This window comes from Oryctolagus cuniculus, chromosome 6 (genome assembly GCF_051225735.1).
Source record: "Oryctolagus cuniculus isolate XC-2025 breed Fujian yellow rabbit chromosome 6, ASM5122573v1, whole genome shotgun sequence".
In the NCBI taxonomy this organism is placed as follows: domain Eukaryota; kingdom Metazoa; phylum Chordata; class Mammalia; order Lagomorpha; family Leporidae; genus Oryctolagus; species Oryctolagus cuniculus.
The window spans coordinates 50,279,634-50,423,812 of record NC_142872.1 but is presented as its reverse complement, the minus strand read 5'-3'; the positions used below and the strand labels follow the sequence as shown (position 1 = coordinate 50,423,812).

General features: G+C 36.2%; 1 protein-coding gene and 1 pseudogene across 2 annotated transcripts; one reads left to right on the top strand and one right to left on the bottom strand.

The window, feature by feature from the left end:
• Positions 1 to 23,690: 23,690 nt before the first annotated feature.
• On the bottom strand, positions 23,691 to 127,625 carry GABRG2 (gamma-aminobutyric acid type A receptor subunit gamma2). Of its 2 annotated transcripts, XM_008255357.5 has the most exons (10): positions 127,125 to 127,625; positions 96,958 to 97,109; positions 95,408 to 95,475; positions 92,041 to 92,261; positions 88,681 to 88,763; positions 85,362 to 85,499; positions 38,009 to 38,161; positions 30,074 to 30,279; positions 27,864 to 27,887; positions 23,691 to 26,133 (listed from the first exon to the last, which is right to left on the bottom strand). In XM_008255357.5, exons 1-10 carry the CDS (start codon positions 127,229 to 127,231, stop codon positions 25,858 to 25,860), a joined length of 1,428 nt encoding a protein of 475 aa, XP_008253579.2. In that variant the 5' UTR covers positions 127,232 to 127,625; the 3' UTR covers positions 23,691 to 25,857. The 2 variants fall into 2 exon arrangements, with proteins under 2 accessions (XP_008253579.2, XP_051699540.2); XM_051843580.3 differs by lacking the exon at positions 27,864 to 27,887 and having other exon boundaries at positions 127,125 to 127,623.
• LOC127490534 (fibronectin type III and SPRY domain-containing protein 1 pseudogene) lies at positions 44,961 to 54,204 on the top strand (annotated as a pseudogene).
• Positions 127,626 to 144,179: the final 16,554 nt, after the last annotated feature.

Sequence of the window (144,179 nt, the reverse complement as noted above, 5' to 3'; positions counted from 1 at the left end):
TTTCAAGGATTTTTCCAAGATTATCCTCATGAAGAAAATTTAAGAATAAGGGATAACCCAGCAGTGTTATAACAGTCACAAGACAGTTTGTCTTTGTAGTGTCAATGAAATAAGCCAGACACAGAAAAATGATACCATATATTCCTTCTCTGTGTATAAGAATAAAAAAAACTAATTCTGAACATAGAATACTAGTTACTGAAGTCTTGTGGTAGGAGATTCAGGCAGGCCAGATAATGGGTATCAAATCAGAGTTAGCTAGAAGGAATAAATTCTAGTGTTACATAGCATAATGGGTGCCTGTATGCAACAGTAACCTATTATATATTATCTGAGTGAATAGAAGAGAGAAACTGCAAAGCTCCAATCATCCATTAATGTTGAAGAGGGGAAAATGTTAATTCATTTGATTTGATAAGTACACATTAAATACATGTATTGAAATGTCACACTATATTTGATAAATGCATACAATTATCATTAGTGAAGATTTTCAATACTTTAAAAGTAAATAAATTAAAAAGCCTAGATTATTTCTATATGCTTATTTATAATTAGACTTAATTTGTAAAATGGAGCATAAGCTTACATTGTTATGCACCTTGTATCTGAGAACAGACCATTCCTTAATTGTACAAACTCATTAACATCTGATTCTAGCACAATATCAGCTCTAATCATTTTTTAATTTTGGACGGCAAAAACTCAAAATTATTTTATAGGCAAAGTTAGTATTGCCAAAATTAAAAAAAAGGTGGGGGCTAAAAGTAAAGTTTAAACAATACTCAGTGAGGAGGGTATGTAAACCAGAATTATCCACAATTTTAACTTAAGAGTTTGGAATTTAACAACAACCTAAGAACAAGAGACAGGTCTAGGTGTGAGTATGAACTAAGACACTTGCTTAAAGCCATATCACAGAAGAGAATGATTTCACTGACTACTGGGGATTCTGTGTGTAAAATGAATGAGACCTTCAGGAATCTTAGAAACAATTAACTTTGTCATTTGTTTCCTTAGTTACAAAATGGATATTTATTTAGTCATAACTGGACAATTTTATCAAAAGAGTGATTTACTAAATTGGAGAATAGAAATACATTGGGTTAATAAGGAAGTATAGAATGATAAATCAGTAACCTTGGTGATACACACATACACACACACAAATGCATGTTTAAATCAACATCCACATGGTTACCTTGACATGTAAATGCAGCACATTATAAAAAATATAAGTTCACATATATTTAAGTATAAATATGTATTTAGGTAACGTATATACCTACACTTATACTTCATACATTATGTTTAAAACTGATATGTGCCATGGCCGGTGCTGCGGCTCACTTGGCTAAAATCCGCCTGCAGTGCCAGCACTCTGGGTTCTAGTCCCCGTTGGAGTGCCAGTTCTGTCCCGGTTGCTCCTCTTCCAGTCCAGCTCTCTGCTGTGGCCTGGAAAGGTGGTGGAGGATGGCCCAAGTGCTTGGGCCCTGCACCCACATGGGAGACCAGGAGGAAGCACCTGGCTTCTGGCTTCGGATTGGCATAGCCAGCCGTAGTGGCCATTTGGGGGGTGAACCAACAGAAGGAAGACCTTTCTCTCTGTCTCTCTTTCTCACTGTCTAAGTCTGCCTGTCAAAAAAAAAAAAAAGACTGATATGTACTTAATCATAGCATTGAAGCAATACTTTATATTTAAGCATATTGTATATGCTGGTATGTATATATATACAGGCATACACATATAAGGGTATACAAAAAGTCGTTATTGCAATATTTTCATCATTACTAGACAATAGCATAATTTATATCATAATTTTATTTTATTATAGATCTATCCACACATAATTCTCTTATTCCATTCAAATTTCATGGATAACATGTTTATATAGTGAATTATGCAAATCTTTTTAAAAAGATTTATTTATTTATTTGAAAGTAAGAGTTACACAGAGAAAAAAGGAGGGGCAAGAGAGAGAAAGAGGTCTTCCATCTGCTGGTTCACCCTCCAGTTGACTGAAACAGCTGGAGGTGCTCCGATCTGAGGCCAAGAACCAGGAGCTTCCTCTGGGTCTTCCCACGTGGGTGCAGGGGCCCAAGGACTTGGGCAACCTTCTACTGCTTTCCCAGGCCATAGCAGGGAGCTATATTGAAAACGGAGCAGCCAGGACTTGAACCGGCACCCATATGGGATGCTGGCACCATAGGCAGCGGATTTACCTGTTTTGCCACAACACTGGCCCCAAATTGCACAAATTTTAAGTGTACCATTACAAGATATTGACAAATGAAAAAGATGGAAAAGAACACACAAAGAAATGGTAAAATAATTCATATTTGTTAGTTGAAACAATCATGGCTTTAAAATGTCCATACACACCAGAATGATTTACAGATTCAATGCAATCCCTATCAAAATGGCAATGCAACTTTCACAGAGCTATAAAAGTATGGAACTGAAAAAGATCCTGGATTGTCAAAACAATCATGAGCAAAAAGTACAAAGCAGGCAGCGTTGCACTACCTGACTTCAAAACATATCACAAATCTACAGTAATTGAATCAGCATGGCATTGGTGTAAAAACAAATAGACCAGTGCACCAGAAGAGAGACCCTAGAAGTAAACTCATGTATCTTCAGACAATCTTTGACAAAGGTTCAGTAAAGTACCTTGAAGAAAGAGCTGTCTTTTAAATAAATAATGCCCGTAAAATTGGATAAATATATGAAAAATAATAAAACTAGACACATCTCTCTTACCATATACAAAAGTAAGCTCATAATGAAGTAAAAATCTAAATATAAGACATGAAACTTAATTTTTAGAAGAATACATGGAGGGAAAGCTCAGAGCATTGGAATGGACAAGGGATTTTTGAGCTCAAACCCTTATAGTATATGAAACCGAAGCAAAAATAAACAAATCGGATTTCCTCAGGCTAAAGAGCTTCTGCACAGCAAAGTAACAGAGTAAAGAGAAAACCCACAGAATTGGAAACATATTTACAAGCTGTACACCTGACAACGGGTGATAACCAGAATATATGGGGAAATCAGATAACTCAACAGCAAAAATCAAACAGCTCAGTTTAAAAATAGGCAGTAGACATAAACAGACATTTCTTAAAGGAATACATACAATCTGTCAACGGGTATATGAAAACATGTTCAGCATCATTTATCGGGGAAACGCAAAGTGAAATCACACTGAAATACCACCTTAATCCACCTTAATCCAGTTATATAGACTTATCAAAAAGATGAATTGTAACAAGTTAGAATGTATTAAAAAGGAACTTTTACACATGATTGGTGATAGTAAATTAGTACAGCTATTGTAGAAATCAGTATGGAAATTTTTTAAAAGACCAAAAACAGATCAACTGTATAATCCAGCAAATCCATTCCTGTTATATAACCAAGGTAAGTGAAATCACTGTCAAAGATTTCTGCACTCCCATGTTTATTGTGTCACTCTTTGAATAGCAAGAAATGGCACTAATCTAACTGTTCATCAACTGATCAATGGGTTTTTAAAATGTGGTACATGTACACAATAAAATGCTGTTCAACCATAAAAAGAATAAACTCATGCAATTTGCAACAGCATGGATGGAACTAGAGCTTTTTACGTTATGTGAAATAAGCCAGGCATATAGCATGATCTCATTCATTTGTGAAGTCCAAAGTCATGGATCTCAGAAGTTAAGAATATAATGGTGATTACCAGCAGATGGGGAGAGGAGAAGGAAGGAAACATGAGGAAACATTACTTAACAGAAGTGGTGCATCCAAGACTTGAACCAACGCCCATATGGGATGCCACCACTGTAGGTGGTGGCTTTATTCACCATGCCACAGCATCAGCCCCTACATTACTACTTTAGCTGCTATAAAATTAGTATGATTAATGGATGTACCATGCTTAAAATAATTCACTTTCAGTCACTGCTTCTAAGTTTACATTATAACAAATTCAGCAATGCATATATTTATTTTAGACATTAAAGAATATAAATTAATTCAAGAATTTGTATTATTTTATACTGCAATAGTAGACCAATGCATTGATGGATCAGAATAGAATTAAGGAAAGATACTTTAGATATATATCAATTTATTAAACGATAGAAGTAGCATGCACTTTAATAGAACAGGTTATTTATTAATGAATAATCTGCATTGGGTTAAATAGTTCTGTGTATATTACAAATTAAATCAGAATTTCCTGAAATATAAAATACATTAGAGCTAAAATAATTAACATTAAAATAATTCAATAAAAGCTACAGAATAATTACAAAATTATGAATATAGCTTTTGACCATTGTGTAGGAAAGATTTTATAAAGGTGAAGCACATAAATCTAACTAGAGTGAACTAAAAACTTCAGTTTGTTACAGAAATCATGGACTTTAAAAAATAATTGGGTAGATTGAGAGAGGATAGTTAGAAAATATACATACCTACAACAAAGGCTAAATATACAAACTGCAAAACTAAAACATTAAAATGAATAGGGCAGTGTTAAAAAGAAGAATGAAAAATCAACAAAGGATATGAAAAATTCATAGAAGAAAGTTGAATGATCATAAACAAACAAAAAGATTTTGAATGTCATGAATAAAAATGAAAATGTAGTGTAAAACCAAGAGTAGAATCTCACACCCTATAGATTAGAAAAAAAAACAGGGCCGGCACCGCGGCTCACTAGGCTAATCCTCCACCTAGCGGCGCCGGCACACCGGATTCTGTCCCGGTTGCCCCTCTTCCAGGCCAGCTCTCTGCTGTGGCCAGGGAGTGCAGTGGAGGATGGTCCAAGTCCTTGGGCCCTGCACCCCATGGGAGACCAGGAGAAGCACCTGGCTCCTGCCATCGGATCAGCGCAGTGCGTCGGCCGCGGCGGCCATTGGAGGGTGAACCAACGGCAAAGTAAGACCTTTCTCTCTGTCTCTCTCTCTCACTGTCCACAAAAAAAAAAAAAAAAAAAAAAAGAAAAGAAAAAGAAAAAGAAAAAAACCATTAAATTCTTAAAATAATATGTACCACCGAGAGTCTAAGACACGTTATTAGTCTTCTGTTCTCTCTGATGGAAGGAAGTGTGAATCGATTCAGGTATTTAAGAGAGAAATGTCAGCAAGTGGGACAACCGAGTATGTGATGAACAGGCTACTCAGCACTTCCTTCAAAATGTAAACTCTGAAGGTTACCCTTTGACTCATCTGAATTAAAAAAAAATGCCCATAGATTCAGAAGATTTATAAAATCTGTGAATTTGCTAAGGTATTCGTTAACTTTTGGACTACTGACTGTTGATGTATATTTTCATTAACTGCAAACAAAATAATATAATTTATTCCCAGGGATCAGCAGAACCCTTATAAGGGCTGTAAACAACTTAGACATCTCATGGTAACACATAGAGCAAGGAATGGACATTTTTCTGTTTTATTATGTTCATCTTCATGAATTCTGAGAGACATATCATTGATAATATTAATAGTCTTGATACTTATTTGAGTTAGTAAATGTGTTTGAAAATTTTCTAAAATGCTAATTAAAAATTAAATCCTTTTAGAAAATTACATACTATATCTATATTATACAATTTTATATACAGCAGTTTATATATGTGTATATGTACACACAGACACACATGTAAAAGTGTCATTTGGGACAAATTATTTAAGCTAGCTAGGATGGAAACTAAAATGCCTGAGCTCTGTAAATTATATGTAATATCAATTCTGCATCCTCAACCCCACTTTTCTTTTTTTCTATGGCATACAATGTCTATCTCCCATTTCACTTTTCATGAACATGATTCCTAACTGAACAACATTTCAAGAATATCAGTTTTAAATTGCTGTACCTAGTATATGAGGCATAATGAATTGAATGGTAGCTCTGAGAGATTTGTCCGTGATTGGGAATTTGTAAGTACATTCAGTTTTGGAAAAACTGTCTTTTCAAATGTAATTAAATTAAGCATCTAAAATAACTGTATCTTAGATTATCTAGAAATGACCAAAATCCAAATACAAGTATTCTTTTAAGAAACACACAGAGGAGGTGCATTAGAGTAGTCAAGAAGAACATGTGAAGATAGGATCAAAGATCATAGTTATGCAGCCAGAGTCTAAGAAATCAATTTCTGCAGCCAACAATAGTTGGAAGAAAAAAGAAAGGATTGTATCCTGGAGTGTTTGGGGAAAGTGTAGGACTTTCTACCACCTTAATTTTGGACTTCTGGTCTCCTGAACTGTGAAAGAATAAATTTCTTTTGTAGCAGCCCTGGGAAAATTAATACAATGTAGAAACAATTTAACTTTCCCAGAATAAGCTCCTCTTGGTGCTTAGGTTAATAAGACAGGAAATCTGTCACTTAGATGCTGATTAATATTATTTCATTACGTATAGTAACGAACTCCACACACCTCTAGTCAACTAACTGTCACAATTTTTTTTAATTGTATTTATAGTATACAAATTTCATGCATTTCAGATATACAGATTTAGGTAGAACCCTACCCTACCTCCCTCCCTCCTCTGCTCTCACAAATCTTCTATATGATTTTTTTAGCTATTTGGGATCTCTTGTGCTTCCATATGAATTTTAGCATCATTTTTTTCTAGATCTAAGAAGAATGTCCTTGATATTTTGATTGGGATCACATTAAATCTGTAAATTGCTTTTGGTAGTATGGACATTTGGATGCTGTTGATTCTTCCAATTCATGAACATGAAAGATTTTTCCACTTTTTGTGTCTTTTCTATTAATTTCTTTAATATTTTGTTATTTTCATCATTGAGATTTTTGACATCCTTGGTTAACTTTATTCCAATGTATTTAGCTGTTTTTTTTTTGTTGTTGTTGTTGTAGCTATTGTGAATGGGATTAATCTTAAAAGTTCTTTCTCGACCATGGCATTTTCTGTGTGTACAAATGCTACTGTTTTTGTGTGTTGATTTTATATTCTGTCACTTTACCAAACTCTTCTTTGAGTTCCAGTAGTCTCTCAGTGGAGTCTTTTGGATCCCCTATATATAGAAACATGTCACCTGCAAATAGGGATAGTTTGACTTCCTCCTTTCCAATTTGTATCCCTTTGATTTTTTTTCCTTTTTTAATGGTACTTTCTAAAACTTCCAGGGTATATTGAATACCAATGTTGAAAGTGGGCATCCTTGTCTGTTCTGGATCTTAGTGATTGGAGTGATTCCAATTTTTCCCTATTCAATAATGTGCTTTTTATGGATTCGTTATAAATTGCCTTGATTGTGTTGAGGAATGTTCCTTCTGTACCCAGTTTGCTTAAAGTTTTCATCATGAAAGGATCTTGTGTTTTAGCAAGTACTTTCTCTTCATCTTTTGAAATAATCGTATGATTTTTATTCTTCAGTTTGCTATTTCTTCAGTTTGTTAAAATGTGTTACATTTATTGATTTGGGGATGTTAAAATATCCTTGCATATGAGGGATGGATACACTTGTCCTGGCTGAATGATCTTTCTTATGTGTTGTTGGATTTTATTAACTAGTATTTTGTTGAGGTTTTTTGCTCCTATGTTCTTGAAGGATATTGGTCTATAGTTCTTTTTCTCTATTGTGTCTCTTCTGGTTTAGAAATTAAGGTGATGCTGGCTTCATAGATGGAGTTTGGGAGAATTCCCTCCCTTTCAGTTGTTTTGAATAGCCTGAGAAGAATTGGAATGAGGTCTTTAAATGTCTAGTAGAATTCAGCAGTAAAGTAATCTGGTCCAGAGCTTTTCTTTGTCAGCTGGGTCTTTATTACTGATTCAGTCTCTGTCTTTGTTATTGGTCTGTTTAGGTTTTCTATGTCTATGACAAATTGAACTACAACACAAGCTCCTTATCATAACCAGAGAAGATTCTATATTAGAGATTGAATATAAATCAACAACATACTTTGGCAAAGGACATTTTATAATTGTGGTTTATACCATAATTTGCCAGTGATTAACTTTGTAATTTTTGTCATGTTACTTAAAATTTTTGGCCTGCATTTCTTCATCTGGAAAATATACATGTGGGAGGCAGGGCCCACCTCCCACAGCATGGCACTGAGAGGGAGTAAACAAATTGTACACAGCTGCTTCATCATTTTGACTAAGAAGCTGCAAGAGCTGATCCTACCTCTGATTGGAAGAGAACGGCGTGCTCAGCACGTGGACAGCAGAGCACGGATTGGTGGGAGAGGACTATAAAGGGGGAGAGAGATGGCATGGTGGGGGTTGGTTGGAGAGTTGGTTGGAGAGCTTGCTGGGAAGTTCGTTATCTCGTTCTTTCTTTCTTCTCTTTACTTGTGCTTGCTTTACTGTAGAAAAAACCGACTGAAAGGGAATAACAGCGTCCGGTCTGGTGCTGCTCCTCCGAGAGCAGAGGAGCGACATATACAGGAAATTTAAAGAAAAACAAATTGTAGTAGAAACTAAGTGCATTAAAACTGTCACTTAAAATATTACTTTTGGGGCCTTTGTTGTGGCATGGTGGGTTAAGCCTCCAACTAACTGCAGTGCTTGCATCCCATATGATTGCTGCTTTCCATCCCACTTCCAATCCAGCTCCCTGCTAATGCTCCTGGGAAAGCTACAAAAAATGGTCCAAGTGCTTGGACTCCTGCATGAATTGGGGGACCTAGCAAAAGCTCCTGGTTCCTGGTTTCAGCTGGCTTAGCCCTGGCTGTTGCAGCCTGGCCATTTATTGGGTAATAAACCAATGGATGAAAGATCTCTCTCTCTGGGCCGGCGCCATGGCTCACTTGGTTAATCCTCCGCCTGGGGTGCCAGCATCCCATATGGGTGCCAGGTACTAGTCCCGGTTGCTCCTCTTCCAGTCCAGCTCTCTGCTGTGGCCTGGAAAGGTGGTGGAGGATGGCCCAAGTGCTTGGTCCCTGCACCCACATGGGAGACCAGGAGGAAGCAACTGGCTCCTGGCTTCAGACTGGGGTAGCTCTGGCCATGGTGGCCATTTGGGGGGTGAACCAACAGAAGGAAGACCTTTCTCTCTATCTCTTCCTCTCACTGTCTAACTCTATCTGTCAAATTATAAAAAAAAGGATATCTCTCTGCCTCCAATCTCTCCCCTCAACCTCTCTCTCTCTAACTCTGCCTTTAAAATAAGTAAGTAAATCTTTTTTTAAAAAGGGAGAAATTACTATTTTCTTTTGTTATGTTTACCAAACATTTAGTTTGTGAGATCAGAATTATCCTAAATTTTGGAAAACTGTGCTATTCAATTACTCTTTATAAAACTAATATAGTGGGGCTGGTCCTATGGCACAGTAGGTTAATCCTCTGCGTGTGGTGCTAGCATCCCATGTAGGCACCAGTTCTAGTCCCGGCTGCTTCTCTTCTAATCCAGCTCTCTGCTCTGGCCTGGGAAGGCAGTAGAAGATGTCCCAAGTCCTTGGGCCCCTGCACCCTCGTGGGAGATGGGAAGAAGCTCCTAGCTCCTGCCTCCTGGCTTCAGATCAGCACTGCTCCAGCCATTGCAGCCATCTGGGGAGTGAACCAATGGAACGAAGTCTTTTCTCTCTGTCTCTTCCTCTCACTGTCTATAGCTCTACCTCTCAAATAAATAAATAAAATCTTTAAAAAACCTATACAGTTTTATATGTGAGAGAACTTCAAAAACCTAATGAAAAATGAAAATGAAAATTATATATGCATTACATATACAACATATAACATTAATAAGTGGAATTGTATACATATTACATAAATAACATATTACATATAAGGGTAGAATTATATACATATTACACATATATGCATATACAGGTATATATTTTTAATATAAAGTAAATATTTAACGGGTGCATGACTTTTATTATGTCACAATTTGCCTGTACTCCTTGGTGACATTTATATATCTTCTTAATGCTACCATCATTTGCTGGAGAATTAAGCTGCAAATGATGGGCTCCTCCTTACCCCAACTCATAGAATATATTGTTTCCAGCTTTTGCATTGTTTTTGTTAATTAGTTATCCAGGAACATAGTCTGAGTCCTTTGAACTTCTTAATTCTGATGTCTTTTGCTCTTTACTTGATACTGGTTTATAGACCTTACTATAATCTAGATCTATCTCATTTAGTCTTTCCAATCTATCATTCTATTTCTTTCTCTAACCTAATAGTTAATGCCAACTAGGTCACACAACTGAATGCTCTTTCATGGATTCTCCTTCCATTTCGTAAGAATTATTTCGGAGGTTTTGGGTTGGTGCCTGGGGATCTGTAATTTTGATTGATTCTGTTGACTCTTTACTATAACATCATTCTTTACTCCCCCATCTAGATCTTATGATTCACCAGTTTTTTTAATAGTCTTCTTGACAAACTACCAGCGTGTCTCATTGTATCTGTACTTTTTTTTCTCTCCTTTAGTTAAAATATTAAATGTGATTTCCTCACCTATATACTGGCTCATGTCACATTTGCTATCATAAGGGTCTGGATCATTGCTGAAACAATTTATTTTATCTTCAACTTTTTCTTCTGTTTATTCTTTCCCAGCCATATTTAGGACAGTAAATTATCTTCCATCTTTAAAAGATGAAAATTTCCTGTCACCTCTGTTAGACTGGCTGGAGATGTTCTCTTTTCTCTCTCCTTCCTTTCACAATTGAGTCTTAATAGAGTTGTCTTCAAAAAAATGGTGTCTTGATTTGTTCACCTTTCATTTGCATTTTAGACAACTGCAATCTGGCTTCTGCCACTTCTACTCAGCTGAAAGTGTTGTGGATAAAATCACCACTGATTTCTTGCTGCTAAATTCAATGGCAGTATCTCAGTCCTAGAAGTTGTTGACTGCTGTGCAGAATCTGATCTGTTCATCAACCTCCCCTTACACTGCGTCCTATTTTGGAAGTGGTGGAGGCCAAGCTGTGACACCACACCTCTCTGACTTGTGTTCTTCTGAGACTCCTTGTTGAAATTGCCTTTTATCTTCCTCATTGTTACTTTACCTCCTGATCCTGTGTAGTCCCTGATCGTTCTGTACTTTTTAATATTCTAAATATTTAGACTATATTTCTAACCTAAATCTTTCTCCTTATCTCTACTCTAAATATCCATGTACACACTAAATTTCACAGCCTGATTATAATATTGCTATTAGACGTAAGTATCATAATACTTGAGATTTGTAGTTCTGATCATCCTATTTCATGACTATTTCACGAATTATCTCACCCTAGTAAGATAGGTAAGGTAGGTTTAAATATTATCTCTATTTAAAGATAAGTAAACTGAACTTTCGAGATATTAAATAGATTAGTACATGTAACTTGAATCTAGATGTGTTTGATTAACAGCACTTGATCCAGTGCTGTTAAACATTTTTCACATTATTTCTAATAATGACTAAGGAAAGCCTTCTCCATAAAAACTCAAATCCTGGCAAGTCCTAAACAGAAATTTTTCATGTGATTCATTATTGTAATTATTTTCCAATTCTTCACTCATTTGCTCACCCAGAAAATAGACTTCTCTCACAGATGTAATGAATCACAAGTCTTATTGCTTTCTACCTTAAATATATAGCACATTCTCTGTACTCCCACTGTTGACTACAGTATTAACTTCCTTGAATCACTATAGTGGCTTCCTAACTAATATCCCTGTTTAGGTCATGGCCCCTCCAATCCATTTTTCACAATATAGTGTGAATGATTTTCTGAAGTCAAATATGATCATGTCACTTCCTTGCTTACTTACAGCCTGTCAGTGCCATCCCACTGCCTTTAGGATAAAATCCAAACTCCTTAACAGAACATGCAAGGTCGTTAATGATCTAGAATCTGCTCAAATCCCTAGGTCTCTATATCCAAACTACTCATTCCATTCTGAAGTACAACCATGAGATGCTATTTTTAATTCTTGAATAGGCTCTGCTTTGTTTTGGTTCTAACTTTTAAAAAGATTCTTTTCTCCTGTCTAACAATTTTATCTATCTTTTTTCACTCAGTAGGTCAAATGCCTGTCATCCTTCATGATTCAGCTTAATTTTAACTTCATCTTGTTGCCTTTTCTCTCCCACGAAAAGTTTTCTCCGAGAGCACATCCTCATTACTCTGATCACTGAATTTATTTCGCTGCATCTTAATTATCCATTTTTTTTTTTTGCCTGATGCTAAAACTGTCCTTTATATCTATTCAAGGGTAGGTGCTGTGAGTCTAAAGGGAGGATTCAAATGCAAATAATTTTTGAAGGTGATATCAGGAAATAATGATGGTAGTGTAAGGAAGAGAGAATGGAAAGTAAAACTCATCAATAAAGAGCTTATAAGAGTTTATAAACTACATTACCACTCTGCACACCTGGAACTTAATATATTGAGTTTCTCTGAAAGCCAGTGTGAAATTCTTTGGTTCAGAGTTACCCCAACCTAAGAAACAATGAACACATCCTTGTTTGATCAACTGTTTGATCAATTTACAGTTTTAGCACTGCATTTGTTGTATGCTTCATAACCTCCCAGTTCTAGTCAAGCCATAATAATCACCCTCACACCAACTCCCATCAGTTACTGGTTGATGACAGCTAAGGGGAGAGCAGGTGAATTGAGGGATATTAATATCCTGACACTTTTAACCTGTTGTGTAGACACCAAAATGAATTCCAGTGTTTCCAAGGGCCCCAGTGTTTCCATGGGCCTCAAGCAAAGAAATGCAGGAGCTGAGAGTTGAAGGTTGAGATAGTGTACTCCATATATGGGAGGTAGATATGGACAGTGCAGCATCTGCTGTAATTTTGTTTATGATTCTAGCCTTAATTGTTCATAGTGTCTGTTACCTCATAGATGCTCAAAGCTGTTTGTTAAATAAGTATTTTTAAACAAAGAAGCCAGTTTCTATCATGAGTCATCATTTCTCTGCTTAGTAACTACTTAGATATTTTTAAAATCTGAATAATAGAAGGAAGATCTCACTAAGTAAAGTAGTTAATTGTCAAGGTTATTATAAGCCATGAGATTCTACTATATATATTAAATTATAATTTTAGTATATATATTATCATTTAATATGTTCATATTTAAAAAATCAATATGTACCTTCTACAGTGCCCTCTTAAAATACATCACATTATTATCTCTGTGTGGGCACTGTGTAGAGCAAAGCAAACTATTTAATCATTCTTAACAAGTCCACATTGGGGAAGATGAATGTTGCAATGTTCTCTCATCAACCTCCCAGCAGAGAAACTGTGACTAATTGGAGGAGGGCCACCATGACCCAGTTTGGAGCCCTGTCACTTCAGAAATGTTTAAAATCACACTGTGGGATGGGGGAGCATCGATTGACTGTTACTACTTGAGCTCCACTAATGGTGGAAATGTAAAGACAACTCCAGTCTCCAGAGCTATCACTCTATAACTTCCCAAGAGCACTTTCTGTACTTTTCAAAAAGAAAATGAACTAAAAGTGGAGGTGTGGGTGTGGGAGGGGCTGCGTCTTCAAATAACTCCCTGAAATGCCATCTGAAACAGGAAGGGCTTGCAGGAAAGGACAAAGGAAACGTATTTCAAAACAGTGGAGAGTGAATGCATTGAAGTTCTGGTTGTTAGAACATTTGACATTTTTAAAAAGGTGTGTTTTTTTGGTGAATTGTGTATGTAGAATTTTGCTGGTGGGGATTTTTAAAGTAGAATTTCTTGTTCTCTAAGAAAATTCTATCCTAAACTGACCACATATGAGTTTAATATATTTTTTAAAAATCCAGATTTTTAACATAGCAATTTCTAATTTAATAGCATATCACATTTCTGATTAGAACATTAGTTTATGAGTGCTACTGGAAATTTTAGAAAACTCAGAGGGGTTCTTCATACAATTGCTAATAAACTCTAATGCTTAAAGGAACATAACCTTTTTTTAAAGATTTTTTTAATTTATTTATTTGAGAGGTAGAGTTATAGACAATGAAAGAGAGAGACAGAGAGAAAGGTCTTTGTTCCGTTGGTTCACTCCCCAAATGGCTGCAATGGCTGGAGCCATGCCGATCCAAAGCCAGGAGTCAGGTGCCTCTTCCTGGTGTCCCATGAGGGTGCAGGGGCCCAAGCACTTGGACCATCTTCTGCTGTCTTCCCAGCCCATAGCAAGGAGCTGAATTGGAAAAGGAGCAGCTGGTACTAGAATCAGTGCCAATATGGGATGCTGGCTCCACAAGCAGAGAATTAACCTACTGAGCCATGTGCCGGCCCTTGAACATATCTTTAATTGGCATTTTTCTTCTATTTGTGTTTCTGTCCATCTACCATCTTATCTTCCTACCTTATTTGGAAGTTTTCTGTCTGATTTTCTGATTTAAAATGTTTCCCCCTTTTTTTAGGGACAAAGGACCCTAAAATTGAGTCCTTTGTCCATTTGGTGTATCCAAGCCAGTAACAAAACCAAAGCTAAGCATCAACAGAACAAGCTTTATTCAGTGGCCAAAGAATGGAGAAGGGAGAGCCTAGGTCACAAATTAACTTTTCAGCCTGCTGGAGCTGAGGAGTGGAATTGTAGATATAGGACAACAGAAATAGGAAGAGGAAAATGCTAATAAATCATAGATTTTCAAAGGGAGGAAAAAGGCATAATACTTCCTGGAATTGAGGAGGCACCATTTTTGGCCTTTCTGTCCTTTTAGTTATTTTTGCTGTATGTCTTGATGTTTGTCAACTCTCACAGCTTTGAGAGTGATTTTTAACATCAAAATGGGATTATAATGAGGCCTGAGATCAGCTTGAGGTCACCTTGGCTGCCATCTTGGACCTCACTGATTTATACCAGTGGCAGAACTCCTGCCCTTAAAGCATCCTGTTCTCAGAGTGGAACATTGTTAACATAGGCAGAGACACTTAACTGGGCTTGTGCTGATATTTTCCTAAGTAACAAATATAGCAGATGATCAGATGATGCACTCAAAATTTACTTCAGGGAACTCATGGCTAGGTTATAATTTACTTTGTGCCTGAATGACTTAAGCTCATGTTCAGATAGGTGTCAGAAGGCTTGATGATTCTCTCTGGAGAGCTCTCCGTGGGAAGAAGTCTTGAAAGAAGCTAAGATCTAGGCACAAGAGCTGTGTGATTCTGGTCAGGGGAGACAGGATTACAAAACTGAGATTATGAATGGATAAAACAGTGAATTCAAGGAGTCTGTCCCAGAGGCAATCAATTTCTATTGTCCTGCTTCTCAGTTAACCAATGTATACAATACACGTGAAGATAAGTAGCGTTATTGTCTCATTTGGTCAGAGCTAATGATTCCCTCAAAGAAATAAATGAAAGCCACTATATACTTACAGATACACATGTAGAAATGTTTTTTACAATATTTGGGTTGTTTTCATAATATTTACTGAATATTTTCCAGCTTCTAAAATCACATTTGAATTTCTTCATCTTCAGTTCCATTGTTAAAACCTGAGGAGGACTTATGAAATGTATTTTGTAAAGTGAACTAGTATAATTATAAATGAACATAACAATGAGTCTGCTGATACTTTACAAACTGCTTTCATTTTCTTTATTTTCTTTTTTATGTGAAACTCCATACACAGGTTATGGAATATAAGATTTTTTTAAAAAAATAAATTTTGAGTCAATGTGATCTAAGTCCCTTATCAGAAAATGTGGCATCTGCCATAGTTTTTTTCCTTGAGATCACAATGCTGGCCAGTTACAAAAAAGACCTGGGATAAAATTGTATTTTTGAAGTTTTCACTTATATACATATATGGTAGAGCATAGCAATCAGGTAATTTTCACAGAATGACCCATTCACATATTCAGAATTCATATCTTAAATGTTTTTACCAATATTCCATAATTCTCTCTCGTGGTCAGTAATCCCCTTTTCTCTCCACATCTGTCCCCCAGCAAACATAATTCTCAATTCATTTTTTTAAGGATTTTATTTATTTATTTGACAGGTATAGTTACAGACAGAGAGAGGGAGAGACAGAGAGAAAAGTCTTCCCTCCACTGGTTAGCTCCCAAATCACTGCATCAGCCAGAGCTGGGTCCATCCGAAGCAAGAAGTCAAGAGTTGTTCACAGGTCTCCCACGTGGGTTCAGGGTCCTGAGCATTTGGGCCATCTTCTACCGCCTTCCCAGGCCATAAACAAAGAGCTGTATCAGAAGAGGAGCAGCCAGAACACAAACCGGTGCCCATATGGGATGTCAGCACCGCAGGCAGAGGCTTAGCCTGCTACGCTACTGCATAGTATAGTTTTGATTCTTTCTAAAATTTTATATAATTTTATATAAATGGAATTTTGCTGTCTTAGATAAGGATGCTATTAAAAAAAATACCAGAGACTGAGTGACTTATAAACAAGAGACATGTATTTCACAATTCTAGAAGCCTGAGATCCGGCTGCCAGAATAATTAGGTTCTGGTGAGGGTTCTCTTCTGTGTAACAGACTAAATTTCTTGTTGTGTTCTTTCAATGTGGAAAGAAAGCTGACTAGCTTCCTAGTCTCTTCTTGGTACTGATCTGTAGTGCTCATAACAGTCATTTCCCAAAGATCACATCCAAATACCATCATACTGCTATTAGAGCTTCAACCTAAAGATTTTAGGATACAAATATTTAGTTTATTGCATAACAGATGATCATTTTGAGCTTGATATTTTACTCGACAATATTAATTGATAATTCATTCATTTCACTCATATATTATCTGGCTACTATAGATTCTGTAGTATAGACTTTTTTTTATCTGTTATGGAGTTAATAGGTATTTGAATGCTTTCAAGATTTGGTTTATTAAAAATAGTGCTCTGATAAGTATTCTCACAACCATTTTTTGATGAGCATTTTATTCTTTTAGAATAAAAATTACTAGATTACTGGGTATACATAGTTTATTTTAGCAGATTTTTCTAATGGTTTTCCAAATATTGTGCATTTTTGTTGCCATAAGCATTGCGTCTGTTGTTCCATGTTCTTATAAGCATTTCAATTTTTTTGTCTTTTTCATAAACCAATTTCAGTGGTTCTTTTGTGACATGGCATTGTAATTTTTTACAAATTTATTTTATCTATTTGAAAGGCAGAGTGAGAGAGAGAGAAGGGAAGAGAGAGAGAGAGAAAGAGTTACATAAAATGAAGCTTTCATTGGTTCATGCTCCAGACGGCTGAGCCAGGCCAAAGTCAGGAACGTGCACTCCATCCAGGTCCCCGACATGTGTGACAGGGCCCAAGTGCTTAGATGATCTGCTGCTGCCTTTTCAAGAGCATCAGCAGGGAGCTGAATCTGAAGCAGAGCAGCTGAGATTTAAACTGATGCTCTGATATGGGATTCCAGTGTTGTAAGTAGTGGATTAACCTGCTGTACCACAATGCCAGCTCTGTGGCATTGTCCTTTTAATTTTTAATCTGATGATAACTGAATCAATTATTTGGGTGTCTTCATTTTTAAGGAAACTGTTCACTGTTTATCTATTTTTAAACTTGGTTTATCTTTTTCTTCTTGAATGGTAGGAATTCTTTGTACAATTTGAATGAGTCCTTTGTCATATATGTATTGCACATAGCTCCTAGCTCCTTTTTGTTTTGCTTTCTTACGTGTATGTTTTGAAGAAAACAAGTTCTTAAAGTTAATGCAATCCAACGCATCACTTATTCACATTATGGGTAGCATATTTTTGTATCTTGACTATCATGTATTTTCCTCCTTCAAGGACTTCTTTTAAAAAATTTTTTTAAATGAATTATGTAATAATACAGCTCCCTAACAAAAATAATTTTTAGGAGGGAGAAGGAATAATCATAGTATATGGCAAAGAGCTAAAATATTAATGTCCATGATGTTAGATGTATTGAAAAAATGTGTACTAAAGGATAGAGACATGTATTTCTTAATATATAATTTAAGATCAATGTCATTATTACTAAAGTTTATTGAATATCAGCAGTAAATGATGTAGTATGATTAAACTTTATGAGAAAAAACATCATTTGGGAAGCTGTGAAATATGTTGCATTAAATACACAAACATAAATATAGGTTCTTGAATTATTTCTAGTTTTTATAAAGGGGTTCATGTGATTTTAAACAACAACAACAAAAAAATCAAATACAAAAAGGATGAAATTATTAGCTTGGGATTCTAGTTAAATGATTCCTATCAATAATTAATTAATGATCAGATGAGTATAAACACTTCCATCCTTCCCCATTGTGCTGTCAAGCTTCAGCTCTATCTAGTTCCTGGCTTTGGTCTTACTCTTGCTCATCTGAAAACACAACAATGACCTATTCCTGCATTTTATCTGAAGTATGAAGTGCACAAAATAAACCTTGTAATCCTAGAAGTTATACAAAATAACCAGAAAATAATCACTTCTTCGTTTTCCTACTTTTGATTAGGTACTGTGCATAAAAACAAAACATCTCCAAAATTGATTTTTGATAAAGAAGAATAAAGTTTATTAAGGCAATTAAAAATAATTGTTAATTTGTCAAAAGGGAAACTATTTTTAATCTTGTTCCTTGTTGAACATAATGTGCATGGGAAAATCTCACTGAGGGAAATATTTTCCTATTTCCCTCTAAAATAATTGAGTCTATTTCTTGCCATTGATGGAAAATTAGTGAATAACAAAATTGTTAAGTTTTCTGAAATTTCATTGTAGTTTTCAGTAAATACTGTCTTGGATGATAGTCTTACATTCACATTTAAAGACTATTTTTTTATTTTGTTTATTAAGTTAGTAACTTTTCTGGGGAAGGGATTGTGAGGGCCAGTGGCATCAGTTTTACAAATTTTAGTTTGATAACCATCTGTTGAGTATTGAGATCAAATTGAAAACAACACTCCCACTTCTAAGGAGCTTGTAGCTTTATAAGAAAGGCTGCATTGGTCATATAGTTTGTAAATACATAAGTATGCACGATGCATATTTTATAGTAGTTCCACCTTATCTGTGGTGTCACCTTTCACAAATTTCAATTTCCCATAGTTAACAAAGGTCTGAAAATATTAATGGAAAATACACATCAAGCTGGTCTGTTTTTGAAATGGTTCAGTCATAGTGACTTTAGGTTAAATTGTGCCAATTAGTCTTTAATTGTCCATTTGGTCATTGTGTTTACAGAAATAGGACTCTGGCTTTGCTATGTTTAGCCTTGAACTCAGCATAGAATTGTACCCTTGGGCTCCCGGTGACTCAGAAGCCCTGACTCTTTTTTAAGCTGTGCATAACAGATGAGAAATATTGGTTCAGAAGACCTACTCTGTTAAAACAGCTCAAGGCTGTTTCGGCCTGCAAATCACTGACTGACTTGGCACCCTTACCTTAGGACTCACCAAGGGGATTTGTCTATTAACCCACATTAACTCTCAGAATGTAGTTTTATAAAGGCATTTACTTGACCATTATAAAGCCATTTGGAAAGTTGTTCATGTTGAACAGATTACCAGCATAAAAGAGATAATTCTTTAATATTTTAATGAAATACCTTTTAAGTATTCCTTTTTTTTTCATAGAATAAGAGTACAATTGAAAAACCCTAAATTTTTTTGTAACTTCAAAAATTTATGGTGACATGGTACAAATAAAACTCTTGCATTATATGTTCTAATTTTTGGAGAGGTTTCCTAGGCAATTTCCATTGATCTCTCTAAATTGTTCTCTATCATTCTTCATACACAGTTTGCCCAGTGAGGATGATCTCTGTCTTCACACTATCTGAATTTGCTGGTCTGGTCTTCTATTTTTCATTTGCTTTAACCAACTAGTATGCTTTAGGTAGGAGAAGAGAGAATTCTGGGTGCTTAATTCCTTCACTTTCTCCCTGATTGACCATTGTTTGGTTGTAGTTGCATTTATCTATGACCACAGCTCCTTTTGGATAGCTTCTGTTCTACAGCTCTTTCTAGGTCCTGTAGAACAGAGATGTGCATATTCTAATCTTTGCAGAGAGTGAATAAGATACCTTACATTGTAAAAGGGACTCTGTGGGAATGATTAAGAATCTGGAGAAAAGAAGGTTATCCTGGATTGTCTGAGTGGGTTCAAAGTAATCAAAAGAGTACTTCCACATGGAAGGCAGAAAGACAGAGCCAGAGATAAGATGAAGGCAAGACATTTGAGTAATGTAATTGCTGGCTTTGAAGTTGTAAGATGACCACTAGTCAGAAAATGCAGGAGACCTCTAGAACATGGAAAAAGTGGCAAAGCATCCAAAAGAAATGCAGTCCAGCCAACATCAGGTCTTTAGCCAGCCAACTTTCCAACCTTCAAGTGTAATAAAGGATTTACATTGTTCTAAGTTGCAAAGTTAATGATTGTTTGATACAGTGGCAATGGAAAATTACTTCAAGTAGTAATGACTTTCCACTGCTATTAGATCCATGATACTACACAATCCTTGCCTTACCATGCCTTTGTAGGCAACTCCGTCACCAGGTTTTTTTTTTTTTCATTGACCTTTTGGAATATATCATCTAGTTTCTCCCAGGACTATAATTGTTAAAGATTTTTTTTCATTTTACTCAGCAAAGCTTATTTTTAGTGATTTATTCTATGGAAATTGTGCATGGCAAATAAACTTGTGTTATTTATATAAGAAACATAAGTATATATATATATATATATATATAAGAAATAAAGCAAATAATGCAAATTTCAGAAATAAGGAACTGGTTAAACAATAATGGTACAGATATATAACAGAATGCCAGAAAGTGTTTATGTTACATGTACTTTTATACACACATACATCATTATCTCAAAAAATCAAGCTATAATCAGGGCCATACCAATGCCTCTATCTAGCTATCTTATATATATATATATATATATATATGACATATATATATTTTAAAATATATGGAAGGAGAAAAGAAAGAGAAAAAGATAATGATATTTTTAGAGGTCAACACCTGTGAATGGATTAACTGGATTTTTTTGTATTTTTTCATATTTTTCAAATTCTCTTACAGATTTTTCATTAGTAATCAGAAAGAAACACCTACATCAGAGATGGGAGTTCTTTACATAGAGTAAGAAGTCTTTGTATTACAGAGAAAACTCTTTTTGCTTTCATCCAGTTAGAATAATGGTTTCTCCTAACTGTAGCTGTTTGAGTGCAATTCCGTTATAGTTATGTGTATTTGCATCTGCCTCTATCATATCATGGGCATTTTGAAAAGGAGATTGCCTGCAATTTATCTCTTCCTGTACTTAGAGTTCCCTATGTCAGATCCATGGCATGTATTAAACAAAAGCTTTATATTAAATTAAACTTATAGATGCTTAATCAGATCTTCTCTGATGAGAACTTAATTACAGACTTATAAACATATAAGTAACAGGAAAAAGTATGAGGCAAATTTATATAGCAAAGAGATAGACAAAAAATAAACAACCTTATTTAAGATGAAAATGGATAAAATATCATTTGTATCATATTGTGTCACAGCAGTGTTCATTTAAAATTTGTTTACTAACAGTATTGGGTCATTGTTAAACAATTAGCTGAATTAAACATTAGGGTTAGACCAGTCAAAAACCACTTCTGAATGAGCTAAAAAAAGTAACTTATTGTACTTTAGTAAAACTGGAAAGACTTCATGAACAAGGTCGAATCTTTAATTATAGACTGTTGAGTTCATTGAGCAGAGAAAGACATTCTGGGAATGTGGTACCTATTTTGGAGAAGACTTAAAGAGGAAGTAGAACAAAAAAGCCAAGATAGCTGTTTGGAGATAAGATAGTCTAGTAGAGTCTAAACATCAGAAAATAGTCAAGGCATCTTTATTTTGGTGGAAAAACATGTGAAATCCATGCATAGCAAGGGTTTCACAATTATCAGGGAAAATGCAAATTATGAAAAAAGCTATGCATGGATTTAAAAAAAAATTCACCAAAATTAAGTCATCTTTTAATATTTTTCCAGAAACTATTTGATGTATATTAAACATATCATAGCAATAAAAGACAACAATAAAAGAAATGCGAAATCCATCTACTTTTCTCTATTACTAGGTCTCTAAATCTTGCCTCATTGCAATTATGAGAATCAGTGAGGCAATATCAAAGAAAGCAAAATCTTCAAATCTGAGAGATAGAAAGCATTAACAGAAAGATAAAGATTTCTAAAAACCATTTTCAAATTCTGAAATACTACAAGGAATAATGAAAAGAGCAGTGTTCTGATAACTCTCTCAAGTCTACTGTTAGCTGGATGTGTGACCTCTGGCAATTCACTGAGCATTGGAAAATACAGCTGAGCTATTGGTCTAGGTCATCCCCGCTCCCTGACACACTTGACAAAAATGCATAGTGACAAAGCATAGAGATAGCAATTTTTGACATAATCCCTAAAGACCACATCATTTGGTTAATTTAATTTGACCTTCATCACAGACAAAAATTGTTGCTACTAGTCAGAGAAGTATGGAGACAAAAAAAGGGATGAAGACTATTCAATGAATATGCACTCCATTCCAAAGAGGAGCAATGAGTTAGACAGCAGAACTGACCCAAGTGAAAACTGTATTTTCTACATCTGGAAGGTGAGAAATAGATGTTTAAACTGAATGCAGGAAGCCGTGAGAGGCCATGACAGTGAAAGTCAGAGAAAGGTTATATCAGCTGTGTTGTGGAAGATATCATTAGTTTATTATTTGGATCATTTCAAAGGACTTCAAGAAAAAAATGGCACTGTCTGCAGAGTAGGGGTAATCAACTCCCTATATTTTTAATATAGTTTACTATATTTTTAATATAGTTGAGCATGTTAAAAAAAGGATTCTTTGGTCTTAATCTAATATATAATTTTTAACAAGATACATGAATTTCCAACTGTTAGTTTAAATGATTTTCAACGTAAATATTCCTCAAAAATGAAACATTATTTTATAGCATCGCTATTACTACTTGAAAAAGGTGGCTAAAGAATAACAGCAGTTCATGGAAGACATCGAACATCAGGGAGATAGCTTTGGACATTGCATAGGGTGCATGAGAGTACTTAGTTACACCTGGTAAAACGGAGGATTCTAATGACTGAATTGATAATTGGCAAAAAATTGGTAAACAGCAATGTAGGGGTTCCGACTCCATGTGACACCAGGGTCCATATTCTTACCCACATGGAAAGTCTTGAGATAGAGAAGGTTTTTGTTTTTGTTTCTTTATTTGCCAGGTAGAGTTATAGACAGAGAGAGAGAAAGGTCTTCCTTCTGTTGGTTCACCCCCCAAATGGCCGCTACAGCTGCTCTGATCTGAGGCTAGGAGCCAGGTGCTTCCTCCTGATCTCCCATGTGGGTGCAGGGCCCAAGCACTTGGGCCATCCTCCACTGCCCTCCCGGGTCACAGCAGAGAACTGAACTGGAAGAGGAGCAATCGGAATTAGAACCCGGCGCCCATATTGGATGCCGGCGCCGTAGGCAAAGGATTAACCAAGTGAGCCACGGCCCCTGGATAGAGAAGATTTTAGCTATACTTACTTCAAAACATTATTGCCTTCCTTCTCCACTCAGCACCCTAGGTGCGTTTCTTAATTCTTTGGAAGTGAAGTTTATCACTGTGTTAAACAGAGTCATGTAGCTCACAAATAAAGGCCACTGAAATGGAATTCTTAGGGATGAGACAGGAAAGAAGGGTCACAATATTTAAGATAAACCATCCAACCAGACCACTTTGATGCCATCATAGATGAGAATGCAGCATTTTTATTGTAAAAGTCCACATGTGAGGCAATTCCCTTTGTGAAAAGGTTTTCAAATACATAGACAGGGAGCAGTTGATAATTAAGAATTAGATCATATATAATATATATTCATATTGCCAATGCTATGCACACATTGCAAAGCTAGCTTTTAGTGTCTCCATTACAGAACACATTTCCTGTTGACAGTAATAACATTTTCTCACCATTGAAATTTGCCAACAACTCTCCCAAAGAATCAACATTTAATATCTTGACAATTCAAAACAAGAAAATAGTCTATTTACATTTGTTTGAGGTTATATACTAGAGCACTGATTATGAAAGTTTTATAAAATTGGCAGCTAAGTATGTTTCAAGATTCATCCAGATGACTTGATAATGACTTTACATGTTTTTATATTAACAAAACCACTCTCTTCTTTTTTTACTCTTTTTTGATTATCTATGTAGTTCTCTTCTTTTCTACTTTTTCAATTACCTATATATTTATAATTGCTATGATTGAATTCTAACTTAGAGAAATGATTACCATAAAGAAAAATAACTGGCAAAGGGCACTATTTTAGAAAAATAAAGATTCAGGATGTGTACATGAAGATGGGGTTCAACTCATCATGGTTGAAATCTGATGCAGTCACTTCATTTAATACAATATAATCTAATGGGCTTGACCTCCATATAAGTCATTCATGTGTTCATTCAGTTTTTAATTTAACCTTCAGCACATTGTTGAATTCAAAGAGCATACACTATTACATTCTGAACACGAGTTAGGTATGAATCTTACTTATGCTTTCTGTGCATTCACAAATGAAGTTGTGGATGGGTCAGGGCTGACTTAGTGTAAACCTGGAAAAATAATAAATAAAATCTAAATATACTTTAGTAGTCATTTTTATACACAAATATAGGACACAAATACTGCTCTAAAAGGAGCATGGACTTGCCCTAAAATAATTTTCTGAGAATGAACATAAATTGCCAAAATTCTTTGGGTCTTACTGTAAATTTTTATAAGATCAAATATGAGCATATGAAATGATGAATCACTGGTTCCAGTTCAGCTCAGAGAGTTCATCAGAAGCATATGGGGCAGTTGACTTAAAACCATATTTATTGAGCACCAACTATGTACCAGGCACTATGCAAAGTGCTGAGGACCCAAAGAGGAAATGACAAGGATTCTGCCCACAAGGCACTCACAATCACAAAAAGCAGATTTTGAGATGGAGAATAAGTTCTGTAATGACCTATTATCCTAAAAGGGAGAAAAAATAGCAGCAAGCACATTCAATTACTTTAACTCTAGATATGAAATTGGGCATATTTAGTGTTGGCAAATAGATTATTGAGTCTGTATTTTACTTAAAGTGTAATATGTCATACAAACCAAAACAATAAACTATTTGAATCTTCATGCATGAGGGGGAAGGCAATGAAATTCCTCCCTCTAATTCCAACCCAAATCCTTATCATTATATTCATGATTCTTTTATAGCCCAAAGACACAAAATAAAAGACAATACTTTATGATATAACTCCAGTCCATTTATTTTGGCTCTAAGAGATGCATGCATTAAACTTGAAGCATTCTATGTTACTGAATATTTACATCATTGTACATGTGATGTGAAGGAAAATTTTTGTCTTGGGATAAAGGTATAATAGATATCTAGTCTAGTCTTTTTACTTTAAAGGGAATTATGATTCTTCTTAAATGTAGAAGATATTCTATTGTGATCAAATTTACCAATATGACCCTAGGTGAACACAGGGTACAGTTTTTGACCTTTTGTATTTAATTGTGTTATGAATTATGTAAAGATATCACCATTCTAAATAGTCAGGGCTTTCACTATTTCCATTGCTGTAGCTAAAAAATATCGTGTTTGGCTCCAATATTCTTGCTCTAATTTTACTTTGCCTTGCAGGTTTGAAACACAGGAAACATTAAAGTTAAAATTACACTAACCAAAGGAGAGTTGGGCACATACAATATGACAATATACAATTTACCAGGTTAGGACATGGAAACAAATTCAGATCATTATCAATAATATAGGGGATTATTTAAGTGGACTTAGAAAGAAAAACTTTTCTCCATGAGATTTCCTGAATAATACCCATATCAATAAAATGCATATCTCTTCACAGGTAAAGGTAGGAGACCCAATAAACCAGATTGAACAAGCAGAAAGCAGTGGGGAAGAAGATTCGGGCATATGAGTCCATTTTGGCAATTCGGATATGTATCCTCCCATGTCTCCAAGCTCCTGTTCGGCAGTCTTCAAAACAGCAGAAAAAACTGGCACAGTCCTTGCCGTCCAGACACTCATACCCATATTCCTCATCTCTCTCCTGAAGGTGTGTGGCATTGTTCATTTGAATGGTTGCTGATCTTGGGCGGATATCAATGGTAGGGGCCTGAGACAAGGGTAGGGAAGGAGAGGGCCCAAAATTAATTCCACTTGAGAAATCCTAAAATATTTCTCCACAATGTCATCAATGTAATGATGAATCTGAAAATGGGTTCTCAGGATATTGCTATGATATTGTTATCTACAATGGTAAAATTGAACTGAGAAAGCACAATTGCAGATTTCAAATTTTGAGCTTAAGCAGTGCAACTGAAAATAATACCATCAAGCTAGTAGCTATAGCAGTAAGATTGAACACCAAAAGAACTCAAAGTTTAAATACTTAAATCAAACTACATGGAATCTTATTCTATTAATTATTAGATGTGAAGTTGGTTACATGAAGGCATTTAATGGTCCTACATGTGAGTGGATAGAAAAATAAAAATGCATCAAGTTTGAAATCAAATTTTGTCATGCTTACTCAGAGGCAAAGAGGAAATCCCATTACACTGAGCAAATGTATCAAATGCTGTTACTAGAAAATTCTAAGATATTCATAAATATAAAAGTTTCCTGATTTTATATCACAAAAGTATGTCTTATGCTTTAAGAGAATATCATACTACATCTATTATTCACCATCCGGAAGTTTTAAGAATGTCAGCAGTGTTGACCTACATGTGAATGAAAATTCAGAAATTAATGTTACTTCCTTAAAAAGCTTTTTTCGCATTTGAGAAGAAAGTGGTAAATTTGCCTGCATGATAATCTAATCTTTGCTATCAAATGAATTATAAAATTGCTATAAAACTACAGGGTTTATTTAGTAATAGCTTGAATGAATTAGTTTTGGGATAATATATACACAAAACCTAGTATCTCTGAATTAGCTATCAAAGTGAGTAGAAATCTCATTACAATATTGCATGATAGAGCCAACAGGCCCAGTGAAGATGGTAGTGTTCTTACCATCCAACATGTAGAGTTCAAACAAATAATAAGTATTCAGTTAAAAAAAAAACTATCCTATTTTGAATTCGGATGTAAATAGTTAAATTTTAGTTTTGAAATGTCTAAAATGCTAGGTGTAGCCAGTGAAATTGAATCCCATTTTATCTGAGAAGAAAGGGTGTTTTAAATGTTCATGTGCAAAGATACCCTATCAGCATATAACATGTCATAGGGTTTTTATTTAATACAAAATTATGTGGGGAATAGGCATTGTAGCCTAGTGGGTTAAGATGCTGATACTTAAGACACCTGAATCCCATACTGAAATGTCTGGGATGGAGTTTCACTTTCATTTCTGATCCAGCTTCCTTCTTTGGAGGTAGCAAGTGAAAGCTCAAGTACTTGTCACTACCACCCACATCAGAGGCCCAGAAGGAGTTCCCTGTTCTTTGCTTTTTCCTCACCCCAACTTAGCTGTTGCGGACATTTGAGGAGTAAACCAGTGGGTGAAAGATCTCTCTCCATCTCTGTCTCTCCCTCCTTCTCTCTCTCTCTCTCTCTCTCCCTCCCTCCCTCCCTCCCTCTCCTTTCACTCCCTCTCCCTCTCTTTCTCCTTTTGCTACTCTGCTTATCAAATAAACTTTAAAAGAACTAAAACAAATGGTGTATAGTTGCTGAATGAACTCTAAAAATTGATCACTTTCTTCACTTTGAATGTGTTATCTCTAGTAGAATATTTAAATATCTATTCATAACAACAACAAAAAATAAAACACCATGTAAGCGTTAATAGTTAAATTCAGCAGTTGCATGCAGTGAAGTTCCATTCCAAAAACTTTATACCTTGAAGGAAAACATCCGAAGAAGCTTTGGGTTTGTAGACAGAAAAGAGAATCGCATTTTTTTTTTAATAAAAAGAAGAAAAAAAGAAAAGAAAAAGAGAGACAAAATAAGATAAATTAAAAATACATTTCGAAAACATAGTAAGTAAAGTGAACTGAAATTATAAACACAGAAGGAGAGTTTGAAGTTTGGGATAAAGCATATACCTAAAGTTAGAAAATGGAATTCTAGGATTACTATTGAAACTTTTAATAAATAAATCTACAAATATCTTACTTCAAAAGTCAGTGTTCTTAAATTATGAGGAAGCTTTCTATTGCCTAGTTCCCCTATATAGATTTAGTTTGATTTTTATTTTCTGATTATCAAGGAGACCTTAATAGGTGAGTCTTGGCACCTATCAAGGCCAAAATAGCAGAAGAAAAATAAAATTTTAGCTTCCCATATGCAATTCAGGCTCTTACTAGAATTGTTAAATCAATGAATTGGCTTAAAAGAGGAAGTGAAGTTGTCAAGTAAATTTTTTTTTCAGTTTCTTTAATCCCCTTTCTATGTCCTTTAAGGAATCTATCTCTCTAACAAAATGTGCTCAGTAGATACATAGCTGAAAGGGTCAAAGGGCTATTTCTAAAGACTCTTCAGAACTCATTGGAAAGCTAGTTTTCACACCCTTCTTATAGCTGTCAGGTAATAATGCGAGTGTCTTTAGAATCATGTTCCTGGGGAAGAATGAAATGGAATGTAAAGGAGGGTAGCAAATGAAAAACACCGCCACAAGGAAAATAAAGCAAGGATAGAGAAAATGAAAAAGCAGAGAGAGACTTGACAGACATGGTAGGGAAGGACTGCATAAAGCATAATAAATATTTATGAAATTAGAGCTAAGCATTTCTTTTTCATTAATCATCAAGAATAATGATACTTTCTTCTTTACCTGTTATCAAGCCTTACATTCAAATTAGCACATGCCACATGCCGTTTGTAGAATTTCACAAGGTTCCTAGAGATGCATCGGAATACAACCTAGAAGGAGCTACATTCCCTCCTTATAACTTTAGCCCCTCAAATCCATATTTGGATAGTTGGTCACTGTGATGGCCCTCATGACCCTTAAAGTAGAAAACCATGAAAGGCTATAAATTCAGGAGAGTAAAGGAATTCTCATTGCCCCTTTCTAGGAAGGAAATGGATCTTACCATTCATGGGGGTTTCTATTGGTCACAAAGTGTGTTCAGGTGGATAAATAGGTAGCTGTGTGCTCTCATTCACACTCAAGAGTTAAGACAATTTTTAGCTGTATTTATGCCTCCTTCTCCCTTATCAAAGTGTAGTGGCAAGCAGAAATCATCTTAATTGTTTCTAAATCGTATATGCATTTGAAAGCAGTCCAGCTTGGTAATTATAAATCATCAACATCAAACATCATCACCAACTACAAATGGTAAGAACTTTAATGTGTACAGTATTAAGAAATATAATTTTTAATCTTTTTCGGCATTACCACGTTTGTTTCTCACTGTAGTCCCGTAAGACATGTTTTTTAAAAATGCTCATATATGAGGAAACAAAGACACAGGAAGTCTAAGCAACTTGCCTGAACAATAGGTAAACTGTTTATTTTAAAAATCAGATGCATTCGTCGTACTTTGGAAATTTATATTCATTAAATAAAAGTTAAAAAAAAAATCAAATGCATTCAAGTACAAAATCAATAAAAGTCCTCTAGTGGTAACGCAAACACACACACACACACGCACACACACACAATAGTTTTTACGAAAGTGCATTAATCATTGAAACTTCAAGAACCTTGTGGCTTCCTAGTACAATGTCTTGGATGAAAGTTTTATTTTAAAGCATTGGTAAATTAAATATATGATAGTGAGGAGGCAGGAAGATGAAAATCAAGGAAGACTAGAATACCAACTAGAAAATGGATGTGCTTCTCAGCAACGTTATTAATCACCACAAAATTAAGAAAGCAAGTCATTATATTTGCATTAAGCATCTGACTTAGAGAATCACGGATCTCTGCAGTAACTAATGAGTATAAATGGGACCTTGTGATCTAGCCAAATACATTCTATGTTCATGTTGTAGCTCAAAACATTGAGCCTTACCCTGCACATAGGCTAACCAAACCAAACCAAATCAAAACCAAGTAGTCTCTGCATAAAATATCAACAGTCCCAATGGGAACTCATACATACAGGATTTTTCTTCTTTTTGTCTTTGTCCTTGCTTGGTTTCCGATTGCTGACAAAATAGTGCAGGGTGCCATACTCCACCAAAGCAGAGAAGACAAAGATGAAGCAAACAGACACAAAGAGATCCATGGCTGTGACATAGGACACCTTGGGGAGTGATTTCCGGGCAATGGTGCTGAGGGTTGTCATTGTCAGGACAGTGGTGATACCTGAAGAGAGACACAAAACATGGGTCATGGGATTGCATCTTCAAGGTGGGGAACTGAGTCACTACTGAGAGTAAACTTGTTTTGAAACTTCTAATGAACACCCTCAGTAATGGAAAACAAGGAATAACTGATATTAAGTCTCTCTGTTCACAAATATTTTTTGCCTGTCTACTATGTATTAGTTACAGTGACACTCATTGAATATACATCGAGGAAGATAATGGATTTAATTCCTTCCTTATTGTGCCTTATATTTTATTGAGACAGACACACTATAATTCATGTGAACAAAGCAAAGTATAATTAAAAATTTTGGTATTTGTCAAAAACTGGTAAGGATGGTGAGAAGCTAGTTAGATGGAATGCTCAGGGAAGACCTCTTTGAGGAGTTGATATTTAAGGTGAAGCTAATACTGTAACTTTTTGACTGCTGATATTTAAGTGGCTCTGAGAAAGGGTAGTTTTAAGCTTTTAGAATGCTTGGAATCTAGAAAGAGGCATGGGGACCAAAGTTCATGATGTAAAGGTTATATTAGGAAACATATGTGGAGAGCCTTGCATTTTATTCCAAGTGCAAGGAGAAATCACTTAAATGTACTAAACAGCGAGGAGGTTTGTATATAAGTTGCATGACCTGATTGATAAATTCTTTAAATGTTATTGGATGAAAATAAATATCTCAGAAGCAACATGATAACTAATATTTACTGAAAACCTTCTTGTGCTGTGCACTATTATAAGCTTTTTGTGTACATGGTTTCTGTGAATATTCACAACAGATCTTTTCATTCTGGTTTTATGGAAGAGGTAAATGGGGTTAGAGGACCAGCTACACAAACAAGGATTGGTAGAGTAGCAGAAAAAGGAATTGAACACAGCAGTTAGACATGATTTCAAAACCACTTCTTTCCTAATTATACAATAGTACCCCCAAAAAACCAGCCCACCTAATGGCAGCTTAATAACAGGAAACAAAGTTAAGATGACTTATCTACATCACGGAAGGGTCAGGACTCTCCTTCTGTAAAAACTGTGATTTATAGTAAAGGCAAAACAGAGTCACTCCTAGCCCTCAAGTAGGTCTAGCCCTCATGATGAGAACTTAAGCAATCCTAAAATTGTAGCCTGTTTCCCTAGCTGTTGGATTAACCCTTTGAATACCCACACATCTTATCAGTCTGTTTATTTAAAAAAAATTGAGAGTCAGAAAGAGACATACACTCTGAGAGAGAAAGACTGCAAAAGAAATAACTTCATGTCATTATCGCTCCAGCTTTGTGGCTTATATTTCTCACTAGGGAACACACACACACACACACACACACACACAATGTTTCTCTCATGTAATGATGTTATAATAATGACTACTCAAACAACAGCTTTCCTAGAGAGCATTTGATTTTCTTGCCTTGATTGATTATGTTAGGGAAATTCAGAAGAATCAGGCACAGAGACTTGAGGGGGAACACAAAGTATAGAGAAGAATGGCAGAATCATACAGGAAAAGAGAAATAAGGTTTTTTTTTTTTTTTGTCTCCAAATGTGGGCTATTGGCATGATATGCTTAGAAGATGTTAAGAAGATGTTAAGTAGAGCCAAGAAATTCTTGGAAAAATAGTTTTAAAAGCACAAAAGTTGTAAATTTCTTTCTAATTATTCATTTTTTGTAATAGAGTCATCTTAGAAGAGTTTATCAGTTTCCTAGAAATACATAGTTCTCTCGGGGCATTTATTCTTCAGTAAAGTCAAAGTTTGCCAAGTGCTGTTATGAAATTCCAGAGATGGAAAAGAGCAGTTTTGGTTGAAGAAACCTCACAGGATATACTATTCCTTGGTAGAGTAATGATCGAGGGAATTATGGTGACAATTGCCATAGCCCTTTCCTACACTGTCACTGATTATGTAATAAAACATCACCCTTTTTATTCTGCACACTCTATGTCAACAGACATTTGTTTTGATATTCATTGTGAGCCCAAAGCACAGTGCTGGTACTCAATACATACTTGTTGAATAAATACATGAAACAATTAACGTGTGAAAGAAAAGAGGCTCAACCTACAGTTAAAAATAGGAATCCATATTTATGACTTGTGAGATACTTTTAATTGCAAATGACAGTGGTTTATTTATTGTTTTTTTGTGTGTTTTTTTTTTCTTTTGGCCAGGTACTGTGTCAAGTACTTTATATATTGTCCTACAAAAGTCTTCATTTATCATTTCTTATATCATTTATATTATTATATTATATATATTATTATATTATATATTATACATATTATATATTATATATAGTTATATTATATATTATTTTATTATATTATTATATCATTTATCATTTCTTATAGATAAAAAACACTGAGTACAGGCAGAATAAAAACTTGCCCTCAATAGTAAATAGTGGAGATGATGTATAAATATAGTCTGCCAGAATTCAAATGCTGTGCTCCAAACCACACTGTGTTATTTCCATGATTATATGGAAAACATAGATAATATGCAGCGTGAAAATTGCAGATAGTTGGAGTTCTTGTAGATTACTCATCTTGGAATTAACTCGGTCTAGGAGTCTTTTTGTTGTCATGGTAGGACCTTTGGAAGGTTTAAGCTCCTCATCTAGAAACTGGGGGTGGTGGAAAAACCTCCTAAAGCTTTTGTGAGGATTAAATTAAATAATGTGTAGAGCACCAATTCCTAATAAAGTTGCAATATATTTTAGGTATTGGTAACATTTATTTTACAGAAGAAATGTTTGTATTTTTAAATGAAAAAAGCTAATGATGTTGTCTATGCCATAATTCTTATAGAAGTTCATGATTGTACATATTAACAAATAGTATTTTTATGGATAAAACAAAACCTAAATAGGTATCTTGGCCTTTGTTTCATAATCAGGCTACTAACTACACTTGATCTATAATAGGCAAAAGTGTCAACCCAAGAGTACCTCACAAATTTCTTGGAAAATGAGTTTATTTTGGTGCATAAAAAGTTTGAAATCCTTGCATATAAGAGCCTTCAACAAATTCATGCAAAATTCATATTTTAAAAAGTATGCATGAATTAAAAATTTTTTGTACCAGAATTAACTTACTTTAGTTCAGTTTTTTCCACAAATTTTTTCAAGTGTCCTAATATTAAGGTAGATATTTTAGAGGAGTTCTTTTTAAGATAATCTAGTATGCGATATTTAGGTGAAACAAAATCTGACATGTAAGTTAAACACTGATGTAGTAAATTGGGAAGATGTTATTTAGACTGCATGAAAGTTCATCACAGTGGCTGGCGCCACGGCTCAATAGGCTAGTCCTCCACCTGCAGCGCCAGCACACCGGGTTCTAGTTCGGGTTGGGGCCCCGGATTCTGTCCCGGTTGCCCCTCTTCCAGGCCAGCTCTCTGCTGTGGTCCGGGAGTGCAGTGGAGGATGGCCCAGGTCCTTGGGCCCTGCACTCGCATGGGAGATCAGGAGAGGCACCTGACTCCTGGCTTTGGATCAGCGCGATGCGCCAGCCACAGCAGCCATTGGAGGGTGAACCAACGGCAAAAAGGAAGACCTTTCTCTCTGTCTCTCTCTCTCACTATCCACTCTGCCTGTCAAAAAAAAAAATCACAGCCATAGAAAACTCAAATCTTGATGAATTGCTTCATGATATTTCTGGGTTCTGCCTGGAACCTCAAGGAAGAGAATTGCTATGATGAGATATAGAAATAATGAGAAGTAGAAAGCTGGTTGTTTTCACTAATTCATCAAAAATTTCACTAATTCAACCAAAAATAAGAGGACTTCATGTGTCTGTTAAATCCAGTTTTGTGAAGTAAAGAAATTAGACTTCCCTTACCTGGGGTGCATGAAATGAAACATATCCATAGATTTTATCAGTTCTTCCAGTCTTGGCATGGAGTAAGCTCCTCAGGGATGTTACCTCACCTCAGATTACTTGGATGAAAAATACCATTTGATGTTTTCATCATTTCATTTGTCACCAGTACACCATAATTAAACTTTGCCATCTATCACATGTCTGCCAAACTGCATTGAAATGTTATAGGCTCAAAGATCAATGTTCCCCATGCTCTGGTGATCTGTGCATGGGAAACAGCCATAATCTCTGAGCCATATGTGTTTATTTATCTCACTTATGAACCAGGTTAACTTTAACTGTTCTGTGGCAATAATATTAAAGTCTATAGGTGTTTAGGGTCATCTCGTTTAACCCTTGATATTGTAAGCACTGCAAATAGCATTAGAAGCAATGAAATCTAGACCACTATTTGAAAAGGTGAGTGTGCATTAGTATCAAGTTAGAATTTTTTAACTATTGACACAGAATGCATGTTCTAGGCAAATTAAATAAGCATATTTTAGGGTTGAACTAAGATATGTGTACTTTAAAAGTCCTCAAGTGTTTAAATTCAGTTTAAGAGGCACTGATCTAAAGAAATGAGACAGCAAAGTTAAACTAGAGGCATTGGCTCAATTCAGCTTCTGGTCTTTCTCCACAATTGGTTTCAACAATCTCTTAGACCCAGAGAAAATCCGTGTGCCATTATCTGAGGTGCAAATATACTACCAACTGACTGTGTGACTGTGTAAATCATTGAACATTACAACACCTTTGCTCCCTTAGCTCAGCACTAAAAAATGTGATAGTCATTTGAATCATAATTAATCCAACTACTACATGCAGTATTTGTGAGGAGTAGAAAAGGGATCATATGAAACATGCCTCACTTAAATTATCAATACCTGCTATTTAAATTATCAATACCTGCTATTTGTTCAGGGACCTCTCCTTTCTTCCTGAACCTGATCCCTTTCCCTCAGTAGTCATTTGTCAATGAACACTCACTGAATGAGGAGATGAAATGAGCTACTGAAGTGGTCTTACAAGGATTTTTGACCAGCAAAAGTTCAGGCTTCAAGGGGAGACACTAATGTTTTCATGAAAATGTTTTTGTGAAGAGTGTAGATTGATATACGTCAATGGATTTGTCCCATATACTTGTAACACATAGATTAACTGAATCATCATTGAGGTACCAGATATGTGCCAGGCATTGTATGAAACACATAAAAGACATTTATATTCTGATATTAGGCTGATAAATAAGCATGTAATACATTCTATTAATAGGCTCCATGTATTTTGGGTTTGTTTCGGTACAGAGTATTAGACAAGATATTTGAATTGTGGAATAGAAATTATGATACAAAGTACTGCATGTAACAGGAAAAATCAAAATAACTTCATTTTGAAACAGATGGGTAACTAAATTGGGTTTGGAAGAGGACAGATATGCAAATGATGTCTTTTTTTCCCAGTAATCACTTCTGCCCCTAGTTTAATAACCTAGTACAGATCATTTTTGTCAGAAAATGACCATAGTAGCTGACATTTCTGAATCTTTACTCTGCTTCATGCACTTGGCATAGAATACCTTATTTAACCCTAATAAATCCCCACAAATTAGGTACAAGAAGAATTGCATGCTTTATGTGTGAGGAAACCATGATTTAGAGAGATTACAGGGTCTTCCAAGATCATTTATATATATATATATATATATAATGCATTTATATATATATATATATTTATACACACACACACACATATATATATATATATGGTTTGAAACCTAAATTAGTTTGACTCAAACTAATAGTTCTAAACTATTATATAATATAGATTCTATCCAAAGAACTAGCAAAAAAATGATCTTGGTTCTGCATACGTGATAAAGTGATTGTAGTTTCATAAATTATCTTGTGTTAGCTTTAGTCTTAGTCAACTCCTTTTTCCTCACCACCCTCCAACCCCAGCTACCCTAGTTTACTCTTAAGGAATTTTGTCATATAAACATTTCAACCCTGGACTTAGACTACTATGCCCTGTAAGTCTGTGGCTTTGTTTTAGTTTATGTAAGACTTCTTCCTCATGTGGAGGAAAAGATGTGAAAATACAAGACAAATATCACCATATGCAATATAGTTCAGCAAGAAGCAATCATTCTCAAAGCATCCCCCCAAATTTCACAAGAATTTTTCTAAAAATAACATGTTCAGTGACTTTCCTGTAAAGAATCAGTTACTTCAAATGTCATCACAGTAATTAATGCATATTGGAAGAAATTAATAGCCAGTAGTACACTGGTGAACGTGTAAAAATCAATACTTGAGAAAAAAAAGATAGCTCTGAATTTCACTTTGCCAATTTCTAGGTTGTTAATACTTCCACCTTGGCTGATTTTAAGATGTCAGTTGACATCACTGAACCCAGAGTTAGAGAAGGACAAAAACAATCAGTTCTCACAGATTAATGTGTGCAGCTTCAGCACACTCCTATTATTATTGGACAGAGTCCAAAATGTACAAACCAAGTGCCTGTTAAAATTAAAAGTTTTTTAATAGTTAACTTAAAATTATTATGCAAGCTTATTAAAGAAACCTATCGAGGTAATTAAGGAAAACAGAACTTAGAAACTTTAAAAATATTTATTAATTTGTTCTACTTAATACTTTTGGTTGAATACTGTAATCAATACACAATTCTTCTTAAGTGCTGGAACAACTGAAAAGTGATTGCTGTTAAATATAAGAGTGGGAACAAGAGAGGGAAGAGATGTGCAATTCGGGACATGCTCAAGCTGACTTACCTCAAACAGTAGAGTTAGAAACATACCAGGGGATTCGAATTCAATCCCATCGAGGTGGCATGTACCAATGCCATCTCACTAGTCCCAGTGATCAATTTCTGTTCACAATTGATCGTAATGATAGACTAAGAACCAAAGGGATCACATAAACAAGAATAGTGTCTGCAAAGACTAGCTGATAGAATCAAAAAGGGAGAGAATGGTCCAACATGGGAAGTGAGATACACAGCAGACCCATAGAATGGCAAATGTCCTAACAGCACTCTGGCCTCATAATCAGCCCTTAAGGCATGCAGATCCAGCTGAAATGCCCATGAGAGTATTTCAGGCATGGAAAGCCAAGACACTCTGGGGGGGGGGGGGGAACCTAAATGAAAGATCTCTGTGAGTGAGATCCCAGTGGAAAGAATGGGTCATCAAAGAAGGAGGTACCTTTCTCTGAAGGGAGGAGAGAACTTCCACTTTGACCATGGCCTTGTCTAAAAATGATCAGAGTCAGTGAACTCAGGGGGCTTCCATAGCCTTGGCAGCTCATGACAAGAGCCTAGGGTGATTACTGATGCCATAAACAAGAGTGTCAATTTGTTAAGTCAACAACAGGAGTCACTGTGCACTTACTCCTCATGTAGGATCTTTGGCCTTAGTGTGCTGTACATTGAGATCTAATGCTATAACTAGTACTCAAACAGTATTTTTCACTTTATGTTTCTGTGTGGGAGCAAACTGTTGAAATCTTTACTTAATGTATGCTAAACTGATCTTCTGTATATAAAGAGAATCGAAAATGAATCTTGACATGAATGGAAGGGGAGAGGGAGTGGATAAGGGGAGGGTTGCGGGTTGGAGGGATGTTATGGGGGGAAGCCATTGTAATCAATATTCTGTACTTTGGAAATTTATATTCATTAAATAAAAGCTAAAAAATATTTATTAAATTATGATAGCTTTCTTTAAAATAAATCAAATGACATTTCTATGCAATTACTGGCTAAATTTAAAGCATTGCACCTTAGAAAGAGGGATAAAGTACCTTGTACTGGGGTTTATCTTGGGAAACAACACAAATATATCTCACCCAAAGATGTTCTGGCTGGAACAGCATCCTTATTGATCCAGAAAGATACCCATGACAAGACAACAATGAGTGTGCAAGGGATGTAGGTCTGGATGGTGAAGTACCCCATTCTTCTGCTCAGATCAAAGTAGACGGACATGACCACGTAATCTCCTAGAACAGAACAAAGATAGTACTATGTGATCCCCTATTAACAAATGAAAAGAATTTGGAAATAAATATGTGTTCAGTTCTCATGTGTACACATTTAAATTTGAGACTTCTTTGTAAGGAACATGCTGTAAACTATTTTCTGTCCACTTGAGTTAAAAAGAAAAACAAACAAATACACCAAAAACCCAATGAACTGAATCCTGATCTTTTCATAAGATGCAACTATTAGTTGGAAGAAATAATTTTTGAACATTTAGATCACATTTTTTTCTAGATGATTTTTTTCCTTGTCTTCCTACTTGCCACCCAAAGTGTGAATTTATTACATGGCTTAGAGGGCAGGAAACAGTGTTTCAACACTATGTCAATCTTGCTTGTAAAATCTTCTGAATTTTGTAGCAATTTCCTGTTTTTCTTAAGACCTTTATCCACACAAACTGGAGGGAAATATGCTGATGGTTGACAATAATAAATATTTTACTCAGAATTTACCAAATTAGTATAATGAAATATTTTTCATGCTTTCATTGATTTATATTGTTTTCTTTCACAACTGTCATTTAAATTTGCAATTCATCATTCATTTGTGTGGTGATTTTTGTTATATCTATCTCTTCTATTGGACTTTGTAAGTCTGTGAATGGTTATCCATTAGTCCACTATTGCACAACTGGTTCTTAGCATCCTCTTTGACTACAAATGGGCAATCAGTAACATTTTCCGAATGAATGAACAAGTCAGTGCATGCATTTGTAAATTTTAAAAATGAAGAACATAGGAAGGTGTATTATTGAGCATGCTGGATTAAAGAGGGGAATTTACAAAAATTTATTTACATAAATAATCAAGAGAATATACTAATTAAAAACTAATAAAGGAACCAAAGAACCATCATATGGCTATGCATGAGACCAGTTTATTTTGAAACAATTTGAAGTCTCTGATTTTTAAAAATTATGATGTTTAACATTCTTTTAAAATTCCATATCCTTCCTTTTATTCTATGCCAAGTATTATTTTAAAGGATTTCAAGTTTTGAGATTAGAAAATCCATTTTTGAGATATCCCTGTTAATATACATTTATGTTTTCTTTATTCTGTTGGAGAACATCAGTTTCAAGGACTCTATCTACACTTGTAATATGAGATATGTGCATAAGACCCCTTTTCAAATGTTGCTCTTTTTTCTTTACTAGATATATTTTGTCCTAGAAAATAAATAGTTAAATACAAATAATATATTTTAGCTTGTTTACTTGGCTTTGTGCGTGTATTTCCCTTTGTGCCTAACTCATTTTATCTGGTTTGAAACTAAGGTACCCTAGAAATTTTATACAAAAAGACTGCCTTAGCAGTGTAAGTTATTACCACCTCAATACAGTTCTTTCCCACCCTCAAGCTTCATCCTGTAGCCTTCCAAGCTGTTGACATGCAAAACCATTAGATATCTGAGGAAGTAAACACTTTGTACCTAAACCCTTCAGTGTTTCCTATGTGCAGTTTTGAATACTTTAAACACTGTCTTTTAGTAGACTGAAATACTACTACTACTAGTTTATATCATGGCTATTGAGTAGGTATCAAGACCTACCACTATCTTGGGAATAAGTTAATGGGATATTATTTCCCTCCTGGAGATCAGAAGTAGCAGTATTTAGCAACTGTGCCTGTAGACTTGATGGTAGAAATGTGTTATCAATGATAACTATAATTTAGTTAATTCCAATGAGATTTTTTCTCTGCATTAATTTGCCTGAACATAAGGTAATTAAATTTTTCACATTTTGCAAATTTGTTTGGTCTCTGCTTTTGCCCCAATTTAGAATATAATAATAGACATGGGCTATAAATGAGGAACAAAAACATTTAAGATGACCTCTATATTTTAATTTTTTATTTATATTAGGGAAAGTTCATATTTTTCCTATGTACAGTTTTAAGAACATAATGATACTTCCCACTCTACACTCCTGTCCTCCTTTGCTCCCACCCTGCCTTTTCCTTCCTTTCTTATTTTTCTTTTATATTTACAATGACATACTTTCAATTTCCTTTATAACCACAAACTTATCCCTCCACTAAATAAAGAATTCACCAAGGAAGTAGCAAAACCTGCTATTCCTCAGGAGTATAGACAAGGGTTGTAAACAATAATCATAATCTTAAAATGTCAATTTCTTTCATGTACATTATATTTTTGTAGTCAGTATATTAGTAACTACAAATCACGGAAAACCTTTGTCTTTTTGGGTCTGGCTTATTTCAATAAACATAATCTCCAGTTGAATCCATTTTATTGCAAAAGATAGAATTTCATTTTTTTTGTAGCTGGGTAGTATTCAATTATGCATATTTACCATAATTTTTTATCCTGTCATCAGTTGATGGATATCTAGGTTGATTCCATATCTTAGCTGTTGCAGTAAACATGGGATTACAGATAAGTCTTTCATATTCTGATTTAATTTCTTTTGGGTAAATTCCCAAGAGTAGAATGGCTGGTTTATATGGTAGATCTATTTTCAGATTTTTGAGGACTCTCCATACTGTCTTCTGTAATGGCTGTACTAGTTTACATCGCCATCAACAGTGTATTAATGTATCTTTTCCCTTACAATCTTGCCCGCATTTTTTTTTTAAATTTTTGAGTGGTAGCCATTCTAACTGGGGTGATGTGAAACCTCATTGCAGTTTTTATTTGCATTTCCCTGATGGCTACTGATGTTCAGGATCAGGAGCCATCAAGATGATCTCTATTAATATCTGTCTTTTTTCTTTCTCATTTCCTTGATCAGAATACCATTGGCTGTCTTGTTCCAGGTAGGAAAAGCAAAGAGAAGGAGAAATTTTCTTTTTAATTAATAAATATTCTGAGATACTTTTTCTACTATTTCCCAAGTCCTTGAGTTTTCTGCTCATTTTAAATACATTTAAATGAATGTTTAAAAATTACAATATTTTAGACACAGGTAGAGAGTACTAGTAACTTCTTCATTATCTTGTAAGTGAATGAGAATCTGCACTTTGGTATTAATGATCTGACTTTTTAAAAGGTGAACTTTAATTTTGTCCAAAGTTAACAAGATAATTATCTCAATTCAATTCTCTGCTTCCCTTCAGGTCAGAATCTAAATGTCCATGGTCCACTTATCTATCAATTTCCATAAATAAGGTAATAGCTTCTCAGCATCTTCCGTCTTTGCCAGCATTTCCGAAGCTTTTCTATGAGTGGATTACAGATTCAAACTTGGGAACAAACCATTTAAGAGCAAAGCAGCTTCACAGTGACAGCCTGATTCCTGCCTTATCTCTAAGCCCACATCACTTTTTGTATTCTTAAAAACTCTTGGCTGAGCAACCTGTAAAATCAAATCCCCTTAAAATGCTCCATCAGTGGTTCCCCAAGCTCCAAAGATTTAAATACCAACCAAAGTCAAAGTCAAAAATACCAACCAGCCATTTCAAATATATTATTTTTACTGATAAATTCTAACATGATGTTTAAAGTCACAGCATTTTCTAAATTAGTTATGTTTCTGCATTAGCTTGAATTTAGAATAAATTGACAGGCTAGGACTGAAAGAAAGTGACATATAATTTGAAATAACATCTATTAATATCCATTTGTACATTGTTTTGTTTTTTGTAAGACTCTCTTGTCTGGTTGTAGGAAAAGACTATGCATGTTAATGAAAAATTATTGTTTTTGCTGTTATGTTAAATAAGCATGAGAATTTTACAATTCAGTATTTATTAGTATGTTATTTCATCCATGAAACTGTCTACTCTTAAAAAGTTAAAGATTTTATAGTAATGAAATATTTTTCTAAATTGAACCCCTGAAATTATATGTATGCATATATTTATTTACATATATATTAGTAATTAGTGGTGATGTCTATCATGTTGAGATCCTGGGATGAATGGTTTGCATATATGCTCTTTAAGTATCCTAAAATTTTGTTATGATGTTGAAAAACACCAAGTGAAATGTATTTTCTGCTTGTTGCTCTCTTATGATTCTTATTCCACTTCAAAATAGTTGAATAGGATATATCTTTTTCTATTAGGATAACTTTGAAGCCATAAATATTATGCTGATTACATTCCTTCTTTATTCAAGCCATGCATATATTTAATCACTGCTTTGCAAAGATCACTACATTATTAATGTGGCGTTTAGGACTATGGGGTCTCATAACTGAATCTAAATTAAAGGCTCAAATGGAGCAAGATTATTTTGTCTCTACAATGTAGATAGACCTACTGGTAAGCTGAGACAAGGCATTAAGTCTAACTTAATCATCACTCATTAAACATTGCAATCTGAGACATAACCCCATGAAATTGACTTTTAGTCAAATGGCTGAATTTTCTTTAAAGAAAATTATTTTCTGAAATTAGATCTTTACCTCACCACTTCACCATAACACATAAAATAAATTTAAGTTGGACTGAAGATACAAATTTCTGAGTGAATATAAATACCAAACAAGAAAAATGTATAGAATATCCATACATTCTTAATATGGGAAATGTTTGTTAAGCATAATATAAAATATAAAAGCCATAAAGAAAAAAATACCTCAGGTCTTCTGTGTAAAAATTAGAACTTTTGAATTATAAAGAATGCTATAACTAGTTGTAAAATGAAAAAACAACACACTTGACTGGAATATTTCCAAAATAAGTAAGAAATTGAAGGTTAATATTATAAAGAATTTCAGTTAGTCATTGAGAAAAGAAATCTAAATTTTTAACTAAGAAATGAATGGGAAGTTTACAAGTAATAAATACTTGAAAATATTCTCAAGTTCAGTAGTGATCAATAAAAGGTGGAGGTAAGTAGTTTAGTTTTAGTCTATCTGATTAGGAAAAAATAAACTGATAATGTCCAGAATTGACAGGGTATGAACTAGGAACAGAGCTATACAATATTTGTGGGAGGACCGGTGCCGCGGATCAGTAGGCTAATCCTCTGCCTTGCGGTGCTGGCACACCGGGTTCTAGTCCCGGTTAGGGTGCCGGATTCTGCCCGGTTGCCCCTCTTCCAGGCCAGCTCTCTGCTGTGGCCAGGGAGTGCAGTGGAGGATGGCCCAGGTGCTTGGGCCCGGCACCCCACGGGAGACCAGGAGAAGCACCTGGCTCCTGCCTTCAGATAGGCGTGGTGCGCCTGCCGCAGAGTGCTGGCCGCGGAGGCCATTGGAGGGTGAACCAATGGCAAAGGAAGACCTTTCTCTCTGTCTCTCTCTCTCACTGTCCACTCTGCCTGTCCAAAAAAAAATTTTTTTTTTGTGGGAGTAGAACTATTTAGAATATAGTCTGGAAGTTTATCAAAAACACACTTTTCTCCTAGATTTCTGAATTAAACATTTCAGGAAAAATCAGTTTGCAGTTATTGCTCTTGAATGGAACCAAATTTTTTTTTTTTTTTTGAGCTTTGCCCTCAAGTATGGGTAAGTATTGGGCAGAATCCTGAGACCTTGAATGATCTAAGACATTCTTAAGGAGAACAGACTTTTCAATTAATCAGTTTCCAACCGCTATACATACTACCCACAAGTGGTTTCTGCATCCATCACCTGCACACCATTCCCAATGGTGGCTTAGTCTATCATGAGCTATTCAGGAATATGTTCAGTATTCTCTCAGCAAGGAGGTCTTGTAAAGTCAAGGGATTGGGAGAACATAGCTAAACTGTAGTCTTTGCTATCACAGAGTACTCAGTCTAAGAAAAGGCATTCCATATATTAGACAGATAGCTGCAAATTTATCTTAGATTATATTATTAAGGTTTCTGGCAGGCACATTCTGAAAGTTCTGATTAAATTGCTACAATCATCACTATATATATATGTGTATGTGTATGTGTATGTGTGTGTGTGTGTGTGTGTATCTTCAAAGAATATCCAAACTTGTTTCTTTGAATCAACAATGTTTTTACTTTGGATTATATGACACCATATGGCTTTGTCTCTTGTTATTCCCTTTGTGTCCTCTAACCCCTAGACAACCTATAAGTTTTCCTATCATGATGATATGATTTTCCTGTCTATATTCTTCCTGATGGCATCTCCTTCCTAGGTTTCTAAATAATGCCCTCTTTTTCTTCATTCTGTATTTCCAACCACCACCAGTTCTGCCACCAGTACCATCACAACCACACACTTAGTTTGTAGTATGTCTTGACTTGTCTTGTATAAAATGGTATCCAACTGAATGTAATTTAAAATTAAATGCATTTTAAAATTTAGTTCCTCAATTGTTCAAAGCATATCTCAAATACTCAATGCTACATGCTCCTAGAGATTAGTGTACTGGACAGTGCAAATTTCATCAAAAACAATTCAGTTGGACAATGCCAGGCTGAACTATTCATTCTAGAATATCTGTTTGTTCAGGGAACCTCATTCGACTTTCTCAGGATAAAAAAGTACCCTGCTTTTCCTGTGATTCTGGCCCAATTTTTTCTGATCATGGTGAACATCCCAATATTATCACTCACTATTCATAGCCTCTCCGCTTTATTCCCAGGCACGTGATTTACTCATATTCTTTTGTTCTTGTATGTCAAATGTTACCCTCAACTTCTGGAATGTTTTATGCCTTTCTGATCACAATACACACATACACACACACATATACATGCATATGTATGTGTATCTCCAAACCTCAAACCCTTTGTAAAAAAGACTTATTCATTTATTTGAAAGTCAGTTTACACACAGAGCAAAAGAAGGAAGGGAGGAAAAAGAGAAACCTTCCCTCCATCCATTAGGTCACTCCCCAAATAGGCACAATGGCCAAAGCTGGGCCAGATGTAAGGCGGGAGTCAGGAACTCCATCCGCTTCTCCCACGTGGGGGGCAAGGGCCCAAGTACTTGAGCCATCTTACACTGCTTTGCCAAGTGCATTAGCAGGGAGCTGGATCAGAAGTGGAGCAGCTAGGACTCCAACTGGTGCTCATATGGGGTGCTGGCATCACAGGCAATAATTTAACCCACTGCACCACAATGTATACCCAAGACCCAAATCCTTGACATCAGGACACCTTGCTAAAAATCATTAGCTTGGTCTGCATGGTTTCACGTAGTTTTTCCTCCATGTCTCCAGCCTCATCCTAAATAGTGTTTTCTCACTAATTGAAGTTCATAATGTCCCTTAAATGGCCCCACCTCCCCAGTGCATCTTACCTTGGGGACTTCTGTCAGGCTGATTACTTTGGCTCAAACTCTAATATCCCCATGTTTACTTAATTAACTCCTTTCCTTCTTCAAATGTCAGTTAATTTGCCTGATCATCAGAGAAGTCCTTTTCTCGCCAGATATCCTCAGTCAGATCTCAGTGTAATATCTCAATTAAAGCACAGCCTTAATCTGGATTCCTCCCTAGAGTATGTTTACTGTGAGTTCCATGAGGGAATTAACTGCACTGATTTTGCGTACTACAAAGTGTTCTGAAATCTTCCAAAAACAATGTATAGATAAGGTGTTAGAACATCCTCAGACAGTTGTGTTGTTGAATAACTTCTTTTATACTGGTGGATAAGCTTCCTGTTGAATGATATGTGTCTTTAGCCTTTGTCAAAAGACTTCCTGAAACTTTCAAGGCTAATGATGAGGTAGCCAAACTTTTTCTTGTTTATAGCAATATCAGTGTATCCATGCATGCCATTAATGCACTCCAACTGTAATATGGCTCTCATATGTGTGTCAGTAAAATTTGCTATCTCTTTTATCAAGCTGTGATTCCTAAGTATGAATTAATTGCATATCAACATGATTTGGTGGTCAAAAGTAACCAATGTTCTTTTATGTGTAGTTACTCTGTGTAGAGTACTATTGAGACATTAATAGATCACTTAATTTACATTTTTAAGACGTTCCATTTTAGTAGAAATTTTAAAGTGTGGGTTCTTATTTTACTCTTAGCTCTTATAGTTTATTGGGAATATTTTCAGCAGTATAAGAGAGATACCAGTAAGAGATACTGTAGGTTTAAAAAAGTTTTATATTTTTATGAATCTTTATTTTATACATAAAGTACATATACATGTACTTATCCTTTATAGATGATTTTTTGTTTATTCAGGAGATAGAGAAAGAGAGAGAGATCCCATCCACTGTTTAGCTCCCCAAATTCATACAGCAACAAAGGTTGGGCCAGAGCTGGAGCCAGAAGCAAGGAATACAAACAAGTCTCCCACAAGGGTGACAGGAACCCAATTGCCTGAGCCATCATTGTTGCCTCCTAAGGTCCATATTAGCAGGAATCTAGAGCCAAGAGTCAAATCTAAATATTGCAATGTGGGACATAGGCATATTCACCACTACTTGACATCTGCTAACAGAAGTACATTTAAATCATTTCTAAAAATGCACCTATGGAGTTTTAATTCTGTAATATGCTAATAATAACAATGAATTATTCAGACAGGAACATTTGATTGTGTGCCACGCATGCTTCACCACTGCCATGACTATCAGCAGAGATGTGTTTCCACACTGTGGGAAGATACCTGCCTTTAAGTTAAATTTTCCAAACATAATCATCTTAGATTTAGGTTTTAGAGAATGCCTAGGATAAAACAGAACTTGTTGTCAAACACACTTCTCTTTGAGGTATTATTTGATTTGTTTTATGTGATTGGTAAAATTGAGAAGTTGACCACTTAGTTCTATTTCCTTACTAAATGCATCTAGTAATACGTTGTTTCTGTCCTCCGTTTTGTAAACTCTCTTGACTAATGTAGGAGTTTGATGTAGTATTTCTGCTGTGTCCTAACTTTGGGTACCCAGAAGGTACCAGCCAGGTATTCTAAGTAAGTATACAGGTTTTGCACATCCATTTCCACACTGGGCGGATTAATATTGAAGATTAATCTTGGAGGAGAGATGACAAGAATCTCAACTGTAATTTTTAAAATGCCCTAAAAACCCATGCTACCAGAGATTAAAATCATACTTAAACTCTATGTGTACAATGTGTAGTAACTACATCTCACAGATGGTTCCACAATCAGGAGACAAAGAGAGAAATGTTGTTAACAATTATAACTCAAACCTAGAAATCTCTTTTAGAGAAATGAGCCTGTTGGTAGATACACTATTTTTCATGTTGTTTTCAGCCTTTCAATGAACCTGCTGTAACCCAGGCTCTGACATTTTCTTAAAGAAAGGCTCCACAGAGATTGGGAAACCTAATGTTATCAGAATACCAAGCTTTCTAAAATGACTTTGAAAGCAGCTGAAGAAAAGAATGTTCAAATTCAGGCAACTGCAGGCAACAGTTGCAAAAGGTCAAATCACAAAATGTTCCCCAAGATGTCAAATCACTCCTGGGGATACTCTACAAAATTATAGGCTTAAAAGCTTGACCTTACTTGCTCTTTATTCCCAAGCACTCAATTTTAAAGGTTCTTGCCTCCCCATGGAATTATTTCACCCAAGAAGTTTTGCATTTTGTGGTATTTTAGAAGGATTTTAAGATATCTGTTAAAATTCATTGCTTATTTTTTTAAAGCACTGTAAATTATGTCATATAACATCAATTAGCTCTAAGAAGTTGAACTTCTCTGAGTGAGGAAACCTTATGGTTTGCTGCAAAAAGCACAGTAGCTACTTCACCTCTCTAGTCTCAATTTTTCTACATGGAAACTTGGGAATAATAGATCTCCTTGCCTCAAAGAGTTCTGACAAAGATTACTCAAATCTCTGTAGAGAGTTTATAGCAGGGACAGAGAAAGTAGGTTCTTAACAAAAGTTACTAAATCTTATTAACCACTAATTTTTTTCTTTTCCCATTTTTTTCACCCAACTTTGAAGACCTTATGATCTTGAGAATTTAGTTGTATATTAGAATTGTTCTTTTTATGGTTTCTGTTTATGGTAAATACCTTTATGGTTTTCTTTAAAAGTCAATAAGCCAAAAACTTAGACCCATTCTATCTTGCAATTTTAAACAAAAAGATACTGTAGTTGTTCCTCTGCTAGTGCATTGAAATGTTCCCTTGGGGTCATAAACAAGAAAGCAAACCTATCCATGTTCCTCCTTCCACTGAGAAGACTCCATTACAGACATTAAAATATAAGAAAGCCGCACAAACATCATCATATAACAATATTCTCTATTAGAGGGTAGCAGGCCTTGTGCTGTTATGTATGACTCTGCACACTGAAGACTCACCACAAGGCTGGTGAGATGACAGCATAGTCACCTCTTCTGTTTACCAAAAAGTTCTTCTAGTGACTTAACTGTCTAATTAAATTCAACAATTTGAGGACTTTTGGAAAGGCATGCAATCACATGCTTTTTCGTTATACCATTAGAATTCAGAACTCAAGGTTGTCTTGGTCTTCAACCCACATGTCAAAGAATGAATTCGACTATTAACCTGTCTTCCACATGGGATATTGTGTCTTTTTCATTTTATAAAGGACAGTCTAGAGTAGAAAGCTGGTGCCAAGCATTCTCTGTCCACAGGGAAAAATCTGATGATATTTTTGAGCAGAATAGGCTTCAGTTTGCTCTGAGAAGGGTCGTATGAACTAAGGTATGTTCGCATCTGCTCCATATCTGGCTTCAGCTGTTGCAGGACTGTTATTGAGGATTTTTAAATGCCTTCCTGGTATCAGAAATAACCCCTTAAAATCTATATGAAAATGTGGCCCCTTAAAGTTTCCCAGAAGTCCCATTTGGGGTGCCACATATGCTATTGAAATTTGGGGTGCCATATGATATCACCACATGCTTATTAATAAATCCCCAACATTAATAAGCCTGAGAGGATTCTTGCCTAATATTTAGAGAAGAATTCTAAATACTGGTGTTAGGAAGGAAGTCAGATATGAGCTTATGTGTGTGTGACAAAGGCCTAAGGAGACATTTAGGTCCAGCATATGCATCTCAAAGTCATCCCAATAACATTTCAGGGGCAGCCCAGTATTTGCATCCTGCCCTGCCCCTTCTAACAGATAATCTACCAGGTGGGGGTCCCCGCCCCTTCTGCCTGATATCTGCATTTCAAATATCCTGCTCAGGATCCTGATCCTCCAAGGGTTCCTGCCCATCCTTCCTCTAACCTGGGCAATGCCAGCCAGGCTTCCTCTTGTCTGATAACTTCAGGGGGAAAACTCAGATAGGAGTTTTTAGTATTTACACCCATAAAGTCTTTTGTTTCTGGAGGAGATATGAGAAGACAAAGACTCATCCCCTTAAAAACCCCCGGCCTCAGCCAGACTGGGCACTCAGCCCTCTGCCTCACTGCTGAGCCACCCACCAGGCCTGCTCAGGTGTACTCTCTCCACTCAACCATGTAACCTCGCTCCCTCCCCCCGCCAGGTCTGAGCAACTGAGCACTCTCTCTCAGGTTCTGTCTGGAGAGGTGCCCATCTGTTCTTACGGATGTGCCTTCCCTAATAAACCTTGCTATTTTACTTTCTACTACTCTCTGTCTCATGACTTCTGTCATGCTCAAAGACAAGAACCCTGCCATTCACCAGTAACACAGGGAGGGACACATTGCGTCCCAGGCTTTTAGCCCACTTCCAAAGGGGAGTGGTTAATTAACCTGATTGGCCGGTGGGCACCCAGGTGTGGCCAGGTAGGGGCATGTGGCCACACAGGGGCGTGAGGTGACACAGGGGCATGGTGAAGGTGTAGTCTTCCAGCTCACAAGCCTAATGGATTTTAACCTGTACTCCTGCCTACTTCACTCCCAGTCTTTTATTTATTTATTTATTTTTGAGTTGGCATTTGTTTTATTCCACAGATGGTACTCCATGTCTAATCAGCATTAAGAACAATGCTATAAAGCTCTGCTCACCAAAGCTGAAACTGTCTCTAACCTCATAATATGGGGAGTTTTCAGGGCTTCCATTGATTGATTTGAATTTGGATTTGATCTTCTAGTGTCAGTGCTGAAAGGGAATTTAGGGATCAGGTCATTTCTTGTATTTCACAGGTGAGAAAGTGGAACTCTGAGAGCTTGCAGGGTTTGCCTAAGGTCAGTATTAAAAATCCAAGTCTCTCAACTCACCCTGAGTGTTTTTTCATCTTTATTAATACTGTCATTTAAGTAACTAAACTGTGAATTATAAAATTGAACTACGGTTTATGCAATACAGATTTAATAGATTTTTCTCCTTCTTTTTCCCATGCTTGATTTCCTGAATAAATTTCAGATTTAATCAATCTGTGATATGGAGTGACTGCTTTTAAGATTTGCAAGCAATAAGAAGCAAAAAATAATAGCTGTTTATTTTAGAGAGCTCTATTATTTGCTAATGGACTGTTTTCTCAACATTGAGAAACTTCTTTGCCAGGTGATCAGCAGAGATTTCTCAAAGAGGATTTGATGTTGGTATTAATGAATCTGTAGCATACTTATAACATGGTGTTCAAATAGTAAAATCGAAATTCCTTTCTTGTCCTCTATAGCTTCATGTAGCTCTATTCAATGTGCACTATGTAGAATTCAAGCATACACATTAATGTTTAGCTCCTTCACCTCAGTACTTTCCTTAGCAACATATAAAATTTAGTGGAAGGGAAGTACTAATGGGAATGATGGTTTGCTAGATATAGGACATTATAGAATGGAGAATGATTTTTACTTCCTGTATGACTTTGATTATTCTTGCTAAGAAAAAAAGAAACACTGATCAATAAAGAATAGACTACTACTAGAACTGCTTTGTTTTTACATCTAAAATCATGTCCTTGTGGCCAGAGCTGTGGTGTGGCATCTTAGGTTGCTGCTTGCAATGCCAGCGTTCCATATGAGCACCCATTTGATCCCTGGCTATACCACTCCCAATCCAGCTCCCTGCTAATGTGTATGGGAAAGAAAGGGAGGTGGCACAAGTGCCTGGGCCCCTGCCACCCTTGTGGGGACCTGGACAGCATCTTCTGGCTCTTGGCTTCAGCCTGGCCCAACTCCAGCCATTGCGGCCATCTTGGGGGTGAACCATTGGAGGGAAGAGCTCTCTTTCTGTCTCTTTCTCTCTCTCTCCCCCCCCCACTCCTTCTCCCTCTCCTTCTCTGTAACTGCTTCTCAAATAAATAAAAATGAATCTTAAAGAAGTTTCAAACATAAAATTGTCCCCTTAAGCCATTACTACCTTAAGATAATTAGAAAATGTACAAATTGCAAAGGAGAAAGCATGTTACTTTGATCATTCACATTTAGAAGAAATATCAAAGATCACCTACTTGAGCTATAACTAAGCTCAGAGTTGAAATTATACACTCAAGGTTGTACCATTAATTAGCACCAGATCTTAAATAAGAATTTCAGTTACTTGATTTTTAATTTGGAATTTTCTTATAGTAACATTCCACTAAAAGCATTGCACAGATGATTTTGGTCTATGCTACTGAAATAATAACCCAAAAAATCATAACTACAGAAATACAATTTCAATTGTCAACTTATTCAAATCTTTTATTTTAGTAATAAGGAAACCTGTGACCTTTTACTCCCCATTTGACCTCTTGAAGACCTGCAAGCATGGAACATGCATGTTATTAAAAAGTTATGTGTGGATTAAAAAAAAAAACTTACAACAAAAACCTGATCTTCAATTGTGTTTTCCAGTAAACTTCTGGAAGTACTCTTGCATTAGTTTTCTTCCATCCTAGATTACTCTGTGGGATTTGGCAGAAAGGGGAGAGGAGAGGAAAGAAAGCCGCTTGGCCTAGGAGACGATTGATTATCTGCTTACTGAGAGCCGAGCTTGGAGCAACAGCATTTTGCGTGGCTTCATATTTCCCCCGTCGTTGTCAGGAGAAGTGAAGTCAGGGCGGTTTCTTGTATTGTTTGGTGAAAAGCTGTGGCATGTTGTTATGTGAAACAAGCCAGAGGAGGGCAGGGATGCTAGCAAACAGCCTCGCCACACTTAGTCAGCTGTTCTCCAGGGAGAGAATGACAGTGTGTCTCTGCCACTTATTGAATGTGTGCTGTATGACTCAGATGAGAATCTGAGATGAAATCAATGCACCCTCTCACTGAATCTCAGCCAAGGAAGAAATCTCGGGATAGCTAATCAGAAAAGATGCTTGGCTTGGCATGTAGCCATGTTCTTTGATCTCCCTGCAAGGAAGGACACTCCGGAAACTGGGCCTGGCAGTTATAAGAAATGAGGGTTTCCCTTTCTTGAGCTAATTCAGAAGAACTAAGAGAGAGCATGATAAATGTTGAATTTATAAATCATGATTCCCATTTCTTTGGTCCTTTTCTCTGGATGAGTTCTGTTCCATAAAACTAAAGGTCTTATTCCCACTTCCTGCCTAACTCACACAGAGCGTTTGCCTGAGCAGTGCTCTGTGCTCTCTCTATGTGGATGCTGTGATAGCAATGTGAGTTTTGAGATTAAATCTAGATTTTGACCCTGATTCCGGTTCTTACTGAGTGTATAAGTTTAAGTTACTTAACTCAGTAGAACATCGGTTTCTTTACATGTATACTCAGCTCTCCTGTCTCATATTCTCTGTTTTTGGATTGATCTGGGAGGAAGAAAACATGATAGACTCCATGTTTAATGACTGACTTTCCTAGGCATTGGCTTTTTATGGTGGATTGCCGGGACATACTGCTTTGATCTCAGTGCACAGATTGTTTCATAGTGGGTTTTCTGGTATCATGGTACACAGTATGATACAGCTATAACCACAGCCCCCAAACTATTCATTGAGAAGCCTGACTCTCTAATCCACCGTTAAAGTCAAACCTCAATATGCTCATCTTGAGGTGTGAGTTTGCAGATTTTTGCATTACCTGATGATAAAGATGCTCCCGATTATAGAATCTTATCCAAATCTTAATTTTAATCATACCCTAAAGTTCATCATTATAGGTGATTAAATGGTGAGGGCAGCTAAATCAACCCAATATGAACCTTGAATGATTTAAATTTTTTCTAGTATAATTTTAATATTGAAGAACATTCATTTATTTCAAATATCTATAATACAGCCAGCAATGAAAGGATGACTTTCATGCAAAAACAATTACATTTATATTCAAAACGTAAATTTCCAGTGGGCATATATTTGATAATTTTCAGATGGAAAAATAAACCTTAACAAATTATGAATTTCAAACACTCCTGCTCCCTTAATCTCTTACGTATATACCTGTAATTAATATTTTTTCTTCTTTTTACATCCTTAAAGCATGTCACTATTGAATTTTAATATTTATGATTTTTGCTTTTTTTAATTTTATCTAAGTAATACAAGTTTCATATATTTCATATATACAGATTTGGGAACATAGTGATACTTCCCACCGTACCCTCTCTCCCACTCATACTGCCACACTTCTTCCTCCACCTTCTCCAATTCCCACTCTTAATTTTTACAGAGATCTATTTTCAGTTTACTTTATACTTATAAGGTTAACCCTACTCTAAGTAAAGAGTTCAACAAATAGAACCTGCGGGTGGACGATCGCTCCATGGAGTGGGACGCCATGGGCGGGAAGGTGTAGGACATCAAGAAAGATGGCAAGGGGCGGACGGCGTCTCCTGTCAACTCCCCGGCCAGGGGTAACCCATCTCCCAAGAGGATGCCCTCCAGTCGCGGGGGACAGGACCGTTTCACGGCCGAGTCCTACACGGTGCTGGGGGACACGCTGATCGATGGCAGCGAGCATTACTGGGAGGTCCGCTACGAGCCGGACAGCCTGGGCCGCTTGGAGCAGCTGGGCAAGACAGCCGCGTCCCGGTGCCTGCACATCAACAACTGGCTGCAGGTCAGCTTCGCGGCCAAGCACGCCAACAAGGTGAAGGTGCTGGACGCCCCGGTGCCCGACTGCCTGGGCGTGCACTGCGACTTCCACCAAGGCCTCCTGTCCTTCTACAACACCCGCACCAAACAGCTGCTGCACACCTTCAAGGCCAAGTTCACACAGCCGCTGCTGCCTGCCTTCACCGTGGTGTGGCAGCTTCCAGGTGACCATGGGCCTGCAGGTGCCCAGCTGCGTGCGCTGCCTGCAGAAGCGGGGCAGCACCACCAGCAGCTCCAACTCCAGCCTCACCTAGGCCAGGCGCGCCACCACCCCCCCTAACCGCCAGCTGCCGCTGGGAGCCTTAACGCCTCACCAGGGGCCACTGTGAGGAAGTGGGCGCTTCCGGGGGAGGGGGGCTGCTCCCCACTCCCCTTCCAATAAAGCTCAAATACTGAAAAAAAAATCCTAGACCAAGTGGGATTGATCAATTTCAGTTCACAATTGATCATACTGATAGGTCTAATAGTCAAAGGGATCACATAAACAAGACTAGTGTCTGCTAATACTAACTGATAGAATAAAAAAGGGAGAGAACGATCCAGCATGGGATGCGGGATACACAGCAGACTCATAGAATGGCAGATGTCCTAAATAGCACTCTGGCCTCAGAATCAGCCCTTAAGGCATTCAGATCTGGCTGAAGAGCCCATGAGAGTATTTCAGGCATGGAAAGCCAAGACACTCTGGGGAAAAAAAAAAAAAGGACCTAAATGAAAGATCTCTGTGAGTGAGATCCCAGTAGGAAGAACAGGCCATCAAAGAAGGAGGTACCTTTCTCTGAAGGGAGGAGAGAACTTCCACATTGACTATGACCTTATCTAAATATGATCAGAGTCAGTGAACTCAAAAGGCTTCCACAGCCTTGGCAACTCATGACTAGAGCCTGGGGAGATTACTGATGCCCTAAACAAGAGTGTCAATTTTTAAGTCAACAACAGGAGTCACTGTGCACTTATTCTTCATGTAGGATCTCTGTCCTTAATGTGTTGTTCAATGTGAATTAATGCTATAAGTAGTACTCAAACAGTATTTTACACTTTATGTTCTGTGTGGGTGCAAACTGATGAAATCTTTACTTAATATACTAAATCGATCTTCTGTATATAAAGAGAATTGAAAATGAATCTTGATGTGAATGGAATGGGAGAGGGAGTGGGAGATGGAAGGGGTGTGGGTGGAAGGTAAGTTATGGGGGTGAAAAAGCCATTGTAATCCATAAGCTGTACTTTGGAAATTTACATTTACTAAATAAATGTTTAAAAATAAAAAAAGTAAAAAAATGCGTGGAACTGGAAGACATCATGTTAAGTGACATAAAGCCTGGTAGAGAATGATGAACACCCTTTATGTGTCATATATGATCCCTAGCAAATTGCTGTAAATGGAATTCTTCTCTTTACATTACAGATGGCATATGCCTAGTTTTTGTACTTATGTACTACAAGTAAAATATAAACAAATAATGTTTTAAAGGTATAATTTTAAATAGATGAAAAAAAGAGTTCAAGAAATAGTATGAAGAAAATAAACACTGTTCCTCAACAGAATAAACAGGGCTGAAACAATTATCAAATCTCAAAATGTCCATTTCACTTCAATACATTACATTTTAGGTAATAATGTTATGTTTACAGAGGTGATGTTGCCTTGAAATTATCTTTGGAACTTTGTGAATTTTGAAAGTTTAGGAAGAGATAATTACCTTTAAATATTAAATGGGTTTAAAGTAACTAATGTTTATTTATCACCTACTATAAGCCGCTCCCAGCGGTAATAACTGGAGATACCAAAGAAAAAAATAAAGACCCAGTTTGAATGATCCCCTTCATGTACAATGAGACTTTAGATAAGCAAGCAACTGAAAGTATTTTTGTGAGTGCCATGAAAAGGGATAAAAAGAGAATGGGGATTCAAACACATTGTCAGGACTATCTGTGTTTCCGTGGAATGATGAAGGAGAAATCAGAGTTGTCATTGAGGTAAACAGGAAGAACGTTTAGTGAAGAGGAAAATACAAACCCCTGAACCATGTGAAAGCCTGATATATTTGTGGAATTATAAACAGTTCTTCTGGCTCTAGTGTTGAGTGTTAGGATTGGATGAAGGGGGAGGTAGAAAAAGATGAGCTTGAAGAGGAAGTATTAATTTAACTGTATGTCATGTAAAGGAATTTGGAATTACTCCAGAGAACAATGTATTGCATTGTTAAGCCTATAAACATTATCAAATGTGAATAGAAAGACCTCTTACTGCTTGTTGAATTATTCTTTATTTAGTGGAGGGTTAAGCTTGTGATTATAAAATAAACTGTAAGTATATCATTGTAAAGATTAAAAGAAAAAATAAGAAAGGAAGGAGGTAAGAGGGTAGATGTGTGAGCAGGAGAAGGGAGTGGTGGTATCATTATGACTGTAAATCTGTATGTATGATATAGGAAATGTCTTCCTTTTATATAAATAAAGGAAAGAAAAACCTCATTCTAGAATAACACCTATCTTGTCCAAAAAGTTTCAATTCTATCTAAAGTTGTCAAGTGGAGTCTCACTTTTCATGTACTCTTGAAATTCCAAAACATAGATAAAGAGTCAGCTCACAGACTAGCCTAAGACAATGAAGTCCACAGTCTTTCCTTTCTTTTTATTTGATACCATTTTACATATGCTTAGGTTAGATACACAACCACCTTTCCATTCCAAAAGGAACAAAACTTGTCAGAACATACTCATTTCCTGACTGCTCTTATGTTTAAGTAATGACCTTTTGAAGTGAATTAGGAGATTTTTGAGTCACTTTGACGTGGAATATTTCAATTCTTCTGCCTAATTGTTGTTAGGAATGTTTAAGAGAAGGTAGGAATCTCTAGCATTGTATGCCAATGTGGCAAATTAGGAAAATATTCAATTCTTGACATTTCTAGTATACATTTTCAAGTGTGGCCAGGTAAAGGGATGCATCATGTCATCTTCACTTTTTTTTTTTTTTTTTTTTTTTTTTTTTGACAGGCAGAGTGGAAAGTGAGAGAGAGACAGAGAGAGAAAGGTCTTCCTTTGCCCTTGGTTCACCCTCCAATGGCTGCCGCGGCCAGCGAGCTGCAGCCGGTGCACCGTGCCGATCCGATGGCAGGAGCCAGGTACTTATCCTGGTCTCCCATGGGGTGCAGGGCCCAAGCACTTGGGCCATCCTCCACTGCACTCCCTGGCCACAGCAGAGAGCTGGCCTGGAAGAGGGGCAACCGGGACAGAATCCGGCGCCCCAACCGGGACTAGAACCCGGTGTGCTGGCGCCGCAAGGCGGAGGATTAGCCTAGTGAGCTGCGGCACCCCCCTCATCTTCACTCTTCACGTTCCCTCCCCTACAAAGGCGCTTTGTTACACTGACACTATCAGCCTGTCCTTTCACTCTACCCTAGAAAAGATTGCGTCAGGAAGGTGAGTAATACAGGTGAGTAAAGAGATTTAGAAGAAACTGGACAGCCATTACCCAACTCTTCACTCTTTCTTCTTGGGATGGACTCAGTAGAGAGATTACCTTATCTACTCTCTTCTTTTAGAAGTGGCACCACTAATTCTCATGAGTGAGTGGTTCTAGTACTAGGGTTTAGTACTATAAACACACTTTCCCCTAGGTATGTGCTACTTTATCAATAATATCAGCTTGTAGAAATGATGCTTTGTTCACTTTCTACTTACTCATTTGTTTACTTCTCAGTTGTTTTAGAACATGGGAGGCCAAACAGTTACTAACTGGACCCTGAAATACCCAGCACTCACAGATACTTGAATATATGTTCCCATTCCTATGTCTGAGCCTCTTTTTATGCCATTATCCCTGTTCAGATGCTTGTCCTGTCTTCTCAGCACACTGAAATCTGATTTCAAGATTCAGTTCAAATACTGTATCTTCCAAAGAGCTTATTGGGCCAATACTAGACTTGATTATAACCCTAGTTATTTGTAATCTTGAATGCTCATTTACTGCTACACTTTGCTTATGCAGACATAAGTGAATCACATTTTCCCCAGATTTTATATTGGAAATTATTTGAAATTGTTTTTTTCTTCTATATTGGTAATTGTTTTAAATGTTTCACAAACAAAAGCATTAACATAGCAGTTATGAACACATTCTATGGAGGGTGACAAGCTAATTTTCACTTCTTGGCTTTGCCACATACTAGCTGATTCTGGGCAAGTTTCTTAACTACTCTAAATCTTACTGTCTTACATATAGAAAACAATAATATAATTCTTCATAATTATAATATTGTTCAAATATGTTATGCTAGAAAACTCTTTGCTAAACTTTAACACATAGTATATATCCAATAAATGGTAGCTATTTACAATTTTTACAAAATTACATATATTCACACATAAGCACATTCATGCAAACATATTCCCTTCCCTTTTTGATATAACTCTCAAGACAAACTGGGAGAAACTAGTTTTTTTGTATTTGTTTTGAAAATGCAAGATTATATTTTACTAGTCAAGTCCCAGAAAATTCCATAGAAATCTAGATAAATATAGACAACTATTCTAAGATAATACAATCATCATAGAAAAATATGTAATGAACAGATAAATGGAAATTTCATCTATTTGTAGATAACTGCTACAGATCCCAATAAAGATGATTATATCTTATCCACTACTGATTCCTAGTAGTACACACTTTTGAAATAATATCGGAAAGGTGATTTTCCTGTTGTATTAATGAAAACAGATAGTATCTATACTCCTGTTTTACTCCAAAGATTACTGGTTAATTCTTTATGGAATATTCAAGCAACTAATTAGTTTTTGAATTGTAAAAGCTAGCATTTTATTTGCAAATATATAATGATCATCATGTTTAATATACTTTAGGGTGTTTTCAAAGCTATTCCCTAGATAGTGCAAGAGTGCTGATTTCTAAATGTGCTTTGGTTTTAGAGATGTTCAAATGAAAAACAAATAAACAGTTTAGAATCAATAAAATATGGTATTTTCAGCAATATTTATTGAGAATGTTCTTCAAAATGAGGTAGAAATTCTTTACTTGTCTTTGAATTCAGGCAGGAATATTTCAGTATTTTGTAATTAAATATACTGTTTGTTACTAAATCTTAATTTAGAAACCATCATATTAGTGAAGTTTCTTTCTATTCCTAGTTTGCGAACAGTTTTTGTCATCGATGGGATGTAGACCAATGAATTTTCTGTATCTGCAAAGATAATTATCTCCATTTCTCCTTTAATTTGATGTTTGTAAAAAATTGACATCTGCTGGTGGATTTTGTAATATTAATCCATTACTGAATCTCTGGAATTAATTCCACTTAGTCATAAACTGACATCATTTGATGTAACAATTGAGTGGATTTCTTAACACTTTGATTATGACTTTCTCTCCATGTTTATTGGAGACATTGTCTCTCTCTCTCTCTTTCTCTCTCTTCTTCATTCCTTCCTTTCTTCTCTCTCTCTCTCTTTTTAAATTTTGATACAGTCCAATTTACCTAATTTTTGTTTTGTGCTTTTGGTGTCATTGCCTAACCTGGAATCCTAAAGACTGACTATTCTGTTTTCTTCTAAGAGTCTTCAGTTTTAGGTCATAAATTTAGTTCTTTGATCCATTTTTTAAAAGGAGAGGGAGAGGGAGAGGGAGAGTGCAGAGGGAGAGGGAGAGGGAAAGGAAGAGGGAGAGGGCGAGGGAGATCTTCCATCTGCTGGTTCACTTCTTGAATGGCCATGATGGCTAGGGCTGGGCCAGGCTGAAGCCAGGAACCAGGAGCTTGTTCCAGGTCTTCCACAAGACTCCTTCAGCAGGGAGCTGGATCAGAAGTGGAGCATCAGGGACTTGACCTTGCACTCATATGGGATGCAGCATCAGTGACTTTATTCGGTATGCCACAATGCCTACCTGCTTTCCTTTCTTCCTTCCTTCTCTTTCTTCTTCCTCCATCCCTCCCTCCTTTCTTTTCTTCTTTCATTCTTTTTTCCTCTATCTCTCCATACACTTGATCTTAGCCAAAAGGCCAAGAAGCAGTTGCCTCTATCTTGCTCTCTGTCTCTGCCTTATAATACCTTTCTCAGTATGATGTCATATTTTACAGATTTCAAATAATTGCTTCTCTTGTTTCAGTCTCTTGAATATTTTTTTTGTCAGCACACTATCTTTTTGTTTAAATATTTTATTACGTTTGCTGTGAGTACATTTACCTGTAGTTTTCTTTTTGAGAGTTTATCTTACTTTCTTCCTCTTACCTTAGTTCTCTCTTAAATTATATTTCAAAAACTAACAGGATTATGCATACTATTTCGCCTTGTTTATTTTTTTTTCAGGCCCTGGTTTTATGGGCTTTTAATACTTTTTTCCTTTCCTCTGTGTTCACTAAACAAGAATTTTTTTTAATAAGGCTACTTTTTGTAGCTTTTTGTTTTCCCTTTGTATTTATCATGTTTTCAATTTCTTCTCTGAGGAGTAATTCTCTGAATCTGCATCTTCCAACTCCACTCGGTGCCTTTTCAGGCCACTGTGGCCGTGAACAGCCCTGCCGCTGTCTGTGGCTGGGGGGTCAGTGGGGTCCTCTCTCGTTCCAGCATTGGGGGTCTCACAGGCCATTTCAGACTCACAACAATCTTTGTGTACGAGTATCCATGCCAGGGATGAGTTATCATGGTCAGCGTCTGAATGTCCTGGGGAAGAGTAGGTCACCTCCTCCAGCTCCCCAGAGTTCTGCCCATTGTTGTGGGTTCACCTTGTTTCATTTCTTCCTGGTTCTCTTTTTCAGATTTATTCATTTACTCTGAAAATTCTATGTATGTTTGAATAATACTTCATATAAATATTTTCTATTTGAAATTATATATGAGAGAGTTACAGAGAGAGAGGGAGAGACAGAGATCTTCCATTTACTGGTTCACTCCCCAGATAGCTACAATGGCTGGAGCTGGGCCAGGCTAAAGCCAGGAGCCGAGAGCTTCTTCAGGATCTCCTGCATGGTTGCAGGGACCTGGGCACTTGGGCCGTCTTCCACTGCTTTTCCCAGGCCATTACCAGTGATCTGGATTGGAAGTGGAGGAGCTGGTACATGAACCGGTGCACATATGTGATGCTGATGTCACAGGCGGTAGCTTTACCCACCATGCCACAGCACCAGCCCCTCTACAAACTTTTTAAAGTATGCTCATTGTAGTATGTTTCATTAAGAAATTATCTGTTCTGAAGTTTAGTATAACTAAGCCAACTTTATCTTGCTAATATTCCTGTAGTGTATCTTTTAAATTTTATTTCTATGTAATAGTAATGGAAATTATGAAAATCTAAATGATGCTGTATATACAGCATCAAAACCAAACAAAAATATGAAAAAATATAATTAACCTGTAAACATATATGTGTATACAGAGGAAGATATGATTGGGAAAAATAAATAAAATCAAAATAAAAGAGAAATGTGTTTATGGTTCATCAAAACTAGATATTGGAACCAGTGTAGTGCCATAAGGTGTTAAAGTACCACCTGCAACACTGGCATAATACGGTGGTGCTGATTCAAGTCCTGGCTGCTCCACTTCTGATCCAGCTCTTTGCAAATGCACCTGGGAAAGCAGTAGAATATGGTTTACTTGGATCCCTGCCACCCATGTGGGACAAGTGGATGAAGATCTTGGCTCCTGGCTTAAGCCTGGCACTAGCTTTGGTCCTTGCAGCCATCTGGGGAGTGAACCAACAGATAGAAGATCTCTCTCTCTCTCTCTCTTTCTCTCTGTAACCCTGCCTTCAAGCAAAAAAAGTAATCTTCGGCCGGCGGCGCGGCTCAATAGGCTAATCCTCCACCTAGCGGCGCTGGCACCCCAGGTTCTAGTCCCGGTCGGGGCGCCGGATTCTGTCCCGGTTGCCCCTCTTCCAGTCCAGCTCTCTGCTGTGGCCAGGGAGTGCAGTGGAGGATGGCCCACGTGCTTGGGCCCTGCACCCCATAGGAGACCAAGAGAAGCACCTGGCTCCTGCCTTCGGATCAGCGCAGTGCGCCGGCCGCGGCAGCCATTGGAGGGTGAACCAATGGCAAAAGGAAGACCTTTCTCTCTGTCTCTCTCTCTCACTGTCCACTCTGCCTGTCAAAAAAAAAAAAAAAAGTAATCTTCATTTTTTTTAAATTTATTTATTTGAAAGGTAGAGTTAGAGAGAGAGAAAGAGAGAGAGAAAGGTCTTCCATCTGCTGCTTCACTCCCCAAATGACTGCAAAGGCCAGACTTAGGCCTATGCAAAGCCAGGAGCCAGGAGTTCCTTCTAGGTCTCCCTTGCGAATGCAGGAGCCTGGACACTTGGGCCATCTTTTACTGCTTTCCCAGGCTATAGTGAAGAACTGGATCAGAAGTGGAGCAGCCAGGACTTGAACCAGCACCCATATGGGATGCTGGTGCCACAGGCAGAAGCTTATCCTATTGTACTACATTGCCGGCCCCAAATAAATAAATCCTAAAAAAAAAAAACAACAACAAAAAAAACAAACAGGCATAACTTGATGTAGTGATGTGAGTCATCCACAGATTGGTTCACAAGTTTAATGCATGTCCACTCTATTTCCAAATATTTTTTAAAAATATAATATTGTTTCAAACAAAATACAAGAACCAGTATTACCCAAGATAAAAATAAAATTGAGAATTTATCGAAAGTAAGTAAATTACTGTAGCAGTGGGAGTAAGTTAGAAAGAAAATTCGACAGGATTTAGTCTCAGAAACACATACATCATCATCCAAGTCATTTCCATGTTGCTACTGAAAAGCATTGTGGTAAAATCAGTCTTTTCCATAAATACCAATAGATCTAATGAATATCCATTGGTAAAATTTGAATATTGATGCCTATATTACACCATATATGGAAACAATTCTTAATGTTAGATGTACTAACAATAAAACTTCTATAATGTAGTGTAAGAGAAGTTCTTCATGACTGAAAAAAGCCAATACTTTTTAAAGACACAAAAAACACATATGATAAAGAAAATTGCATTGCATGAAAAATTATGTTTTGAAGAACATCTACATAGTAGAATGGTTAGGTATACCTGATTATCATATAAATCCCAATGCATAGCTATCATTTTTGGAAAGAATACTTAACAATACTTCAAAACACCATGTTTTAGACAATAAGTGTGCAAATTTTGTCTGTCACTTTAGAAAACAAATATTGCTTTAAGGTTAAAAACTTCTTTTCATTAAAGGGCCTCACTGAGAAGTAAAATTGCAAGTCAGAAGAGGGGGAAAGACTTTTTAAAGTACCTAATTATTGGGGCCGGTGCTGTGATTTAGCAAGTAAAGCTGCCGCCTGCAGTGTTGGCATCCCGTATGGCCGCTGGTTCGAGACCCGGCTGCACCACTTCCGACCAGCTCCCTGCTATAGCCTGGGAAATCAGTTGAAGATGGCCTAAGTCCTTGAGCCCCTGTACCCCCATGGGAAGACCCAGAGGAAGCTCCTGGCTCCTGGCTTTGGATGGGTGCAGCTCCGGCTGTTACAGCCAATTGAGGAGTGAACCAGCAGGTGGAAGACCTCTCTCTCTCTCTCTCTTTCTGCCTCTACTTCTCGTTCTGTGTGTAACTCTGACTTTCAAATAAATAAATAAAATCTTGAAAAAAAAAATTAGCCGGCGCCACGGCTCAATAGGCTAATCTTCCCACTGCAGCGCTGGCACCCTGGGTTCTGGTCCCGGTCGGGGTGCCTGATTCTGTCCCGGTTGCTCCTCTTCCAGTCCAGCTCTCTGCTGTGGCCAGGGAGTGCAGTGGAGGATGGCCCAAGTCCTTGGGCCCTGTCCTTGCATGGGAGACCAGGAGAAGCACCTGACTCCTGGCTTTGGATCAGTGCGGTGCACTGGCCGCAGTGCGCTGGCCTCAGCGCGCTGGCCTCAGCGGCCATTGGGGGGTGAACCAACGGAAAAGGAAGAACTTTCTCTCTGTCTCTCTCTCTCTAACTGTCCACTCTGCCTGTCAAAAAAAAAAAAAAATTAAAAAGTACCTAATTACTTTTGTTTTATTTGAAAGGCAGAGAGAGGGATTGAGAACGATTTTCCATCCACCTTTCATCTGCTGGTTCACTGCCCAAATGCCTGCCAGGGACCGAGAACTTCTTCCTCCAGGTCTCCTACTTGGCTGGCAGGGACACAAGTACTTGAGCCTTCACATGCTGCCTCCTAGGATGCACATTGATCAGGAAACTGCAATCAGAAGTGGAGCTGGGGCTCAAACCCAGGCAGGCCAGTTAGGGGCAGGTGTCCCAAGCAGCATCTTAACCACTGCACCAAACACCATACTGACTTTATCTATCTGGCTGTGTATTCTTTTTTATTAAAACTTTAAAATTTATTTATATAAAGGGAACAGATTTCATGTGTTTTATATATACAGATTTAAGAACATAATGACACTTCTGAACCTACATTCCTCTCCCACTCCTCCTTCCTTATTTTTCTTTTAATTTTTGCAGTGACATACTTTGAGATTTATTTATTGGGACTGGCACTATGGCATAGTGGGTAAAGCAGCCACCTACAGTGCTGACATCCCATATGGGTGCCAGTTTAAGTCCCAGCTGCTCCACTTCCAATATAGCTCTCTGCTACGGCCTGGGAGAGCGGTAGAAGATGGCCCAAGTCCATGGGCCCCTGCACCTGTGTGGGAGATCCGAGGAAGCTCCTGGCTTTGGATGGGCACAGCTCTGGCTGTTGCAGCCATCTGGGGAGTGAACCTGCAGATGGAAGACCTCACTCTCTCTGCCTCGTGTCTCTGTAACTCTGCCTCTCAAATAAACTTATTATTTAATCATATAAGTTTATTTAATAATAAGTTTATTTGAGAGGCAGAGTTAGAGAGAGGGAGAGACAGAGAGAGACATCTTCCATCTTCTCTCTTTTCCCCCATCTTTCCCTCTCCCACTCCCTCTCCCTACCCTTACCTCTCTCTTCTCTTTTCCCTATGTTAACTCTGACTTTCAATATATAAATAGATCTTTTAAAAATTTGTTGTGCTGAAAATGTCTTGTATTTGAACTTTTATCTGTTATTCTTCAAAAGAAGTTTATTAAAAATAAAGTAAAATTATTTCTGTTACTGGAAAAGCCATATTAAGCCACATTTTAATCTATAAAGGGCACCTCAAAGGATTTATGTAGTTGTTATTTGGCCTCTTTTGTTTATATTTCAAGACGGCATAAGATGGCATTTTATCAGTTGAGGTCATTTCTATTTCATGGACTATCATAGACCCTCTAATAAAATATTTTTTTCAGTTTTATTAGCAGGGATTATAATGCCATTAATGAAATGAGGCTTAAATACTGCCTAGCTTCATTTGGTTCACCTTCTCAATCTCTACTGATAGACATACTTGAAAACTCCAGCTATGTGTCATATTGTAACACGCTTATGGAAGGCTAGACAGAAAAAAGAATAGCATTTTAAATAAGACTCTGGAATTCCTCTTAAAGAATTCAAATTTTATATTCTTTAGTTTCTAGTTACAGCCAGTTGTAAAAACAGTTTGACTTAGCCTATGCTCATCTCAGTCTTAGCCATTCATGTTTTCAACGCCAGGCAGTGAGTTGTTTCAACAATAATTCAACTGTTTAGTTTTCTTGGGTCTAGTAACCTTCACTTGTGCATTCTATAAAAATGCTTACCAAGTGTATTTTGTTTTTCCTAAGTACAAGTATTTTCCAGAGAAAATAATAAAATTCTAGAAACAAGTATGAATGAAAATGATCTTTTAAACAAAATTCAAAATGCCAAACACTGTATATTACCCTCTGTGTTATTCATTTAATCCATATAAACTTTGAGATACATATTTTATTTTTTCCATTTCATAGATGATGTAATGTTTATTTAAAATAGGTAACATGACTGGCTGGCATCATGTCACCGATGGTTAAGCTTCCCCTTGTGATGCCAGCATCTCATATCAGAGTTGGATACTAGTTGCTCTGCTTCCAATTCAGCTTCCTGCTGATGGCCTTAGGAAAGTAGTGAATAGTGAGCCTGCACCTGGATCCCCCCAGTACACTTGGAGGACCCCTGACTTTTGGCTTCCACCTTGTGCAGCCTTTGCTGTTGTGGCCGTTTTGGGAGCAATGCAGTGGATGGAAGGCTTCTCCTATGTCTCTCAATCTCTCTCTGCCTTTTGAATAAATAGTTAAATCATAAAAATAGATAACATGAGTTTACTGACTCAGTGATAAATTAGTGTCTTTGTAAGTACTTCCCTTTACAACATGTGAAGTTCTATAGTATAATTTGAACATGGAAACACCCATATCATCACAAATTTTTTACTAATATTAATCAGATGCAGTAAGAATGACTTATTATAACTGTATTTTTAACATTCTAACATTTTACATTTTATTCTAACATTTGACATTTAATTTATTTAATTCTAACATTTAACATTTTAACATTTATTTCTGATGGGAGAACAGGAGTTTCTTAGTATTCCTCTCTCCCTCCGGTTTAATTTTCTGTAAACAGCTAAAGCATTCTTTTTTTTTTTTTTTTCCAGGAGCGGTTCCAAGACTGCTACTGAGAAAGCCCAGGTGGCAACCATCAGCAACAAGAAGGGTAGAGCTAACTGCTCCAAGAGACTAAAGAGCATATCAAATACAACAGGAAAGACTTCAAATGGCACCTCCGTAAGTAGAAACACACGACGCATTTATTACACAATGGCATGTGAGGGGAAGAAATTTGTTGGGGTAAGATTGAATCATTTGTGGAAAAGGAAATAAAAAGACCAGTTTATCTTTGCCAACTGAGGCAGCTGAGCAACTCAGGCAGCAATCCCTAAGTTTTATTATGCCTAACAATGATCTTAAATTCTGCTTTAAAATGCTGATTCCTGTGTCAAATCTCCCAGAGATTCTGAAACTCCAGTCTCCTGCAGTGGAAGAAAGTCCGCAGTGGTGCGGCAGGAGTGCTCATGATACATTGAGAATCATGCTCTAAACAAACAAACAAAAAAAGACATGAAGGACTAGGGAATAAAGCAACAAGTGAGTGAGCCGAATTTTTTTTTTTTTTTTTTTTTTTTTAGTTTCAAAGCCCTTTAATTTCCTTAAAGAGGAAAATAATCAATTCTTATCTCTATACCCATTTTGAATGGTTGACACGAAAGGGTAGCACAATTATTTGCCTCAATTGCAGACATTAACATATATGCATGAAGTCTTTCTTCTCCACTTCATGGGGACATATTTGTTTTTAAGCCGTGTTTGAAAAAGATTTTATAAAGGTAACACTACATGTATGACATGGGTTATGGAACAACTGATGATTCTAGGGCTGTAGTCACAGTCATATATGTTAATAGGAAAATTCATGAAGAGTCATATTAAATGAGATAAGGTCCATATAAGCTTTGTTTCTTTCCATATCAAGTCTTTCTACCAAATGAGTTCAGATTAAGCAATAGGTTTTTATGATAGTGTAATAAAAGTTTAATTTTCAAATTAATGCTATGACTATGACTTCAGTTCAAACAATGTAGGTAAGAGACTATGGAATTGTAGTTACATTCAGTTACAATAAACCTGTAGTCTTTTGGGTACATAATGCTTTCCTGGAACTGAATTAAGAACATAATATAAGATTTTTATTGCATTTTCAAAATGTTTCTGTGCAAATTATCTTATAGGTCTAATTTTAAAAGTAAATAAACTCAGGCTCAGAGATTGAAGTAGTTTACTTGAAGATAGACTGGTGGATGATGGAGGCAGGACACAGCATGACTAATTTGACTGTACTGATGGGATATGATGTCCTGTTCAAACTTTGTTTCCTTCACAACTAAATTCAGAAGGAAAAATGTGCTTCCATGGCATATAAACTCAACTTTTAAAAAGTCTTTTCATTAATGCGTACAGTTTGTTAAGTTTCTTTTATACATCTGTGCAGTTTTTAGTGCATTTATAAATATTCTAACTTTCCTTTCTTTCTGGATCATGGTATAATTTACCCTTCTCCTCTCTTAGACATTGAATTGGGGTGGTACCCATTCCAGTTTATATCCTAGGGTGGAGCTTAATGTAACTCAAAATATTAAAGAACAGCACAAAGTTTAAAATATCAGATGAATTTTTAATACACAAAAATAGCTACTATTAATTGAGGTTTATAACATAACAGTTTGTTGTACTGTTTACATGTTACAATATATGTAACATATATATATATTATATATAAGGTATATATATAATATATACTTGTGTTATATATTTATATGTAATTTCATTATGTCTTCACAACCATCCTGTTGAGATAATTTCTTTCTGCTAACACAGTTGGAAAGAAAGTAAAGCTGCCCTATAGTTCACCATCATTCCTGACTTAGTTCATCTTCCCTTTGTTTGAAAATAAAATCCATATGAAAATGTGAGTTCTAAGAAAATGCTCTTGTTCTAGAAATCTTAAAGCTGTAAATATGTAGGTTAGTGTAGGAGTAAGACAATAGCATTCTCATTTCATTGGTATTTGTTAAATATCAAAAGTATATACTTATGTGCAAAGTCAACAAAGATGATTGAAAAGCATTCCAGGACAAATCTTCTTAGAGTTTTAGCTTAAGGGGAAGGATTTGTGTGTCATGATTCTGATGTATTTCTACAAACTAGGGTAAAATATAATGGCTTTGGGCCACATAGAAAGCCATCGTTTTCTCTTCATGTAGTGTTTCTAATTTCTGAACAGAAATGCATAGAACAACAGAAACAAAATAGGAGACAATCCAACATGTGCTCACACTAACAAGTTTTTGAAAGGAGAATAAACTGAGTTAACCTACACAGGATACCTTGGAAGAGGACAGTCACGAGAGTAATACTTATTTCTTATACAACTTTATTGAGGCATAATGGATATATAATGAATGCTTTTTTGTATATTTGATGACTTTGCTTTCAGTATGTCCTTGCCTGTATTCTTTAATTTTAACCACTCTAAGAGATCAGTACTGGTACCTTAGCATGGCTTTAGTTTGTATGTTCCCCTAGTCATTGTATAGAACACCATTTCATGTGCTTATTCACTATTCACGTGTGCACCAGAGGAGGTATGTTTAGTCATATGCCAGTTTTTAAAACTAGTGTTGTTTGTTTTCCTTATTGAATTTTGAAAGCTCTGTGTATTCTAGAAAAAAATTCCTATTTGATAGATGTTTTGTATATATTTTGATCCAGCATGTAGCTTGTGTTTTTCTTCTCTTAGTATCATTTGAAGCTCAGAGTTTTACATTTTTGTGAAGGATAATTGGTCAGTTTTGATTTTCTTCTGATAATCATATTTTGATGGAATATCTAAAATATATCATCTAACCTAGGTTCATGTTTTTTTTTTTTCTTTTTCTTAAGTACTTTTTACATGTTTTATGACACTAAATTTCAGTTATGTCTCTACTACACCTTGGGGCATTTTTATTTCATGTTTTATTTATTTGAGAAGCAGAGAGAACAACTCCCATTCACTGGTTCACTCTTCATCTGCCCACGACAGCCAGAGCTGGGCTGGGGCTAAGAAAACAATTCAGGATCTTCCCACATACATGGCAGCACTGTTGTCTCCCAGGGTCTGCATTGGCATGGTACTGAAATTGGGAGCTCTTGCCAGGAAGGGACCCAGGCACATGGACACTGAATGTGTGTGTCTTAATTGTTAAACTCCTGCAGTCTTCAGTATTTTTTCATATTGTCCAAAATATATATAGAAATTCATGCATGCCTATTTTAATTTTATAATTTTATGACTTATTTTTTTTATTTGTTTGACAGGTAGAGTTAGACAGTGAGAAAGAGAGAGAGACAGAGAGAAAGGTCTTCCTTCCATTGGTTCACTCCCCAAATGGCCACTACGGCCAGTGTTGTGCCGATCCGAAGCCAGGAGCCAGATATTTCCTCCTGGTGTCCCTTGCAGGTGCAGGGCCCAAGCACCTGGTCCATCCTCCACTGCCCTCCCCGGGCCACAGCAGAGAACTGGACTGGAAGAGGAGCAACCAGGACAGAATCCGGCGCCCCAACATGGACTAGAACCCCGGGGTGCTGACACCGCAGGTGGAGGATTAGCCAAGTGAGCCAAGGCGCCAGCATGACTTATTATTAGTTTTAGAAATTTTATTATTATGTGACTTGGTATAGTTTTCTTCATATTTTCTATAGTTGGGATCCATTGAGTTTCTTGAATATTTGGTTGATATTTGAATGTAGAAAATCATCTGCAGTCATTTCCTTGTAGCTTTTTGCTGCTCTCCCCTCTCCTCTTTTGGAGACACACAAAGGCTATATTTTGCTATGTTATTGGTATTAGACTTCTTGAGGTTATCCAGCATTTTACTGGTACTCTACTCATTTTTCTTATATTCCCTTTCTTTCTTTTTGGAATGTTTCTATTCCTGTTCCTTCAGATTCACTCATCTTTTTTCTACAGTGTCTAATCTGCCATTAAACATAGCCTATATTTTTCATTCCTTGGATTATACTTTTAATATTTAGAAGTTAAATTTTGTTCTTTTAAAATATTTTCTATGTCTCTAGTATATTTTGAAATGTATATCAGTTGTAACTTTTCCAATATCCTTGTCACACTATCACATTAAACTCAAAAATTAAGGAGGATCTAAATGTTTCTACACCCTACTTGAGAAAAGCCTTTTCTAAAAGGACTGAAAGTGATAGCACTACCTCTGATAACTGAATTTTTTTTAAATAGATGGGAACTGTATGCAAGCACTGGTAGCCCAATGAGAGGCAGGGCAGATAAAGCAGGGAGTAGCCCTTTCCATCTTCTATATGCCTGGAGGAATTGAATCAGAGACATCTACTAGTACTAAAACCAAAAAAGAAGAAGCCTAGTCCTCTCTTTTAGCCAACTCTGAGATTTAGAAAATGGAGCCAAGAGAGAATCAGATACCAACTGAGCCTTCATTTTTCTTTTTTTTTTATTTCTTAAAGTGAGAAAGAATAATTGTACAAATTTATGTGATTCAATGTGAGGTTTCCATATGTGCAGACATTGTATATTGAATATTTCCATTACCTCAGTCATTTATCATTTCTTTATGTTGATGCATTCAAAATCTTCTTTTATCTATTTCAAAATATCAACATATTTTTATTAACTAAATCACTCTACTGTGCAATAAGTCATCAGAATTTATTGTTCCTATCTAACTTCAACTTTGTACCTGTTAACCAATCTGTCCTTATGCTGTTTCCCCATTTCCTGTGTCTTTTCTCTGTAATTACGGTCCCTTTATCTCTTTGAGTAGGCTTCCCAGCTCAGAAATCTTGGAGATAATTAGTGGTCAGTACATGAGATGCGATATTTGAAGGCTCACTGACTTGTAGGTGGTTTTCTACTCTAGCATGCTCTGCTGAGTGATTTTTCATGAGAAGATTCACATCCACCCACTAAACTGGCAAATACACCACAAGCTTAGAAAGAGGATTTTGAACAGAAGCAGCTTAGGCAGGCCATTATTTTTAATCACCCAGTCCTTTTATTATATAACCACAAGATGAGCATAAGTAAGAAAGCATAAATAAGTTTATTCTCTCCTAAACTATAATATGTGCCAACTGAAGTTTGCAACCTGGTTTTAAAAAATTGTTCTATATGAAGGATTAAGTAAATAGCAATAGGATGGCATTTAATTATGATCAATCTAGTGAAGGAACATACTTTTGGGTAACAGTGCATTGGCTGAAATCATTAATTATTTTTCTTAGAAAAAGTTAAACTCTCAGGAAGGTTTAGACAGGATGTCAGTCAAAGAACTCACTGTAATTCGTACCAAATATTTTTGTGTATTTAGACCCATTTAAAATCTATCTTTTCAAACTGCCCATGAAGACAAAAATGGAAACAAGGTCAAATAATTTATATAACATTTCACTGTTAGTAGTGGAGAGACCAGAATTTTCACTAGTTTCTTCTCTCTCCAATATTTGAAAACTTAACTAATACATGGTATGACCTGTTACTGAGTGAATTAAATCTTAAATTCCACTGAGGCCAGTGATACATGACTTCTGCTTCATTGTCAACAAGAACTTACGTAAGTAAGTTGTGACTGGTTGAAAGGACCAGAAAGTTAACAGATGAGTGGGATCAACTAACCCAGCCATCTGAAGCAAGCAGGAAGTGTACAACTGCAGTGAATGGCAGTCATTTCAAATTACATAAACTGTGTGACCATTTTCTTCTTTCATTTAAAAAAGGTAGAAATCTATACATTATAGATAAATCTCCATTTCTAAAAAATTAACAGTATATGAGACAAACACAGCATATTTGATACATTCATCCTGAGGTTTATGAGTGATCTTAGAGCATCTGAACCACTGAGTCGCCCTACCTATTTATATCTCCATCTCACAGAATAAAACTGAAAAGATACAGTGAATTTATTTCCCAGGAGATTAGAATCATGAAATTCTGAGGTATGGGATCATTAAAAATATTACTTTTACCTAAAATCCTTCTCATGATTTCTAAATAATCAAAGTTCCTTTGGGATTCTAAGATACTATGGTGTGTGTGGTGTGGTTTAGTAGAAGATGAAGGAAATTAGAATACATAAAAATTTCCCATATAGTGTTAGAGAAGAACATTGAGTAGTATGTAGACATGTGACTTGACTAAATAGCTTTACTTATTTTTACTATACTAATATTTCCCTGATTTTCTCTGTAGAACTGCGTTCCCAATTCTTAGTCCATGTGGTTTGAGTGGCCACACCCTTAGCTCTAAGAATACGCATGTGATCATCATAATTTTCAGTACAGACATATGTCCTAAGCTGGGAAATGGTGCATGCAGATTCAAATCCTGGATTTTCATTAAAGCTAACAAAAAAGAGTCATGCTCCCTACTTGTGGGGTTGCCAAGAGAATAGGAACATGTACCTATAGCTACTGGAAGCCATTTTGTCTCTTCAAGGAATGGACCTTCCTGAGAAAGGATTTATAAGAGAGGAAAATAGAGCTGTCACATTGAGAGACCAAGACCAAATGCTGACCATTACAATTGGATCCCTGGGATGTAGTCCTACCTAAAGCCAAACCAACTTTGGAAATTTAAGTTATGTAAGACATTCCCTTTTTATTTAAATGTCCTTTGGACATGGTACTTTAAAGTGTACTGAAAAATATTCTTGGCTTCAGTTTTCTCATTTATACAGTGACATATTTATTGGATGATCATGAAGGTAAAATAATATTAAATAATGTAAAACATGAGGCAGACTATTTCTGACAAATCTCTATACTAATGATGAAGCCATTCAATAGTATAAGTGAAATATGGATTATATAAGTCATCTAACCTCTCTTTAAATACATTCAGAGGAAGAAAATAATACAACCAGTCAAAATATTTTTATTCTAATTTGTTAAACTTTGCTAGTTTTAAAATTTTTAAGTGAATTTTTGTGTATCCAATTTGTTAAGTTTTGGTATAGTTTGATTTGGTTCTTATGGGAGTAACAATGCAGCAGAGTGGTCTACGTCTGTCAGTTATTACCATACAGGATCTATAAATTACATCGAAACAATTCATAGGTATCAGTAGTCATGGCTTCACTTGATTCCAGTTTTCTACAAATGCTGGGAAGCAGCAGGTGATGATTCAAGTGGTTGGGTTCCTGACTCTTTATCAGAGACCTGGATTGAGTTCCAGGTTCTTCGCTTCAGCCTGGCCCAGCCCTGGATGTTGCATATATTTGAGGAACTAATAAGATATAGGAACTCTTTCTCTATATATTTCCTTATCTTCATCTACCAGCCTTTTCCTTTTTTTTTTTAAGGAAAGCTTCAAAAGACATGAATTTATTTTATTTTATTGTCACTTAGAGCACAGATATTGTCAGCATTGCAATGAACATAGCTAAAAACAGAATTAAAATTAGAGATATTGCTATGCAGAGAACAACATTAAATTCCCAAATATAAGAAATTTCATAACATTTTCACAAATATGAAAGTGATCATGATTGATAGGAGTATGGCTTAACTGTGATTCAGCAATGTCTGTAGGTAATTGATTATTGATCTTGAAGATATATCCAGCATTAGCTAATCCTTCAAAATCTGTATTTGCCTTCTTTTGAACTCCATAATTTATTTATTTATTTTTAGTTTTTTAGCTTTCAACAGATTCAATACAGTTCACTGATAAAATTCTAAGAATATAATGACTCTCCCTTCCTCTCTCTCTCCTATCCCCTCACTCCCTCCCACTCTATTTCTTTTCAAATAAAATAAAATAAATAAATATTATAAATAAAATAACAGTCTGCATTCACGAGAAGGTTTGGGCAGAAACATGACTGACTCTGAATATAAACTCACCATAATCATGTAGACAAGTATTATGGTAATGCATGAGCATCAAGTGTCCAAACTGCTGTGGACAGTACTCAGTACTCTCAGCAGAGATCATGCAGAAGCTATCTGTAGTTGGGTATGCAAGTGAATTAAGTAGGAGGGTAAAGAATTTTCTTACTATTTTATACTGCTTTGAATGAATAATCTAGACTTGAAGCTTATTGGAAGTGATACCCATGCCTCATTTAACTTTATCTCTTAGTACAGTGTGTCTTATATACTTATATAATATATGCTGATCAAATACCAACCAAATAATGAACATGGTATCTAAATTAATAGTATCTTGGTTAATGAACTCAGTGTTGGATCTCATTATCATGTTTTGATGGAAATTCTTGAAGTGGCTAATTTTCTTCTTATAGAACGGAGTACAAATGATCCCATAAATTTATATAGTGCTTTTCAATTACAAAGTTATTTTCAGACGAGATCGGGCGCGTATATACTTCAGTCTCATTTAAGTATTCCAAATCTTATACGGTTGAATAAATAGGTATTTCAATCCTTGTTTTCAAGCCTGGGAACTGGCTCAAAGAAGCTAGAAATTTGTCCAAGTTCATGCAGTTTGCAGAGATGGTAGTAGAAAGCAGGTTGTCTGACACCTAATCCAAAATTCTCTCAAGTCTGCTTTTTGGGTTAGAAAAATTATTCAGGGCTAACATTGCGGTGTAGCTAATAAAGCTGCTGCTTTTGATTCTGACATCCCATATGGGTACTGGTTCGAGTTCCAGCTGGTCCATTTCTGATCCAGCTCTCTGCTAATGCACCTGGGAAAGCAGCAGAAGATGGTCCAAGTTCTTGGCCTCTGCACCTATGTGGAAGGCCCAGAAGAAGCTCCTAGCTCCTGATATTGGCCTGGCTCAGCCCTAGCTATTTTGACCACCAGTGGATAAAGATCTCTCCTCTCTTTTTCTCTGTGTCTCTCTGTAACTCTCTGTCTTTCAAAGAAATAAATGCATCTTAAAAATGCATACTTCAGGTAAAATCTATACTGCCACAGTGGAGACTGCAACTCCCTAATATTGTCACCGTACAAAGACTTTGAGTAGGCATAACTTCCAAAAAAAAACAAAAACAAAAACAAAAACAAAAAACCTGCAGTGTTAGTGTGATGTATCTCAATGAGAGTTCAGTGTCTCTTAGGCCTGAAAAAGGACTCCTGAGGAATTGAAGGTTGATGGAAAGGATGAATACAATAGCAAATGACTATCATATCTAGATTTAAAGACAGATTAGTTATGTCTGGATTCAAAGCTCAGGTCTTAATGAGCCAAAAATTGAATATAACATGGAAAAACAAGCTTAAACCATGCAGCATCTGTCTCATCATTAAGGTTGCACAGATATGGGAACAAAGGCTCCCCAAGTGAATTCCAGCCGGAGTGTTGGGAGGGCAGCTGATTCTTGCAGACAGCACACTCCCACGGACCTCTATCTGGAATGTACTAGATGACACAGACATAGGAAGAGACATCAACTACAAGGAAGAGGGGTAGGTGGAGGTGCGTTAACAGACTGAAATAAGCCTTTGAAGCATCACAATGAAGAACTATAACACTTCTTAAACAGGAAAGTGACTTTACCTTCAAATTATATTCCAAACTTACACTAAGTATAGTATTTTAGAATTAAGATATTTTTAGGACAATGATTTCTTCATTTAGGAAAATAAAAGTGAGAATTGACAGATTTTTTTTATTGATATAATCTGGTACAGTAAAAAATATATAAATTTCTGTGTACAATGGATGCTTCACAAGTTTATAATATAGAGATTCTTGTAAAAATTGTTCAAAATTCAATTAGTTCTGGCTGAATAGCATTCCGTTGGACTGTGGGCTGCTAAAAGGAAATTTATCTCTATGAGGCTTGGCAGTGGCACTTGGAATATAAGAGGTCTTAAATAACACACTGGACTGAGCTGACTTGGAGAAAAGAGTTAGCCACAGCTTTTGGCCACTCCCAGTGAAGTTAGTGGCAATGCACAGATGCATACAAGAAGTCTGTTCAGGCTGAACTGAGCCTGAATCCCACCTCTTCCAATCACTTGCGATTGACCTTGAACCAGTTACTTATCCTTTCTGATATTTAGTATTTTCATCTATAGAATGGCTCTGTTAAGCCCATTGCATGGAGTAATTGAAAGAATTAAAACTGGTGCTAAAAATTAACTATTATTTAAAAAGCAAGACTTTTTTTTCAATTTCTTAGAACTTTTCCCCAAAAGTCAGGTGCATTTTCTTTAGAACAGTGAAAAGCCTGAGCCAGTTAGAAAAATAAGCCATCTATTTATCTGATATGTTTTGAATGGGTTCCTCTACTAATTCCTGTAATTCCTAATCTGTATTCTCTGAATACTGCTCAAGTTGGGTGAAATTCCACACTAAATAAGGCTTTTAGAAATAAGGAAGCTTATGCCATTAGATTTCTGTCAGGTGGCCTCTACACTTTTTCTTTTCATCAATTAACACATGGCGGGGTGGGTGGTGGTTTCAAGACACAACTGAGAAACTGAAGCATCCCAGTTGAACCTGTCTTTGGAAAATTCTCAAAGTAGTTTGTTATGTGCCACCTAGACAAACTGTTCCTTTTTCTTTTTGAGAATAATTTAACCTAACATATGACCTGGAGCTCTGAACTTGCACTGAAACTGAAATTGGCAAATCACCAGCCAGGGCTTACTTCTTCACCTGCAAGATTAGGACTTGCTTTCCCCCTATCCAAGAAGATAGGATCTTTGTCAAAGTCTGTACTGCAGGATTAGATGACAGTCATGCATGCACTACTGCTTCACGTCCTGCTGCTTGCAGAGAAGATTTTACAAAAGCTGACAGTTGTATAACCTTCTGACTGCCTGCACTTACATGACCAGCCAGGAAGAACGTGTGCAGTAGAAAGGATTATAATAATGATAATTGTATTACGTTTTTGTAGTTGAAAGTATTTACTACCCCTTTCTGCCACATCCATCCCTGAAGGGACCTTCCCTGGTAAAAGGAGTATGCATCTCATCTCATGGACACTAGGCTTTCCTAGATTTGCTTTGCTTAATAGTTTGTGAGCCAAAATTACTTACTCTTGTCAAAGCAAAAGCTTTAAGAATAATTTTAGCCTTGTGTTATTTCACCTGCTGCCCATGAAATTGCCATATCAGTGAATGAATAAACACAGAAAGGAGAGCAATATTGACAGTATCAAGGTTTTTGGGGGTAGCTTTATAACACAGAAATTTTGAAGGCTATTTGCTACTTAAGCATAATCTACTTAAAATGTCAAATAAAGACTGATTCTACCATACTTGTATAAAATCAGTTTAGACAATTAGATGATGGAGGACAGAGATAGAGGTATGTCATAATAGTAGCAGAAAATCAAAGTCCACACTAGATAAAGAAATAGAGCCAAGGGCAAGTCTGCGTGCAAACACAAATGTAGAAACAACCCTAGTGTTTGAGTCATCACACAGTTGAACCTAGGCTCTTAGAAAACATGATTTTTTAATAACTTACTACAATATTTGGATAAGATCATTACCCTCTATAGAAACCTTTTCATAAGGTAGATTGTACATGATTATCTTAACATGAAAAATGAGAATTGAATTATAGAATGCCTCTGAAAAGTGAATGTTATATGATGGCAGTAATAGATTATAAATGCTTATTTATTATTATCATTATTGCTATTTTGTAAAGGTAGTGCTACCACTAATATTTTAACAGAATGCTAATTCACTGCACCATTCACATCCAGTCACAAATATACAATTAAGCTATTTAACATTTTTAAGTTAATAAACTAAGGTCATTGTATGTCCTCTTGATTGCAAGCATTCTCTAGGAATACCAACTGTCCTTCTGCTTTCTCAAAGCATGTCACAATCATTTCCCTGTCTCCATCTACTTCTCATTTACAGTCAGTCCAATTGGCATCTACCTTCACTCATTTGTCCCACAATAAGTCTATATTTCCCATGCTGTATACACATTTTCAGACCTTAACTAATTTGTCAACCATCTTGTATCAATGTCTTCGGTCTATTTCCCCCACAGTTGCTAACTAAGAGCTCCACAAATGACAGATGAAATAAATCTGATAATTTCTGATACTGAGATAAGAATATAGGAGAAAAATTTTGTTAGGGACTCTTGGAGACTTAGAAAGCCTTAAATAGTCAGAAGAAGTTTGCAAATATGAGGAAACACATGAGGTGTTTTGGAGATGAGAAAGACCTTCAAAATCATCTAGTACTTTCAAAAATTTTTTGAAATGAAGAAACTATGAGCCAAAAGAGGAATTTACTTGCTAAGGGTCATTCAACCATATGGTGACAAGACCAAAATGGTAACCCCTTAAATAGGAATCATAATTTTTGCCCTATACCCAGCTGCCTCATTTCATCATAAAAAATGAAGAATAGGGCTTTATTACAGAACAATAACTGTGTAGATTTTCAGAAAACTACAAAAGAACAAAGTGTTAATTGGCAATGCAAGACTACTAATCAGTATTGTCCAGGAAATCAGCAACAAAGCTTTCAGCTGCTTAGATGTGAGTAGAAAAAGAAAAAGAGAAGACTATAGAGACAGATGTCCACATACAGAACTTCACAACTTTATTTTTATCCAAATCCATCTTCTATGGAAGTGGATAATAGAGATAAACTGAATGACCTTAAAATTGAATTGCATTGCTTATGCTAGATATTTATGATAAATAAATCCAGTTATAGAATGTTAAAAAGAGAGACATAGATTGGGCAAATTCTAGCCCTTCGTTACAATTCATTTAATATCTGCTTTCAGACAAACTTGGTTGGATCATCATTTTCATTTCATTTCTTACTATTGTTTTATGATAGAAATTCATAATATATCTATAGAAATATTCATTTCTGAATATATTTATGTGCTTTCATTGGCAGATTAATTATCCTTAATTTCCTCCCATTTTGAATAGAGATGTATATGTACATTATTTTCAAAAATAAGGAATGAGCTATTAAGAAGAAAGAGATTTAGTCCTAAAATGGAACCAAAAGTGGTAGGGACTTGAGTAAACTGAAGGCTGTAAGGCCCTGTCCTCCATTCTTGAGACAGGTGCTGACTCAGCACTATACAGTTGTTTTAACTTGGAAATGAGAGCCCTGCTGCTGCTAAAAAGTTTCTCACTTGGTATTATTGTTATATCTCAATATAATCACTATCCCTACAGGTTAACATGGTGTTGATGTATGCATAACTATTATTTCTTATAAGTCATCGTTGCATGCCTCTGTAAAATTAGCTTTTATTAACACTAGCTTTCTGTTTTAACTAATTCATCCCTTTACATAATATATTTATGAAAGGCTATGAAATAAAACTCTTCACCCAGAAAAATAGTACTGTTTCACTGAATGTCCTTGAACAAATAACTCAGCAACTCTAAACTTCAGTTTTCTCATTTATGAAATAGAAAAAATATTACCTTTCTCAGAGACTAGTTGTGAGAAATAAAATAGTGTAATGCATAATGTACTGATGCTAAAACATCATAAAGCCCATTATCCCTTTCTAGCATACAACTGAGCTACATTTTCAATCCCCTTTTTATCTCCATGGGAACATACAACTAGATTTTGCCAGTGGAATATAAGCAGAAATGACAAATGTCACCTTGAAACAAAGCACTTTTCCTTGAATATTCCTCCACCCCTTAAAACCTTATTCACTAGTTAGTGTCAGAACAACTTTAGAATGTCAAATTCAGAAGTGTGATTTTAATATAATTTATTGATATTTGAGAATTGAATAAAAAGAAAATAAGTTGTCATTTTTGGTTAACATGTTTAAAAAACAGTTGTAGTAACATTTCACTAGCAATAAAACAGATAGACATATTGTTTTCCCTAAATCAAAAAACCTAAATATAAGTGTGTGCTTTTGCATTTGCCTTACTTTGAAAACTTCAAAAAAGAAAAGCATTCTAGGAATACATACATTTGTACAGAAAATATCTTCGAGGACATGAGTAGGTGTGAAGGACATGGACATTGATAAAGCACCTAATCAAATGCAAAATGCACTCCCATTAGAGATAAGGAACTTTCATCCCAGTGAGGGAAAGTTACCCAGGTCTGCTCAGGGGACTAGCTCTATTTACAAAATTCATACATTTTCTTCTCCTGAAGCCAAAGTTAACTTTTCTAAATTGAAGCTTAAAAATAAAATAAAAATCTATTACTGTACATACATCCATTGCTTTATTTTAAGACATGTTGCTTTACATAGTTTGGAAATTTTAGTATCGACTAAAATAAACTCTCAATTCCCAGAGACTATAGTAACGAAATACTGAGGGTTGGAGCTGCAGTTGTTGGTTTCCCTTATCATTTTTGGCTTATTTTTTTCCTTTCAACCTCTTCAGTGAGAAAACGACCACCAGTCTGCATCTTTTTATTTTCTTTTCTCTTTACCTTAAAATAACCTACTTCAATGATGAATAAAGTTATATTTGTGTCTCCTTCATTTACCAAGGAGCTATAAACTAAAGTATGTCTAGAAGCTGAGAACCATTTTTTGTTTGGAAAATTATTTTGTTCACACATAGACATTGATGGAGGCATAGAAGTCTGGAGTTGAGGTTGTTATTAAATAATGAAATGAAGATGAGCAGAGATGCTGGCACAGGTACAACCGATCCAGAAAATCTCTGAGAAGGGAAATGGAGAGGTGACAGAGTGTTGTGCAATGCTAGAAGGCATAGAACAGATTACAGATATTTTAGAAATCTGGCAATAAGCATGGACTTCATATATGGAGCTAGTGTTTCTAAAATTATTATGAATATGTCACTGGTGGAAAGGAAGATACATTTAATGAAACAGATTTTTTTCATATATATACGTTTCTTATAATAGAAATCAAGAAAATATAACAAGCCACTGGTGGAAGAAAAGATAAATTTAGTGAAACATAGATTTTTTTCACATATTTATATTTCTTAAAATAGAAATCAAGAAAATATAACCAGCACATGGTATCTAAGCCCCAAAAAGTGTGCTAAAAATAATTATGGAATTAAATTATAGTTAATGGACATCAGAATACTGAAAAATTGTGAATATGTTTCATGAAACCTTGGCATTTTAGATGCATTTCTAAAGACAATATAGAAGTTTTAATCATAAGAGGGATATAATGTATTTCTTTATGACTGCTTATGATTTCAGTTGGATCCCAAGAATGTAGGTTCCTTCAAGAATTTCCTTGCCCACTTATTCTAAGTTTTTCTGGTCTGTGTTCAGTAAAGCCATCAGGGAGAAGGTGCCTTAACATTATAGAAATGAGTTGGTAGGGATGAATTAAGAAGCCATTGAAAAAAGAAAAGAGATTGCAAATTCGATGTGAGCATCAGATTGACCAGTAAAGTTCAGGAAAATATTAAGTGATTAGTTCTGTCACAGTCTGTGAAATTTTAGGAAACGGTGCTGGAAAGTTCCTGAAGTAGGATTCTCATATTTTAGGAACAACAGCTTGTGCTGAGTTGAACTTAGAGAATTCTTGAGACATTGTGTAAGTTCTACCTTAGCGACTCATTGGAACACAGTGGGAGTAAAATAGTGTAATGAAGAACATGAGTGCAGAGATGAATTTATGTCCCAGTGCTTGCCCTTGATCCCTGTAAATAAATGAACCCTGTAATGTCTCAGCTTCCTCATATTCAGCGATACCATTGGTGATGATGATCGTAAATATGACTATGTCCATGAGAACTGAAGTAGGTCATTAACCCAAAGTATCCACTGTCACGCATGTAGTTAATGCTCAAAACTGGTACTTTATGATTAATGTTTAAAACATAGACTGTTGAAGAGAAAGACTGATAGCAGACATAACTAAATAAGCTACAGACATAGTCTATATAAGAACAGACAAAATCGTGAACTGGGACAGTGGCAGTAAAAACCGAAAAGAGGACAGTTATACAAGATATTTCAGAAGCATAAGTGCCTTCATGATTCATTAAATGTGGGAGGCAGAGACATGGCTGAGTGTTCACGCCTGCCTCGCTGGGACAACCGTAGTGTTTTTACCAGATGTAGAACAATCAGAAAGAGATAATGATTTGGAAGTGAAATCATGGATCTAGAATCTGTTCTAATGTATTGGCTATACATTGAACGTATTCTTCAATTTTTATCCATCTACCACCAAGGAACTATTTCTCTCAAGTATAGTACAGATGACAAAATCAGTGGGAAAGGAGATGACTCAGTTGAAACCAGGACTGTCAGATAGCATTAAATTACTGGTGAGAAAATTATTTCCTCTGAACTGTTCCTTGTATCCTTCTGTTCACATCAAAGAGAATGTTTGACTTTGGTACTAGGTACACTTCACCATAATTCTGTCTTTCAACATATTTAGAACTTGGGGGAACATTTAAGTATGTAGTTGTTTTAAGAATAGTAGTTTTTGTTACTTTTTTTTATCAACTTGAATATATAACAAATGCTTTTGGCCTTACAAGTATGGTCTTGATATGAACTTTCTTTTAAAAATCCCATTCATTTTACTAAAAGCTATTAAAATAATACAAAGTAAAAAATCCCGAGGAACCAGCAATACTTCCAGCACTTGCATAAAACAAAAGTAGAACAAATGGAAGTTAGAAAACCTTCACTAAGCTATGTTATAATTTAAGCAATGGTCTCACCCAGTTACAACATAGGCTTCTTCAAAAAGATAGATACATTTTTATGTCAAGTTTGTAAGAGATCCACATTATAATAATGCTTTGGTTCAAAAATTTGTAATTAATACTGTAATTTGTACTGCTGATGATTTCCCAAGAAAATTAACATGACTTAGTTATGGGTAAAAGCTATGCATCAGAGATTAAGAATGACATCAAAAATCAAACAAAATATAAAACACTTTCATCACTACAGAATCAATTGTTGAAAGAGGAGGTTACTTCTCAATATCAGTGCCAATTTTTCATTCAATCCTAGATTTTCACAGAAGCCATTATAATGATACTGCATACAAAATGCTAATCAACAGGAGTGGAAAAGAAGGCCATTGTAGAGAGTAATCACTCTGTCAGCAGTTGAAAGGAGTTGACCAGATCTGTTAAACTATGCTATACAATGTCAAATATTTTCAATACAATTTTGTCAAGATTTTCTTGGAAAGATTAATAGCCTTGTAGAACTTTGGTGTTTTTCTTAGCCATGCTTAAACTAAGTAGACAATTTCCCCCAAGCAGTATCTCTTAATAGGAAGGAAATACCCTATGTCATTCTTAATATGAATTATTGAGAAGGGGAAATATTAGGCCCTGTGATATAAAACCAACTCTTTTATTGCTATTATTTGATTTAATACCACCCTGGGCTCAAAAAAGACTGAAAACATGCTATTCATAAGTTTATGAATTCTATTTTAGGGTGCAGAAATAATTATAGAAACATGAATATACAATAGAATTTAATGCTCGATTTCCTATTCTGGAAGCACACAGATTTGGAGATTATTTTTACACATTTTCTTCCCTTTACAGATGGAACACTTCAGTTCAGCAATAATCCTTAACTTTTTATTCTGGACTATATAAAAGATTGTTGTGGTATAGAATGCAGAAGGCCACTTTTAAAAATATAATCAATTACTCTGACCTTTCAGATTCCTTTTGAAAAGCAGTAGAACCTTAATACTTGAAAATGCTGAAAACAATGTTAGGGCCAGTAAACGCTATAATTTAGAAAATGTTGTTTTTCAGCATAGACTCTTAAATGTCTGTCTTTGTGATGGTCTTTTATTTGCCTGTCTACGTACAAAGGCATAGGACTTATTCCAATTTTTTCATGATAAAAATATGTTCTATAAATTATAGACAGGAAACAGATATGTGTGAATGAATCAACAAAAATAGTTCAAATCATAGAAATGTATTTAAATGAGAAATTTTAATAGATGGTAAGCTGAAAACACAATGTTCATACATGAAATTTGGACATATTTAAATTCATATGATTTAGAAAGCATATTAGGAGAACTCTGCCCACACAGTGTGTTTGTCACTTCAGAGGGTTCCAACTGGCAAGCCATGGGATGGATTTAGTCTGGAAATTTGTCTAGCTCTCTGCACATAGTATTTTTAATCCATTAATGCCATTGAAGATTATGATTATCGTATTTAAATAATGATATTTAGCTTCTTTTGAAAAATCTGAAATTCTGACCACATTATGCCTCATGCATACTTGAAAATTGAAATTATTAAGACCTGTTATTGGTTGAGTACTTCCAAAAGTGCCTGATATCATTGTAGATATTTTACTTTTTACTACTATGATTATGCTTTATATTACTATTTGCATTCCCTTAATATTTCTGTAATGTGTTTTTTTTTTTTTATCCATAGAGATAGCTTGAAAAGCTGATCTCTCCAGAGATTCAGTAAATTTGCCTGATAACAATCAGTTATCTATAGCTGCTAACTGATGAGTTGGGATTTGGTCCCAGGCCTGTCCAATATCCCAAATTTAGTCTCTTATCCACTGATGGATACTGATTAAAATATGAAATTACTGAATGTAGAATAAGTCAATGTTTACTACAGTCACATCTCTGCATTTATGGAAGTTTCATTGTTCCTGTCTATTTTTTAAATACTGCTATTTCAATATATTATAAAACATATTTCCTAATAGAAAAATGAACTTATACCTTATAAATATTTTGTTTATAAAATATTTGTTACTCAGTTTTTTACTTAAATAAATTAACAAATGATTTACTAATCCAATTTGCTCCAATTTGATAGAATACATTTATATTTATCAATTTTACCAGACTAATAATTATAATTTTCTCTTGGAAATTTAAACACCTCATTACTTTTCTGAATATCATTTGGAGACAGGTATTGAAAAGACTTCCAAATCATAGTCACCAGAATTTTAACCCCATGTCATCCAAAAATTCATTTTGAATAAATCTTACCTGAAGTTGTCTTCACTACTTCAGTGGTATTTCTCAGTCCAACAAATGAAAATTGGTAAAGCCTCCATGATCTTGTGTCACCCACTTCAACAGAACTACGCTTCCACTGATACACAATTTCCTCACGTGGGTAGCCATCTGCCGTGGGATATATAATGTACATATGTAGCAACCACATTCTATTAGCAAAACATTGAGGTAAGTACTGACAGAGACTAGTAAATGAGATGAGGATCCAGGATTAAAGGACATAGCAATAGGTGAAATAAATGCCATGATATTACATCCTAGTGGAACGTAGAATTCTCAAAATTACCCTTGAAAATTACTTAAATTGCATAAAAAGTATGCTATACTTATACATAGTTTCATATATTCTATATACAGTACTCATACTTTACATCACCTGAATAATGTGTAAGAACTGACCAGTATATAATAAATAGAAGATAGGCACAATGGTGTGTCATGGTGAAGGATAATCACTAGAACGAGATTTTGCAAGTCATATAGTAAATGAGAGAGAAGAGACCCAAATTCCTTTCTAGAGCAGGATGGAAGATGGTGGGGAAAAAAACTCAATGACTTGTATCTATATTGCCATCTCTCAGTTTGTTGAGATTCCGTTTTAAAATACATAGAAATATAAAATCAAAGCCAGTAAGTAGAAATGCTAATGGGAAGATGGCAATGACCTTGATACAAAGAGAACAGAAAGTCTTCATGAAAAGGATATTACACAGAGAGATAAGATAATGAAGGGGTTTCCTAGTCATAACATCCTGGGGAATTTTCTTAATTTTTTTTCTCTTAATTTGTTTCTTTATAGGAATAACAATAGTACATAAGTATTTATCTCATGAAATCGATGACCAATGTATGTATTTCTAGATATTTAAAATTGTGTTTAAAGAATTATTTTGCTTATTTGAAAGGCAGAGTGACAGAGAGAGGGAGAGAGAGAGAGATTGTCTAACTGCTAGATTACTCCCCAAATGGTCACAGCAGTCAGGTCTGGACCAGGCTGAAACCAGGAGCCAGGAACTCCATCTTGGTCTTTTTTTTTTTTTTTTTTTTTTTTTTTTTTTGACAGGCAGAGTGGACAGTGAGAGAGAGAGACAGAGAGAAAGGTCTTCCTTTGCCATTGGTTCACCCTCCAATGGCCGCCGCGGCCGGCGCGCTGCGGCCGGCGCACCGCGTTGATCCGATGGCAGGAGCCAGGAGCCAGGTGCTTTTCCTGGTCTCCCATGGGGTGCAGGGCCCAAGCACCTGGGCCATCCTCCACTGCACTCCCTGGCCACAGCAGAGAGCTGGCCTGGAAGAGGGGCAACCGGGACAGAATCCGGCACCCCAACCGGGACTAGAACCTGGTGTGCCGGCACCGCAAGGCGGAGGATTAGCCTAGTGAGCCGTGGCGCCAGCCTCATCTTAGTCTTCTATCTAGATGGTAGGGGTCCACGTTCTTGGATCATCTTCTTCTCCCTTCCCAGACACATTAGCCTAGAACAGGATAGGAAGCAGATCATCTGGGACTGGAACCAGGACTCCGATGTGGGAAGTAGGCGTTGAAAGGAGTGGCTCAACCTCCTGCACCACAACATTGGCCCAAGATGACCAATGCATATTTTGGGAAGATAAACATTATTAAGTAACCTGCAGGATAAATTTTTTCCAAGTAAAACTGAATAAACAAAAACTAGATAGCATCTGAACTATTTGTCTACTAATAACCTTATATAGATGAGTCTTGGTTATAGGTACTCATTGACTACTTGAAATAAAATACCATATAATTTCTCCTATCCGTTTGATTCAATAACATGTTTATTATATGTTTATTAAACAAGCATAGAAGAAAAGCAAGAGTATCCCTAAGCACTATTGTGTGTGTGTGTGTGTGTGTGTGTGTGCGTGTTTATTACAGGATGTATTAAAACCTGACTCGGGAGAAAAATAGCCCCACTAGGAAAATTAAAAGGTAAGAAGGTTATCTCTGTGAATTCAGAGAAGCTTTAACTTTATAAGGAAATATTCCACTCTTGGATGAAGTATTTGTGGAAGAAGATTTATAAAGGAAATTTTTTTCTAAATTTGTATGCAGCACAGTGACATTTTTCTTCTGGTTCCCTATGAAACTGATATAATGATCAGATCATGGCTTCCCTATCATTGATTTTTTTTAACTATTCCTATATTTAGTTGTTTCTTATAAGTCACATTTACTCTCTGGCTGGGAAATTACATTTATAAAAATACAAATCTAAAATCTATAATCAGATTTTCACTGTATTTTTCATGTACAACTGGCAAATCAAAAACAAGGAGGAGATAAGGGACCTAAGATGAAATGATAAGGCTGACTTTGAGGAAATAGGCTTACCTGTTTATGACTCAACATACAACACCTAGGTTACTAAAGCTTAAGTCTATGTTAAGAATCATCATAAATCCGCTTATGTTATATTATCTGATAATAAATGAATAAAAATAGTACCTTTAGAGAATTTTATTGTGTGCTAAGTAGCATATCAAGCATTTTATATATATATATATACATATATATTTTATATAAAATAGAAACAAACAGTATTTTTGTAAAACAGAGCAATAATATGCCAGAAAACTCCCCTCTTGAGTCCATTGGAGGAAAGAGTAGAAAATGAATGATCAATGACTATACCTTTTCTTTGAGTCCATGCTTGACCTTAAAATTCATCTTGGGGGCTGGCACTGTGACATATTGGGTAAAGCCACTACCTGCAGTGTCGGCATCCCATATGGGCACCAGTTCAAGTCCCAGCTGCTCTGCTTGGAATTCAGCTCTCTGCTATGACCAGGGAAAGCAGTGGAAGATGGCCCAAGTCCTTGGGTCCCTGGAGCCACATGGGAGACCTGGAAGAAGCTCCAGACTCCTGGCTTCAGATCAGCCCAGATCTGGCCATTGCAACCAGTTGGGGAGTGAACCAGCAGATGGAAGATCGATCTCTCTCTCTCTCTCTCTCTCTCTCTGCCTCTGTCTCTCTCTAACTCTGTCTTTCTAATAAATAAGTAAATATTTTTAAAAAATCCATCTTGACAGAGCTCTCCAGGAAAGCAATGCTAGTTTATTAAAAGTTTACAACTCAATGAAATCAATTTGTAATTACTGATAAAATAGATCCATTCTTTTGAGGGAATTGTGATTACTATTGTTAAAATACTCACAATTAACAATACAATGAATGCAATATTGCAAATCTCTGATTCTCTTCAATTGAGATTGAAATCAGAAAGATTACAGCTGATAGGACATATGGAATACAGAAAGATAACTACTTACAACTGGAAAACTCCAGGGGGCAGGAGTGTTCATCCATTGGGAAGTTGTGCAACTGTAACTGGCACTCAGCATCAATTGTCAACCTAAATAGAAACATTTTGGACATAATTTTTAAAATGTACATTAGCACATTTCTAATGATGATTAGTTTTTAATCCTGGAGCATGTATTTTCTGATTGGTAACACAAAGTGATCTTCACTGAAGAAATTCATAAAGTCCAGGAAAAAATTATGTAAGACTTATTGTAATCTTCTCATATTCCCAGACCAAGGAATAATAAGTCATTTACCTCAACCCTTTTCACTTGAAATATATTACTGTATAAAATTTCATTTGTTGTGTTTTGCAGTGTTTTTTGACAAATTAATTGCACACATATGAGATTTCTCACTGAATACATTTAACAATTACTTAACAGAACAAACTGTTTTAAGAACTTAAACTCATTTACCCTTTGCATGTAAATGAATGCTGATGATTTTCAGATCTTGTCTACCAATTAAAGCAGGACCTTCTGTTTGTAAGTACTTGTTAGCTGTTAGTTTTAAATTGCTTTAGTGTATATATATATATGTGTGTGTGTGTGTGTGTGTATACATAGACATATTTGAAGACTTCAGTGTGTCTCAGTTATTTTGTCTCTTCAGTACTTATTAAAGCATAGAAATTCTCTGAGTTGCTAGTTTCAGTCTGACTCCAAGAGAGGGGGATTTAAAGGAGTCCAGATGTTTTGACCACTTTTGGAGGAGTATGACCATAATACCAAATTGTTATGATGATGAATGGAAAATTTTTAAAATTTCATATTTGTTGGCTATATTTCCTGCAATGTACATACATTACCATTCAAATATATAAAGGGTATTTTATGAAAATTATTTTAATCATTGTTAATAATTATATATTCTTTAAAAGATTAGTTTTATTTAAAATGAAATTACAATTAAATTTGATGTTTTATTAGCATTTTTCTCCAAATTTAACTAGTATTACTAAAAATAAATTTTATTGAAGCTAGAAAAACAGACACAGATATATACTTAAATCTATGCGTGCACCCACAGACATATATACTTACCTCATTACAGATAAGTAACCAGAATAAAATCATCTCTCTATATAGATTGGTAACCACTCATACCTTAAATGAATCTCCTTCACTTGAGTGACTTTTTTTAAAAAGATTTATTTTATTTATTTTGAAAGTCAAGGTTACAGAGAGAGAAAGAGAGAGACAGAGAGAAAATCTTCTACCAACTGGTTCATCCCCAGATGACTGCAATGACCAGGGCTAAGCCAGGATGAAGCCAGGAGCCAGGAGCTTCTTCTGGGTGTCCCCCATGGGTGCGGTAGCTCAAACACTTGGGCCATCCTTCATTGCTTTCCCAGGCACATTAGCAGGGAGCTGGGTGGGAAGTGTAGCAGGACCCAAACCAGCAATCATATGGGATGCAGGCGTTGCAGGCAACAGCTTAATCTGTTACGCTGCAACGCAAGCCTCCCATGAGTGACATTTTTGAGTTAGCTTCCATAGTTAACTATTTTTGTAATTCCTCAAATTAACAGGGCTCAAAAAATAACTGCAGTGTTCTGAAAACAGTAAAGGGACTTGAGATAGTCTGACTTTACATTTCAAAATCTAGAGAGAGCTTTTATTTCTCACACAGACTTTGATTTCCACTAGATCAAGTTCCAGTCATTACTTCCTCTCTAATTTAGAAGGTCATGACAAATACAAACTAGGGGTAGTGAATTTCTTTTGTGATTATGACCAATTTTTTAGTAACTGATATAATACTGATACAGGTTGTAGAACCATTTTAAAGAGTTCTATTCCGTATGTTTAATATTCTATGAAGCATTAAAATATACCAATGAGTGCCTTTAACATAAGTAATTTAGAAGCTACAAGTTCTAGAATGTCAATACCTAGAAGCATCACATTATTATTTTTATTGAAAATGTAAACAGAAATTTTTAATGTTATGTTTATTATGTTTCAGGATCCCTGTTAAGCAATTATCATATGACCTATTTCATCTTTATAACAACTCTGTAACATAAAAATCACAATATAAGTTTTATAGAAATTAAATGAAAGGCAAAAGTATTTGTTCAGTTGTAGTGCCAGCCTAAAGAGGAGAAAGGAACAAGGTGCTGCCAGGGCTGTTACCAAGGCCAAACATCAGGCTTACTGTGCAGATAAGGTTCTGAAATGTCTTCCATCAGCAATACCCCTGCCACAGTTAGCTTCCCCTAATTCCTTGTAGGCAGAAATTGTAAACAGTTGCTCCTTTTCATACAGATAACAAGATAAAAAGAATCAAAACCAGATTTGTTTATTTCCTAAATCTATCTACCTGCATACTTCGCTACTTATTAACAAAGTCTTATCATTGAGAAACTTCAGGGTAAAATTATTTTAAATGCATGGGGCAGGTGTTTAGCCTAGAGGTAATGGAGTTTGTTAAAATGCCTGTATCCTACATCAGAGTACCTGAGTTTGATTGCCAGCTCCTTTTCCTGACTGCAGCTTCCCAGATCCTGGGATACAGTGGTGACAGGTCAAGTCACTGAACTCCTGGATTGAGTTCTCAGCTCCTGCCTTTAGCTCCTGTCCTATGCAAGGCCACTAAACGAATTTGGGTAATGAACCAGTGGAAGTGAAGGGTCTCTGCTTCTCTCTCTCTTTGCCTGTTGAATAAATAAATAAACACTTTAAGAAACCCTAAGATACTGGTATAAAGTGATGTAAATAGAAAAAATTCTAAATGTTACCTAATAATTTAGTTCAGAAGATGTAAAATAGTTCCTTCAATTTTTCCCAAAAGATTTGTATTCCCAAAACAGAGAGTAAGTTAAATAAAAATATCCTATCAGTGTAATGGGAAGTGAGGTGCCAGGAAATGGAAGATATGGTTTTTAGATGTTTGCCATCGAATAGCTAAAAAGAGAAGGATGTATGGAGATCTCCATATAAAAAATGCTCCTTCGGTTATGATTTTCATTGAAATGAAGATTTAACTGAACATAAAAATTGATGATTACAAGGATGAATGTTTTAGTTGCGTATTCTAAAGCAGCAGGACTTCACATGTAACAGCCAGGGTTGTTGCCAGTATGAATCTTGCAGAGGCATGGGGAATTTCATATCATGAGTGAAAGAACAACCGTCTCACAGCAATCATAAAAAAATAAGTTCTATCTATGATTAGGGCTTCAAAAAGGCTCTTAACAATACAAAGAAAAACTAATTTGTGACATTATATACTAGTATTGATCACACATGTCAACTGTGATGTAGATAATTTTTTGTTTACTCCCAATAGTTAGTCCTTTCCTTTTTCCAAAACATTACCTTAGGGTGTAGAGCACTCGACCATCATTCCAGATCCTCAGCATTCTGTTAGGAGTGGTTATCCAGTGTGCATCAGCCTTTTTGGAGTTTCTGAAGAAAGTGTCTGGAATCCAGATTTTCCCCACCATATTGCTATTCAGTCGGAGGACTTTAATGGTGCTGTTAAATTTCAAACGTCTGTCATACCATGTTTGAGCAAAAAATATATCAATTGTATATTCCTATTTTAAATAAAAAAAAGCACAAAAGAGAAAAATTTAATACAGAAAAACTAGTAAGTAGGTGGACAGATAAGGAGAGAAAACAAAAGATCTTCTGTCGCCTAGTTTGCTTTACAATGCCTGAAACAGCCAGGGCTGGGCCAGGCCAACACCAGGAGCTTAAGGTCTCCCGCAAATGTGGCAGGGACCCAAGTATCAGAATCTGCTGTCTGTCAGGTTTTTTAGCAAGAAACTGGCTAGGACGTGGAGGCGGAGCTTAGCCCAGGCTTTTGAATACAGCATGTGGGAACCTCAGGCGAGAACTTCACCTGCCATGCCGTAGTGCCTGACCCTGTCTGTCTCATTCTTTTTCATTGCCAGTATAGGCAGGCCTACTTCGTTTTGAAACAGTTTGGAAGAAACCTACTGCCTCACCCATCTTTTGAGACCACTTTGATATTTTTATGAAAAATTTGACCGATCTAAATGAATTTGGCAAAAGAACATAACTTTGATATAATCCTTCACCTTATGTATCTATAGAGTTTGTCACGATATGTTAAGCCACCTAATTCTTTGTTGTGGAGGACTGTAGGATGTTTAGAAGCATCCTTGAGCTCTACTCACAGGATGACATTTGCAATCCCCCATCCCAGCAAAGTCATAAAAGCTAATATGACCTTCAGACATTGTTCAATTTTTCCAGGGAAACAACATTTTCTAGGTTCAAAACTATAATCTAAGAAAATCAAAGTCCAGAAGTAAAAAAAAAAAAAAAAGAAAGAAAGAAAAGAAAAAGAAAAAAGTCCTAAGCTGAAGATCTTAAGGATCCGTTGTGTTATAATAAAATGGAAATCCTCAAGAAACTAGCTGGTTGTGTCATGTTAGAATAGAAAGGTTATGGGCTGGCTGTGTGGTACAGTAGGTTAATCCTCCGCCTGTGACACCAGCATCCTGTATGGGCACTGGTTCTAGTCTCTGCTGTCCCTCTTCCATTCCAGTTCTCTGCTATGGCCTGCAAAAGTAATAGAAGTTGGCCCAAGTCTTTTGCCCCCTGTACCTACATGGGAGACCAGGAAGAAACTCCTGGCTCCTGGCTTCGGATCAGCGCAGCTCCGGCCGTTGTGACCATCTGGGGAGTGAACCAACAGAAGGAAGACCTTTCTCTCTCTCTCCCTCTCACTGTCTGTATTTCTACCTCTCAAATAAATAAATAAAATCTTAAAAAAAAAAAAGAACAGAAAAGGTAAACACACATAGAATGCAGTGTCCCAAAACTGGCAAATGGAAATACCTACTGAAACATATTATTAAATTTTGTATTATTCTTTTCTCTAAAAAAGATGAAGCTGATCAATTGAAATAATTTTATTATGTGCTAATACCTCTCAGAAAGTATATTCTTACCTGTTATATTGACAAATGACTTCCCTCAAGTATGTATCACTAAGGTGGAAAGTGGTTTGACTCCGTTCAAGAAAAGCAGGTATGGTGTGATATGTAGGCTGTAAGAACCAGAGTTCACTTGAATTCTAACCTGTCTCTTCCTTATTTCCTTCACATTTACAAATGAACAGTTAATTTAAATATTTCCTTTGTTCCCTATCATCATCATTAGTTATCTCCCAATTGTTAATAAAAATGCTATCATTTTTTTCTTCTTGATATTATTATTCAGCATGTACTTATTTTGTGCCAAATCCTCTGGCTAAACATTTTTCATGCATCATCTTATTTAGTAAACTGCCTTACAAGAACAATAAAAATAAACTATTATAATAAAAGGTTAAATTATTTGGTATTTATATCATTCCAATGAAGTGGCCCTAAGTATGTCTTATATTGTTTTATAACTTGGTTTGAATTATGTCTATAAAGGGGAAAATTTCTTAGAATACAAGAGCTTAGGGGAGGAGAACTTATCCATGTTTCATAGTCCAATGCCCTAGGCTTACCTCTTAAATATATATTGAAGAACATAAAGAAAGGAGATACTGATTTTTTTCGGAATACATAGCCTATCAGGGTTAGTCTAGAATCTTCTTCCTTTACTTCATTCACATTTTACTCTGTTCTAGCCCAGTACTATCTGTCACCAAGTCTCATTCCTCCTGGAATAAACCATGTCACTTTTGTTCATGATTTATGAATCACAGATACCAAGAACGGAAAATGATTTATGAAATCCTTTGTAAAGTAATTAGTGATAGGCTAGGGGATAAAGTAATTAAATCCTCATACATTGTGATTGAAATTTTAAAAAAGCAAAATAAGCACAAATGAAAAGTTTTGATTCTTAAAATTAGAATTTCATACACTATAATCCTGGAAGAGTTCTGAGGACCATTATTCTAAAACAAAAGTTCTTAATTTGGGTAAACTCTAACTTTTACTTCCAGGGTATATACAGTTTATATCAGAATGCTAAAGATCTTGAAAATTTAGTTGTAAGTAAGCAACATGTTAGAAGGATTTATTGATTAAACAAGCAAACATACTTGCATGGAGTGTGCAGGTGGTGGTATACATTTTGTCATCATCCATACTGACAGCAATTAATGTTTCACTGATCTAACAAAGAGTCTATTATTAACTTAGTTTTAAAGTGTTGGTATTATTGTTTTAAAGTTTTGATATCATCATATTACAATATATTATATTATACTATACTATATGTTACTATATTATATTCTGTTAGGAACTCAGTCTAGGTTCTTTTTTCAGATTTGAGTAGAAAGTATTGTACAAGAACAAAGTTATGTCTATTATTATTTCTTATGCAGTATTTCCTTTGAGAAACATCTCTGTTTTGAAACAAACTGTATTATCTCTATACTAACAATATTCTAAAATGTTGTGGAATCCTATGTTTTATTTTGTAGTCAATAGTACTGAGTGGGTACACAATAATTGTTGAATTCTGATAGTCTAGTATTCTCTCTTACATACACACATGCATAGTGACATTTAATTCTTGATTTAAAAAAATCTTCAAACTTTAATTATCTTCACATTACAAGAGAGAGTGAAAAGGGAATCTGAAAGATTATCTTTTCTCTTTAAAGTCTTGAATCTATTTGTTTTTTGTTGGCCTGTTCCATACTATTTCCATTGCCCCACATTTCCTCTGAAATATCTAATAAAACAAATTTTATTATGAAACTCACCATATTGATAGCATTCACGGGACCAATGCTATTCACATACATGTCTGTGTGAATTAATGTTGGTTTCACTGTAAAGAGAACATAGGTATGTATGTATGGAGAAACACAGAATTTTAATGCTTCAGTCTTTTTTAAAACAGGTTTATGTGGTTATATTAGAAGTAATTTATTCACAGTAAAGTTGGAAGCAGTTATTTATTCACAGCATATTAATAATTATTTTGTTTACAACCAAATATCTCCTTGTAAGGATGCAAATAAAATAAAACAAGCAAGGTGGAGTTTGAAACTAATTACCTTTTAAAACTGTATGAACATAAAGTAATCAGAAAACTCTGCTATTGGGTTTTCTTCACCTTTCTTTCAGATATCTTGAATTTCATCACTTTTCAAGCCCTGAAATCTATTTTTGCATTGTAACTTGACTTAACCCATATTAAAACCTAATTACTTAGTGTCCTAAAAAAAAAATCATGCTTTAGAAGCAAGAAGTAGACATAAAGAACAAATGAAACAAATTGTTTTTGAAGCACTGCTCCCTGTTGATTCCTTTTTATGACCACTTTATCCTCCCACACTTCTAAACAACACAAAATCAATCTTCCTCCATGGTTTATGGTGTGCTGTCATCCCACAGATAATTTAAGGAAACCATATGGATGCCCATTACACCTCTGTTTGTCAGAGTGGACGATACTAAAATCTGTAACCTAACACCCTGGGTCATATGCATGTGCTCCATTTTCGTTTAATATTAAATGAACAAAGATTCATAATATTTTGGGCTTCAAGTGAACAAGTATACCTGTCTCACATTTAATCATTTTCCGTAAACATGCTATGTCCTACTCTGTGGCAGATTTCAGTTTTCACCATTACTAGCATCCATGTTCTTGCTTTCACCTCAGTTCAAACTATTCTTCTGGGTCTGGACTTTGGGCTTGACAGTCTGACTTATGTGGACTGATGATAACAGTAACAAATGTGACCGAGCCAGATCTAAGCCTAGGCATTAAGCCTTCTAAGCTCTACTTTCTCTCTTACTCTCTGTGCTGCCATGAGAAGGAGTCTCCTTGCTAGTCTGCTGGCCCCATGTGCCCCGGTTTAACTGAGTGTAGATTAGTCCATCACTCGGCCAATTGCTCAATAAATTCTGGATGTTATATGCCACTGAAATGTGGTTGGCTGCTACACAGCAACAGGTAGCCAATGCATCCTCTTTTTACCATGTTTTTGTTTTTGTTTTAAATACATTACTTCATAAGGAGATTGTCACTTTTCTACAGCTTCAGCCTGTCTTATCTAGAATAATTTGAATTTTTAACTCCCAAGCTACAATTGTGATTCATATTTCTTCATTGTGAACGTATCAATACCCCTCTGACCTTCAAGTCTAATGCTATTTATTCACTCTTTACCTAGTTTTTACATCATTTAATCAAAGTATAATTTAAAGCCTTCTGGTTCATGAACTAATCCAAATTTTCTTTAAACAAGGAAGACATGTTTATGTGTTTCTATCTATAGCATCCCAAAAAACTTTAATATACCTCCTATATCAGGTCGAAGTTTATTGTCATAACCTTCCAGCAGGTTGTTTAAGATGACGGTGACATCACCTTCGGGAACTTTTGGAGTCAAGACCCATGTTTTGTTAGAAGCATAATCTTCATAGTCATCATCAGATTTTTGGCTAGTGAAGCTAAGAAAACAGAAATATTAATCAACAAAAGCATAGGTTACACTTAGGTTGACTTTTACCCACAGAACACTGGTGGAAAAATGGAAATGAAGCAGTATTACAGGAATAAACAGAAAAGTAAGAATTCTCATTTGATGGTTAGTCTCACTAATTACACTGCAGACTGAGGGGGCAATTATATAAAGTGTACTGTCCAGTGTTCTAGAATGGTTTACTTTCCCATCTTTAAATATACAGTATTTTATCAGTTAGTTTTCTTTCCTATATTTGATACCCTCCCTGCTTGCCTTATGAAGGAGCTATAAAAAAACACTATTTTTGTGAAAGGGATTTTTAAATGATCATGATGTAGTCTAAGAATTCAGGCGTAATGCCTACTTCTACTTCCTTGGAGAAGTTAACTTGCTCCAACCTATTAATGAAAGTAAAAGACTGATAATTAGATTCACTCCCACAAACCACCAGACATGCCTCTCCCCCCTCAACGGAACTACGAAGGAGAGCACAGTCTTGCTGTCTTTTCTTTCCCCAGGGTGTGTGTATTTTTGCCCCTCACTAGCACTGAAAGCAAAGGCGGTTCATTTATCTTTGATTGTTAAGAACGTGGGTACTAGGAAGAAAAATGCAGCTCTATACTCTAAACCACTCTTTATTACAGGAGAGGTTCATAAGCTGGAAACTCATATGCATGGCTAATGAATGACAATCAGAGAAATGAAATCACCTGTGTTGACTGAACATATACCTTCCTGTGATTCAGTCTAATAGGAATTAATAAATATTAACTTTTAATTACATTTTTGAAGCCCCTTGTTTTCCCAAACCTATCAGAAAACTGCCACCTTTAGGTTGGAAGCTAAGAGTGACTGTGGAGTGGGAATAAAATTCCCTTAGTTTGTTTATTCCCCTGATGTACATTGGATACCCTTCTTTTCCCACATACAAGATTATTATATTTTCCTGATGCAGGACTGACACAAACCCTTGCAGTGATGTTATTTGGATTTCTTAGCGCTAAGTGGATATTTGTTATTTTTGTGGTTTAAATATAATTAAAAATGCATAGTTAAAATATAAAGTTCACTTTCCATCTTTATCTTCCATTTTTCTAATTATATACTGTATAATTGGTCCCATCAATTAGCAAAGCATCACTACATTGCCTTGAATGTATATACTCAACTGAAATTTACCATGTATCTTCAGTCATACTCAGGCATTGATAAGTATGTATATACATATAAACAAAGCTATGTTATACATATTGAATGTATGTGCACATATATGTGTGTGCATATTTACATATGTGCGAGTGTATATCAATGGTTAAATATTATAGAATTAAAATGATCAAGTGATTTACCTAGTGTGAGAATAAGGTTAGAAGATGAATGGGGTGGATGTTTGGCAAAGTAATTAAGATCCATGTCTATCTCAAATCAGAATGCCTGATTTGAGTCCTGGTTCCTTCGTTTCCAATCCAGATTACTGCTAATGCACACTCAGGGAGGCATCAGATGATGACTTAAGTACCTGGGTCCCTGCAACCCACATGGGAGATCTACATTGATTTCTGGGCTCCTGCCTTCAGCCTGGCTTGGCCCTGACTGTTGCTGGCTTTGTGAAGTAAGCCTGCAAATCAAATATTGATCTCTCTTCCATTTCTCTGCCCTACCCCCTCTGTCATTTCTTCAGTGGAAGGGGATATGTATTGAATTCTTCGGTTTTTCTCATTTATTGCACCAAACCATATAAATAAATACATATATAATTTAAAAATAATAATGCTATATTATTGTTATTACAATTCTGTGCCATACTTGGAGTGAGCAAATAAGAGGTGCTTGTTTACAAGGAATGATGTGTTCTGGAATTGCACTAGTAATTTTCACAGAGTCGTCACCTACTGGATGCCAAATTGATAGTCTAATTGATATTTCATTAAAAGTGTTGGTGATAGATTTTTTTCATACTTCAGGATATCTACTTAGCTGTCAGAAAGTAATACTGAATAGAGAAATTAAGATCTCATACTTGGTCTGCCTTCTGGATTCACTTTTTCCTCTGTCAGTTAATATTTGATGACCTTGGTAAAGTTATATGAACTTGCTAAGCCTTAAAGTTCTCATCTTAAAATATAAAGAATATTAGCACTCTTCTTAGGTAAGGTTAAAATAATCTTTATCTGTAAAAGTGCTTAGTACAGTGCCTGACACATAGTCCTGGAAATAAGTACATTGCAATAAAGTGACCACTACTAGATTTATAACAGCTCCAGCCATGTAACTGCAACCTAAATGTATAGACGGTGGTTCAAGGCTTTTATTTAATAATGGACTGAGAAGAACAGAAAACAGATGTTTCCTGGCAAGAAAAATAATTAGCCCCTGCATTATAAATAAAGAAGATTTTTCTTTTCTATAACCTTCCCATTTGAGGTCTAAATTAAAGGGTTGTTTCAGAATTTGGGATCGATCATTTTCATATTTCACTTAAAATATTTTTTCTTTATAAAAAGAATGTCCTTTATTCAAGGTTGGCTGTTTTTTGTCCTAGAACTATCTGGTGGTAAAACCCTCTGCATTCACAGATGGGCTCTTTAGGGATAATGAAGTCTAACCAATAGATGGGGCATTCTGTAAAGAAGTGAACTCCATGAGAATGCCTGGGCAGAAATAGATTGATAAAAACTAAAGAAAAATAACTTAATAACTGAGTGGGCTGAGAGCAAGTGAAACTTGAACTTCTATGCCCTTCAAGTGTTTTTGTTGTTGTTGGTGGTGGTTGGTTCGTTAGTTGTTTTAACTCCTATAGAAAGAACTGAAAATGAAATCACTCTTTAACTAACTAACCACAGTAAAATAAATTCTGTCATTGGAGTGATGATTTCTGAGAGGCGATATCCAAAAAAGGTTGTTGAGTTTCACTTCTGAAAATTTTTTTTTTTAATTTTTTTGACAGGCAGAGTGGACAGTGAGAGAGAGACAGAGAGAAAGGTCTTCCTTTGCCATTGGTTCACCCTCCAATGGCCGCCGCCACCCGCGCGCTGCAGCCGGCGCACCGCACTGATCCGAAGGCAGGAGCCAGGTACTTATCCTGGTCTCCCATGGGGTGCAGGGCCCAAGCACTTGGGCCATCCTCCACTGCACTCCCTGGCCACAGCAGAGAGCTGGCCTAGAAGAGGGGCAACCAGGACAGAATCTGGTGCCCCGACCGCGACTAGAACCAGGTGTGCCAGCGCCGCAAGGCGGAGGATTAGCCTAGTGAGCCGCAGCGCGGGCCCACTTCTGAAAATCTTAAACACACTGTTAGAAGGTCAGAGATGACCAGGAGCCTTGGACCAGCAGCACCAGAATTTGCTGGAATCTTTCTGGAAATGCGAAGTCCTTGGACACACCCGGATTCCCTAACTAGAGTAATTATTTTAATGACTTCTGAAAGTGATTTACAAACATGATTGAGAATCTCAGCCATAGTGATTACATCAGTGGTGCTTATCCTTGCCCACACAATGATAAATCAGTGTGTCCTGTATACACATTCTGAAGTGGCTTTTCAAAATACAGATTCCCAGATTCTTGTCTTCACTCTTCTGAATATGAATCTCCCTGTTGTAAATCAGATTATTCATTTATATTTCTAGTTTTACAACTTCATAAATCATTTTGACTTTAGGGATGATTATCATTATGAACTCGGGTTTGTATTTAGGAACAAAAATTTATTTGGGAAAAAAATGGCTCATAGAACAAAACTATTGGATAGGCATTATTCATTGAGAGGTTGCTCACATTATCAATGATTCTAAACTTTTGAATTGTTGGATATATTTTTGATATTTGCCTGTATGAAGAATAATCAATTTCTAGAATTTTAAATTTTTACCCAGATACTTTGAATTCCCATCAATTTTTATAAAGCTTTAGTGTTTTATGGGAAAAATAAGTCCTTGCACTCTCACAGTGGAGGAGAAAATATTTGAATGAGAAATAATGTCTTTTCATTTGAATACCTCAACATTGGTGTTCAGCATCATAAAGATAGAATGTAATATTTTCTGTTCTCTAATATAGCCAAATAAGCAGATAAAATCAGAAGTTGCTTATTTTTTTAAGATTCATTCATTTATTTGAAAGTCAGAGTTTCAGCAAGAGAAGGGGAGACAGAGAGGAAAGAGAGATCATCCATCTTCTGGTTCACTCCCCAAATGGCCACAACTACCAGGGCTGGGGCCCAAAACCAGGAACCAGGAGCTTCCTCCAGATGTCCCTAGTAGGTGTAGGAGCCCAATCACTTCCTCTGCTTTCCCAGGCATGTTAGCAGGAAGATAGATGGAAAGTGGAGCAGACAGAAATCAACATATGCCCATGTGGGATGCCAGTGCTGCAGACGATGGCTTTACTCACTGAGCCCAGCAGTGCCCCTGTAAAGCTTGCTTAGCTTTAAGCCTGAACTATTTTAAATAGTTAGTGCTTCACTATTTTATAATGTTAGTTTCACTAATATTTTGTTGGTACAGTTTTGGTTTACTCTTATTTTATAGATGCAGTGAGTAACATGCAGATTAATTTATATCTCAAACTAAATCTCTCAAGACATGCATGCCAGGAAAATAATGCCTTTCAATAATTTCTATTAAAATTTCTAAGGCATTCGATTTCCTACTCTGTTAATTTATTTCTATAGTGTAAATATCCACTAACAGCTAATAAAATCTCTCCTTCCTTTTGCCACACTCACAGGAGTCCTCTGCTCTCCAAATTCATGTCAGTTTGTCCAATCGGAATCCTGCTGTACAAAGCTATTAACACAGAAGTTCTTGTTCATTGCATCATTATGCTGAGAATCCATTGAATTCCAGAAACCATGCTGCAGTGTAGTACCCTGACATACTCATTCCTCTCTGCCTGCAAACTTTTCTTTGCTCCACCTTGGAATGTAATGCTTGGCATGATTTACTTCTTATTCTCTAATTTCAACAAAAACATCATCTACTCTCAGAGGCTATCCCTGATACTATTACCCATATTTGTTGTCCAGTTCACCTGTCATATGATCTAAGCAGTAGATTGATTCTTTGACCTGACTTATCACAATGTGTATTTATGGATTTGTCTACTCTCTGTGAGGGTGTGATTAATGAATATGTATGAAAAAAATACTTTTTTTTGCTAACCAATTTTACTCAGAGAAATAATAATATAAAAAATGGCTACTATTAAATATTCATTATGTTAGAGGAAACACTTGAAAGACATAAACACATTCTCTCATTTAATCCTTAAAATACTAACATTCCTATAATTATTCCCCTTTCATAAAAAATGAAATAGGATTACAATTACCAGGAGATGCTTTGGTTTACCAATATCAAAACATTCATAAAAAAATTCATAACCATTTTGCTACAAGACTTTGAAAAGAAATGATGACTAAAAATTCTGCTACTATGCATAAATTGAAAAGCAAATTCATACAAAACAAATGATTGCCCCAGTTTATTTTCCCTTAGGACAGTGCATTAGTTTAGACTTGAACCCAATAAAGATATGGCACTTTTAACACACAGTTATTCATGTTCAGATGGATACTAATCACTTGATCTCTCCATACTCTTTAGCAAAAACAAAAAGCTTACGTGTTAACCTCATGGATATGATAAGCTATCTCATTTAAAGGCCTTTCCTGTTTGAAAAGCAGCCTACACTATAGAAGGCAGGCACACATGTAAGCGAGTTCATTTTACAGAGCACCCTCCAGCCATTGCCAAAGGTAGAATTTGGTACAAAGTGTAGGACCAAGTAGAATGGGTTAGTTGACATCTTCTGAGGGAAAAGGAAGTTCAGCACATCATGGCAGTTATAGACTCCACCTTGTACTGTTCGTGAGAACTGGAAGATGTTTAAAGATACTGCGGTGTTCCATGAACTGCAGTACTGAGGCACCGGTTGATGTGTTTTGTAGAGGCTCACAGGGGTCTGTGTGATGCTATAAATGTAAATAAGGACATACAAGTGACCTGTGCAAAACCGGTCGGACAGGGAAGGGTTTTCTGTGTGTAGGTGAGTACATATGAGTGTGTATATGTACAGAGGGTGGAGTTAGGCCAGGGAAGTAAACCACTGACAGTAAATTGCCATATACAAACTGAGTTCCTTATAAACACTAAATTCAAGAATCTAAACTTTTTGATAATAGACTAACAGCTTTTGATAAGTGAGTTTATCCATGTAAATAAATTATTAGACATACTTTCAAATATGAAGAATGAAAACTGATTTTATTAAAAACTACCCAAGACACATATCAAATAAATGCTTGTGGAAGATCTCTCTAACTCTGCCTTTCAAATAAATGAATACTTCTTTAAAATATATATATATATATATTTAGTATATTCCCATAATTGAATATTTTTTCTGAGTCTTTTTTTCCCAGAAACCTTTTATTTAAGGTATACAAACTTCATCTCATGTACTATTTCATAAATACTGCTTTAGGACCATAGTGATTCTTCCCACCTTATAACCTCCCTCCCACTTGCACTCCCACCCTTCTTCCTCCTTCTCTCCTATTCTCATTCTTATTTTTGACTGAGATCCATTTTCAATTAACTTTAAATACGTAAGATTAACTCTATACCAAGTAAAGAGTCCAACAAATAGTATGAACAACAACAAAATCTGTTCCTCAACAGTCGAGACAAGGGCTATTCAAAGTCATAGCCTCTCAAAGTGTCAATTTCACTTCTATAGATTACCTTTTAGTGCTCTGTTAGTTACCACAGATTGGGGAGAACATATGGTATTTGTCCTTTTGACTGGCTTATTTCACTAAGTACGATGATTTATATAATATAAATTAGTGCACTACTGTGACAAAAGCAAAATAAATTGGTGTAATAAAAATCTGAGCCAAATTCTGTAAATACATCCATATTCATCCACAAATCTACTGGATTTGTGTTTATATAAAATTTAATTGCTAGAAAAATTCAATGATAGTTCTTAAAGTCAAGCCAACTTTGAGGTTAACAAAAAGAAGTTAGAAACTCAGAAGTGGATGAGGATATTGTCAGAGTGCTGGCAACATTTTATTTCTGTACTTGTTTGCTAATTATATGGGTTTTTATTTGAATTTATAGATAATCCATCAGGCTTCATTTAAGTCATGCATTTAAAAAGATTTATTTGAGAGGCAAAATGACAGGCGAAGGGAGAGAGAGAGAGAGAGATACCTTTCATCCATTGGCTCATTCCTCATATGGCCCCAAGAGCCAGTTCTGGGCCAGCCAAAGCCAGGAGCCAGGAACTCCATCCTAGTCTCTTACATGGGTATCAGGGTTGCAAGAACTTGGACTAATCTTCTACTACGTTCCCAGGTACATTGGCATGGAAATGGATGGGAAGTAGAGAATCTGGGACTGGAACCAATACCCAGATATGAAATGCCAAAATCACAAGTGGCAATTTAATCTGCTTTGCCACACTTTGTCTTGTATACTTTCAGTATAATTTACTTTACAACAAAAAAGCTTGAAATAATTAAGTCTTTGGGTGCAGACTGGAAGCAAATATTAGGCCCCAAAAAGCAAGAACTGATTTAGTTTTCCATAATGTTATTTTCCAAATTATTGCAATTGCCTGGTACTTGGCACAATACCCTGTGAAAATTAACTTAATAAACATATGCTTTATACATTTGCCTATGTAACAATTATATCTAATACTAAATCGAGGTACCTACTTAACATGCTGTTGTGATAATCATAATTACTATAATGCATGTTAGCATCATTCTTTTATTAAATGCTGTTGATTCACTGAATGTGAAATCTCGACTGACATACATTTTCCATATTGTTTGTACAAAAATGAAAAAAAGACATGGTTACACAAGAAACCAATTCTAAATTCATCTCAACTATCTTGTTATTGATAAAATAAAAATAAAAGTGTGGATGATAACATTGTGGTGAGAAATAAATGTCAATAGATAATTATTAAACTGGCATTTTTGTAATTTACTGTTTAATTTATAAAGAACTTTAATGTTTAGCTTTTTATTTACAAAATGATGAAAATGGTATTCTTGATTTCTCATTTGTAAATACTCTGCCACAGAATAAAACCTTTAGGGACTTTCTTCCACATCAGGCTGAAAGACATTGGGAAAATTGGCATAACTCACGTCATGCACTAGTAATCTAGAGAATCCATAGTGTGTTGGTCTCAGGCAGTGGTTTCTATTTTATGAGGTGGCAAAACCTAAACACTATACCTACATGAGTATTGTTACTGGATTGTAACGATAACATGATGACAAAATAAATCAATGTAATTTGTAGAGATCATCTCTCTCATTACAGTATTACATACATATACTATAACTCTTGCTATGTTCATTTTTAAATATCCTTAAAATATTTTGCTTATGGGAGAGTCGGAGAGACAGAGAAGGGAAGACAGATGGATAGAGAGAGTTCTAAAGCAATGTTCCGCTCTCCAAATGCCCAGCAGTAAGGAAATGAGTCCAGTTCTTCCATGTGTTTGGCAGTGACCCAACTGCTTGAGCCATCACTTGCTGCCTCCCAAGCTATGCATTAGCAGGAAAGTGAATCGCTGAGAGCAGAGCTGGGATTGGAACCCAGGCACCCTCACATGGATGGTGGCCATCTCACCTGACATCTTAATCGCTGCCCCAAATAACCATCCTTGTAACTATGTTCTGATTAAGAATATCCAAACCAATTTTACCACAGAAATAATGAAAAAACTAAAAGTTAATGACAGAAAAATTATATAGGAGGAAATGTTTTGTCTTTTTATCCATCATTTGATGACTGTCATGTGTTAAGAATACACAAGAGAAGGAAGGCACTGTATTGCAGCAGGTTAAGACTCATCCCATAACAGAGTCCAAGTCTAAGCCCTGGCTGCTCCACTTCAGATCCGGAACTGCTAATGCACCTGGGAGGCGGAAATGTAGAATGTGTACATGACCTTCAGCTGGAAAACCCAGATGGAATTCTTGATTCCTGGCTTCAGCCTGCTGAGCCCTGGCAGTTCTGAGCATTTAAGGAGTGAAACAGCTGATGGGAGACTCTCTCTCTCTCTCTCTCTCTCTCTATTTTTCTCCATAACTCTGCCTTTCAAATAAATAAACCATTTTTCAAAAACCCAAAAATGTGGATGAATTTAGGAAATAATGCCTAATAATTATAGATTTATATTTCTTTATCCTTTGATTAATTAGCTTATATCTGAAACTTTTTTATTCAAGATGAAATTTTTGGTAGAAAGAAATATAAAGTACAGTGTTGATACCAGAACACTTCTCATCTATTTGTCAAGCTACAAGAAAAAAAAAGCAGCAGCAGCAAAACTTGGAGTTAGGAAAAGGCAACACTGAATTAACATTACAAGACAAAACAAAAACATTTTCACATGACACAACATGACTAATCTCTGTCTGACAGCACCTACAACTTCTGTTAAAGTTATTTCTACAAAGTGTTTCTCTGTTCCCATCTAAGTCTCATTTCCAGTGAGTAGAAAGAATATTTTCACGCAGAACACAAAATATTTTGAGGGACCACTAAAATTTTTGATCATATACAGAAACATTCCAGATTTTTCACATACTTGCCACAGATGGACAGAACCTGTACATTTTCTTGCTCATGTTACATAAATAAAAAAGTAAACGGCCCGTATTTAGGATAGTTTAAAAATCACTGAGAAAAAGTATGTGGAAATTAAGTTTGGGTCTATTGCATGCAAAACCTGTAATATATTCAGGTGCATTTTCAAATGAATCAAATTCAATTACATTCCAGATTTACTGAAAATCTGTATTGCTATAAAGCTACTCTGTGGTAATAGGAAATGAAATAATCCAATTTTGTTTCAATATTCAGATGTGTGGAACGAGGAAGCTAATTTGTTCAGGTAGCTGATTAAATTTCCACTTTCATAGAGGGGTTTTACCAACTTGTACACATATATTTGAGTGACAATAATTCTTGGATTTTTTTTCTCTTTTTTGTTTCTTTTCTAGAATTGTGCTGTATCTTGACCTTTAAATTCAGACAGTTCTAACTCTGTCCTAATTATCAAGGCCAATTCTAGAAGACTATTTGACTATTTATAAACAAAATATTTTCTCTAAGTCAAGGTCTTAAGCTCACTTTAAAACGTGAATTATCTTGTCTTCTTAACTTTAAGTCTTATTGCTAATACTTTTCTTCTTCCTCAATGGCTTTATACATATGGTGTATTTTATCTCTGTAAACTAACATAACTAGAAATTGCAAATATTCTAGATCATAGAGATTTTGTGTTCATTTATCCATTTGTGCTTATTCACACACATTTATGAGCTAAGTGCTATTTTCACCACTAGGAATTATTTCTTTATTTAAGAAAATGTGCACTGAGAATGAAAACAAAGTAGCATTATATGAGTGCAGTTTGGAAATTTCAAAATACATTTTCTCCTGGAATTCTGAAACAATGCTAATAAAAACTAAGTGGAACTTGAAAATATCCTAATTTAACTTCAAGGTTGAGAATGTTCTAAATCAGCATGTAGATTTCAAAAGAAAATAAAAATTTTCTGTAATCAAAACGTGTCTATTGCTTATAAATTTACAGACTTAGATCCTTTATCATAAAATATGGCTAAAAGCCTCAACTCATTATGAATGCATATTATGGAGATTTACAGACTTGGATCTTCTACCATAAAATATAACTAAAAGCCTTAACTCATTTTGAATGCATATCATGGAGATAGTATCTTAATGTAACAACAGGAAATATACTGTTTTTTTCTGGATAGCATGCCATACATTTCTCAACGGGCTACTACAGCAGTGTACCAACTATAGGATTAGGCTCACATGGAATCCTTGCTTTTCCTTCCCATCTTTCCTATCATGACTTTTTCCTAATTTTTCCTGTATCTAAAGGTACATGATCACCAGTTGTATCAAAGCAGAACACGTAAGCACAAAATGTCCATGATTCAATCAGAAGCGTACCTTCAAATCAAATCAAAGAAATCTCCATTTTGTTTAAAAACTTATGTGATCAGGGCCAGCGCCGTGGCTCATTTGGCTAATCCTCCGCCTGCGGCACGGGCATCCCATATGGGTACCAGGTTTTAGTCCCCGTTGCTCCTCTTCCAGTCCAGCTCTCTGTTGTGGCCCGGGAGGGCAGTGGAGGCTGGCCCAAGTGCTTGGGTCCCTGCACCCCATGGGAGACCGGGAGGAAGTACCCGGCTCCTGGCTTTGGCTCAGTGCAGCCAGCCATAGCGGCCATTTGGGGAGTGCACCACAGAAGGAACACCTTTCTCTCTCTGTCTCTCTCACTGTCTATAACTCTACTTGTCAAAAAAAAAAAAACAAAACAAAACAAAACAAAAAAAAACTTGTTTTTTTAAAAAAAAAATGTATGTGCTCATTTTAATGTAAGCATTTCTAAAAACAAGCAAAAAATAAATTGTTCTTTAAATCTGTTATTCTGGGATATCAGTTTTTAATCATTTCATGTACATTTAAGAATGAGATTGTTGCAAAATATGTCAAGTACTTGTTTAACCTTATATGAAATTACCAAGTTGTTCCCTAGAGTAAGTATACCATTTTTTATTCCCATTAGCAATGCCTAAGAATTCCAATTATTTCACATTCTCCTGAATCCTTGTTATTGCCTGTGTTGTTTTTATTTGGCTGATTTTGATAGATAGGTAATCTTATGGTTTAAATTTGTATTTATTTAACGACTAATGGCTAAGGATGCAAGCCTCATTTCATGTGCTTACTTAACACCTCAGTAACTTAGACGAATCTCAAGGCCATATGTGAAGTGAACTGTATGATTCTATTTACACAATATTCTTGAAAGGAGAACCTTTAGCGATGGTAAACATATCAGTTATTGCAAATAATTAAGGATAAGGGGAGAATGTGGCTGCAAAGGAGAAGAAACAAGAAGCTTTTTTTTTGAGAGTTCATACAACTGTATATCAAAAAAGGCCAATTTTCCTATATTTTAGCTTACAAACAAAACTATTAATCTGTAGACCAAGTCACTAAATTTTCCAAAATATTTTCAGTTGAGAATCTTGTAAAATTTCCTAAAGTATGAGGTATGTAAGCCTAAAATTTTTGAAATTTCCCTATGAGAAAGAAAATATTCTGAATTCAATAGTTTTGTGGCTTCTTGTACACTTGGTGCACAATTTTTGCATTAGTTTTTGGATTTTAAATGGAATATCACCTTTCTGGGTCTTCTATACACAGATTAAGTTCAATAGTAAATTATTGGTTGGGAAATAAGTATACTTTTTTAATTGCTCTCTGTGAGCATCCCTTAAAGTTTTTGAATCAAACTGTTCAATAATATTGCTTAATTTGGAATTTAGGGAGAGTGTACTTTTATTAGATAACAATGAATAAACTCCATAAAAATAAATCCATTCAAACATATTAGTTAAATATAGTGCAATAAGTTTTTTTTTTTTTTTTAACCAGGCAGAGTTAGACAGTGAGAGAGAGAGACAGAGAGATTTATAGACAGTAAGAGAGACACAGAGAGAGAAAGGTCTTCCGTCCATTGGTTCACTCCCCTAATGGCCGCCACGGCCGGTGCTGCACCGATCTGAAGCTAGGAGCCGGGTACTTCCTCCCGGTCTCCCATGCGGGTGCAGGGACCCAAGCACTTGGGCCATCCTCCGCTGCCCTCCCAGGCCACAGCAGAGAGCTGAACTGGAAGAGGAGCAACTGGAACTAATACCCAGCACCCCAATTGGGACTAGAACCCAGGGTGCCGGCACCACAAGCAGAGGATTAGCCTAATGAGCCACGACGCCGGCATACTACAATAAGTTTGTAAGCACCATAAAATATTTAAAACATTTCAAATAATTGACATAATACCAGAATCCAATAACTCTTTCTTGGTCTTACTAAGATTTTACAGGAGAATATAAAACTCCACTCTGAATAACTCTAAGAAAGTTAAAAATCAATAACTAAATTAATTGTTAAGAGACTAACAGATTCATAGCATAGTGGATGCCCTAAACAGCACTCTGGCCTCAGAATCAGCCCTTGAGGCATTTGGATCTGGGCAAAAAGCCTATGAGAGTTTCTCAGGCATGGAAAGCCAAGACACTGTGGCAAAAAAAGAAAAAAAATGACCTAAATGAAAAGATCTCTGTGAGTGAGATCCCAGTGGAACAGGCCATCAAAGAAAGAGGTACTTTCTCTCAAGGGAGGAGAGAACTTCCACTTTGATTATAGCCTTGTCTAAATAAGGTCAGAGTTTGCGAACTCAAGAGGCTTCCATAGCCTTGGCAGCTCATGACAAGAACCTCGAGTGATTACTAACGTCATAAATAAGAGTGTCAATTGTTAAATCAACAGCAGGAATCACTGTACACCTGCTCCCCATGTAGGACCTCTGTCCTTAATGTGTTGTACTATGCAAATTAATGGTAAAACTAGTACTGAAACAGTACTTTATACTTTGTGTATCTGTGTAGGTGTGACCTGCTGAAATCTTAGTATATACCAAGTTGATCTTCTGTATATAAAGATAATTGAAAATGAATCTTGATGAAGAATGTAATAGGAGAGGGAGTGGTAGATGTGATGGTTGTGGGTAGGAGGGAAGTTATGGGGGAAAAAGCCACTATAATCCAAAAGTTGTACTTTTGAAATTTATATTTATTAAATAAAAGTTTTAAAAAGAGAGAGAGACTAAAAATGGGTAATAAACAGAAATTCTCATCATTTTCCAAACAATAGGGACACACTTCTTCATTAAGAATGCAATTATTGGTCCTGCATATGAACTATTTCCCCAGGTCTGGGTCCCTTAATTTAATTTTCAATTAAAGTTATTTAGTCTGGCTATAAGGTCGTGCATTAGAAAACAGTGTCTTGCTTCTCAGACTTGCATTTAATCCTTGATCACTGTCCTCCAGCTCTCTGGGCCTTGTTTTATTTCCCAAATTAGAACAAGCTCTTATTTTCTTCAGGTCCTCTGCACCTGCTATTTCCTATGACTATTCATAGGTTTAAGAGATAAATTATTTTCAGTCACTTACAATATCAATTTTTTTTTAATTATTTCAACTTTTTATACAATTATTCATAATGGCCTTTCTTGACTGTCCTACATAAAATAAAGATTTTTCTTATTTTTTTCCATTATACCACATGTTTTAGTCATTTCTTTAACACTTAACACAACCTGAAGTTTTTTATAAAATGTATATTTGTTTACTGTTTGTCTTCTCTCAAACCACAAAATTCATAAGGATCAATGTGTCTGTTTTTCTCATTATGTTATCCCATCCCACAGTACAAGGCCAACTAAGTATTAGGAACCCAATGAACATTTTTTGAAGGCAGGAATCCAATTACAACTCAAATAAGTATAAAAGCAGAAATGTAACATTTAGATCCAGATCTCTGCTTTGACCTTAGAAAGCAGTGGATGATGGCCCAAGTCCTTGGGTCCTTGCACCCACATGGGAGACCCAGAGGAGGCTCCTCTTTGGATCCGCACAGCTCCAACCCTTATGGCCATTTGGGGAGTGAACCAGCAGATGGACAACTTTCTCTCTCTCTTTCTGTCACTCTCTCTCTCTAACTCTGGCTTTCAAATAAATAAATAAATCTTAAAAAAAAAAGAAAATGGAAGATATATAAGGCAGTACTACTTGTAAAGGAGGAAAGGAAATTATTCCAGTATTTGAATGGATCTAAGTATACTAATACAAACATAATAATACATACTAATATAAATGTTCTAGGGGCAGGTATTGTGGCACATTGGGTTGACCCAACACTTGTGATTTTCCATGTTATATTTTTTTTTCTTCCACATTTGACACAGCACTTCAGAGCTCAACAAGAGTCTAATGAAAACCCTTGCTAGTCTATTTTAAGTGAGAGATGAACAGATTTTGAAAAATTTATGGGCTTTAAAAATGGTTGAACATAAGTTGTGTATCTAGTTATACAATGTCCTTAAATCAGAGGTAGTTATGAAACAAATCAAATACAGGTACATAATTATCTGTAAGTAAATTATAGAATGAATATTATAAAATATTTTATCATCTTTCAAAAATATTTATTTGAAAGTTACAAAGGGGGAGGGAGAAGGAGGAGAAAGAGGAGAGAGAGAGAGAGAGAGAGAGAATATGAATGAATCAGTCTTGCATCTGCTAGTTCACACTTCAAATGGTGGCAAAAGCCGGGTCTGAACCAGGCTAAAGCCAGGAGGTAGGAACTCAGTCCTCCATCTTTGTCTCCCACATGGGTGGCAGGGGCACATGTACTTGGACCATCTTCGTTGCCTTTCCAGCTGTATTATCAGGCAGTTAGATTGGAAGTGGAGTAGGAGAAACTGGAACCATATTTCTATATGAAATTCTGTAATCACAAGTGGTAGGTCAACCCACTGTGCCGCAACACCTGCCCCTATAACATTTCTGCTAGTATTTATTATTACATTTGTATTAGTATTTAGATCCATTCAAATACTGGGATAATTTCCTTTCCTCATTTACAAGTAGTACTGCCTTATCTATCTTTCATTTTCTTTATTTTTAAGGTTTATTTATTTTTTTATTTGAAAGCCAGAGTTAGAGAGAAAGTTGTCCATCTGCTGGTTCACTCCCCAGATGGCCATAAGGGTTGGAGCTGTGCATATCCAAAAAGGAGCCTCCTCTGGGTCTCCCATGTGGGTGCAAGGACCCAAGGACTTGGGCCATCGTCCACTGCTTTCCCAGGTCATAGCAGGGAGCTAAATCTGAAGTGAAGCACCAGAGACTGGAACTGGTTCCCCCATGGGATGCCGGCACTGCAAGCAGCAGCTTTACCCACTACACCACTGCGCCAGCACTGCCATTTTCTTTTAAACCATGTCATCTTCAATATGAAATTTTTATCATAGAGATACTTTAGCATTTGAAAATAATCTTATTGTAAATATTTTCTATTTCATGCTTTAAAAAATAAATTGTAATTGGAATTGTACTTAATCATTATTTCTGAAAATATAGAAGTGTAAAAGTGAGTATGCGGCCGGCGCCGCGGCTCACTATGCCAATCCTCCGCCTTGTGGCGCCGGCACACCGGGTTCTAGTTTCGGTCGGGGCACCAGATTCTGTCCCAGTTGCCCCTCTTCCAGGCCAGCTCTCTGCTGTGGCCCAGGAGTGCAGTGGAGGAGGGCCCAAGTGCTTGGGCCCTGCACCCCATGGGAGACCAGGATAAGCTCCTGGCTCCTGCCTTCGGATCAGCGCGGTGCGCCGGCCGCAGCATGCCGGCCGCGGCGGCCATTGGAGGGTGAACCAACGGCAAGGGAAGACCTTTCTCTCTGTCTCTCTCTCACTGTCCACTCTGCCCGTCCAAAAAAAAAAAAAAAGTGAGTATGCATACATGAATTACAAACCCTGAAGTAATTTTCCAGACACAACACATGCCATTTCATGCTAAATATTTTATTATAAATGGATTTAATAAAAATATAGTGTGGCACACAGCTGTTCGTGAATATGCATGAAGAAGGGAGTCTGCATCCCACAAGAGAACATGAACAAACACCCAGCCATGCCTACAGATGAATGTGACACCTGCCATCCTCTAGAATCATCAGAAATAAATGTCTCATGTCTATAAGCTATCCTCATCTGCATTTTGTAATAGCAGCCCAAAAAGACTAAAAAAGCAACTTTGTGTAGATCCACCTATGATCTATTAGAGTTGGTCTGTATTATCATATCAGCAGCACCTGGGAGATTGATGATGGGTAACTTTTTATAATTTGTTGTACTACAAATTATTGTTTACATCATGGAATCTCCTTTTTTCTCTCTGCCTCTCTCTCCTTTCTTTTTCCCCTTCTCACTTTCCACATCTCCAATACCATGAGATCCCAAAAAGCAAGAAACAGTAGTTTTCTTTCAAGGGCCAAAGGGGAATGACTTTGGGAATAGATTCTTCAGCACCTTCAGATGTCCTTGCAGCAGATTATGAACCACAGTCACCAAGTTAAGTCACTTCTGGATTGTTTCCTCAGAAACTTTCTAAGATAATTAATGTTTCTTATGTACAATGCTTTTCAATATTTTTGCACCATATCCGTTAGTTCCACTTATACAGACTTTATGAAGTACACTTGTATGTGTATATGTATGTATGTGCACATTTGTGTGGCAGTCACAGTGGTAAATATATTAGAAAAAATAGCTCCTATAGCAATACACTAAGATTTCATCCTAATGTACATTAAATCTTAAACAGTTTGGTAATTATGAATTGTGTCCTTGATTTAAAAATAGTATGCACAGTGGACTGAGGGATATATATTTTTATTGTGTGTGTGTGTGTGTGAGAGAGAGAGTGAAGTAGAAGGTAGCAAAACTGGCATCAGAAATATATATTTGGCGTGACTGATTCTGTAACCTGGGTGACAAATCACGTTAAGTTTTGTTCTGTGATCACATTTATGAGGTACAAAGAAAAGTAGAGAATTAGTCATGACCTTCGTTACAAAATATCAGCTTAGATTATCTCTTTTCTCATGATTCTTCAGACTAAAAGCTATTGTTTCCATTTCATGCTGTCCAGCTCTGGCCATCAAGAGCAGCAAAATATTAGCATCATTCACAGTTTGCTCTGAATAATGAGATGAGTAATTTTGCTTATTTGGCATTTGAGTGACAATGGTTTCACACTATTTTTGGGAAAGGAACATTTTTTACATAAGTTAGGGCTGCTGTGTTCAAGAAAGAGTCCTAGATAGTGGCATATTTTTGTCATTAAATTGGGACCTTATTTACATTATTAGAAATATTATTAATTCTACTATAATGATCTTCTTAAAACAAATGAGCGGTATAGGAATTCTGGAATTTAGGAATCTCTATCTGCTTTGCTTATTTCATACAAATTAAGACAGGAAACTGGAGAATAGGGAAATGTTTATTTAAAATAATCCCTCTTCTACACTGCTGTGAAATTTAGAGGTTAGCATGAATAGAGAGGCTGCTTGGCCCTTAGGTATATCCCCAGGAAAAAATGACCATGTAGTACTAATAAGAACAATACCAGCAGCAAAAATGACGTGCAAGGAATGCTTACTATGTGCCAGGCATTATCTATTGGATTATGCTACATAAGCATTGTGTCAGTTAGTACTCAAAATAAACTGGTGAAGCGTTATTATCTTCCTTCTCTATATAAAGAGAATGAGGCCAGGTGAAATGAAATAAGTTGGTTTATGGCCATCAGATAGTAAATGCTAGGGCTAGGGAATTGAATTTTGTTTAAGTTATTTCTATAGCCAAGGCTCTTAATCACTACAGTGTACCATTTGTCCTGCTTGCTGCTTTATTGTTATTGTTATTGTTAGTGGCAACCATCTATGCTGAACCTGAAGTGAGATACTGTAGAATAGTTGAAAGTTTTTTTTTAAATTTTTCTCTCTCATGAAAAAAAGATCTGATTTCAATTATTTCATTAAGCAAATAATTATTGAGCATCTATTATTGCCAAAGCACTGCTCAAAAAGCCTGGATATGAGTATAAAATGATATCTCTGCTGTCATGGATCCAGACTTCTAGCTGAGAAAGTTAGAGAATAAAATGTAAAATCAACTTCAAATGCCAAAATAACTTCAAAAATCTTCTAATTACTGACAGATGTACATAATTACTTAGAGAAAATTAGACAGTGGTAAGAGGAATTAGGAGTAAAGAGTGAAGGGAAGTTTGCAGTATCACAGGGAGTGGTCCATGTGGACTTCCTGGGGAAGGTGTCACTTCAGCAATACTTTGAAGAAGGAGAAGTTAACAAACAGGTATGTAGAAGAAAAGCATTGCACAGGGAGCAGAATATTCAATGCAGTTTTTCCTTGTCATTTTCCTGACTGATGTCCCAGACCTATGAAAAGCAGATAGTAGCTTCTAGGCTTTCATTTAATACACGTGTGCTAGAAGAGACAGAACTTTCTAGAGAAAGCTAAGACCAGTTCTGGGTTCATTGTCCTTCACTCACCTTATACCTACATAATAGAAATTTAAGGATTCAATGAGAGAAGAATTCTGAGGGAGAGGATTATTGGCCTAAGAATAGAAAAGTTGTGCAATTTCATACCCTTGCTTCCACAATGGTGTTGACCCACTGCCACTTCAAGAAAAGAGGAAAGGAAGTCCAAATATCCACTCAATGCTGTCTATCAGAAGAAAGACTAACAAGGCATTTTTGGCTTATGTATATTTTATTGAAAAAATAACTAAAGCCAAAATAGCCATATATATTCCAGAAAATGTTGACTTTAAAATTAAAGTATTTATAGAAGCAAAGAGTTAAATATTGGTAAAGAATTTCCTATATCATAGTGATAAAAGACATTTAAGCTTCTGTAACTGCATTCAGTCATAAGAAAACTTATATATCTGCTTCTAAGTGACCTCTGAAGAGAAGGTAGATAGAGAATTCTTAGGGAAATTTTCCCTATGTTTTCTACAATGAGAGCAGTCCAAAGACTGCAGTAGCAGATTCTTGACTGCAGAAATTTAAAGTTTGATAGGGTGTTTTGAATTAACAGTGAACGTGACCCCCACATTCAGAATCCAATATAATTTTGATGGGTTTTTTAAATTATGATTTGTTTTTTCTTTCCTACGAATTAAGTAAGTGGTAATAAAAGAATCATGTTGGAACCATATTTTAAAAACTGCCTAGCAAACACAGAATTGATGTGTCTTTTGGATATTTTTTTCCAGGCAGAGTTAGACAGTGAGAGAGAGAGAAACAGAGAGAAAGGTCTTCCTTCCATTGGTTCACCCCCCAAATGGCCGCTACCCGATCCGAAGCCAGGAGCCAGGTGCTTCCTCCTGGTCTCCCAAGCGGGTGCAGGGCCCAAACACTTGGGCCATCCTCCACTGCTTTCCTGGGCCACAGCAGAGAGCTGGACTGGAAGAGTAGTAACCAGGATAGAACCGGCACCCCGACTGGGACTAGAACCCAGAGTGCCAGCGCCATAGGCAGAGGATATACTAGGCTATAGTGAGGATACTAGGCTATAGTGAGCCCCAGCGCCGGCCTTTTGGATATTGTTGAGGGAGTGTCTTGCAATGGCTGAATATGGGATATAACCCTGGTCAAAGAATACTGTGATCCTGATGTGCCCAAAGGGAAAGGAGGAAGAGTTCTGTCTCCATAAAACCCATGCAATTCCCATGTGAAAGAATGATTCAGAATTTAGGAAATCTGTCACCCACAGGGTAAAATTAAGATTTTTTTTCCCACTTTGTTGACTCTCCTTTCTCCCTGCACATTCAGTTTTGGAGAAGGAGGGGGAAAGCATCTTAGAGTGGTGAGAGTGACCAGGAAGTGAGAAAAGAATACCAGGAAACTGCAGAAATCCTTGGTCAGGTCTGATCACAGAGTAAGTATTAATTTGGAGAATTCAGTAGCTGAGAATGAGATGATTGTAAACCCTAAAATGAATGGGAAAGTTAAAAGATTTTACCTGAGATACTGTCTGGGTGAAGAGAGATTCATCAGATGAGGTTTAAAGAGAAGCACATTTTCCAGGCCACACGCTTCTAAGACTAGCCTACTCAGTAAGTCAGTCACAGGATGCACAGATGAAGCATCATCTCAATATAGAAAACATAAAGATTTTTGAATGAATACAGATACCTAAACAAGGCTCTAATTCTGTTATCTGCATTTTTAGAGGAGGGTATCATATGTTCTAATGCATCAATATCCAAATGTCCTGTAGATTTAAAACAAATGTTCATGATACTGTTAAGGAACTTCTCCAAGATAATTTTTATAAATTTATAAATTTTATAAAGATTGTCTGGGAGGTGCTGCCATTGTGGCACTGCAGGTTAAGCCGTGGTCTATGACACGGGCATGCCATATAGGATTGCTAATGAGTGCTAGTGACTGCTGATCCAGCTCCCTGCTAATGTGTCGGGGAAAACAGCAGAAGGTGGCGCCAGTACTTGAGCCCCTGCCACTCAGTGGGAAACCTGGGTGGGGTTTCAGGTTCTTAGCTTCAGCCTGGCCCAGACTGGGTTGTTACGCCCATTTGAGGAGTAAATCAGCAGATGGGAGATATTCTCTCTCTCTCTCTCTTTGCCTTTCAAATAAATATTAAAAAAAAAAAAGACAAAATTACCTTACAATAGAACAAATTACAAATACTAAACTTTTATAATTCTCAATAACTTTGTCAATAATATATGGGAGATGAGAGAATTAATAATAATGAATCCCAAATTCACACATTTGAAACTGACAATATGTTTTGTTATGAAAGTTATTTTTAAAAAAATTAAAATAAAGAATACAGACTTCTAGCAAAGAAAAGTTAAAATGAGACAATTTGGTTGAGTGACAGTTTTCAACAGTCACCATCTAGATGTTGTTACTCACTATAAGAATTATCACTTTAATTTTTTTTTTTTTTTTTGGCAGGCAGAGTGGACAGTGAGAGAGAGAGACAGAGAGAAAGGTCTTCCTTTGCCTTTGGTTCACCCTCCAATGGCCGCCGCGGCTGGCGCACTGCGTCCGGCGCACCGCACTGATCCGATGGCAGAAGCCAGCTACTTATCCTGGTCTCCCATGGGGTGCAGGGCCCAAGGACTTGGGCCATCCTCCACTGCACTCCCTGGCCACAGCAGAGAGCTGGCCTGGAAGAGGGACAACCGGGACAGAATCCGGCGCCCCGACCAGGACTAGAACCCGGTGTGCCGGCGCCGCAAGGTGGAGGATTAGCCTAGTGAGCCATGGCGCCGGCATCACTTTAATTTTTACCTACTAAGAAGTACTAAGGAAAACCATTTTACATTAAGAAAGGGGAGATAACTAAATATAGCCTCAACTTTAGTTTATTCTTTCATTTTAGAATAATTTAAAAGGAAAATGAATTCACTCAATCTTTCTTTTCTTTTCTTTTCTTTCTTTTTTTTTTTTTTTTTTGAGAGAAAGAGAGGGAGACAAAAAAGAGAGAGGACCCCCCTGTTGGTTTACTAACTGAATGCCTTCCACATCCAGGCCTGGGCTGTTTCTGAAGCCCAGAGCTAAGAACTCAATCTATGTCTCCCAAGGTGATGGGAGAAACCCAAATACATGAATCATAATGTTGATGCCCTGCAGTAGGAGGAAGCTGGAGTCAGGAGCCAAAGCTGGGTATTAAACCCATGTATTCTGAAATGAAACATGGGCATCTTAATCAGCCTATTAACACTAGGATAATGCTTGCTCTTTGATCATGTTTAATATGATGGGGAAAGTATTGTTTTAATAAATAAAAAAGACATCTCAAAGTTGCAAATTTGTGTGTATATGCATAAGACTATGTCACTTTATTGTAGAATAATGATTACTTGCGATGAACTCATTTTTTATAATAGAAAAAGTTAACCAAGTGTACTAGAAGAATCATGTTTGAAAATCCATTGATTATTAACATATAATTACTAGCATCTATTCTCTTTTTTAAGTATTAAAATGTATCAAGTTTGAAAAAAACACTCTGGCAATAAAATCTCCTATACATACTTTAAAATCAACACACAGTATATATTGCAGTTATTGCTAAAATGTTCCACAAAATTGACTTTACTATTTAATTCTATTGTACCTAATACTTCATGCCTTAATATTTTTGAAATTAATTGCAGCTCACAACTGGTTATGTATTTTGGTTGGCAATTGTTCTTTTTTTTCCTATAGAGGGAAATATAATAAATCTAACAATCAAATACTTGCCTGTATTTGCCTATTAATATGTATTATCAAAGTATCATAACATGTACCAGTAGGTAATGACATAATTAGATCATTTCCATGCACATGCTTGAAGTTCTTGTGTTTACGTATATGATTGGTTGGAAGTTGGTGGAACAAAAACCCATTAACTGCTTATTGATTAGTAAACTGAATCTTTGTTAAGATAATATCATATACCACTGCATCCCATTTTAATTGTTTAACTATGCACATATGTTTAAAAACTAAACAAAATTTGTTTTCAGAGCATTTCAAAAAATGCTATTCTTTAAAAAAAAAGTCATTTTCAAATGAAAATTTCTGAAATTAAGTATAACAACTAAAACAAGGACCATTGTAGCAAGAAGAGAACGCTGCTATATTAAAGCAAACCACTGTGATTGTGGAGGACTTGAGCTACTTTGTAGATCGCAGTTTCTCTGCCCTATGCCTTCACCATTCTAGAAATCTGTTATATACTCTCATGGCACTATGCAACTTCTGTGTAGCATTTACCTAAACTAATAATTTGGGTGGGCATCTAATCTAGTAGTGAAGATGCCAGTTAGATCATTTGCTTCCCACATTGGAGTACCTGAATTCCACTCCTGGCCCTGGCTCCTTACTCCAGCTTTTTGCTATTGTGGACCCCGAGAGGCCTCAGTGATGTCTCATGTGATTGGATTCCTGTCACACCCACACGGGATTCCAGAATTCTTTTCCCTTATTACCATCTTCAGCCTATGCCTAGCCTGCCCTGTCATGGGCATCTGGGGATAAACCAGCAGAGAAGAGTTATTTGTCTGTGTCTCTTTTTCTGTCTCTCTTATTTGTAGAACCCTTTGATCTTTCTTGTCACCCCATGAGATTGCAAACTTCATAATGGCAGACATCATGGTTTCTGTTGGTCCAAAATTACACACCCAGCGCCTAGAGCAGACCTGGCTCAGATACTGTTCCCTTAATGAATTACTTAAAAAAAAAAAACTACATTAATTTATTGTTCTTGTACCTATGCTTATTTTACTTAACTACTTGTTTCAAATGTGTTTTTCCATTTTGATATCCAACAAAGTAGGAAACAAAGCATCATTTATTTTGTACTACCAAGATTGTATTGACTTATTATACTCATTTTGTTTGGGCCATTTTATTTAAACATGCCTAAATAAATTACAGAACACACTGTATACTTGTCTTACTACATACACTTTGGTTTTACAACTAAAGTTGTGTTCATGGTAGGGTTTCAATTACAGCAAAGAATCTTTGCTTTAAAAACATCCCTTGTTTTCCCCACCATTATATTATTTTGTATTCATATGGTTTTCTTTATGAATGGGTGGAGACTGTAATATTAGTACTACTTATTTAGCAGTTACATGGTACTTTATCTATGCAGAGTTATACAATGATTTTTATAATAATATAGAATTATTACCATATTTTGTGCTCTTGTATCATAACACTATAGAGATTAATATGATTTAGAGTTAAGTTTTATTTTTACCCTAAGCCACTAATGTGTAATTTAAAAGGAGCTTTTTATTTCTTTTTAAAGGATATTTACTCTCAAGTATATGGAACAAATGAATAGGAAATAACCCTACCAGTAAGGCATAGCATAGAGCCCTTTTGTGTCTCAAAACAATCCAAGTATTTCCTTACCTATGAAAAGAAAAAAGGTAATTGCTCCTTGGTTTTTTGTATACTGCGTTAAGAATGCAACAAGGGGCATCTTCATGTTCCCTACAGTTAATATTCAAGAAGTCTTGCACAGGTTTCCTAACCTCATGTATCTCGTTTTTACTGTTGTCAAAAGGATCAAGTATTCTTTTTCATCTAACACACAAGTCTTCTAAGAAAATAAAAATATGGATACAAACATTCTTGTAAATAGTGAATCCCTGTTGAAATTCTAGCTATTATTAAACTTCTTATCCTCTAGAAATTTAAATTTAAATTCTTTGATATTATTTCATTCCATAACAAAATTAATTAAGCAGTTACTTGTGTAGTTGTAGGGATTAGAGATGTTACCTTTCAATATCTACATAGGGAAAATAGAGATATCCAGATATTGAAGCGGTAATGTAATTTCCACTTTAATATTCAGTGTAGTCACCTCAGTTTTGTCTTTAATTTTTCTAAACTTGTGTAAGAAAACTGAAAGAACACTTTGAACACTATAAATTTGGTCAATGGACAGCAAGATGTCTTTTCTAACAGTTGGATGGCACATATTATATTTGCATTTCTGGCTAATGAATGAATTGCAGATTAAACAATGCTTTACTATACAGACACAGTCATTGAGGAAATATATTTTCTAAGCATTTTGGTTTAGGATCTAAATAATGTTAATTACTATGTTCTTAAACTTACAAAACAACTGAGTAGTAAACTGTTTCTAAACATTTCTGCCTAGAATTTTTAATCAAAACAATAATATTTTCTTTAAATACGATATGGTCGGTGACAACTAAGTATCTCAAAACATTCCTCTGCATTGATTGAACATTTTAATGTGTTTTGTGGGGTGACTGGATCTAAAATATATCTTCTAGATTATATCATCTGAAGGTCTAATCAGAGAGTTAGAGAAATTAAAGGTAAGTACAAGTACACTTTACTGGAATGTCACATATTTATGGTTCCTCAAAGTATTCCTATTAAACTGGCTGAGCACAGTAGATTGATTAAAAGTTTAGAGCATTTTGGAAAATGTTTGAACATCATGGGTGCCCACATAATCTAAGTGCTTAAGAATTTGTATTTTAGTTGGGATGTTTTTCCCAGATGTGATAAGTTACTCAACTATCTGTGCAAAAAAGGATACATCCATTTGCTACTGCATTATAAGAGATCTATGTGGGGTCTTCAAAATCAGAAATCAATGAATCATACTTTCAAATCCACTTGTATTGAATATACACATATATGTACATATATTTCATGTTTATTATGACTCTTAGAAGTAATTATTGTCAACCACATTTGAAAGACTAGGAAACCAAGATTATAGACACATTACATGATTTGCCTAGAATCAGTAAATAACTAGAAGTAATATAATGTAAAGATAAGTATATATGTGAATGGACAGAGAGATATACACCTATAAGATGCTAACTATATATACATTTATAAGGGTATATATGTGCATATATTTGTTGATATTACAGCTAATTACTTTGTAGATCTGTCACTAATTCTGTGGTTTATGATCAGTGAGTATAGTAGCTGGACTAAATTGTCTGTGAGATATATACACTGTATTTAAATTTAAAAAGCTCTGTCTTGTAATGGCTGGAAAATTGTAGCAGAGGTAATCATGGGCCTAGTAATATAATATTTACAACAAAGATAAAACGTCTAAAGTCAGTCTTAACTTCCAATTGGAATGGAGCCCTTTGGCATAAAGCATGTTTTAAAATGTGCAGAAACAAATCTCTCTATTATTAAATTAAGCATTCTATAAATGAATTATTTTGAGTAGACTGTATATTCAAAACAAAGCCAAGATATCAGGGAGACATTTACATGTCTAATTTTTTAAGTGAAAAACCAAGTATTTTGTCTAGATAGTGGTAAGCAACTGAATTCTGGGAAGTATTGGATCATAATTTTTTTTGTCAAGTAATGTTTGCCTCATGGTAGACTATGTGAAATGAAGAAGCATTTGGGAAGATAGGGAATAACAAGGGGTTCCATGTAGATGGATTCTATAAAGAAATAGGGTTTCATTGAAAAATCATAATATTTATCTTACATGAATGGTAATAGCCTATTTAATGTAAAAACTATGTAAAATTTAATCTGAGGATAAGAAAAAAATCTTTAACAACTCATAGGAAAAGTTACCTGAACTATTTCTGTTCAGGGAATATAAGAAAAAAAATTTCTAAATCTTTTAAGCTAATTTTCTTTTATAAAATACACTGCTAGCTCTTCAAAGTAAAGGATAGATTCATTATCGAAAATTTTATCAATTTCTGTTGTTTATCCTTGAACAGTAATTCTTTATTCCTCTTAAGTGTAAGATTGGTTTAGTCTCATAGATAAAAACACTTTTTCTTTTTGGCATTTATTCCTACTTAAAAATATTTTTATTGTCTCGCACTTTTTTCTGTTAGTATATTCTTGCTCTAAGACAAAATAAAGGACAATGAAAATTTGAAAATTATAAAAAATGAATATATAGTATATATTTGTGAATATAATTACATTAATGCTAATACATGTTTTTTTTCAGCCACTATCTTCCCAAATGTGTTGTAGGCTTGTTGGTATTCTTCATGCTATTCTTTAATATGTTTTTATAATACTGCAATCATTTACATATAAATAAGAGATTTATACTTGTGAAATTGATTCATTGTACTCAGTGAATATAAAGCAGCAAATACAAAGTACTGGTAAATATTAAATAAGGTGACGAATAAGCTTTTGGACATCAGAAAAGTATAGAAATATTTTCTGCAAGTCAAGGTCTATAGTACTTGTTGAAAAAGAATATTACTGGTCTTCTGTGCTCTACCCCATAAATAATGATTCAGAATCATCCAGTGTATACTTGGAATCTCCATTTTAGTAAGTTTCCCAGCTAGTTCTCATGGCAGTACTGTAAGGAAGATATTTGACAGTCTAGAACATTTGGAGCTTCAGAAATTAACTATTTCGCAAGAAAAGATATTCATTATGAATATTCTCATTATGATGCTTCATTTTTCTCCTTGTTTTACTTTTGTGTTAGCACAGTCTCATGAGTTAAGCCATTTATCAAGGAAGAAAAGACTATTCTTAGGATTTATTTAAATTTAAAGGTCAATTTAATTTTTTTTAGCTTGCTTCAATTTTCTAGGTGATTCTACTGCCACTGTTTATTCCAAAAGTATCCTTAGGTCCTCATTTTTAACAGTAACTTATTGTCTTTTTTCTGGATCACCTTCAGCATTCAAAGCTTATACTTCACTCCAAACCTACTCTGCCATTTAAGAGACTTTTTTATGGGATTGCAGCAAACTGAAACTCTGATCACATTCTCTTCATCAAACTGTGATGGCTCCATTCTCTGTCATTATTCAGAAAACACAAAAAATTACCTTTTAGAGAGTTTTCATGACACATAACTCCCAATATTTAGAGATATTATGAAAATCTAGGCCACTCTGGTAAAAATGAAAATAAATCTTAAAGTTTTGCTTTTATATGATGTAGGAATACAAAAATTAGAGCTATTGCAACAAGGAGATGTCTTAGATACTCTACTGTTTTAAACATAATAAAATTCAACTTTTTATAACTAAAATATTATCATTGGAAATAACATACATAGGAATGAACTTATCTTTATCCACTTGATTATAGAATTGTTTACTAGGATGGATGTAAGACAAACATATCCACCTAAATCCCTCCTAGATTTTAATCCACAGGTTTCAGAAATGGTACAAACATGAGAAAGATATTTTCTATCAGTAAGCAACTACCAGCTCTCTAATTTCTGAAATAAATTGTTTCAAGAAGTTACACATTAAATTTAAATATATGTATGCAAATTTTGAATAGAAATTGTTTTAATGGGATTCCACTAAAATGTATTACACATAAAATCTTTTGTAGTAAAAGGCCCTCTTCTCAGAAAACTTCTTAATCTTAGACCCTGAATGAAAATACTTACTAAACTCATAGTTAAGGAGAAACATGAAAAGTTCTAGAAGAGTTAAGCAGACCCTGTGTTTGCTGAAAAACTCCAAAAATAACCTTTTACTCTTTGCTTTTCTTGAGTCTTCTTTATAGCTCACCATAGAGAAGTAATGATCAAAGAACTTCACTAGACATTTTGAAGAAAATAATTTTAAAAATTAGTTTAACCTTATCTTTGTCAGCTCCTTTCGTATGTCAACTCCCAAGTAGACTTTAGGGCAGTGTCTTGAGTTCTTTTAAAGCTGGTTGTTTTTTTTCTTTTCTTTAAGGAGTGGAGAATATGGAGTAATCAATCCTTTATAGAGCTTTATTTACAAATAGCAGTATAGGCAAGTGCAAGAAATGAAAATACTGGACCTATGATTTGCCTTTGGTCCTGACTGGAAATCCTTATGGTGATGGTGGTGGGGAGGGGTCTCGATGGTGCACTATCACATATGGAGAGGTACTCCCCTCATACTACTGAGGTGAAGAAGTTCAGGAAAATTAATTTATATGCAAAGTATTTTATATCACACACATGCTCAGGATTTTCTGGAATCCATTTCCCTCACTCCCCCCCTCCCTTTTTCTGTTCAGTACATCAAGGCCTTAAAGCATGAATGCATACTTCAGAATTCTGGCATCTCATTTACCTCGTTCAGCATATTTTTCAAGGCTGCAGTAAGGCTCACTCTTCTCCAGGCATATTTTCTCCCCAACACACATTCATTCATTCAACTACATTCTACACCCCACGCCCAACAGTCCCTTTCTCCTTTGGGGGGCGGGTAGCCATAATCAGAGCAGGGACTTCAGATTTCATTAGAACCTCTAGACTCGGTAGGCCTTCTGTCTGGTGGTCTGTGTAGATTTAGAGAAGAGGCTCTACCAGGTTAGACAAGCCTCTTCTCTTTGGTCCCAACTGGGACTGCTGTCCCTGGTGCTGAACCGTATTTGACCATCAAGGAGTCATCGGCCGAATCAGTGGGGTTAGATGGAAAACCTGGCTGACTGAATGCCCAGATGCAGAAGCAGAGAATACTTCAGTGAACAGAGATGGGGCCGCCCCCACCCCCCAACCCCTCCTTCACACATATCGGTCTCTAGTGCGACAGGACCCCATTTGCAATGTTCTCTTCCAGACCCCCACCCCAAACGCCTTCAACATGGCCTCAGATGCTAGCAGGTATCAGCAAAGCCCAGCTCGACATCAGATTGCGGTGATGTCAGAATGGTATTCCACAGACACAAAGTCTTTGTAAGGTTAGATGTTACACTCTAAAGCAAAACAAAAAATTGAAGCCTAATAAATTAATAAATAAATGAAAGTGACCTTCCTCCTTCCTCCCTCCCGTTCCTACCCCAAATTTTCATGCTCCTCTAGATTATAAAATTCCAGATCCTAGAAGAGTGCTTTAAAACTGGGTGGTCTCCCTAGCTTCGCATCTCCACCCCTTCCCCCACCCCTCGGGAGCAAAACGACGCGGAAAACGACATAGCTTACCCTGGGTAGAGCGACAGCAGAAGAAGAATCCACGTCGTCATTTTCCGTGAAAATACAGGAGTCGAGTAGACTGAGCTTCCTGTGTTCCATATATTTGGCGAACTCATCGCTTTTTTTTCCTCCTCTCGCTTCTAGCCTCTCGGTTGCAGAAGAATCCCTCCCCCTTTGTATTATTATTATGCTTATGATCTAGTGTCGGCTCCCCCCACCTGCCTCTAGTAGGTCTCCTCACTGGGGAGCTGCGTTGCTTCCAGCTTCGCAATTAATATTCAAGGGACATAAATAAAATCAGCACAAACGCTTGCAGATACCATCAAAGCGTCAGCTAGGGCAGCAGCTTCCAAGTCGGGGGAATAATGTAGTTGAGTCAGGGGGAGGGGCCCAGGAAGGGAGACACGCCAAGACAAATAAACGAGTCAGAGAAAGGCACGCACATTCATGCCTCACACTGAGGCATACTCCCCCAGGTCCATCATTTTAGGTTTATTTATTTGTTTTGATTGTGTTTCTCTTAGAAGGGGCAGGACTGTGTGTGTGTGTTTGTGTGTGTGTGCATGTGTGTGTGTGTTTAAAAGGAAAAAAAAAACCACTAGTGGCTCTGCGTGATTAACTATCACGCAGATTAACTGAGGTCAAAGTGGAAGTGATGCACGCTGCTGCAGCAGGAATTAACACATGCGTGGTATCTTTCCAGCACTTCTTAACCCTTCCCCGCACACACACAGTATGTAAGGACTGGTGTTCATGGGGTCAAGAGCTGCTTTAGCAAGCCCAGAATCTTTGTCATCCAAAGCAGAAGGCTTATCTCCTCCAACTTGCCTAGAATCTTTATTTTAAAATCCTAGTCTTAGAAATCATGATTACCTCCTGGGGTGGGGAGAGGAAGGGGAGGTGGGGGAGGGGTGCTTCTTTCTCTGTAAACCATCCTCTGTGGGAAGCCGGATTTAGTGGATTCAATTTGAATGAAGAGAGAAAACATTGATGGAATTAAAACACACAGAAAAATTCCACACTCTGCAGGATTCTCTTTTCCTTCCCCAGTGAGATTGTAAACACTCACACACACACACACACACACACACACGACTAGAAGTTAGAAGAATATAACTGCTTGGGACTAGTTAACTTGAATAAAGAACATAGCCTAAACCCCTCAGCAGGGGACTACATATTGAATGGTAGAAGGGCACAGAGAAATGCAAGAGAGAACACTTAACAATACAAAAAAGGTTTCTGTTTGCTGTGTGAAAATTTACTTTTCTGGGGTGATGGGATCTTTTTGGTAATAATCCTGAAAACTCCTAGGGTGAGTGAGTGAGTGAGTGGTATTAATGTATATATTTTTTTTAATTGCGGGGAAGGTGACAGTGAATACTGAAATATGGTATGGGAGATAACCCTATGTAGCTTTGTTACACCAACATACAGGAATTCCAGTTCTCAGATCCTGGGGAAGAAAGTGGAGGAGTGTTTCATGACTCTCTAGGGTCAGATACTACCATGGCCATGTTTATAAAGAGGTGCAGATGTAGAGGACTTAGCAGATCACTTCCAAGAAAGTAGGGTTATCTCCTAACTGAACCTTTTCTGCAGGAAGAAAATCTTCCAGAAATGGGACTTCAGTAAGCTGAAGTCCAGGGGGACTAGAAACAGAGCATCCGATCAACAGGTTCTCAAAGCATTGCTAACTCTATACCCAAGGGAAAGAGAATTACTGCTTGCTGTGGCCAGTGAATGCACTGAAGAGATGCAATGAAGCAAAAAAGCCTGAGAGATGTTTCTGTTTACCTGATCATTTTACAACTCTGCCTTTAGTTATTTTTGTAGAATTTAGACAAAATCCAATTAAAAGAACAACATTCATAAGCAATCAATGGAATTCTTTCCATTATATCTAAAGTGATGATAGAACAAATGTAAATTTCTTTTCTTTTCTTTTTTTATTTGATAGGTCGAGTTATAGACAGTAAGAGGGAGGGACAGAGAGAAAGGTCTTCCTTTCATTGGTTCACTCCCCAGATAACCCCTATGGCCGGAATTGCGCAGATCCGAAGCCAGGAGCCAGGTGCTTCTTCCTGGTCTCCCATGTGGGTGCAGGGGCCCAAGCACTTGGGCCATCCCCACTGCCCTCCAGGGCCACAGCAGAGAGCTGGACTGGAAGAGGAGCAACTGGGACTAGAACCCTGTGCCCATATGGGATGCCGGCGCCTCAGGAGGAGGATTAATGAAGTGAGCCACGGCGCCAGCCCAGTAAATTTCTTTTCTTTGTAATTATCTTGTTCCTTGCCCGTACTAGGTCATAAGATTTTTAGACATAGAGGTGTGTGTGTATGTGTGTGTGTTTGTGTAGAAAATGAACATATCTGATCATAATTTTAGACTAAAGTGTGTATAAACATGCACATACATACATGTGCACACTTTGTAAAAAAATCAAGCATGTAAGTTAAAGAAAAAAAATGGGCTAGTTATGAATCAGTAAAATGGTAGAAACCATACACCCCAGAGTGATCATTCCGCGTATAGCTAGAGTTACTCCTGCTTACTTACTGTCAGAGTTTCCAGAAGAGATAGAAAAAAGAATTGTTCTTTGATGTGTACTAACTTATTAAACCACAAGACAGGCCAAATCCAAATAGCATGCAGGCCACCAAGTTGCTGATTTTGTTATAGACAGTAAAAAAAACACCTGCAAGTGACAGTTCTATTCTGTCATGCAGGCCATTTCGTATTGTAATGCAAGTTTTTTAGAGTGCTTGTTAGTTTGCTGCATTTTTTTCAATGTTAATGTGTTACTAATACAAAGAGAACAGATTCAATATAGTTCATAGATAAAATTCTAAGAATATAATGACACTCCCTCCCTCTGCTTTTCTTTGTCATTCTCTCTCTCTTTTCCATTCTTTCTTCTAATGCAACTGTGAGAATACATGCTGTCACTTTCAAAAGGTAATGATTAAGATACTTCCAGTACAGAATCAGTAATTCCTAAAAGTTATAATCTATTTCAATAATGGAATACTTCCCAATATATTAAGAAAATCCCTACAGGAAAGTTTACTATGTATAGTACAGTATCTGGTACAGTTTTAACTGTGCCAAATATGACTCGTAGGCCTCACTTCCTCAGTGGATCTTTCTTAGCTAGTAACTGCTCTGTAAAATCATATTTAAATAAATCCTCTAAGACTTTGCAAGTAATATTCTGGTATCTATAAGAGTCCTGTTCTGTTAATTTCTTTCATAAGCAGTCACATGTTAATTATGCCTCATACTTATTCTTGCTCATTTTAAGAAGATATAATGCACATAAACACCATTTGATAAACATGAATCATATTTTCAGAGTAAATATTATATATATATACACATATGGATATTTATGCCAAAGTTTGAAAAATATTGGAAATGGAAAGAACTCTACCACCCAGATATACTTATCAAAACAAGGCATTGTAAATATATTATAGAATTTTCTTTAAGTAAAGTTTTATTTTTTATTTTTGCTTCTAATTTGACATTGCATCATTTTTTAAAAGATTTATTTATTTTTATTTGAAAGTCAGAATTACACAGAGAGAGGAGAGGCAGAGAGAGAGAGAGGTCTTCCATCAGATGGTTCACTACCCAGACGGCCACAATGGATGGAGCTGCACCTATTGGAAGCCAGGAGCCAGGAGCTTCTTCCGGGTCTCCCACATGGATGCAGGTGCCCAAAGACCTGGGCCATCTTCTACTGCTTTCCCAGGCCAAAGCAGAGAGCTAGATCAGAAGTGGAGCAGCCAGGATTTGAACTGGCACCCACATGGGATGCTGTTGCTTTAGGCCAGGGCGTTAACCCGCTGTGCCACAGCGCCTGCCCCATGCATTGTTATTATTATTGTTTCATGTTGTTATCAAAGTTACTATTCCTAGAAGTTAATTATGAGAATAAAAGTTGAATCAGTTTGTTCTTAATAGAAAATTTCTCATTTTTAGGAAATTAAGCTCTATTATTAATTGTGATGGTGGAAAAGTAGGTAATTACTCTGTGAATAATATGTAACTTGGAGACAAAAGATTAAGTGAATGATAAAAGTGACATGATAAAAATGTAACAAGAAGCTGAAGAATTGATTATTGAAAGAGGAAACAGTTGAATGAGATTGCAAATTCTGTGACTTTTTTCCTGGGAATACTCCCAAGGGTGACCATCTTTTCTGTATTCCTGGAGCTTTTCTAGCTTTAGAAAGGCAGGAAACCTCTCAACCCAAAACTGGAGACTAGCTGGACTCAACATAAGGCCACAATTTTATTGGCTTAAGGTTTAATAGAAGTGTGTTTGGGGCTGCCTGTGCAGCTCAAATTGAGGAGGAAATCATATACAAGAAAACAACAGGAAAGGAAGGCTCCAGTTATGTATAAACTTCCTTTGTGTAAGGAGAAACATTACCAAGGAACCTGGATCACTGCAAAAATCAATAGACTGAGTTGTTCATAATTTAACTCCTATTGAAATAAAAATGCATAAATTTTCAGGGGAATGGGACAAATCAGAGTATTATTATTAAATATACATATATATATAAAGTGTCCTAAAGTATTCAGAGTGGGGGAAAAAGGAAATATATATCTTTTTTTAAAAAGATTTATTTATTTTTTTGAAAGTCAGAGTTACACAGAGAGAGGAGAAGCAGAGAGAGAGAGCGAGAGGTCTTCCATCCGATGGCTCACTCCCCAAATGGCTGCAATGGCTGGAGCTGCACAGATCTGAAGCCAGGAGCCAGGAGCCTCCTCTCGGTCTCCCACATGGGTACAAGGGCCAAAGGACTTGGGCCACTTTCCACTGCTTTCCCAGGAAATAGCAGAGAGCTGAATCAGAGTGGAACAGCCGGGTATTGAATGGGTGCCCATATGGGATGCAAGTGCTTCAGGCCAGGGCTTTAACCTACTGTGCCACAGCACTGGCCCCAGAAAATACGTATCTTTATAAATCACTGTCAAAAGAAACAAACAAAAAATATTGCAATGATTCAGGTATTGTAATTAGCAGATAAGGATGGTCAATCAGGTATCTAAAACCATTCAAGGACTTAAAGAAAAATATGGTCTAGATGGTCATATAGTCAAATAAGTGGACCTTATAGAATCTCAGCAAATACATGGAAACTAGTTTTAAAAAGGCAAAATAGAAACTTTAGAAATGAAATTTATAATACCAGAAAAGAAACCATTACCTGAATGGGCTTTAGTAGCAGATTGACAATTGGCAGAAAAAAGTATCACTACACTTGAGGACAGATTAGTAAATATTATTCAGTATAAAAATAGAGAGCTATTAAAAACAAAAATAAAAGAGCCCATGGGAACTGAGACAGTATCAAGCATCTTAATATAATTATGTAGAGAGAGAAGAATGACAGAATTAAGCAGAAACGTATTTAAAGTAATCAGAGTCAATTTTCCCCCAAATTGGTAGAAAATATCAACACAGAGAACCAAGAAGCTCCTAAGTGCAGTAAACACAATGAAAGCAACATTTTACAATTTTATAGTCATACAGCTAGGAACTAAAGATAACATAAAAATTTTATCCAAAGAGAAATGAAGCATTACAATTGTTAGACACTCATATTAAATGGTTGACTCTCAAAATCTTTGAGGCCAAGAAAGAGTGGATGATAACCTTTTTAAAATGTTGAAATAAAAGATATATGCAGAATTCTATATATTATAAATAGAACTTTCTGATTCTGAAAGCAGTAAAAGGCTTTTTTAAAGAAATAAAGGCTGAGAGAATTTGTCACAGTAGAACTGAGCTAAAAGCACAGTAAAAGAAGTAAATTCTTCATGCAAAGTGATAACAGATGGAAACACAGATCTGTATGAAGAAGAGAGGAACACAGAAAATGATTAATATGTGATAAAACAGGAAAAGATGTTTATTTTACCATGATTTATTTAAAGGCATCTAAGCACTTATTTGGGATGCAGAGTAGCAAAGCGAGAGGGAGATTGTCTGTCTGCTGGTCCATTACCCACATGCCCACAACTGCCAAGGCTAGCCCAAGCCTATGCCAGGAGCCAAAATATCCATCTGGGTCTCCCACATGGGTGGCAGGAACCCAAGTACTTGGGTCATCATCTGCTGCCTCTCAGACACATTAGCCAGGACTAACGTAGTAGCCAAGACCAGAACCATGTATTCTAATATGTAATGGGGATATCCTATCAGCAGTTAAACTTGCTGCACCACACATCAACCACAACACCTGACTTTTTAATGCAAGAATTATAACAGGGGCTGGAGTTGTGGTGTAGTGCCTAAAACTTCCCCCTTTGACACTGGCATCAAATACAGGTGTGAGTTTGAGCCTGCACTGCTCCACTTCGAATCCAGCTTCCTGTAAATGCACCTAGGAAAGCAGTAGAAAATGGCCATCAGGGGATTCCAATTCAATCCCATCAAGGTGGCATGTACCAAAGCCATCTCACTAGTCAAAGTGATCAGTTTCAGTTCCCTGAAGGGAGGAGAGAACTTCCACTTTGACTATGACCTGGTCTAAATAAGATCAGAGTTGGTGAACTCAAGAGGCTTCCATAGCCTTGGCAGCTCATGACAAGCGCCTCAGGTGACTACTGACTTCATAAATAAGATTGTCAATTGTTAAATCAACAATAGGAGTCACTGGGCACTTACTCCCCATGTAGAACCTCTGTCCTTAATGTGTTGTACTATGTGAATTAATGGTATAACTAGTACTCAAACAGTACTTTATACTTTATGTTTCTGTGTAGGTGCAAACTCTTGAAATCTTTACTTAGTATATACTAAATTGATCTTCTGTATATAAAGATAATTGAAAATGAATTTTGATGTGAATGGGATGGGAGAGGGACGGGAGATGGGATGGTTGCGGGTGGGAGGGAGGTTATGGGGGGAAAAGGCACTATAATACAAAAGTTGTACTTTGGGAATTTATATTTATTAAATAAAAGTTAAAAAAAAGAAAATGGCTGAAGTCCTTGGGCTCCTGCATCCATGTAGGAAACTGGTAAGCAGCTCCTAATTCCTGACTTTGGTCTGACCCAGCCTTGGCAGTTGTGGCAATTTGGAGAATGAATTAGCAAATTGAAGTTCTCCCTCTCTCCATCCCTCCCACTCTCTCTAACTCTGCCTTCCAAATAAGTAAATCTTAAAAAAAAAGTAATATAACTTCATTTTGAAGTTTATAACCCAATATACTTTACAAATATAAATATAAAAATACAATATATCCATATATGTTATATGTAAATAAATATAATATATATTTTAATATAAAATATATACTGTATATATCTTCAATAGCACAAAGTACAAAAGTTGGTTTTAAGTAAAATTGTATCGTTAATTGTACTTTTGCTAATTTTTTCTCATATGTCTCATCAAGTGGCATAATAGTAACTATAAATACTTTGACAGATTAAAATAGTGATCATAAAAACACCAATAAATAACATTGTGAAGATATAGCTAAACGTATAATACTAAAATAATTATTAAATGTAAAAGAGCACAGAAAATGCAGAGCATAGGGGGACGGTAATGGGATGGATAGCAAAGAGCAAAATGAGGCTTGAATGTGGGTGTGAATACAAGGAGTGTTATGAGTGATTAAGAAGCATTTTTTTATAATGGCAAAAGGATCGATTCACCTGAAAGATGTAAAAATTAGATAAGTTTATACACATGATAACAGAGCTTCAAAACCAGTGAATCAAAAACAAAGCATAAGAAATAGGGGGAAAAATCTCACAATTATACTTGGAAACATTAAAAGAGTTCCTCTGACTTGGTATTTATGAAACACAATATGAACCCAATAATTACAGAATAAACTGCAAAATGTATACTCTTTTCAACTGCTCATAAAATAAGTTTCAATAAAGTTTGAAATCTTAACAGAACAAAAACAATCCAAATTCAGTAATATAAAGTGGTAAATTAAAAAAAAAATTAAGTTGATATGTCCAAGTAATGCATGTTTCAAAAGAGCAACCCTAAAGAAACTGGGGGTTATTCAAATCAAATGCAAATACAAATGCATTCTTAACCATTGGTTTGACAAAGGTATAAAACAAAGTTTTACAAAACTATATTTGCAGCAATATTGATGTACATAGACTTTTTTTTTTATTTTAGTTCCCACATACGAGGTAGAACATGTAACACTTGTCTATCTGTATTGGGCAATGATATGCGATTACTTTAAAATTTTCTATATAGATTAAATTGTCATTTTTTCCTTCATTGTTTATAATCATTATCTACCTTTCCATACAAGAAGGGTCTTTGTGCTTTTTACTTGTTAAACTTTTTATTTGGTGAAATAATAAGCCTTTTTACTGTAATGTAAATTTATAAATTATCTCAAAAACTAAAAAAAGAAAGGGAGAGGGAAGGATGGAGGAAGGGAGTATGGAACATCATTATATTCTTAGGATTGTATCTATAAATTATATTGAATCTGTTAAAAACTAATTAAAATTAAACATTAAAAAATGAAAATACATCATTAATGTTTGAGTTATGGAGTTAAAAATGAATTTAAAGGAAAATTGATGGCTTTAGACACATGTAAAAGAAGAAAGTTTTAAATCAGTGATCAAAGCTTACAACTGGAAACTAGGAAAAGGACAAATTAACTTGGGGCCGGCGCTGGGGCACAGTGAGTTAAAGCCCTGGCCTGAAGCAACCACATCCCATAAGGGCACCGATTCTAGTCCCTGCTGCTCCTCTTCTAATCCAACTCTCTGCTATGGCCTGGGAAAGCAGTAGAGGATGGGCCAAGTCCTTGGGCCCCTCCCATGGCTTGCATGGGAGACCCGGAAGAAGCTCCTGGCTCCTGGCTTCGGATCATCGCAGCTCCAGCCTTTGTGGCCATCTGGGGAGTGAACCAACGGATGGAAGAACTCTCTCTCTCTCTCTCTCTCTCTCTCTCTCTTTCTCTCTTCCTCACCTCTCTCTGTGTAACTCTGACTTTCAAATAAATCAAATAAATCTTAAAAAAAAGGAACAATTAACTAAAAGTAAACAGAGGGAAGGAAAAAAATATAAAGGCCAGGGCAGAAGTTAGCAAAATAGGAAATAGAAAAGTTCTGTGCAAAATTGATACAGATAAAAGTTGCATTTATTTTTAAAAAATGGAAAAATCATTAACTCAAAGTAGACTATTTAAAAAAGTTAGAAAAACTGTTTCCAGGTTCAGGCATAAATGAAGCTACATTATTACAGGTTTTGAGGGCAATAAAAGAATAAAATGTACTGTCATGAACTTATTCTTTTTTTAAGATTTATTTATTTACTTACTTGAAAGAGTCACAGAGATAGAGGGAGAGAGATCTTCCACCTACTGTATCACTCCTTTGATAACCCCAACAGCTGAGGCTGTGCCAGGCTGAAGCTAGGAGCAAGCAGTTTCATACATGGGTGGCAGGAGTCCCAGTACTCCAGCCATCTTCCAGGAGGAGCTGAGACAGGAATCAATACCCACATGGGAAGCTGGCATCACAGACTGGCTTTATCTACTATAGCACAACATTGGTCCCTCTGAACTCTTTGCTATTTATTTAACAGCTCAGATTAACTGAAAAAAATTGATAAGATAAAGTTGATAGAAGGAAAAAAATCTAAATATTACTATAACTATTAAAGAAATCAGTGAGGATATTTGCATAAAAATAAAGTCATTTTTAAAGATTTCTTTACTTATTTCAAAGGAGGGAAGGTTGGGAGGGAGGGGAAGAGAGAGAGATGTTAAATTTTCTGGTTTACTCCCCTAAAAATGGCCTCATCAGCCAGGACTAGGCCACACTGCAGCCAGGAGTCAACCACTCCATCCTTCCTAAGCTGCAACCCAACTCACTGTGCTGCAACACCTTACTCTAAGTTTACCTTTTCATTGAATTTCCATGAACTTTTTAAATTATTCTCATAGTTTTCCAACAATATTTTATAAGATGGTTTTACTATGCGTCTGCATCATTTAAAGGACCAATGAAATTCATCTTAGAGTAACATTGGCAAAAAGTAGAAGTTCAAATCAATTTTCATGTCCAGTTTCCAAATTTTATTTCCAAGCTTATTTAACAGGTTGGAATATCCTTTTGATTGTTTCAGAGTTGTTGCAATTATAACTCAGATTGCTACAAAAATTAATGTGAGGGTTTTAGGTGGACATATATACCTATATACATGCATATATATTCTGGATAAACACCAAGAAGCATAATTGGTGGCTGACGTGGCATCCCATATCAGAGTCTAGTTTGAGTACTGATTCCCCTGCTGCCAGTGCAGCTCTCTGCTTTTGCACCCGGAAAGGCGACTAATGACGGCCCAAAAAGGTGGGCCACTGAAACGAATGTGCGAGATGAGGATGGAATTTCTCCTTCCTGCTTTCTCCTGGCCCAGACCTGCCTGTTCCAGCCATTTGAGCAGCAAAAGAAAAGGTGGAGGCACTCGCTCTCCCTCTCTCTCTCTCCCCCCCCTCCCTCTTTCTCACCCTCTCTCTCTTTGCCCCTCTCCCTCCCCACGCTCTATGTCCTTCTCTTTCTGTCATTCTGCTTTTCAAATAGATAAATAAACCTTTTTCTTGAAAAAGAAGCACAATAGCTGGATCACATTTAAGAGTGTGTTCACGTGTGTAAGAAACTACCAAATTGCCTTTCAGAATGTCTGTGGTCTGTGTCATTTTGCATTCTTACCACTGAAAAAATGGAATTTCTAGAGCTCCACATGCTCATTATCCTTTGCTGTTGTCAGATTTATGGTTTTTCACCATTCTAATAAGTACTACTGGCATCTCTCACTCTCTTTATATTTATGACTCACTAATGATGCACGGTGTTGAGCATTCCCGTGTGCTTTTGTGCTGTTTGTACATCTTTACTGCACAGGAGTCTATCAAGAATTTATATCCATTTGTCCATCTTATTAAAAAGATGATAAAAAAAGATGAAAAAAGAAAAATAGTAAAAATAAATAAATAAAGATATAGACAAGAAATGTATAAGAAGAAGATATACAGAGGTTGTGTGGTGTATCACTGGCAGCAGGAGCAAGAAAAATTGAAAATAGGCAGGACCTGAGAATAAAATAATTTCTACAGCAATGTCCATATGTAACCTTAATAATGTAAAGCTCTTTTTGATTATACAATTTAACTATAGAAAAACTATATGAGGCCGGCTCTGTGGCACAGTAGGTTAATCCTCTGCCTGCAGTGCTGGCATTCCATATGGATGCCGGTTCTAGTCCCAGCTGCTCCTCTTCTGCTCCAGCTCTCTACTATGGCCTGGGAAAGCAGAAGATGGCCCAAGTCCTTGGACCCCTGCACCCACATGGGAGACCTGGAGAAAGCTCCTGGCTCCTGGCTTTGAATCAGCCCAGCTCCAGCCGTTGAGCCATTTGGGGAGTGAACCAGCAGATGGAAGACCTCTCTATGTCTCTCTCACTGTCTGTAACTCTACCTCTAAATAAATAAATAAAATCTAAAAAGAAAAAAGAAAAATTCTATGAAAACAGCAGTAAAAATTTTTTTAAAATTATTATTGAAATTGTATAAGATCCAAATATTTTACCCTTTATATTTTACAATATTATTCTGATTTTCTTCGCATTCATCTATATAATATTGGCTACTGTGGTCTTCTTTTTCTTCTTCAATTATTGCACTGTTGCAGGGCCATGTTGCCAAATAAGTATAGAGTTAGACATTTTATAATGTTAAGTTATACTCAGTATTAAGAATATGTTGAAAAATTATTTATTTGAGAATCTGAAACAGAGAGGAGAGAGAGAGTGAGAGAGAGAGGGAGAGAGGGAGAGAGGGAGGGAGGGAGGGAGGAAGGGAAGGAAGGAGAGGGGTATAGAGAGTTCCTACCTGCTGATTCACTCCCTAGATGCCTGCAGTGGCCTAGGCTGAGTCAGGCCAAAACCAGGAGATGGGAACTCAATCTAGGTCTCCCACATTGGTGTCAGGAACCCAATTACTTGAGCTGTCATTGCTGCCTCCAAGAGTCTGCTTTTTCCGGAATCTGGCATCAGGAGCCAGAGGGGAGAATTGAATCCAAGTACTATAATCCAAGATATGGACATCTTACTGGCTAGGCCACATGCCTGCCCCCACCATTATTTTTCACCTATTACCTTTTAGTACATTGCTGACTATGTGTTCATTCCTGCATTTAAAATACTGCCTGTATTTTTGGTAAAAACAAATTGTATGGCATCACATATTTGTTAAGTAAATTTAACATATCCCCTTTTCCACAGCAAGTTACACATTGAGAACTCTGAATATTCACAAGCCCTGCTTTATCTAGCCCCATGTCAACATACATTTTTTTTTTTTTTTTTTTTGACAGGCAGAGTGGACAGTGAGAGAGAGAGACAGAGAGAAAGGTCTTCCTTTGCCGTTGGTTCACCCTCCAATGGCCCCTACAGAATCCGGTGCCCCAACCGGGACTAGAACCCGGTGTGCCAGTGCCGCTAGGCGGAGGATTAGACTATTGAGACGCAGCGCCGCGCCGGCCGTCAACATGCATTTGTAACTTTTCCTTTACTCTAGCCACATTGACACTTTTTAGTACATGGAATGTATAATTTCCCACCCTGTGGGCTTTCACTTATGCGGTATCTCTGTCAGAATGTTTTCTTGTTTGCCTAGTTAACTATTCACCGTGCAGATCTCAGCTTGAACATATTTTATTCTCTGACTCACAAACTAGATTAAATTTTCATTTTGTCAAAATAAAATTGAAATGGCATGGGGCCGTTGGAAGCATTAGCCAATGAAGCAACAGATGGGAATGCGTTCTCTCTCTCTCTCTCTTCCCCCTCTCAGATAAAAAATTTAAAAGATTTAAAGGTAAATAAATAAAATTAGGTAATGATAAAGAAAATTCTGGTTATATAAGATTCCATACATCATGAAATTATCTTGCTTGATGTATGAATGAATATAATCACAAACTTAATTATGTTTATTGAGTGTTTCTGCAGCTAGAACATATGTTCCATGAAACAGACACTCTGACTAGAATTTATCACATAGTGAAATAATATTTAGATGACTGAATGGCTTATGTAAAAATCCCAATGCTTATATTTTGCCCCATTCCTTGGTTTTCTGCTTTTATTTGCACACAGAAGACTCTTCATTTAGTTTGAATAAAAGATAATGGCAAAAGGTTACACATACCATGTGTTACTACATTAAATATTAAAGCATGAAAAATTTTAAAACAAAGGGACATTATGTATCACCTTCGATCATAGCTTTTTTTCTTTTTTTAAAGATTTATTTTATTTATTTGAAAGACAGAGTTACAGAGAGAGGTAAAGTCAAAGAGAGAGGTCATCTATCCACTGGTTCACTCCCCAGATGGCTGCAATGGTGGGAGCTGTGCTGATCTGAAGCCAGAAGCCAGGAGCTTCTTCTGGGACTCCCATGTGGGTTCAGAGACCCAAGGACTTGGGCCATCCTCTACTGCCCTCCCGGGCCATAACAGAGAGCTGGATCAGAAGAGGAGCAGCCGGGACTCAAACCAGTGCCCATATGGGATGCTGGCACTTCAGACCAGGGCTTTAACCCACTGAGCTACAGTGCCAGCCCTGGATCATAGCTTTTCTGATAAAACAGCACAAACTGCCACTAGGGAAAATGATTCCTTTGGCCTTAACTCCTTAATTCACATTGGTAAAGCAGCTTCTTTCACGTTTCATAAAGTGTAACCCAATCACTTAAATCCTGTTCCTAATTTTTAAAAAGCAACAAGTTTTTAAACTTAATTCTCCAGAGACCTGGACAACTCAGTATATTTTCAATAAGTTTGTCAATAATTCATTCAACAAACACTGTTAATTGCTAAGATATCAGACACAGACAAGCCCTGGGAAATTCGAAAGTGAGTAGGCCACTGTTTTTGTCCCCTAAACCTCACATGGATTCACGAGGAAAGTGGTCTGTGTTCACTTTTCAGGACACTATATGCACATTTTATTCTTTAAGAAGATAGAAATATTTGGCAAAGAGAGAGAGCTAGTGAGCGAGCTTCTATCTGTTGGTTCACTCCCAAGTGGTGTGACTAGGCGAGGCAGAAACAAAAGTCAGGCTCTCCATCTAGTTCTCCCACTTGGATGGCAGGGCCCAAGCACTTCTGTTGCCTTCCCAGGCACATCAGCAGGAAACTTCACTGGAAGCAGACAGGGATCCACCTGGGACTCTGATATGGGATGCAAGCATTGCCAAGTGATGGGTTATCCCATTGTGCTACAACACTGGCCCCTATGTGCACATTTTGGAAAAGTAGTTTAAGAAGGTAGAATAGTTGGCATTTTAAGAGGTTACTCATGGCTAGTTGTGCAGATTTGGCATTGAATGGAATAGCAACTAAATTTTACTAAAATTACTGGAATTTACTGATGATTCTTAGTATGTGTGGTATTTTAACATCTTTACTTTCCCCATGTTTCTGTTAATCAATATTGAATTCATTACTTGGTGAGAAGGCTATTGTGTATAATTTCAAATATGAAATTCATATATGTTGTAGCAGCTTGAGACTGGAATCGGTGCCTATATGGGATACAGGTATTGCAGGATGCAGCTTCACCTGCTACAACATGCTGGGCTATTTTTGTGTGATCTTTGGCTAGTCCTTTAGCATGTCCAAAATTCAAGGTTTTTTTTCCTAGTAAAATGTTATCAAATTGCCTGTCACTAGGATCCATTCAACAACAAATTGTAAAATTTGATTTAAAAAGTAGTATGCATTTAATAATTTGGCAAAAATAGCTTCTTAATATGAAATTGACTTTTAAAAATATCTGAACAAATATTCCCATTGTACAAAGATATAGAAATTTAGGCCAGTGCTCCTGCTCACTAGGCTAATCCTCCGCCTTGTGGCGCCAGCACACCAGGTTCTAGTCCCGGTTGGGGCGCCGGATTCTGTCCCGGTTGCCCCTCTTCCAGGCCAGCTCTCTGCTGTGGCCAGGGAGTGCAGTGGAGGATGGCCCAAGTGCTTGGGTCCTGCACCCCATGGGAGACCAGGAGAAGCACCTGGCTCCTGCCTTCGGATAGGCGCAGTGCGCCGGCCGCAGTGCTCCGGCCGTGGCAGTCATTGGAGGGTGAACCAGCGGCAAAGGAAGACCTTTCTATCTCTCTCTCTCACTGTCCACTCTGCCTGTCAAAAAAAATATATATATATATAGAAATTTAGCACAGATGAGTTTAATGACTGATACACAATTACCCAGCTGATTAATAATAACAGAGGCAAGATAGGGAATGCTCACTCACTGACTAACGGGCTTCATTTTCCCCTACATATGGAAACAACTTCACTTCAGAATTTAAAATAAAGTAAACATTATTTATATAAGAAAATTATGCCTCAATCTTATTTTTCTGAATGCTCTAAAATATATAATATTGTTCTCTGTTTATTAATTCAGACCTGACACTTAGCTGTTCAACAATAATCCAATATTCTCACTCTTAATTGACAATACAGGAGTTGAAGAAGAAAAGCATGCTTATAATTACAAGGCACAGGGAGGTGCCATTAGGGTTTTTCTAATGGCTGAGAATTGGATTTAATGATAGAACTTCTTTTAGACCATGGAGCTGAAGACATTCTCAAACTCAAATTCGTATTCATCAGAAAGATAGTCTGCTTTGTTTCTTGGATTCTTGATTGTATCCAGGTAATTATTCAACTGGTTATATCTTAAAAAGCACTTTATACAACTAAGTATACAGAAATATAAGCAGTAATTACAAGTTTTATTTTTGAGAAAAATATTCTAGTTTTAAGTAGGCTCACATAAAGTGCTTTGTATAAGCAAAAAAAAAAAGAGAGAAAAACAAAATGTTCTGTTCTAACAAAAATCTGCACTTTCAAACATTTTTCATTTTCTTTTAGATCATATTAACCTTGTCATCTCCAGCTGCCTGGGAAGAACTTGTTTAGTCATTTATCATTTCATTTCAGACATTGGACTTCAGTATTTAAAGGAATGGAAAATTCAATTTCCATGACACATGGCCATTTAAACATACTGTTTTTAAGAAACATAATTATTTAATGATACATACTAAAATTCAGAGCTGTATTTGACTTACTTTGTGAAAGCTTCCTGTGTAAAATGCCATGATCTTTAATGTTTTTAGGAAGTTATCAATTTAATCTGTATCATGGCCAGTTTAAATAAAAATCAACAAAAATGAAACAATTTCCTTTTGATCAATGAGGTAAATAACTTTCAATACTGTTGTAAAGATATGTGTCATTAAGATAATATTAAAATTTTCAATGATGGATAATGTATCCTTCATTGGAAGTATCCAAGATTGGGAGGTTATGAATTGTGAGTGATAGACTGATAGATATAGAGAGCAGATGTATGGGTGGGTGGAATACAAATACATGGATGGTTGGATGGATAGGTCTGTGGTAGATACTTATAAGGAATTGTGGCTGTCAGGATTAGTCTTTCGCATATTGATGTAGCATTCACCAGTTCTCCATTCATTATATTTTATTCTTATTACCTAATCTCTCTGATCCTTATTTTTTCCATATATAAAATGTAGGTAATACATAGGCTCTCATGAGTAAAAACCCCAGTGAAGACTTATTATCATAGAATCAGGTACACATTTAGAAATATTTTAGCAGTAAATTCTCCCTGTTATTTTATTATGTATCTGTATACATTTTATGCAATGTGATTTTTATGTATATGTTTTTAGCAGAACACATCTCAATGTAAGCATAACATTTAAACTTTTCTAATTTGATTTTTAACAAGCATTTAATAATCACCGACTGTGTGTAAGTTTCTGTATGGACAAATGCATATATCTTAATGATATGAAATCACAGAGAAAAACAAGTTTAAGCATAGTGGGTAAAAGTCAAACAAGTGCTTCCACCAGAAAGTGAAAAGTCAAAGAAGAAAGAATCAAATTCAGGCGATTTTTTTACTTGCTTTCTATGATTGCTTCTGAGTGGAAATAGAGG

Excerpts from the sequence above, each read along its gene's own strand:
- GABRG2 (XM_008255357.5), bottom strand. The coding sequence starts at position 127,231 with ATGAGTTCGCCAAATATATGGAACACAGGAAGCTCAGTCTACTCGACT. Across the intron at positions 95,476-96,957 it reads ACTTCGACCTGATATAGGAG|TGAAACCAACATTAATTCAC; the intron begins GTATATTAAAGT and ends TTCTCTTTACAG. Across the intron at positions 26,134-27,863 it reads TTCGGATGTTTTCCTTCAAG|GCCCCTACCATTGATATCCG; the intron begins GTATAAAGTTTT and ends CCCTTGTCTCAG.